This window comes from Pseudophryne corroboree, chromosome 1 (assembly GCF_028390025.1).
Source record: "Pseudophryne corroboree isolate aPseCor3 chromosome 1, aPseCor3.hap2, whole genome shotgun sequence".
NCBI classification, from domain to species: domain Eukaryota; kingdom Metazoa; phylum Chordata; class Amphibia; order Anura; family Myobatrachidae; genus Pseudophryne; species Pseudophryne corroboree.
In genome coordinates this window covers 432245333-432367228 of record NC_086444.1, presented here as the reverse complement: position 1 = coordinate 432367228, position 121896 = coordinate 432245333, and the positions used below count along the sequence as shown (strand labels likewise).

Sequence of the window (121896 nt, the reverse complement as noted above, 5' to 3'; positions counted from 1 at the left end):
CATTTTTACACATTGTGGCAGGCAGTCCCAAGAAAGACAGAAAGAAAGACAGAAAGAAAGAAAGAAAGAAAGAAAGAAAGAAAGAAAGAAAGAAAGAAACAGAAAGAAAGAAGAATTATATTTACCCTCTCCGCTGGCTCAGGCTCCTCGGTGCAGCTTCTGACGATTCCCGGGCAGTAGAGAAGGAGGAGGAGGGAGGTGGACGAGGGAGCCGCAGCAGCGCTGTGTTATTGGTGGAGACGCTGCTGCTGCCCCTCTGCTTCACTATAGGCTGTTCTCGGAAGACAGCCTATAGTGAAGCAGAGGGGCAGCAGCAGCAGCGCCTCCACCAGTAACAAAGCGCTGCTGCGGCTCCCTCCTCCACCTCCCTCCCTCCATGGCCGCTGCGCTCCTCTCCTCTCTCTCCGGGCGGCTGTGTGCTGCAGGCAGCGGTTGCCCGCAGCACACAGCGGCATGTAATGAGTCAGTTTGACTCATTACATGCTTTGGGCCCCTGGACAGAGGCGGGCCCCAGTGCAACGCACTGGTTGCACTGACGGTAGTTCCGCCTCTGGCCCTTATACACATAATGACACACATAGTGCCCCTTACACATATGTTGCACATTATTAATGCATTTAAACATGATACACATAATGCTTCTTACACATATTCCAAACACTACTGCACAACCAACCTACTCACATGCACACAACACTCACACTGCCACTAACACTGTTACCTCTGCCTCTGCTTGAATACAGATGTGTCCTCATAAATCTTGCCTCAATGCTAACGTCGGGCACTTTTTTTTAATGAAAATACATCTTATTTGCATTGCTATGTGGCTAGGATGCACAAGCAGCTTCTGATGATTAAAATGATATGCAGCATGCCTATATACTGTGTGAGACTGTGGCTGTATCTGCATATGAAATGCTACACACAGAATATAGGCATGCCTATATACTGTGTGAGACTGTGGCTGTATCTGCATATGAAATGCTACACACAGAATATAGGCATGCCGCATATCACCTTAATCAGCATAAGCTGCTGATGCCCCTAGGCATATCAAATGTCCTAGGCAATTGCCTAGTTTGCCTATGCCTATGGCCGGCTCTGCACTGCCCAATATGTTGGCAGAGGAGAAGCATTACAGGGTGGTGGTGGGCTGATCACACCGATTTGCCTACATTAATTTCAGCAGCACTGCGCAGGAAATATCCCCCTTAGCAGCTGACCCAGGCCAGGACCCTCCCTGCTCTCCAAGGCTTGATACACCTCCCCCATAATGCTGACATGACATGAGTGGACTTCTCATTCTAAAAAATTCTGATCACAGTAAAAAGATAATTGCACCAGTTTATGTTTTGTTTTTACTTGCACCAGTTTTAATTGCACTAGTGCCAGGGTTTGGTTACTTGTCACTGCACTGTACACGCTCACCGTCTCGCAATGTCACATAACTTCTACACCACAGGGCGAGTCCCTGGCCTGACTCTCTAATCACACACTTACTGGGAGTCTAGTGAAAAACGCACGGCGACATAAACTCGGGGATATAAGAGCTGGTTTCCAGACACAAAACGGGTTGTTCCTGTTTGTTTGGCCCTTGCAGCTGATTCTACGCTCCCTGCTGCACCAGTGGTTGCAGAACAAGGAGGGCCACACAGAGCCCGGGCCAGCAGTGCGAGTGCGGGATACAGTTTGGGTGACAGCCAGTGGTGAAGGAGTTAACGTAGCGACGGGAAAGCGTAGCCCCGCCCCCATGGTATGAGTCGCTGTAACCCCGGCGGCGGCTGCTGGGCCCAGTCATCTATAGCAGCGGCGGCATCCGTACAGTAGCAGCAGCAGCCATGAGCGGAGACGGTGCCGCGGAGCAGAGGGACGCGGCCGAGGACGACGATGTTGGGGTCACCCCTTTTAACCCCTTCCTGCACGAGTTTCACCCCGAGGGGTTCTGGCAGAAATTTCGGGTGAGTTGCAAAATAGAGATGAAAGGGCATTCTAGGAGGTCACTGTGTGCCAGCCAGGGGCAGTAGTTCTGGGGGTGCTGAGTGCTGGCAGAGGGGCACTGCGAGGCATGCAGCAGCCTGCTAAAGTTCTGCAGTGGGTGGGAGAGAGCTGCTGCTCTGTGTACGCAGGGAGAGCAGCACTGCAGAGACAGGAGCAAAGTAATGTATACCTTCATCACTGAGTACAGTGCCTGATTGTTTATCTATCTTTATATATATATATATATATATATATATATATATATATATATATATATATATATATATATATAGTACCCCAATCCCAAGACTGAATGCTGCACATTTAATACTATTGCAAGGTTGAAGCCTGTTTTCATGCGGAAAGACCCGGGTATTGTTTGGGTCTTTGGGATGCACAATGTCTTTTTCAATTTCAGTTACAGTGGAGGTCACTAAGAAGTCTACCTAATGTATATCACAAAACCCCTTGGTTTGGCACCAATCGCAAACCTAACCTCCGCCATCAGGCGATGCCTCCAGCTAGAGGTGCGTGGAAAGACGAAAAAACCTTCAGAGGTAGACTGTACAACACCGTTAAAATACTGTGGCATTTAGCCTCATCTTTGGCTAAAATCAGTGGTTCCCAAACTTTTTTTAATCACGGCGCCCTAGAGTATGAGATTTGTTTCGCGGCTACCCTAGGCCAAAAGTTTCTTTACATTAAGTAATACACCTTTCACATCGCAATGCCGGGTCGCACCCGGGAATTGGAAACGGGTCCTTCCTGGGTGCGACCTGGCATTGGACCCTTGCACATTGGCTTTCCGATCCGGTAATGTGCCATGTCGGGTTGGCATCGGGGGAGGGTGCGGAGGCATCACTGGAAGATGAGATCATATCCACGCCGCCTCTGCCTATACTATGAACGGGTCCCGGGACACATCGACCCGGCAACCCGTTCACAGTGCACCTGACCAGGGAATTTGGCAGTGACTCCTTTCACACCGCTCAGCGACCCGCGTTGACCCGGCAATATACCGGTTTGATACTGGGTTATTTGTGCGGTATGAGTTGTGTTTATATGTCGTCCTTAGGTTCAAGTGTGTGGGGAGGATTTGCTTTTGTTTGCCACATGTTATGATTAGTAGTCACCAGCTCTGAATTTTGTCTATTACATTGACCATAAATAATTTGAACTGGTCCTGGACCACCACCCCAGGGCACACCTCAAGTGCCCGCAGGTACACCAGGGTGCCTAGGCACAAAGATTGAGTACCGCTGGCTTAAAATAATGTTATTTGGGAAAATCCAGGCGGCCTTTATGATATGTGGGAGTTTTGTGAAAACTTAATTACGTTGCTTGGAGCTTGTGTCCACCAAAGCGCAGCATGGAGGTGCAAAACTGGTCTGATTAAAAATATAGGATGAGAGATCCAACATCCGCTATAAACGTGAAGCTCTTTTTGTGAAGCGGAAATGCCTTGGAGAATTCTTAGGTGAACTTGCTTTAATCAATGAGTATGAGTTTTCTTTTCACTATATTTTCAATGCCAACCAATCACTTTGTTTTGGTTGCTTGGTACACATTTTGTGCTTTAATACTCTAGGTTCAGATAGTATATATTCCCATACATTATAGTGATGACTCTTTAAACCTTTTGTGAGTATTGTATTACTAATCCCAGTCACAAGATTGTGCACTGAGAGCTACAGTCATGCAGAGCTGATCTATGCTTAGTCTTGTTTTGAGTAGTTGGTTATAATATAATAGGCCTCTGTGTTGTGCTATCATGAGTCTCAGAGCTTAACCTTTGGTTCATGACTTATTTGGGTTACATATACAGTAAGTAACCTGTGTTTTTTCTCTCTATTAAATTGGCTAAAGGGTGGTTATGTAAGACCTCTCTTTATTTCCCCTACATTTAGGTCGTTTATAACTATATTTTGTACAACATAACTGGCCTGTGTACTGCTCACCTTAAACATGGCCTCTGTCCCAGAGCCTAGTGACAAGAAGACAGCAGTGTTTGTGAGTCTGTGCCAGAGGCCTAACTGCTCATTAGTAACCAGGGAAACATGAGCGTTCTGGCTTCTCACATCTCTGTTTATACAAATAGCATTCTATATACTATTTATGACAAACTAGAGCTGTTTACGTGGAGCTAGTAATGCTGCTGGTAAATGTGTGTAGCTGCTCCTACTTCTTTAACCCTTTGTTTGTATCACTCTTGCGGTGCCCTGGGGCTGTCTGGCTGGGTGGCTCTGGGGTGTCCTGCCCCCTGGACCTGAACCCCTATAGTTAGTGTTAGGGACTTACCCAATGAGAGGATACCTTGGCGCGGTGGGTAAGCTCATAGCCCTGACCAGGATTATGCTAAATGCCTCTGGTTATTACAGGTTGAGCTAGTGTGAGATAGTGCACCTGCACCTCTTTTCCATTGTATACTGTATTAAGTCTCAAGCAGAGTAGCACCTCATTACCTAATTATGGTGTGCAAACTAGGGCCCCCTTCACTTCGCAGCCTAATATGTCCCAGGGTAATTAAATGACTTCTATGTTTACATATATTCTACATATACATATTTTAAAACCACCCCTTCAGATTTATATATATATATATATATATATATATATATATATATATATATATATTAATAAAAATCTGACAACCCTCATTTTAAGTCATATGTAATGAACTGGAGTACCCCTTGCTCGTATCTGGTATACACATACCACAGTGAGAGAAGGCAGATATCCATCTTGTGCTATGCCCTTATATTGTATAACATTCTATGCAGAAATGATAGGTTGCCAGCAGCATTATTTTGGATCTGTGCCCTGCTTAAAAAGAACTGCGTGTGAGTTATAATTAAATATATAGTATCTACAGTTATTTGTATTGTAGTATAGCGAGTGCAGATTTGTGCTGTTTCACATTATATTAGTATCTAATTCATCATAAGTTCATACTTCTAATATTAATGATGCTTTAAAAAGGGTACTGTAAAGGCTTTAAACAGTTCCTGACAGTGAAAGCCATATGAGTACATTATTGGATATTCCTTGCCCTAACCCTGAGTTACTATATACTGCATTCTAAAGTACAGTAGCAATATCCCATTGAGCTTGTGAAAGATCCATATTTTCTATAAACCTGCAAATCTGTTTTTATTTGCAGTTTAGCAATTGTAGCCGACTGCGCATTCATCTTAGGCGCACTTTGTATGTGCTTCAGTGGTCTTAAGGTGGGCACACACTAGGCGATGTGCTCTGAGCGACGTCGCCTAGTGTTTCCCGCTCCCGTCCCCGGGCGTACACTCTGAGCGATATGACGTTCATATCGCTCAGTGATGTCACGCAGCGGCTGGGCCGTGCAGGCAGCTCCTGGACGACAGTCCAGATTGAGCTGCCTGCACGGCCAACAGCGAGGGTCGGCAGCGGCATACACGCTTGCCAAGAAAATGAGCGACGTCACTCGAGAAGGGTGAAAATTAGCGACATTGCTCATTTCTCGGCAAGTGTATATGCACCTTGACAGTGACTGTTGCAGGGCGGATTTATTTGCAAAGCGATTGACAGTCAGGTACCATTTGGGGAGGTAACTGGGAGGGAGGCAGATATGGGGGTGTGGTGGTGGTGGTGGGGGGGGGGGGGGGGGTAATCTAGACTGCATGCCTTAATTCAAAAGTTAAAGATAACTGCTACCATGCTGAGACTTGTGGTTCCACACTGAAAGAAGAATTATTGCAGGTGCTCACCCTAAACACAAAGTAATAATAATAATAATAATAATAATAAACTCTGCAATTTAGCATAGAGCAAAAATGAGGTGCTTGGCATAATGTTTGACCCAGAAGATATGGGCCCACCCACTACATCAAAGTGACCTCATCAGGTGGATTCCTAACACTAAAGCTGCATAAACACGGTGCAATGTAATCTTACGATTTTGACTATATACAGTAGTCAAAATCGTAAGGAAAGTTCATGCAAATCGCCCCGTGTGTAACAGCTCGCGATGCGCGCTCCCGTGGGGTCTGTATCTCAAGGAAAGATACTGCGCAGGCAAGTCAGTCTTGGCTATATTAAGTACAATCTAGTATAGTCAAAATCTCACATAAGGTGCATACACACTGGGCGTTTTTGCCCAGCGTGTCTGCACAGCGATGATGTAAACATCGCTGGCAGGAAAATAGCTCAATACATACACACTGAGCGATTTTCCCTGTGCCCAGCGATGTTTACGGGGAATGAAGCAGGAGTAGGAGACTGTGGAAAGTGCTTCACTCGACTGTTCAAACAGCCTGACGGATGGCGGCGGCCAGCGATGATGCGGGAGTGCGCATCAGCGCTCATCGCCCGGCCATACACACTGGGTCAAAGTAGCTCAAAACGGCAAAAGTGAGCTACTTTGAGCTCAAAATCGGCTAGTGTATATGAGCCTATAGTCAAAATCTCAAGTAAAGATGGTCCATATTAGTGGTTCAGGGCTTCGGGCAGTTCAGAGGAAACCGCAAAGTCAATATCTTACCGTGTGTATGCACCTTTAGATACAAGTCCAGGGCACGGGACCCCCAAGCCAGCATAGCCAGCGTTGTACAAATGTAGTCAGGACTTAACCACAATAGAGTTTACTACGACTACTATTATTATTATTAGCAGCAGTGCATGGTGATTTGGGTGTGCACCTGCAATTTATCTTCTTCCTGTGTGAAACTACAAGTCTCAGCATGGTAGCATCTCTCATTACGTTTGGAATTAGGGTGGGCAGTCTAGCCCGCCCCCCACCCAACCCAACCCCACAATATATTTTATTTTGTGTACATGCATACACTATAAGGCAGAGACTCCTTCAGCTTGACTGGCACCCCTTCCACCTGCCCTGGGTGTTTTTAATCAGGAATGTGTTCCTAGCATGTGCAGACTTACCATAATAGGGCCTTTCCCAATATGCAGTCATTATTAAATGTATACAATTTGTCAGTTTAAGGGATGAGTTTGGGGCGAAAGGCCCCCTGGGTTGGTGTGGCCTGCTGCCTTGAATTATCACATTGTAATATTTAAATCCGCACCTTTTTAGTCCCTTATTATTTTACTACATATGTAACACCTATTAACATTACCTCTCACCCATGTAACATTCTTAAGAAATAACTTATGCTTCTTATTAACACTTGCTAGCACTTTAACCTCTCACTAGTGTGATGCCTTGGGGTGGTTGTCCTATGCTGTCTTGGGGTGGATCCTGTGTCCTGGACTGGAACCTTAGTCTTAGGGACCCACCTGATGATGAGGTCACCTGGACGCGGTGGGTGTGTCCATGTAGTTTTGGCCAAAAATTATACAGAGCACCTAATTCTTATGTTCAATTGCAGAGTTTATTGTTATTATTATTATTATTATTATTGTTGTTGTTGTTGTTGTTGTTGTTAGCAGTACTTGGCACCTGTGGTGTGCACCTGCAGTTTTTCTTCTTTCTGAGTGGTGGCAAATATGCAGGCATGCCAGGACCGTTTCTGGTACTTTCCTGAGCCTGCGACGGCAATCCCGTATGCAGTTATAATGTCTCTGGAGTCTTTCTTCCTAAGGCCATGCTGCGTGGCTGTATGGTTACTCAGAAGTACCATAATTGGCTGATCTCTGGCCTACACTGCGTTTTTGTATGCAGCAACCGGGACTCGCAAAACTGGCAGCGGGTGTCTCCATTCAAATCTAGGCGGCTGCAGCATTTGCATGATTTCACGCACTTGATGCATAAGCATTCACATCTGCATTAGTGTACATCCCTGAAGTATGGTAACATCAAGACAGGATTTCTTACAGCTGCTAGCAATGGCAAACCATAGAATATCACACAAAGGCATAAGGAACTCTGGATGAGTGATTGTTAGATTTGGGTCATGTGTATAAAATGTCAGACCCAAAGTTTACAAGTAAAGCATTGGATTTGTGCAGACTGGGCTTCATTCACCCCACAGATCCTTATAGTTGCACAGAAACTCAGATATTGATGGCAGATGAGTACCACTCAGCCCACATAGTCTGCCCCTTTATTTTTATCCTTTAGTAGGTAATCTCAACCCTTAGTTCTTTGTAAGGATATCCATATGCCCTATCTCAAGCATGGTTAAATTGCTCTACTGTCTTATCCTGTACCACCTCTGATGGGAGGCTATTCCATTACCTTTTTTTGTGAAGTCATTTTTCCTTAAATTTCCTCTGAACCTGTCTCCCTCTAGTTTCAGTGTATGTCTTCAAGTTCTAATACTTATCTTCCTTAGAAGAATGTTTCCCTCTTGAACTTTGTTAGAAACCATCAACTATACCAAAGGTTTTATCATGTCCACCTGTCTCTTATGGGTGCGATCAGCGCGAAAAAGGGGGTCACTAGAATATCGTCCCACGATCTCCCGTCACTTTAGACGGGAGATCGGGGGCAGAAATCCCGCCCATGGTCTCCAGAACTGTACACCGTATTCCAGATGAGGCCATACAAATGACCTTATAAAAGTGGCATTATTACTTTTTTTTTTCTTTCTTACGGATTCCATTCCCTATGCAACCAAGCATGTGACTTGCCTTTCTCATACACACTTGGAAAAGGATACTTAGGTACCTGAAACGCATTGTGAATGCCATGCTTTGACGGGACTCCTGTATCTGGACTTCACTATTGAGGCAAAGCTGGGAGGTGTGCTGTCTGACCTGCCTATCAATCCGGACTTTGGCTGCTCCATAACCTTGACACACAACATCAGCCCAATCTGGTGTGAGCATAAAGGGAGAAACTGTCCATCCCTTTTTCTTTTCTTTTTTTCTTTATTTTAATTTGTTGTGGTTTGGAACTGTATGTCCTTAAGACACTTTACAGGATATGTGTTTCATGCTTTGGATATTGAAGCATTTTATTTGTATAGAATTGTTTGGATAAATGCACCTTCTTAATTTTATTCCTGGAAGTTATGTCATATATTGAATAAATCTTTATTGCACTTTATTGTGAATAGCCATCATTCTACAGAAAAGAGCGCTATCTTATTAAACCCTTTTATTTTCTAAATATGTGTTTAGTGTTCACTTATCTGAAAAATACAAAAGCTGCACATTTTCTGTTAACTGCGCTTACACAATATCCACCTATAGCTAAGTTCCTCCAATCCGCCAATGAATCGCTTAAATATCTCCCCATTTTTGCAAAGTGATACTTCCTGAAATCCATCTTTTTGAGTGACAGGAGTTGGGCCCCTGTGTTTATAATAAGTCATACTGCTTGATGATCACTGGATCTTAGGTTCTCACTGTATGTCTGATATTCTGTCACCGTTTGTGATTATTAAATCTAATATTGAGTCTTTGTTAGTGGGCTCCCTACCAATTGCTTGAGAGATGCTCTCTAAGGAATTTAGAAATTTGCCACTTGTAGCTGAACTTGCAAAAGACCCCTCCCAATTTACATCAGGTAGATTAAGGTCTCCCATGGTTATGACCTCTCCCTTTAAAGCCATTTTAGTGATGTCCAGCAATGGGTTCCTGTCCAAATCCTGCCTCTGGCCTGGTGGTCTATAGATCCCCCCAATGCAAATAGTGTCCTTCTCCCCCGTTTCTATGGTGAACCAAAGGGCCTTAGTTTTGTCTTCAATATTTTGTATTAAAGTAGCAATATTTTTTTTCCCCACATACATTGCTACCCCTCCTCAGATTCTACCGATTCTGTTTTCTTAAATAAATTGTATCCTGGTGTAGCTTTGTCCCAGTCATAATTCTCTCATTGCACCATTACTCTGTAATAGCCACAATATGTAAATCAGCCCTTATCAGTATTGTAGTTAGCTCTGGTATTTTGTCTCCTAAGCCCCTAGCATTTGCAATTTTTTTTTACTGTTCAGAAATCACACTCTGCCCTTTACAACATGGCTGCTCCTCACTAAATCTATAGTAAGTCTCTTTATCCTGACAGGTAGGACACAGGTGTTTGAAAGCAGGGGAATTCACCTCTCAAGCGCGGTCCATTAATACAGGGGCCCCTCAGAGCTGTGTCCTCTCACCCCTGCACTTCTCCTTGTACACAAATGACTGCACCTCAGAGGCGCAATCAGTAAAGATAATCAAATTCGCCGACGACACCACCGTCATCAGCCTCATCAAGGACGGAGACAAATCGGCCTATAGATGGGAAGTAGACCGGTTGGCCCAGTGGTGCAGCCACAACAACCTTGAGCTCAACCCCCTCAAAACTGTCGAGATGATAGTGGACTTCAGGAAGAAGTCAGCTAGTGCACCTCCGCTAACGATTGCTGACAGTGTGGTATCGCTAGTGGACTCCTTCAAGTTCCTGGGGACCACAATCTCCCGGGACCTTAAATGGGGGCCCAGCGCTTACTCCACTGTTCGCAAAGCGCAGCAGAGGTTGTTCTTCCTCAGGCAACTAAGGAAGTTCAACATCCCACAGAAGCTTCTGATCCTCTTCTACTCCGCGATTGTGGAGTCGGTACTGTGCTCCTCGATACTGTTATGGTATGGCTCCACTAGCGCGATGGACAGATGCAAGCTCCAAAAGGTGGTCAGAACCGCAGAGAAAATCATCAGGCTGACCTTCCCTCAGTCCAGGACCTGTTCCTGTCCAGAGCTAAAAAGTGGGCAATGAAGATAGTAAAGGACCAGCTACAACCCGGCCACAGCATGTTTAACTTGTTTCCTTCAGGCAGGCGTTACAGGGCCGTCCCCGCCAGCTCCTCCAGAAGCCTCAAAAGTTTCTTTCCCCAAGCGGTCCGCCTGCTGAACTCCTGAACATTGGCTGACTAGACGTACATGTAACTCACTTGTGTCCCTACGGTATACCTATCTGTCTGACTTTACTTGTCCCCACCTGCTTATCTGTTACCTACTTGGCTGTTGTATAGCAAACCGAAGACAAATTCCTAGTATACACAAGTATACATGGCCAATAAAGCTGATTCTGATTAAGACAAGTTACACCTAACCACAAATGGCCAAATGATCAATTAGCACTGTTTGAGTAAACACCAGGTAGCATGCGACAATAAACTGTTTCCCTGAACAACTTCCTCACACAGGCAATACCAATTGAAAGCAGTTTACTACATCAAAAACTTCAAAATAAACATGAGTTTGAACAAGAGAGAAATGTAGTGAGCAGATTGAATATGTCTTTTCATAGTTCAAAAACACAGATGATATGCATGAGATGAAGGTTCCTTTTTTGCAGCTGAGAAATTAATTACATACTTTTGTGGCATTAATGCAGTCTATGGGGTATATGCAATTAGCGGCGAATCGCGGCAATTTTTCGGCTGTTTTTTAATTCGACACAATTCGACCGTCTAATTTCGGCAAGTGGGTGCCGAAATTGACCATATTCAATAAAAAATGGATTCGACAGTCCCGCTGACGAAAAACGGCCGATTTGACGGATTTTGTTCCGATTTTTAAAAAACGGGGAAAAACCCGGAAAAAAAAATTGCGTGGGGTCCCCCCTCCAAAGCATAACCAGCCTCGGGCTCTTCAAGCCGGTCCTGGTTCTAAAAATCCGGGGGAAAAAATGTCATGGGATCCCCCGTATTTTTAAAACCAGCACCGGGCTCTGCGCCTGGTGCTGGTGCAAAAAATACGGGGGACAAAAAGAGTAGGGGTCCCCCGTATTTTTTACACCAGCATCGGGCTCCACTAGCTGGACAGATAATGCCACAGCCGGGGGTCACTTTTATACAGCGCCCTGCGGCCGTGGCATTAAATATCCAACTAGTCACCCCTGGCCGGGGTACCCTGGGGGAGTGGGGACCCCTTCAATCAAGGGGTGTCCCCCCCCAGCCACCCAAGGGCCAGGGGTGAAGCCCGAGGCTGTCCCCCCCCCCCCAATCCAAGGGCTGCGGATGGGGGGGCTGATAGCCTTTGGAAAAATGAAAGAATATTGTTTTTTCCAGTAGTACTACAAGTCCCAGCAAGCCTCCCCCGCAAGCTGGTACTTGGAGAACCACAAGTACCAGCATGCGGGAGAAAAACGGGCCCGCTGGTACCTGTAGTTCTACTGGAAAAAAAATACCCAAATAAAAACAGGAGACACACACCGTGAAAGTAAAACTTTATTTCATACATGCCGACACATACATACTTACCTATGTTGACACGACGTTCGGTCCACTTGTCCAAGTAGAATCCGGGGTACCTGTGAAAAAAATTATACTCGCCTCAATCCAGTGTCCAGGTTATAATCTACGTACTTGGCAAAACAACAAAACGGCAACCCGGACCAAACGGACTGAAAGGGGTCCCATGTGTAAACATGGGACCCCTTCAAAAGCACTGTTGTCGAATTTCCAAACTTCAATTGAATATACTTTTGGTGAATTGCTGCATTTGTACCATTGCAAAAATGTCGAATTTGACAAATGTTGAATTTCAAAAAGTCGAATTTTGAAAGTCCGTTTTTTTGACGGAAAGTACTGAATTGCATTGTCGATTTTTTTTTTTTTTTTTTTTTTTTTTTTTTTTTTTGGCGAAAAAGTCCAGTTTTTCGACAATTTCGGGAATTCGACCGCAATTGCATATACCCCTAAGTGGTAGTGTTTGTTTGTAGATGTTTACCTTCAGTTTCCCTTTGGTTTAAGGCTGCTATAATGCTGCTATTATGATAACAATAACACTTTTTTATGTCAGCACTACAATGAAATCATCTACAGCAGTGTTTTTCAACCACTGTGCCGTGGCACACTAGTGTGCCCTGAGCAGTATCCAGGTGTGCCGCCATAGAAACACAGCCAGGCCCGTCAGTGTTTTGCCGCTACCGAGGCCCTGGAACGATCAATACTGGTGGGTTTAGTGGTTGCAGAGCCAGTTCTTATTTTGGACCCGGGCAGTGTTGGGCTCTTCTGGCTTTCTCAGATGTGGCTCAGGCATTACCTATGGAGAAGCTGCGACATGACATCCTAGGACATGCAACTACACCATGTATCACCATTATATTTGAATGTGCCTTGGCAATATATTGTTCAGTGTGCCGCGAGTTGTAAAGGGTTGAAAATCTCTGATCTACAGCCTTGCAATGGTCTTTAAATAGTGAAATGTGCCTTGTGAATGCAATGATTACAAACTCCTCCCAAACATTCCCATTTAAAAGCCCAGGCAGTAAATTACAGTAGCTTACACAAACAAGCATTACATACCAACATGGCAGACAACTGAATCTTAACAAAGAAAAAAAACAAAAACAAACACCTTTTCAATATACCTATACAATATAACACTGCTATTCAATACAATCCTATTTTGTTCACATCTGATGGGAGTAATGATTGTTCAAGTTACCTGTTGATGAGAAAGAGTGATGAGTAGTCAATTCACAATTAATAACAGCTGATGATATAACTTAAGACTGGTATAACGTTAATGATTATAATACTTTTATGTCTGTGCTGCTATGGAAGCACCTAAAGCCCTGGCCTGCAGCCTTACAATCAAATTACAATCTGCATTACGGTCCCTGGTCCAAGTGTACATTTTCAGTATAGTGGTCATTGATTTCTATTCCAATCACTCTTCATAGTGGGGTGAACAGGGAGTGCAGTTTGATCACTGGGAGGAATGTTTGTTTCTCTGACGTCCTAGTGGATGCTGGGTTCTCCGAAAGGACCATGGGGAATAGCGGGCTCCGAAGGAGGCTGGGCACTCTAGAAAGATTTAGGACTACCTGGTGTGCACTGGCTCCTCCCACTATGACCCTCCTCCAAGCCTCAGTTAGATTTTGTGCCCGGCCGAGGTTGGATGCACACTAGGGGCTCTCCTGAGCTCTTAGAAGAAAGATAGTCTTAGGTTTTTTATTTTCAGTGAGACCTGCTGGCAACAGGCTCACTGCAGCGAGGGACTAAGGGGAGAAGAAGCGAACTCGCCTGCTTGCAGCCGGATTGGGCTTCTTAGGCTACTGGACACCATTAGCTCCAGAGGGATCGACCGCAGGCCCAGCCTTGATGTTCGGTCCCGGAGCCGCGCCGCCGTCCCCCTTACAGAGCCAGAAGCAAGAAGATGGTCCGGAAAATCGGCGGCATGAAGACATCAGTCTTCACCAAGGTAGCGCACAGCACTGCAGCTGTGCGCCATTGCTCCTCTCACACTTCACACTCCGGTCACTGAGAGTGCAGGGCGCTGGGGGGGGGCGCCCTGAGGCAGCAATAAAAACACCTTGGCTGGCAAAAATACCTCAATATATAGCCCCAGGGGCTATATATGAGGTAAATACCCCTGCCAGATTCCATAAAAAAGCGGGAGAATAGGCCGCGGAAAAGGGGCGGAGCTATCTCCCTCAGCACACTGGTGCCATTTTTCCCGCACAGCTCCGCTGAAAGGAAGCTCCCTGGCTCTCCCCTGCAGACTACACTACAGAAAAGGGTAAAAAAGAGAGAGGGGGGGGCATTTAATTTGGCGCAGTATATAGTTTATATTAAAAAGCAGCTTTAAGGGACATAACTCAGTTAGTCCCTGCCTTATATAGCGCTCTGGTGTGTGCTGGCATACTCTTACTCTGTCCCCCCAAAGGGCTTTTGTGGGTCCTGTCCTCTATATAGAGCATTCCCTGTGTGTGTGGAGTGTGTCGGTACGGCTGTGTCGACATGTTTGATGAGGATAATGAGGTGGAGGCGGAGCAGATGCCTTTAGAAGGGATGTCACCCCCTGGGGGGCAGACACCTGAGTGGATGAGCTTATGGAAAGAAATGAGTGCACGTATAGACTCATTACGTAAGAAATTTGACGACATGCCGACTGTGGGACAGCCGAGTTCTCAGCTCGTGCCTGTCCAGGTGTCTCAAAAGTCATCAGGGGCTCTGAAACGCCCGCTATCTCAGATGGCACAAGTAGATGTCGACACGGATACTGACACCAGTGTCGACGACGACGAGTCACATTTAATGCCCATTAAGGCCATTCACTGCATGATTGAGGCAATGAAAGAGGTGTTAAATATTTCTGATTTACATCCAGGTACCACAAAAAAGGGTATTATGTTTGGGGAGAAAAAACTACCTGTAGTTTTTCCCCCGTCAGATGAATTAAATGAAGTGTGTGAAGAAGCGTGGGCTTCCCCTGATAAGAAATTGGTAATTCCTAAGAAGGTACTAATGGCGTTCCCTTTCCCGCCAGAGGATAGGTTACGTTGGGAAACACCTCCTAGGGTGGATAAAGCGCTCACACGTTTGTCTAAAAAGGTGGCACTACCGTCTCAGGATACGGCCGCCCTTAAGGAACCTGCTGATAGAAAGCAGGAGGCGATCCTGAAGTCTGTATATACACACTCAGGCATTATACTTAGACCAGCTATTGCGTCAGCATGGATGTGCAGTGCTGCCGCTGCGTGGTCGGATAAACTGTCAGAAAATATTGACACACTAGACAGAGACACGATTCTGCTAACAATTGACCATATCAAAGACTCAGTCTTATATATGAGAGATGCACAGCGGGAAATCTGCCGGCTGGCATCTAAAGTAAGTGCATTGTCCATCTCTGCTAGGAGATGCTTATGGACTCGCCAGTGGACTGGAGATGCAGATTCCAAAAGGCACATGGAAGTTTTGCCTTATAAGGGGGAGGAATTATTTGGGGATGGTCTCTCCGACCTAGTTTCCACAGCAACGTCTGGGAAGTCAGCATTTTTACCCCATGTCCCCTCACAGCCTAAGAAGGCGCCATTTTATCAGGTTCAGTCCTTTCGAACCCAGAAAAACAAGCGGGGAAAAGGAGGGTCTTTTCTGTCTAGAGGCAGAGGTAGGGGAAAAAGGCTGCAACAAACAGCAGGTTCCCAGGAGCAAAAGTCCTCCCCCGCTTCCCCTTCCAAGTCCGCCGCATGACGGTGGGGCTCCACAGGCGGAGCCAGGTACGGTGGGGGCCCGCCTCATGAATTTCAGCGATCAGTGGGCTCGCTCACAGGTGGATCCCTGGATCCTTCAATTAGTATCTCAGGGGTACAAGCTGGAATTCGAGGCGGCTCCACCCCACCGGTTCCTAAAATCTGCCTTGCCGATTGCTCCCTCAGACAGGGAGGCGGTGCTAACAGCGATTCACAAGCTGTATTCCCAGCAGGTGATAATCAAGGTACCCCTACTTCAACAAGGCCGGGGGTTACTATTCCACACTATTTGTGGTGCCGAAACCGGACGGTTCGGTGAGACCCATTTTAAATTTGAAATCCTTGAACACATACATAAAGAAATTCAAGTTCAAGATGGAATCGCTCAGGGCGGTTATTGCAAGCCTGGAGGAGGGGGATTACATGGTATCCCTGGACATCAAGGATGCTTACCTGCATGTCCCCATTTACCATCCTCACCAGGAGTACCTCAGATTTGTGGTACAGGATTGCCATTACCAATTCCAGACGCTGCCGTTTGGACTCTCCACGGCACCGATGGTATTTACCAAGGTTATGGCGGAAATGATGATACTCCTTCGAAAAAAGGGAGTTTTAATTATCCCATACTTGGACGATCTCCTAATAAAGGCACGATCCAAGGAACAGTTGTTAGTGCTACTCCCACTATCTCAGGAAGTGCTGCGCCAGCACGGCTGGATTCTGAATATCCCAAAGTCACAGCTGGTCCCGACGACACGTCTAATGTTCCTGGGAATGATTCTGGACACAGTCCAGAAAAAAGTGTTTCTCCCGGAGGAGAAAGCCAGGGAGTTGTCTTCTCTAGTCAGAGACCTCCTAAAACCAAAACAGGTATCGGTGCATCACTGCACGCGGGTCCTGGGAAAGATGGTAGCTTCTTACGAAGCAATTCCATTCGGCAGGTTCCATGCCAGAATTTTTCAGTGGGACCTGTTGGACAAGTGGTCCGGATCGCATCTTCAGATGCATCGCTTGATAACCCTGTCCCCAAGAACCAGGGGTCTCTTCTGTGGTGGCTGCAGAGTGCCCATCTTCTGGAGGGCCGCAGATTCGGCATACAGGACTGGGTCCTGGTGACCATGGATGCCAGCCTACGAGGCTGGGGGGCAGTCACAAAGGGAAGAAACTTCCAAGGACTATGGTCAAGTCAGGAGACTTCCCTTCACATAAATATTCTGGAACTAAGGGCCATTTACAATGCCCTAAGTCAAGCAAAATCCCTGCTCCTACACCAGCCGGTGCTGATCCAGTCAGACAACATCACGGCAGTCGCCCATGTGAATCGACAGGGCGGCACAAGAAGCAGGATGGCAATGGCAGAAGCCACAAGAATTCTCCGATGGGCGGAAAATCATGTACTAGCACTGTCAGCAGTGTTCATCCCGGGAGTGGACAACTGGGAAGCAGACTTTCTCAGCAGGCACGACCTCCACCCGGGAGAGTGGGGACTTCATCCAGAAGTCTTCCAAATGATTGTAAATCAGTGGGGTCGTCCACAGGTGGACATGATGGCGTCCCGCCTAAACAAAAAACTAGAGAGGTATTGCGCCAGGTCAAGAGACCCTCAGGCGATAGCTGTGGACGCTCTAGTGACACCGTGGGTGTACCAGTCAGTTTATGTGTTCCCTCCTCTACCTCTCATACCGAAGGTATTGAGAATAATAAGAAAGCGAGGAGTAAACACAATTCTCGTGGTTCCGGATTGGCCAAGAAGAGCGTGGTACCTGGAACTTCAAGAGATGATCTCAGAGGACCCGTGGTCTCTGCCGCTCAGACAAGACCTGCTACAGCAGGGGCCCTGTCTGTTCCAAGACTTACCGCGGCTGCGTTTGACGGCATGGCGGTTGAATGCCGGTTCCTGAAGGAAAAGGGCATTCCGGAGGAAGTCATTCCTACGCTTATTAAAGCTAGGAAAGAGGTTACAGCAAATCATTATCACCGCATATGGCGGAAGTATGTTGCATGGTGTGAGGCCGAAAAGGCCCCAAAAGAGGAATTTCAACTAGGTCGATTTCTGCATTTCCTGCAAGCAGGAGTTAATATGGGCCTAAAACTGGGCTCCATTAAGGTACAGATCTCGGCTCTGTCGATTTTTCTTTCAAAAAGAACTAGCTTCAGTACCTGAAGTTCAGACATTTGTTAAAGGAGTGCTGCATATTCAGCCCCCGTTTGTGCCCCCTGTGGCACCTTGGGATCTCAACGTGGTGTTGAGTTTCTTAAAATCACATTGGTTTGAGCCACTAAAAACCGTGGATCTGAAATATCTCACGTGGAAGGTGGTCATGTTATTGGCCTTGGCTTCTGCCAGGCGAGTATCAGAATTGGCGGCTTTGTCTTGTAAAAGCCCTTATCTGATTTTCCATATGGATAGGGCAGAATTGAGGACTCGTCCCCAGTTTCTCCCTAAGGTGGTGTCAGCGTTTCACCTGAACCAGCCTATTGTGGTGCCTGCGGCTACTAGGGACTTGGAGGACTCCAAGTTGCTAGACGTTGTCAGGGCCCTGAAAATATATGTTTCCAGGACGGCTGGAGTCAGAAAATCCGACTCGCTGTTTATCCTGTATGCACCCAACAAGCTGGGTGCTCCTGCTTCTAAGCAGACTATTGCTCGCTGGATTTGTAGTACAATTCAGCTTGCACATTCTGTGGCAGGCCTGCCACAGCCAAAATCTGTAAATGCCCGTTCCACAAGGAAGGTGGGCTCATCTTGGGCGGCTGCCCGAGGGGTCTCGGCTTTACAACTTTGCCGAGCAGCTACTTGGTCAGGGGCAAACACGTTTGCAAAATTCTACAAATTTGATACTCTGGCTGAGGAGGACCTGGAGTTCTCTCATTCGGTGCTGCAGAGTCATCCGCACTCTCCCGCCCGTTTGGGAGCTTTGGTATAATCCCCATGGTCCTTTCGGAGTTCCCAGCATCCACTAGGACGTCAGAGAAAATAAGAATTTACTCACCGGTAATTCTATTTCTCGTAGTCCGTAGTGGATGCTGGGCGCCCATCCCAAGTGCGGTTTATCTGCAATACTTGTACATAGTTATTGTTAACTAAATCGGGTTATTGTTGAGCCATCTGTTGAGAGGCTCAGTTGTTTCATACTGTTAACTGGGTTTCATATCACGAGTTGTACGGTGTGATTGGTGTGGCTGGTATGAGTCTTACCCGGGATTCAAAATCCTTCCTTATTGTGTACGCTCGTCCGGGCACAGTGTCCTAACTGAGGCTTGGAGGAGGGTCATAGTGGGAGGAGCCAGTGCACACCAGGTAGTCCTAAATCTTTCTAGAGTGCCCAGCCTCCTTCGGAGCCCGCTATTCCCCATGGTCCTTTCGGAGTTCCCAGCATCCACTACGGACTACGAGAAATAGAATTACCGGTGAGTAAATTCTTATTTTCTGTATAATCTTGTCAGTACTTGTTCTGTTTTGCGGATGCAACAGTTATTCTGAACAATACTTATCTGACAATATGTAATCATTGAAAAAAGTAGTCTGATAACGTTAAATGATCTCTTCGCACCTTTTAATCACTTCTTACTGTAAGACATAGTAAAGCTGTAAAGTTATAACCACTTATGTAGCTGTCTTAGGCTTCTTGTATATAACGTATAATAGATTGGGAACGCTAGAGCATGCATACAAGACTGCTTTATTAGGGACTGGATGCATCTCCTCAGCGTTTGTTCTGACTTTCAGACTGACTGTACTAAACAGTATCTACATTATTCGGACCTTGAATTATCTGCATTATATGTTTAGTTTTGAATTGCCTCTCCCGATCAATCATCATCTTTCAGATGACTGCAAGCACCGTACACACTGTGCAGACATAGCACTGTGTGTACAGGGCTTCTACAGGTTTCCATGTGATTGGATGTTCAAAGCTTTAAAAATGAAACAGGACATAAGATTTTAACATTTCGATCCCGGGTGTTGCAGGAGCGTTATAAGCCTTTATCGACTTAAGCTCCTGCATTAGCACTGCGTACACATGTTACCAATCCTTTGATATCATATGATAATGGCTTAATGCTTGTATCTGTGTTTCCTCACATTTACCAATTTTATAGATTTGGGCGGTAAATAAATGAGGTTAGGGCTTGTGTACAGGTTTTGTTTTTTGCTTGTTTCATACCTCATATAGCAACACTGGCAGTTGTAGCGCTACATTCATCAGCTCTACTAACTCTGAGGGGTTATTATTGATTGCCCAGTGGACAAGGCGTATCCCAGAATCCACTTTGATCCCTCCATGTGCCACAATTTGCGCAGGTATACAGAAATTTTCGCCAAAGCTCATAGGTTTATGAAGCCAGATGGCAGCATCTGCGGAGGAGTGGAAGTGTCCATTGGATAATGGGAGGAGATAGGGGAGTGAGTGAGATTATTGAAATGAGATACAGACCATCCCACTGAAATAAAATGAGAATAATATAATAACTACTAACCTACCTACTACTTTAGGCCATATGTACACAGTAACTTCTAATTCCACCTCTGTCCCAAACGTTGATAGAATGGAGGCGTGATAACCACACAGAATTGATTAGTCTATTATTATCTTTTATATGGTGACACCAAGAGCCCATAGCCCTGTACAGAGACGATTTTGATTATACATGCATAACAATAATTCAGTTTAATTTACTAGGTTTCATTTTCCTTTAGTACTGTAAGTGACAGTAGTCAGCAGTAGCACTGAAACTGATGGTGGTGCAGGGATGGGAAATACTACAACATTTTTTTTTTGTATTTTTTTTTCCCCATCCCTGCTCCAACATCTGCATCAGTAAATCTGGCCATATACTTTAAGATTGTCTGTCCTACCAACCAACTTGTTGGCATGTTGGAAGGAAAATCTGGTAATATGTGTGAACAAACAACAATCGACCATGTGCTCCCAAGCACTGGAAAATGGACAAAACCCATTTGATGTAACACATTTGTCTGAGAGACTGTTTTGTCCATTTTACAGTGTTTGGTAATAAATAGTCAATTGTCTTTTGCTACCCATACATTACCAGATTTTCTCTCCAACCAGCCACCTAGTTGTTTGGACAGACAGGTAATCTGAAGGTATATGGTTGTGGGTTTCCTCCCACAATCCAAAAATATGCTGGTGGGTTAATTGGCCTCCTACAAAAATAACCTAAGTGTGTGCGTGTTCATGTGTTTAGGACAGATTAGATGGGACAAGTGGTTCTTATCTGCCTTCAAATTCTGTTTCTACCCTTACGGCACCTATTCATCTAAGTGCTGATTCCACGACCTGGCCGGAAACACTGAATAGTGGCCATTGATGATTTGCCAATCGGAGAATTGCTAATTTTAACAAGGTTTAATATTCCCGATTCCTCAACTCGGCCATTGCCCCAATGCACATGTAATATATGGGGGTCATTAGTTTCATGCCATTATATCAAAAGCAGAATGGAGAGAAGTTCGGAACAAAACGGACCGACCTAACTGCCATGTGATATTACTATACCTGTTGCAGACATTCAAGGCAGCTATTTTGTCATCTGAACTAATTAAGAGAATGCACCCTACAAGGTTGACTTGCTTAAACTAAATGGTTTAAAAAAACAAAACAAAAACACTCTGTTTTTGTATTATGCTAGGACTACAGGCAGGATACAGTGACTTCTTAAAAAAAAAAAAAAAAAAAAAAAAAAAAAGCCTATTATAAAAAAAAAAGTTTTTTATTCAAAATGTTTAATGCCAGTACCATGCCCAGTGCTAATGCTTTACTCCCTTTTGTGTGTGTTTCTTTGAAAAGTGTATTTTTTATTTAACGTCCTAGTGGATGCTGGGGACTCCGTAAGGACCATGGGGAATAGACGGGCTCCGCAGGAGACATGGACACTTTAAGAAAGAATTTAGATTCTGGTGTGCTCTGGCTCCTCCCTCTATGACCCTCCTCCAGACCTCCGTTTGAATCTGTGCCCGGACGAGCTGGGTGCTGTTCAGTGAGCTCTCCTGAGCTTGCTGTAAGAAAGTATTTTGTTAGGTTTTTTATTTTCAGGGAGCTCTGCTGGCAACAGACTCCCTGCATCGTGGGACTGAGGGGAGAGAAGCAGCCCTACTCTCTGCAGATAGGTCCTGCTTCTTAGGCTACTGGACACCATTAGCTCCAGAGGGATCGTACACAGGATCTCACCCTCGTCGTCCGATCCCGGAGCCGCGCCGCCGTCCCCCTCGCAGAGCCGGAAGACAGAAGCCGGGTGAAAGAAGCAAGAAGACTTCGAAATCGGCGGCAGAAGACTCCAGTCTTCACTGAGGTAGCGCACAGCACTGCAGCTGTGCGCCATTGCTCCCACACTACACCCACATACTCCGGTCACTGTAAGGGTGCAGGGCGCAGGGGGGGCGCCCTGGGCAGCAATTAGAGACCTCTTTGGCAAAAGTTGGCATATATACAGTTGGGCACTGTATATATGTATGAGCCCCCGCCAAAAATTGTACATTAAAGCGGGACAGAAGCCCGCCACTGAGGGGGCGGGGCTTCTTCCTCAGCACTCACCAGCGCCATTTTTTCTCCACAGCTCCGCTGAGAGGAAGCTCCCCAGGCTCTCCCCTGCAGATACACGGTAGAAGAGGGTAAAAAGAGAGGGGGGGGGCACATAATTTGGCGCAAAAAAAAAAAAAAAACAATATACCAGCGGCTACTGGGTTAACATTAAGTTACTGTGTTATTCCTGGGTTAAATAGCGCTGGGGTGTGTGCTGGCATACTCTCTCTCTCTGTCTCTCCAAAGGGCCTTGTGGGGGAACTGTCTTCAAAAAGAGCATTCCCTGTGTGTGTGGTGTGTCGGTACGCTTGTGTCGACATGTTTGATGAGGAAGGCTATGTGGAAACAGAGCGGGAACAAATGAATGTGGTGTCTCCGCCGACGGCGCCGACACCTGATTGGATGGATATGTGGAAGGTTTCAAATGATAATGTTAATTCCTTGCATAAAAGGTTGGATAAAGCTGAAACCTTAGGACAGTCAGGGTCTCAGCCCATGCCTGATCCTATGTCGCAGAGGCCGTCAGGGTCTCCGAAGCGCCCACTATCCCAAATTGTTGACACAGATACCGACATGGATTCTGACTCCAGTGTCGATTACGATGATGCAAAGTTACAGCCAAAATTGGCTAAATCCATCCGTTATATGATTATAGCAATTAAGGATGTGTTGCACATCACAGAGGAAACCCCAGTCCCGGACAAGAGGGTTCATATGTATGGGGAAAAATGGCAGGTGGTGACCTTTCCCCCTTCACACGAGCTAAATGAGTTATGTGAAAAGGCTTGGGAATCTCCAGATAAAAAACTGCAGATTTCCAAACTGATGCTTATGGCGTATCCTTTCCCGCCAACGGACAGGTTACGCTGGGAATCCTCCCCTAGGGTGGACAAGGCTTTAACACGCTTATCCAAGAGGGTAGCCCTGCCGTCACAGGATACGGCCACCCTAAAAGATGCTGCGGATAGAAAGCAAGAGGGTACCCTGAAGTCCATTTATACACATTCAGGTACCTTACTAAGGCCGGCAATTGCGTCAGCCTGGGTGTGTAGTGCTGTAGCAGCATGGACGGATACCTTATCTGAGGAACTTGATACCTTAGACAAGGATACTATATTAATGACCCTGGGGCATATAAAAGACGCTGTCCTATATATGAGAGATGCTCAAAGAGACATTAGCCTACTGGGCTCTAGAATAAATGCAATGTCGATTTCTGCCAGAAGGGTCCTGTGGACTCGGCAATGGACATGTGATGCCGACTCAAAAAGGCACATGGAGGTTTTACCTTACAAGGGTGAGGAATTGTTTGGGGAGGGTCTCTCGGACCTGGTCTCCACAGCTACTGCTGGAAAGTCACATTTTTTGCTATGTTTCCTCACAACCTAAGAAAGCACCGTATTACCAAATGCAGTACTTTCGATCACAAAAAGGCAAGAAAGTCCGAGGTGCGTCCTTTCTTGCCAGAGGCAGGGGCAGAGGAAGGAAGCTGCACAACACAGCTAGTTCCCAGGAACAGAAGTCCTCCCCGGCTTCCACTAAATCCACCGCATGACGCTGGGGCTCCACAGGCGGAGCTAGGCCCGGTGGGGGCGCGTCTCCGAAATTTCAGCCACAAGTGGGTTCACTCCCAGGTGGATCCCTGGGCAATAGATATTGTGTCTCAGGGATACAAGCTGGAATTCGAAGAGATGCCCCCTCACCGATACCTCAAATCGGCCCTTCCAGCTTCCCCCTTAGAGAGGGAAATAGTGTTAGCTGCAATTCACAAATTGTATCTTCAACAGGTGGTAGTCAAGGTTCCCCTCCTTCAACAAGGAAAGGGTTATTATTCGACCATGTTTGTAGTACCGAAACCGGACGGTTCGGTCAGACCCATATTGAATTTAAAATCCCTGAACATGTACCTGAAAAGGTTCAAGTTCAAGATGGAATCGCTCAGAGCGGTCATCGCAAGCCTGGAAGGGGGGGATTTTATGGTGTCTCTGGACATAAAGGATGCATACCTTCATGTCCCCATTTATCCACCTCATCAGGCGTACCTCAGATTTGTGGTACAGGATTGTCATTACCAATTTCAGATGTTGCCGTTTGGTCTCTCCACGGCACCGAGAATATTTACCAAGGTAATGGCGGAAATGATGGTACTCCTGCGGAAGCAAGGGGGTCACAATTATCCCATACTTGGACGATCTACTCATAAAGGCGAAGTCCAGAGAGCAGTTGCTGATCAGCGTAGCACGCTCTCTGGAAGTGTTACGACAACACGGCTGGATTCTAAATATTCCAAAGTCGCAGTTGTTTCCTACGACTCGTCTGCCCTTCCTGGGCATGATTCTGGACACAGACCAGAAGAGGGTTTATCTCCCGATGGAGAAGGCTCAAGAACTCATGACACTGGTCAGAAACCTATTGAAACCAAAACAGGTGTCGGTGCATCACTGCACGCGAGTCCTGGGAAAGATGGTGGCATCATACGAGGCCATTCCCTTCGGCAGGTTCCATGCAAGGACCTTTCAATGGGATCTACTGGACAAATGGTCCGGATCACATCTTCAGATGCATCGGTTAATCACCCTATACCCCAGGGCCAGGGTGTCTCTTCTGTGGTGGCTGCAGAGTGCTCACCTACTCGAGGACCGCAGATTCTGCATTCAGGACTGGGTCCTGGTGACCACGGATGCAAGCCTCCGAGGGTGGGGGGCAGTCACACAGGGAAGATATTTCCAAGGTCTGTGGTCAAGTCAGGAGACTTGCCTCCACATCAACATCCTGGAACTAAGGGCCATATACAACGCCCTACGCCAAGCGGAGTCCCTACTTCGCGACCAACCGGTTCTGATTCAATCAGACATCACCGCAGTGGCTCATGTAAACCGCCAAGGCGGCACAAGGAGCAGGGTGGCGATGGTAGAAGCCACCAGAATTCTTCGCTGGGCGGAGAATCACGTAAGCGCACTGTCAGCAGTGTACATCCCGGGAGTGGACAACTGGGAAGCAGACTTCCTCAGCAGACACGACCTCCACCCGGGAGAGTGGGGACTTCATCAGGAAGTCTTCACACAGATCACATATCGGTGGGAACTGCCACAGGTGGACATGATGGCATCCCGCCTCAACAAAAAGCTACAGAAGTATTGCGCCAGGTCAAGAGACCCTCAGGCGATAGCTGTGGACGCGCTGGTGACGCCGTGGGTGTTCCAGTCAGTCTATGTATTTCCTCCTCTTCCTCTCATACCAAAGGTGCTGAGAATCATAAGAAAAAGAGGAGTGAGAACAATACTCATTGTTCCGGATTGGCCAAGAAGGACTTGGTATCCAGATCTGCAAGAAATGCTCACAGAGGACCCGTGGCCTCTGCCTCTAAGACAGGACTTGTTGCAACAGGGGCCCTGTCTGTTCCAAGACTTACCGCGGCTGCGTTTGACGGCATGGCGGTTGAACGCCGGATCCTAGCAGAAAAAGGCATTCCGGATGAGGTCATTCCTACACTGATAAAGGCTAGGAAGGACGTGACGGCTCAACATTATCACCGTATATGGCGAAAATATGTTGCTTGGTGTGAGGCCAGGAATGCCCCTACGGAGGAATTCCAGCTGGGCCGTTTCCTTCACTTCCTACAGTCGGGAGTGACTTTGGGCCTAAAATTGGGTTCCATTAAGGTCCAAATTTCGGCCCTATCCATTTTCTTTCAAAAAGAACTGGCTTCTCTGCCTGAAGTTCAGACGTTTGTAAAGGGAGTGCTGCATATTCAGCCCCCGTTTGTGCCTGCAGTGGCACCTTGAGATCTTAACGTGGTGTTGAGTTTCCTGAAATCACACTGGTTTGAACCACTCAAGACGGTGGAATTGAAATATCTCGCGTGGAAGGTGGTCATGCTACTAGCCTTGGCTTCGACTAGGCGTGTGTCAGAATTGGCGGCTTTGTCACATCAAAGCCCTCATCTGGTTTTCCATGTGGATAGAGCAGAATTGCGGACCCGCCCACAATTTCTGCCAAAAGTGGTCTCATCCTTTCATATAAACCAACCCATTGTGGTGCCTGTGGCTACTACTGACTTGGAGGATTCCGAGTTACTGGATGTGGTCAGGGCTTTGAAGGTTTATGTAGCCAGAACGGCTAGGGTCAGGAAAACAGAATCTTTGTTTATCCTGTATGCTTCCAACAAGCTTGGGGCGCCTGCTTCAAAGCAGACTATTGCTCGCTGGATCTGTAACACGATTCAGCAGGCTCATTCTGCGGCTGGATTGCCGCTGCCTAAATCAGTTAAGGCCCATTCCACAAGGAAGGTGGGCTCTTCTTGGGCGGCTGCCCGAGGGGTCTCTGCATTACAGCTTTGCCGAGCGGCTACTTGGTCAGGTTCAAACACCTTTGCAAAGTTCTACAAGTTTGATACCCTGGCGGAGGAGGACCTTGTGTTTGCTCATTCGGTGCTGCAGTCATCCGCACTCTCCCGCCCGTTTGGGAGCTTTGGTATAATCCCCATGGTCCTTACGGAGTCCCCAGCATCCACTAGGACGTTAGAGAAAATTTGATTTTACTTACCGGTAAATCTATTTCTCGTAGTCCGTAGTGGATGCTGGGCGCCCGTCCCAAGTGCGGACTTTCTGCAATGCTTGTATATAGTTATTGCTTAAATAAGGGTTATGTTATAGTTGCATCAAGGTTGATCTGATGCTCTATTGTTGTTCATACTGTTAACTGGGTAAGGTTATCACAAGTTATACGGTGTGGCTGGTATGTATCTTGCCCTGGATTACCAAAATCCTTTCCTTGTACTGTCAGCTCTTCCGGGCACAGTTTCTCTAACTGAGGTCTGGAGGAGGGTCATAGAGGGAGGAGCCAGAGCACACCAGAATCTAAATTCTTTCTTAAAGTGCCCATGTCTCCTGCGGAGCCCGTCTATTCCCCATGGTCCTTACGGAGTCCCCAGCATCCACTACGGACTACGAGAAATAGATTTACCGGTAAGTAAAATCTTATTTTTCCATTTTGTATTATTCAGATTTAATTATAAGAAGTAATAAGTAGGACTAATGCTTAACACTAACTTGTTGCTCTTATTTTTAATTTCATCTATCTCTGAATGTACTTTGTATGAATTAATGTTTAGCCTATCTACGTATATTCAGATGTAATAGGAATAATAAGCTGGACAAAGTATTTGGGGTGACAGTGTACTAATAGCGCTTCACTTGGGTATAAGCAAGCCGTTCAATACATGCATGGGGTACCCTACCCCACTTCAGTGAATATAGAAATACGTAGGTTGAGTATTGAATGTGGCGTTACCCAATTGCTGACATAGGATATTGTAGTCAAATATGTAAACAAATACACACTTTAATAACCTAAACACCATACAACTAATAAAATACAACTAATAAAATATCACACCAGGCATAATGTGATAATAGGGAAGGAGTCCTACCGAGGATATACGTAGGGGAGCTGCAGGTGATAGTTTATGCAGGGAAGTCCGGACTTGCCCTGCATTTGCTCCCAGATCTTAAAGTCCTCACTCCGGCAGGTATCACTCCTCTGGTCCAGAAGATGGTAAGTCCGTCCAACTGGGGGATGTTTCCAACGCGTTTCGGAACACACAAGGTTCCTTTCTCAAGGCAGCCTTGCAAATGCAGGGCAAGTCCGGACTTCCCTGCATAAACTATCACCTGCAGCTCCCCTACGTATATCCTCGGTAGGACTCCTTCCCTATTATCACATTATGCCTGGTGTGATATTTTATTAGTTGTATTTTATTAGTTGTATGGTGTTTAGGTTATTAAAGTGTGTATTTGTTTACATATTTGACTACAATATCCTATGTCAGCAATCAGGAATAATAAGCTGTAAAAATTGTTTTTATTGATGTAAAATAAATCAAATCAAACCCTAATAACATTATTAATGTTAGAAAGCATTAAAACATGTGTGATCAAGGATTCTAATATATGATCAAAAATATTTATTTTTTCCATATAAAACATTAATGGGAAAAAAAAACCCCCATCTAAACCAAAAAGCTTTAAAAAAAACAAAACAAAACAAAACCCAAAACAACCTGTTTTGTTTCCAACCCTGGCAGCCTATAAATTCACTGAAAACCAGTGATGTAGCTGAGGAACGTTGTGATCTTCCTTATACTCTTTTCAGACATGCATCAAAATCCCGGATTGGTGCACATGAATGCGCATCAACCTGGGATTTTAGTATGTCTGAATGCAAACAAATTTACTGGCGTTCTAGACCTGGCAACTGGCATTAGTGACATCACTAACTCCAATTGGTTTTGTAGTCTTTATCTCAATTACTGTTGCCGACAACACTGCTACCTCCACTGTGTTGCACATTTGTAGCAATAGCAACCTCATTCTTTAATCTGCAGTATGACCCTTTCAGATTTGTTAATGGGTATTCACCCAAAAATGAACTATTTCCTTTTTCGGAAAGTTCAAAAACTTGATAGAAAAAAACAAAATTACATATTTGATGATGCATTGTTGGCAGCTTCCTCATGGTCCCTGATAGCTGTAATTGCATTGGGGCTCCTCTATAGCTCTACCCCTCAGCCTCTAAAGGCGCATACACACAGTGCGATTCTGCCTAAAAAACGATTTTGACTTTGCGATTTCCCTTGAACTCCCCGGAGCCCAGAACCACCGATATTGACTGTACACACCGTGCAATTTTGTGTATGTTTAACTTTTGCTATGTACAATTTTGACTGTACTAGAAACTAGATTGTACACTTTGTAGTCAAACTTGACCTGCCTGTGCAGTCTATTTTTTCTTGAGATACCGACACCGCGGGAGCGTGCATTGGCATCGCAAGCTGTATACACACAGTGTGATATGTACTATGTTTTCTAGCAATATGGACTATATAGTCCATATCGGTAGTTCAAATCGCACCATGTGTATGCATCTCAAGAAACATTGGGGGTGATTCAGACCTGATCGTAGGTGTGCTAAATTTAGCACATCTACGATCAGCTTCACTGATATGCGGGGGAACGCCCAGCACAGGGCTAGTCCGCCCCTGCCCTGTTGCACAAGTACAAAAGCATCGCATAGCGGAGATGCTTTTGTACTGGTAGAGTAGCTCCCCACCAGCGCAGCTCCTGCGCGCTGGCAGGGGAGCTACTCGTCGCTGCTTGGGTTGCGCAGCCGCCACGCCCCCCCCAACGGTCTTGGCACGCCTGTGTTGCCTGGACTGTGCCCCCAAAACGGTGGCCAAATGCCGCCGGCCCGCCCAACGACCACCTCTGCCTGTCAATCAGGCAGAAGCGATCGCAGGGCTCAGACAGCCGTCGGCTGTCTGGCATGTGCCGGCGCACTGCGGCGCTGGCGTATGCGCAGTTCACACCTGATTGCTGCTGTGCGAACACGCACAGCAGCGATCAGGTCTGAATTACCCCCATTGACTGTAACTAGAAGGAGTGCTATCAACAGTCACACTCTGCTTGTTCCTAACAGGATAGATAATTGAGGTGGGAGTGCAGACAATGGGTACACCAATGGGCAATACAAATAAATTCATAATAATTATTATTATTTTCTCTAACGTCCTAAGTGGATGCTGGGGACTCCGTCAGGACCATGGGGAATAGCGGCTCCGCAGGAGACAGGGCACAAAAATAAAGCTTTAGGATTAGGTGGTGTGTACTGGCTCCTCCCCCTATGACCCTCCTCCAAGCCTCAGTTAGGTTTTTGTGCCCGTCCGAGCAGGGTGCAATCTAGGTGGCTCTCCTAAAGAGCTGCTTAGAAAAAGTTTTTAGGTTTTTTATTTTCAGTGAGTCCTGCTGGCAACAGGCTCACTGCATCGAGGGACTTAGGGGAGAGAATTTCAACTCACCTGCGTGCAGGATGGATTGGATTCTTAGGCTACTGGACACCATTAGCTCCAGAGGGAGTCGGAACACAGGTCTCACCCTGGGGTTCGTCCCGGAGCTGCGCCGCCGACCCCCCTTACAGATGCTGAAGATTGAAGGTCCGGAAACAGGCGGCAGAAGGCTCTTCAGTCTTCATGAAGGTAGCGCACAGCACTGCAGCTGTGCGCCATTGTTGTCACACACTTCACACCAAGCGGTCACGGAGGGTGCAGGGCGCTGCTGGGGGCGCCCTGGGCAGCAATATTTAATACCTTTATGGCAAAAGAATACATCACATATAGCCATTGAGGCTATATGTATGTATTTAACCCATGCCAATTATCTAAAACTACGGGAGAAAAGCCCGCCGAAATAGGGGGCGGGGCTTATTCTCCTCAGCACACAGCGCCATTTTCCTGCTCAGCTCCGCTGTGAGGAAGGCTCCCAGGACTCTCCCCTGCACTGCACTACAGAAACAGGGTAAAACAGAGAGGGGGGGGGCATTTTTTTGGCGATATTTTGATATATTTAAGCTGCTATAAAGAACAACACTTATATAAGGTTGTTCCCATATATATTATAGCGCTTGGGTGTGTGCTGGCAAACTCTCCCTCTGTCTCCCCAAAGGGCTAGTGGGGTCCTGTCTTCGACAAGAGCATTCCCTGTGTGTCTGCTGTGTGTCGGTACGTGTGTGTCGACATGTATGAGGACGATGTTGGTGTGGAGGCAGAGCAATTGCCGATAATGGTGATGTCACCCCCCAGGGAGTCGACACCGGAATGGATGGCTTTGTTTATGGAATTACGTGATAATGTCAGCACATTACAAAAATCAGTTGACGACATGAGACGGCCGGCAAACCAGTTAGTACCTGCCCAGGCGTCTCAGACACCGTCAGGGGCTGTAAAGCGCCCTTTACCTCAGTCGGTCGACACGGACCCAGACACAGACACTGAATCTAGTGTCGACGGTGATGAAACAAACGTATTTTCAAGTAGGGCCACACGTTATATGATCACGGCAATGAAGGAGGCTTTGCATATCTCTGATACTGCAAGTACCACAAAAAGGGGTATTATGTGGGGGGTGAAAAAACTACCTGTAGTTTTTCCGGAATCAGAGGAATTAAATGATGTATGTGATGAAGCGTGGGTTAACCCAGATAGAAAAATGCTAATTTCTAAAAAGTTATTAGCATTATACCCTTTCCCGCCAGAGGTTAGGGCGCGCTGGGAAACACCCCCTAGGGTGGATAAGGCGCTCACACGCTTATCAAAACAAGTGGCGTTACCGTCTCCTGATACGGCCGCCCTCAGGGATCCAGCTGATAGGAGACTGGAAACTACCCTAAAAAGTATATACACACATACTGGTGTTATACTGCGACCAGCCATCGCCTCAGCCTGGATGTGCAGTGCTGGGGTCGTCTGGTTGGATTCCCTGACTGAAAATATTGATACCCTGGATAGGGACAGTATTTTATTGACTATAGAGCAATTAAAGGATGCTTTCCTTTATATGCGAGATGCTCAGAGAGATATTTGCACTCTGGCATCGAGAGTAAATGCGATGTCCATATCTGCCAGAAGGAGTTTATGGACGCGACAGTGGTCAGGTGATGCGGATTCCAAACGACATATGGAAGTATTGCCGTATAAAGGGGAGGAATTATTTGGCGTCGGTCTATCGGATCTGGTGGCCACGGCAACTGCCGGAAAATCCACCTTTTTACCTCAGACCCCCTCCCAACAGAAAAAGACACCGTCTTTTCAGCCGCAGTCCTTTCGGTCCTATAAGAACAAGCGGACAAAAGGACAGTCATATCTGCCTCGGGGCAGAGGAAGGGGTAAGAGAGGGCAGCAAGCAGCCCCTGCCCAGGAACAGAAGCCCTCCCAGGGTTCTGCAAAGCCCTCAGCATGACGCTGGGGCCTTACAAGCGGACTCAGGAGCGGTGGGGGGTCGACTCAAGAATTTCAGCGCACAGTGGGCTTGCTCACAGGTGGACCCCTGGATTCTGCAGGTAGTATCTCAGGGTTACAGGTTGGAATTCGAGAAGTCTCCCCCTCGCCGGTTCCTAAAGTCTGCTTTGCCAACGTCTCCCTCAGACAGGGCGACGGTATTGGAAGCCATTCACAAGCTGTTTTCTCAGCAGGTGATAGTCAAGGTACCCCTCCTACAACAGGGAAAGGGGTATTACTCCACGCTATTTGTGGTACCGAAGCCGGACGGCTCGGTAAGACCTATTCTAAATCTGAAATCTTTGAACCTGTACATACAAAAATTCAAGTTCAAGATGGAGTCACTCAGAGCAGTGATAGCGAATCTGGAAGAAGGGGACTTTATGGTGTCCCTGGACATAAAGGATGCTTACCTACATGTCCCAATTTGCCCTTCACATCAAGGGTACCTCAGGTTCGTGGTGCAAAACTGTCATTATCAGTTTCAGACGCTGCCGTTTGGATTGTCCACGGCACCTCGGGTCTTTACCAAGGTAATGGCCGAAATGATGATTCTTCTGCGAAGAAGAGGCGTATTAATTATCCCTTACTTGGACGATCTCCTGATAAGGGCAAGGTCCAGAGAACAGCTGGAGGACGGAGTAGCACTAACCCAATTAGTGCTGCAACAACACGGGTGGATTCTGAATTTTTCAAAATCTCAGTTGACCCCGACGACACGTCTGCTGTTCCTGGGAATGATTCTGGACACGGTTCAGAAAAAGGTGTTTCTTCCGGAGGAGAAAGCCAGGGAGTTATCCGAACTTGTCAGGAACCTCCTAAAACCAGGGAAAGTGTCTGTGCATCAATGCACAAGAGTCCTGGGAAAGATGGTGGCTTCTTACGAAGCGATTCCATTCGGCAGATTCCACGCACGAACTTTTCAGTGGGATCTGCTGGACAAATGGTCCGGATCGCATCTGCAGATGCATCAGCGGATAACCTTATCGCCACGGACAAGGGTGTCTCTTCTGTGGTGGTTGCAGAGTGCTCATCTGTTAGAGGGCCGCAGATTCGGCATACAGGACTGGGTCCTGGTGACCACGGATGCCAGTCTGAGAGGCTGGGGAGCGGTCACACAGGGAAGAAACTTCCAGGGAGTATGGTCAAGCCTGGAGATGTCTCTTCACATAAATATACTGGAGCTAAGAGCGATTTACAATGCTCTAAGTCTGGCAAAACCCCTGCTTCAGGGTCAGCCGGTGTTGATCCAGTCGGACAACATCACGGCAGTCGCCCACGTAAACAGACAGGGCGGCACAAGAAGCAGGACAGCAATGGCAGAAGCTGCAAGGATTCTTCGCTGGGCGGAAGATCATGTGATAGCACTGTCAGCAGTATTCATTCTGGGAGTGGACAACTGGGAAGCAGACTTCCTCAGCAGACACGATCTACACCCGGGAGAGTGGGGACTTCATCCAGAAGTCTTCCACATGATTGTGAACCGTTGGGAAAAACCAATGGTGGATATGATGGCGTCCCGCCTCAACAAAAAACTGGACAGGTATTGCGCCAGGTCAAGAGACCCTCAGGCAATAGCTGTGGACGCTCTGGTAACACCGTGGGTGTTCCAGTCAGTGTATGTGTTCCCTCCTCTGCCTCTCATACCAAAGGTACTGAGAATTATACGGCAAAAGGGAGTAAGAACGATACTAGTGGCTCCGGATTGGCCAAGAAGAACTTGGTACCCGGAACTTCAAGAGATGCTCACGGAGGATCCGTGGCCTCTACCTCTAAGACCGGACCTGCTTCAGCAGGGACCGTGTCTATTCCAAGACTTACCGCGGCTGCGTTTGACGGCATGGCGGTTGAACGCCGAATTCTAAGGGAAAAAGGCATTCCGGAAGAGGTCATTCCTACACTGGTAAAAGCCAGGAAGGATGTGACTGCACAACATTATCACCGCATTTGGAGAAAATATGTTGCGTGGTGTGAGGCCAGGAAGGCCCCCACGGAGGAATTTCAACTGGGTCGATTCCTACATTTTCCTGCAAACAGGATTGTCTATGGGCCTCAAATTGGGGTCCATTAAGGTTCAAATTTCGGCCCTGTCGATTTTCTTCCAGAAAGAATTGGCTTCAGTTCCTGAAGTCCAGACTTTTGTAAAAGGAGTACTACATATACAGCCCCCGGTTGTGCCCCCAGTGGCACCGTGGGATCTTAATGTAGTCTTGGATTTTCTCAAATCCCATTGGTTTGAGCCGCTCAAATCGGTGGAGTTGAAGTATCTTACATGGAAAGTAACCATGCTACTGGCCCTGGCTTCAGCCAGGAGAGTATCAGAATTGGCGGCTTTATCATATAAGAGCCCATATCTGATTTTCCATACGGACAGGGCAGAACTGCGGACACGTCCTCATTTTCTGCCTAAGGTGGTGTCAGCGTTTCACCTGAACCAGCCTATTGTGGTGCCTGCGGCTACTAACGATTTGGAGGATTCCAAGTTGTTGGACGTGGTCCGGGCATTGAAAATATATATTTCAAGAACGGCGGGAGTCAGAAAGTCTGACTCACTGTTTATATTGTATGCACCCAACAAGATGGGTGCTCCTGCTTCTAAGCAGACGATTGCTCGTTGGATTTGTTTCACAATTCAACTTGCACATTCTGTGGCAGGCTTGCCACAACCTAAATCTGTCAAGGCCCATTCCACAAGGAAAGTGGGCTCATCCTGGGCGGCTGCCCGGGGGGTCTCGGCATTACAACTCTGCCGAGCTGCTACTTGGTCAGGGGCAAACACATTTGCAAAATTCTACAAATTTGATACCCTGGCTGAGGAGGACCTTGAGTTCTCTCATTCGGTGCTGCAGAGTCATCCGCACTCTCCCGCCCGTTTGGGAGCTTTGGTATAATCCCCATGGTCCTGACGGAGTCCCCAGCATCCACTTAGGACGTTAGAGAAAATAAGAATTTACTTACCGATAATTCTATTTCTCGTAGTCCGTAGTGGATGCTGGGCGCCCATCCCAAGTGCGGATTGTCTGCAATACTTGTACATAGTTATTGTTACAAACAAATTCGGGTTGTTATTGTTGTGAGCCGTCTGTTCAGAGGCTCCTACGTTTGTCATACTGTTAACTGGGTTCAGATCACAAGTTATACGGTGTGATTGGTGTGGCTGGTATGAGTCTTACCCGGGATTCAATATCCTTCCTTATTGTGTACGCTCGTCCGGGCACAGTATCCTAACTGAGGCTTGGAGGAGGGTCATAGGGGGAGGAGCCAGTACACACCACCTAATCCTAAAGCTTTATTTTTGTGCCCTGTCTCCTGCGGAGCCGCTATTCCCCATGGTCCTGACTGAGTCCCCAGCATCCACTACGGACTACGAGAAATAGAATTATCGGTAAGTAAATTCTTATTATTATTTTTTGTATGGACTGATTGAACTCCACCCTAAACGTAATTACGTGTCCATGTTACTGCAGTTAGGAAATAGGGGGAGGTGAAATGAGAAGCAGAGTTTTCAGCTCATGTTTGTTCGGGGTTATAAACCTAGTGCAATGTTACGTGTTAAGACACTTTCAGTAGTTAAACTTTACAACTTCATAGAGGCTCTGTAATAGAATAAGCGTCCCACCCTTTGAACCACCCCCTCAAACAAATCACAACAACAAAAACTACTTTTGATTAGCAGATACACTTTACTGGCCATTTTGGGTTGTTCACGTACTATATTTGGAACACATAGGGTGGTAGTCAATAAGCTCCAATAACTTCGGAGCCTCCCCGCGTATTCAATTGCGGGCCGTTTTGCACGTTTTTAAGGCATTTTCGCCAATGCCTTTTCACTTTATTTTTTATTTTTTTTGTGTGAAAAAAACATTTGCGAAAAATGGCTCAACATTGCAAAATTGGGCCGCGTTTTCGCTGGCGCAGGTGCGGAAACACGTGGATTCGCTAATCCACATGGTTTTAGCTACTGCTGAATTTTTTTTTCCTAAGCGAAAAAAACGACCTTAATTGAATACCACCCATATCCTTTTAAACCATTGAGTCCTAAAGTCAACTTGTTAAGTACTGAACTCCTCCCCCCCTCTCTTCAACCTCAGGTCTAGATCTCAGTTATTGTGACTTTGAAAATACGGATGTGCTTGCGTATTTCTAAAATTATATGGGGAGAAAAAAGGATATGCTTATCTAAGAATGTTGTGATTTTTATGTACAGTACATCAGACATAAACAATGTGCCTGTTGTGTTAGTTCCGAGATACCAGTAATGATATTTGCTATATTTTAATTTGTACATCTACTACCAAGAATTTCTTAGGAGAATACATATATTTCTACAAATCAGGCCTTCTGTGGCCCATATGTTCCTGCCATGGTAGATGTATTTTTGCTCATAATAAGCACTTCCTCACAGTAAATTAAGTTTTAACAGGTCCGATTACGAAGTGGTGGTCTATGAGCTGAAGGTTTCTGTTATGGAATCAGGAATATTAAACATGTTGAAAAAAATGTTGGTCCTGATTCCGACTGTTTTTGATCAGGTAATTGGGCATTTTTAAATATGTTTTATATTCCCCGTCTCAGCTGTCATGGGAGTAGGGCATTGCCCCAATACATCTTTAATTCTTAATTCAAGCAAGCACACATATAGCTGCATCATAACCAAAACCTTCAGCTCAGTGTCCCCGCATCCTAATCTGACCTGTCAAAACTTTGGTGGCCAGCAATGATCGGCAGTGCCGGCTGGTCGGGAAACAGGGAATCGCAGCAGCTGATGTATGTGGCCTTAACATGACTACAGTCCAGCAGTATCTGCTAACCACACGAGAGTCCTTTTCAGTTTGACCTCAAATGTGGGTGACAAAGTCAGATGAGCTTAAATCCCCCATTCCCATGGCCAGTCATCTGGAAAATCTCTGATCTATTAGTTTGGTCCAGCGCCATAACATGCGACAGTGTGCCTTGTGCCGGCCCTGGCCCCTAAATTTGTGATGTCTCTGGGCAGTTCTAAAGGCTGCAGGGTGCATGGAGTTTCCCTTGGGTGCTCTTGGTGGCTCTGCTGTAGCTGTATTGGCTGAGGGTGCCCTTCCAGGCACACTGCAAATCGCATACAGGTGCTGTGGGGCTGCAACGGTGCCGCTCCCAGGGACCTGCACCCTATGCGACTGCCCGCTTGCACACCCCTAGTTATACGGCCCTGCTATAATCGAAGGAAGGCTGCACGTATGAGCATTTTTCAGTGTCATTTTCCGACATAACTGATAACAATTCTCTGGAACTTAAGAAGATTTTTGTTGGGACTTGTTTATAGCTCATAGTGTTGTCATATTAGGCAAATTGCCTGATATGGGCTTTCTGAATATTTTAAGAAAACTTTGTGCAAGTGAGTTTCCCATAGACTAGCTGTCTGTTCTTGTAATCTATGACTTGTATAGTACTGGCTTCAGGCCTAGAAAACCAATTAACATCATGTTTACATTGATCTCCTGAGTAGGACTTCCTGTGAAATAGGCCCCATCCTCTTCCCCATGTTGTTCTGTTCAGTGTCACAGTACAGTGGTTTACCCCTTCATGGCCAGAGGTCTTTCATATGTTGGTCACCAGATCATATTTAACAGATTTGTTACAGTATGTGTTGGGTTAAATTAGAAATGATTTTTAAACTGCTTTGTGCCCTAATAATAATAATTGTTAGTCTATTTATACACACACTTTAATTGCATTATACAAAGAAAAAGTTTAAATGCTAAAAAATAATGCAGTCCACGGTTTATCCGTATTGAACCCTAATAATAAGGTAAGTCCCCAGAGTACACTAACTCTGATGTGAAGGACTGTTTGTGCCGGGGAATAAATGATGTGAAACCTGTTCGGCCACATTCTTGGTCTTTTTGGTACTGATTTATCTAAGATTTGATTACTCCAACAGATTAAATAAAACAATAGACTACAAATCCCTGTTTGTATCTGACTGAAATCTTATTGGTCTGTGCAGTGTAAGGGATAAAAGTGCCACTGGAAAAATATTTTTTATTCGATTACTACAATTCCTACATTTCTTTTACAGTTCTATGTACTGGGTTCAATCCTGTTCCCCTTGCGGTTTCTACTGGCCGCCATTTTCCTCTTTCTCATGTGGCCAATTGCTGCACTTCGAGTGGCTGGGATGACGGAGGAAGAGCTCCGCCGGCCAATAAGACACAGACGCACGTAAGTAGAAAGCCAGTCACTGTGAGAATAGTGGAAGTAAATATAGGTATTTGTCATCATTATGCAATGCTACACATTCATGTACTACCATTTCTTCCCTTTCATTGCCCATTCTATGTGTCTCCTTCCCTTATGCATACAGCTTTCTGCATCACCTGATTTACCTACTGAGCCGCACCATGTTCTTCATGTGTGGCTTCCACTGGATCACCATCCGTGGCCGCCGTGCCTCCAGCTCTGAGGCCCCCCTTCTGGTTGTCGCGCCTCACTCCACCTTCTTTGACCCTATTGTTACTGTGGTTTGTGACCTCCCATCCGTTGTGTCCCGAGTGGAGAATCTCAACATACCGGTGATTGGAGGTGAGCAGATTAATTAACCCCTACGAAAGGCCCTGTGCTTCTCTGGTGTGTACATGATGTTGTATACAACGGTTTAGGCATGTCTGTTTTCAATTATTCATTAAGTAAACATTAGTAAAGAATTAAACAATGCTTTTCACAATAAAAGATGCAGGTAGATTTTGTTTCAGATGAAAGATTATTTGCTGAATTGTCTTGCATGCCAAAACGTTAAACACTGTTGCAGTTGAAGGCTAATGCCTCTATAAATGTGAATTCAAGACAACACGCCCTATCCGCAACTGGCTGTACTATGGGAACACTGTTCCTTGGATTCTTGCCAAAGCTGGGGTAACCTGCAGTGGAGAGGTAGAAACAATACGGTTTTTCTAACCAAAATTATAATTGAGGAATACATTGAGTGATTAGTTGGTGTTTTTCTACATTGAACAGCTTATAGAGATATGAAAAATGATGCTTGTATACCTGAGAAAAACACCCATATGATTGGGTAATTAGACATTAACATGTATAGAAAGATGTTTAACTTTGTACCCTATAGAATTCTTCAAATATAGAATTTTGGCAGAAGTGCCTAAAGCTTTGCACGCAACTGTTTGACTTCTGTCTTGTTCACTGAAAGTTGCTATTCAAACTGAATATTACAGCTTTGTCCTCTCTCCCTCAGCACTGCTTCGATTTAATCAGTCTATTATGGTGTCCCGACACGACCCAACATCACGGAAAAAAGTGGTGGAGGAGGTGAAGAGACGAGCAACCTCAAATGGGGAGTGGCCTCAGGTGGAGTTCTTGTTGATTCCCATGCACAGCTAGATATGGTCATAGACCAGTGGTTTCCAAAAGCGGTACCTCGAGGCACCCCAACAGTCTAGATTTGGGTATATCCTGCTTGTGCCCAGGTGATATAATAAAACTGACTGATGTACTAATTAAGGGCCTAATTCAGACTTGATCGTAGATGATTCACAGACGTGTGGGGGGGGGGGGGGGGGATCGGCACAAGGCTAGTCTGCCCCATGTGTCTGGCTCTGCCCCCTCCCCCCTGCCCCCCCTTCCCCGCAGAGGTACAAAAGCATCTCACGGCTGTGATGCTTTTGTACCTGAAGAGTAGCTCCCTACCAGTACAGCTCCTGCGCACTGGCAGGGAGCTACCCGTCGCTCTCTGGGTCGCAGTGGCTGCGTGTGATGTCGCGCAGCCACCGCGGCTCGCCCCTGCACGGTCTGGGCACGCCTGCGTTGCCTGGACCGCACCCCCAAAATGGCAGCCCAACGCCGCTGGCCCGCCCCCTCCTGCCAAGCGAACGCCTCTGCCTGTCAATTAGGCAGAGGCGATTGCTGGGCTGAGATGCTGATCGCATCTGTGGCATGCGCCAGTGCACTGCGGCGCCTGCGCATGCACCGTTCAGACCTGATCGCCCGCTGTGCAAAAACGCACAGTACTGGTCAGGTCTGAATTAACCCCTAAGTCCCCTGTACTTAAACATGTATAGTCTTAAAACCTGGACTGTTGGAGTGCCTTGAGGACCTTTGGGAACCACTGCCACAGACTTTGAGCAGACCACTGCTGCCAATTATTTTCCCTCCTCTTTGTTTTATCTTTTGTCCATTATTTCCTAAATTTACTCCAACTATTTATTTATTTTTTGATCTGTAGGTTTTATTTTTCCCAGAGGGCACAAATGGTAATGGGAAAGTATTATTGAAGTTTAAACCTGGTAAGTAGAGCCCTCCGATGCACCAGCTGGCACATAACTGTATTTTCCTGCTCCCATGGTGACCATTGCCTTATGTTGTAGGTGCCTTTGTGGCAGGAGTGCCTGTTCAGCCAGTGTTGATGAGATATCCCAATAAACTAGTGAGTTACATCAGTGCTTTTGGCATTTTTTTTTTATTTTCTCAAATTATCATTACTTTCATTTGTTGCCTTCTTCATTTCTCAAACATGTGATCGCCTATAAGGACATTTAGGAACTTATTCAGTAAGGATTGCAGATATTGCTTTTTAGCAGAATCTGCAATCCATTCAATTGCATGCTGGGGGCCGCCCATAGCAGGGTAAGGCCGCCCAGCATGCTGCCCACCCACTGCGATCACGTAATTCCAGTCGCGCCGCAATTACAATGGGGTCGCAGAAACTCTGGATTCCTCCTGCCGGCGCAACTTGACTTCGACAGCAGGAGTCCCGCCGCCATGTTTTCAATCGGAGCTGCTGCGTGTGACAACACCCGCCCCGAAAACAGCCCCCATTTTCCCAGTGCCTTCCCGAAAACGCTTGGTTCTTGCCCGCCCCGCCAGCACCTCTGCCTGTCAATCAGATAGATGTTTGCAGTTAATGCGATTCAATCGCATTGACTACTGCGTAGGACAGGACCTGCGCATGTGCACAGCGGGGCCCTTTCAAAAATGCGATGCGACCTGAATCAGCCCCTTATTTCACATCCCATACAATGCAAGGAAATTGATTGAACATCTCTTACATAATCTTACACAAATACATGTTGTTTTAATTTAACTAATTTGCTAATCCATGTTCTTTATCTGCAGCCAGCAACAATTTGGACATGGAAAGGAAATGGGGTGTAAGTAATTTGTTCCACTACATGTGTGGTGGTGGGGTTTTTTTTTTGCTAGTTTGGTCCTGACTGTGTGTTTGGCATTTGTGTATCCTTGTGTATTTATGTAGTTGCATCAATTGAAGGGAGGATTAGTCTGATTCATTGTTTCTACCTCTGCCAATTTCGGGGATCTTATATGGCCAGTTTAAGAGTTTGAACTTAATTGGTCAGGTGCTGTATGATACAACTTAACATATTTTAATTGTATTACAGGAGCTCTGAACAGCCCTAAACAGTTTGGGTGATGGGGGGTTCGTATTCAGCCACCCCTCGCACCCCATAGATGTGGTCAGGAAAATTGGCTATGTTGGGGTACAGTAGCGCCCATTATAAAGAATAGAATATAGGTCCTAGAATGAAAGGTATCCGGATGATAGATGGACACTGTCTAGTTAGACAGTCAATAGATAGACACCATGGGAAAGAATTCAAATGTTTGAAAAGTCGATTGGGTGTTTTTTTCCTGTCTATTAGATAGGAAAAACAGACACCCAACTGACTCTTCAAACAATTGAATATCCCCCCCATATGTTAGACAGACATAAGGTCAACAGGGTCAAAAGGTCGACATGAAAATGGTTGACATAAAAAAGGTAGACAAAGGAGTTTTTCTCTGACGTCCTAGTGGATGCTGGGAACTCCGTAAGGACCATGGGGAATAGCGGCTCCGCAGGAGACTGGGCACAAAAAGAAAGCTTTAGGACTACCTGGTGTGCACTGGCTCCTCCCCCTATGACCCTCCTCCAAGCCTCAGTAAGATTTTTGTGCCCGACCGAGCAGGGTGCAATCTAGGGGGCTCTCCTGAGCTTCTTAGATAAAAGTTAGTTTTAGGTTTTTTATTTTCAGTGAGACGTGCTGGCAACAGGCTCACTGCATCGAGGGACTAAGGGGAGAAGAAGCGAACCTGCCTGCTTGCAGCCAGCTTGGGCTTCTTAGGCTACTGGACACCATTAGCTCCAGAGGGATCGAACACAGGCCCAGCCTCGGAGTCCGGTCCCAGAGCCGCGCCGCCGGCCCCCTTACAGAGCCAGAAGGCAGAAGAGGTCCGGAAAATCGGCGGCAGAAGACGTCCTGTCTTCAACAAGGTAGCGCACAGCACTGCAGCTGTGCGCCATTGCTCTCAGCACACTTCACACTCCGGTCACTGAGGGTGCAGGGCGCTGGGGGGGGCGCCCTGAGACGCAATAAAAAACACCTTGGATGGCAAAAAATGCATCACATATAGCTCCTGGGCTATATGGATGCATTTAACCCCTGCCAGAATACATAGAAAAACGGGAGATAAGGCCGCCGATAAGGGGGCGGAGCCTATCTCCTCAGCACACTGGCGCCATTTTCCCTCACAGCTCCGTTGGAGGGAAGCTCCCTGTCTCTCCCCTGCAGTCACTACACTACAGAAAGGGTTAAAAAAGAGAGGGGGGGCACTAATTACGCGCAGTATTAAACATACAGCAGCTATAAAGGGAAAAACACTTATATAAGGTTATCCCTGTATATATATAGCGCTCTGGTGTGTGCTGGCAAACTCTCCCTCTGTCTCCCCAAAGGGCTAGTGGGGTCCTGTCCTCTATCAGAGCATTCCCTGTGTGTGTGCTGTATGTCGGTACGTTGTGTCGACATGTATGAGGAGAAAAATGATGTGGAGACGGAGCAGATTGCCTGTAATAGTGATGTCACCCCCTAGGGGGTCGACACCTGAGTGGATGAACTGTTGGAAGGAATACGTGACAGTGTCAGCTCTGTATAAAAGACAGTGGTTGACATGAGACAGCCGGCTACTCAGCTTGTGCCTGTCCAGACGTCTCATTGGCCGTCAGGGGCTCTAAAGCGCCCGTTACCTCAGATGGCAGATATAGACGCCGACACGGATACTGACTCCAGTGTCGACGGTGAAGAGACAAATGTGACTTCCAGTAGGGCCACACGTTACATGATTGAGGCAATGAAAAACGTTTTACACATTTCTGATAATACGAGTACCACCAAAAAGGGGTATTATGTTCGGTGAGGAAAAACTACCTGTAGTTTTCCTGAATCTGAGAAATTAAATGAGGTGTGTGATGATGCGTGGTTTTCCCCCAATAACAACTGATAATTTCTAAAATGTTATTGGCATTATATCCTTTCCCGCCAGAGGTTAGGGTGCGTTGGGAAACACCCCCTAGGGTGGATAAAGCACTCACACGCTTGTAAGAACAAGGGCTCTACCCTCTCCTGAGATGGCCGCCCTTAAGGATCCTGCTGATAGAAAGCAGGAGGGTATCCTAAAATGTATTTACACACATACTGGTGTTATACTGCGACCAGCAATCGCCTCAGCCTGGATGTGCAGTGCTGGCTTGGCGTGGTCGGATTCCCTGACTGAAAATATTGATACCCTAGATAGGGACAGTATATTTCTCTAACGTCCTAGTGGATGCTGGGGACTCCGTCAGGACCATGGGGAATAGCGGCTCCGCAGGAGACAGGGCACAAAAGCAAGCTTTTAGGATCACATGGTGTGTACTGGCTCCTCCCCCTATGACCCTCCTCCAAGCCTCAGTTAGGTTTTTGTGCCCGGCCGAGAAGGGTGCAATCTAGGTGGCTCTCTTAAAGAGTTACTTAGAAAAAGTTTTTAGGTTCTTTATTTTCAGTGAGTCCTGCTGGCAACAGGCTCACTGCATCGAGGGACTTAGGGGAGAGATTTTCAACTCACCTGCGTGCAGGATGGATTGGATTCTTAGGCTACTGGACATAGCTCCAGAGGGAGTCGGAACACAGGGCTCGCCCTGGGGTTCGTCCCGGAGCCGCGCCGCCGACCCCCCTTGCAGACGCTGAAGATGAAGAGGTCCGGAACCAGGCGGCAGAAGACTCTCAGTCTTCATCAGGTAGCGCACAGCACTGCAGCTGTGCGCCATTGTTGTCAGCACACTTCACACAGCGGTCACGGAGGGTGCAGGGCGCTGGGGGGGGGGCGCCCTGGGCAGCAATGTATAATACCTGTATGGCGAAAAATACATCACATATAGCCCTTGAGGCTATATGGATGTATTTAACCCCTGCCAGATATCTAAAACTCCGGAGAAGAAGCCCGCCGAAAAGGGGGCGGGGCCTATTCTCCTCAGCACACAGCGCCATTTTCCCTCACAGAAAGGCTGGTGGGAAGGCTCCCATGCTCTCCCCTGCACTGCACTACAGAAACAGGGTTAAAACAGAGAGGGGGGGCACTGATTTGGCGATATGTATATATATTAAAATGCTATAAGGGAGGAACACTTATATAAAGGTTGTCCCTGGATAATTATAGCGTTTTGGTGTGTGCTGGCAAACTCTCCCTCTGTCTCCCCAAAGGGCTAGTGGGTCCTGTCCTCTATCAGAGCATTCCCTATGTGTGTGCTGTATGTCGGTACGTGTGTGTCGACATGTATGAGGAAAATATTGGTGAGGAGGCGGAGCAAATTGCCTGTAATGGTGATGTCACTCTCTAGGGAGTCGACACCGGAATGGATGGCTTATTTATGGAAATTACGTGACAATGTCAACACGCTGCAAGCCGGTTGACGACATGAGAGGGCCGGCGAACAAATTAGTATCTGTCCAGGCGTCTCAAACACCGTCAGGGGCTGTAAAATGCCCATTTACCTCAGTCGGTCGACACAGACACGGACACTGATTTCAGTGTCGACGGTGAAGAAACAAACGTATTTTCTTTTAGGGCCACACGTTAAGGGCAATGAAGGAGGTGTTACATATTTCTGATACTCCAAGTACCACAAAAAAGGGTATTATGTGTGAGGTGAAAAAACTACCTGTAGTTTTTCCTGAATCAGATAAATTAAATGAAGTGTGTGATGATGCGTGGGTTTCCCCCGATAGAAAATTATTGGCGGTATACCCTTTCCCGCCAGAAGTTAAGGCGCGGTGGGAAACACCCCTCAGGGTGGATAAGGCGCTCACACGCTCATCAGAACAAGTGGCGGTACCATCTACGGATAGGGCCGTACTTAAGGAGCCAGCTGATAGGAGGCTGAAAAATATCCTAAAAAGTATACACACACATGCTGGTGTTATACTGCGACCAGCGATCGCCTCAGCCTGGATGTGCAGAGCTGAGGTGGCTTGGTCGGATTCCCTGACTAAAAATATTGATACCTTTGACAGGGACAGTATTTTATTGACTATAGAGCATTTAAAGGATGCATTTCTATATATGCGAGATGCGCAGAGGGATATTTGCACTCTGGCATCAAGAGTAAATGCGATGTCCATATCTGCAAGAAGATGTTTATGGACACGACAGTGGTCAGGTGATGCAGATTCCAAACGGCACAAAGATGTATTGCCGTATAAAGGGGAGGAGTTATTTGGGGTCGGTCCATGGGACCTGGTGGCCAGGGCAACTGCTGGAAAATCCACCGTTTTTTTTATCCTAAGTCACATCTCTGCAGAAAAAGACACCGTCTTTTCAGCCTCAGTCCTTTCGTCCCTATAAGAGTCATATCTGCCCAGGGATAGAGGAAAGGGAAGAAGACTGCAGCAGGCAGCCCATTCCCAGGAACAGAAGCCCTCCACCGCTTCTACCAAGTTCTCAGCATGACGCTGGGACCGTACAGGACCCCTGGATCCTATAAGTAGTATCCAAGGGGTACAGATTGGAATGTCGAGAGGTTTCCCCCCTCGCAGGTTCCTGTAGTCTGCTGTACCAATGTCTCCCTCCGACAGGGAGGCAGTATTGAAAACAATTCACAAGCTGTATTCCCAGCAGGTGATAATAAAATTACCCCTCCGACAACAAGGAAAGGGGTATTACTCCACACTATATGGTGGTACTGAAGGCTAGGTGAGACCTATTCTAAATCTGAAAAATTTGAACACTTACAAGGGTTCAAATCCAGATGGAGTCACTCAGAGCAGTGATAGCAAAGAACAAGGGGACTATATGGTGTCCCGGGACATCAGGGATGCTTACCTCCATGTCCCAAAATTTGCCTTTTCTCACCAAGGGTACCTCAGGTTCGTGGTACAGAACTGTCCCTATCAGTTTCAAGACGATGCCGTTGGATTGTCCAAGGCACCCCGGGTCCTTACCAAGGTAATGACCGAAAGGAGGATTCGTCTTCAAAGAAAATGGACGACCTCCTGATAAGAACAAGGTCCAGAGAACAGTTGGAGGTCGGAGTAGCACTATCTCAAGTAGTTCTACGACAGCACGGGTGGATTCTAAATATTCCAAAACCGCAGTTGTTCCGACGACACGTCTGCTGGTCCTAGGGATGATTCTGGACACAGTCCAGGAAAAGGTGTTTCTCCCAGAGGAGAAAGCCAGGGAGTTATCCGAGCTAATCGGGATCCTCCTAAAACCAGGAAAAGTGTCAGTGCATCATTGCACAAGAGTCCTGGTAAAAATGGTGGCTTATTACGAAGCGCTTCCATTCGGCAGATTTCACGCAAGAACTCTTCAGTGGGATCTGCTGGACAAATGGTCCGGATCGCATCTTCAGATGCATCAGCGGATAACCCTATATCCAAGGACAAGGGTGTCTCTCCTGTGGTGATTACAGAGTGCTCATCTTCTAGAGGGCCGCAGATTCGGCATTCAGGATTGGATGCTCGTGACCACGGAGGCCAGCCTGAGAGGCTGGGGAGCAGTCACATAAGGAGTGTGATCAAGTCTGGAGAATTCTCTCCACATAAATATACTGGAGCTAAGAGCAAATTTATAATGCTCTAAGCTTAGCAAGACCTCTGCTTCAAGGTCAGCCGGTATTGATCCAGTGGGATAACATCACGGCAGTCGCCCACGTAAACAGAAAGGGCGGCACAAGAAGCAGGAGGGCAGTGGCAAAACTGCAAGGATTTTTCGCTAGGCGGAAAATCATGTGATAGCACTGTCAGCAGTGTTCATTCCGGGAGTGGACGACTGGGAAGCAGACTTCCTCAGCAGGCACGACCTCCACCCGGGAGAGTGGGAACTTCATCGGGAAGTTTTCCGCATGATTGTGAACCGTTGGGAAAGACCAAAGGTGGACATGATGGCGTCCCGCCCGAACAAAAAAGGGGACAGGTATTGCGCCAGGTCACGAGACCTTCAGGCGATAGCTGTGGACGTCCTGGTAACACCGTGGGTGTAACAGTCGGTGTATGTGTTCCCTCCTCTGCTTCTCATAACCAAGGTATTGAGAATTATAAGACATAGAGGAGTAAGAACTATACTCGTGGCTCCGGATTGGCCAAGAGGGACTTGGTAACCGGAACTTCAAGAGATGCTCACAGAGGACTAATGGCCTTGGGAGCTAAGAAGGGATTTGCTTTCAGCAAGTACCATGTCTGTTCCAAGAGGAACCGTGGCATCGGCCTTTAAGAAAGGACCTGCTCCAGCAGGGACCTTGTCTGTTCCAAGACTTACCGCGACTGCGTTTGACGGCATGGCGGTTTGAACGCCGGATCCTAAGGGAAAAGGCATTCCGGAAGAGGTCATACCTACCCTGGTCAAAGCCAGGAAGGAGGTGACCGCACAACGTTATCACCGCATGTGGTAAAAATATGTTGCGTGGGTGAGGCCAGGAAGGCCCCACGAAAAAATTTCAACTAGGTCGATTTCTGCACTTCCTGCAAACAGGAGTGTCTATGAGCCTCAAATTGGGGTCCATTAAGGTTCAAGTTTCGGCCCTATAGATTTTCTTCCAGAAAGAATTGGCTTCAGTTCCTGAAGTCCAGACGTTTGTCAAGGGAGTATTGCATATACAGCCCTTGTGTGCCTCCAGTGGCACCGTGGGATCTCAACGTAGTGTTGGGATTCCTCAAATCATATTGGTTTGAACCACTCAAATCTGTGGATTTGAAATATCTCACATGGAAAGTGACCATGCTGTTGGCCCTGGCCTCGGCCAGGCGATTGTCAAAATTGGCGGCTTTGTCTTACAAAAGCCCATATTTGATTTTCCATTCGGACTGGGCAGAACTGCGGACTCGTCCCCAGTTTCTTCCTAAGGTGGTGTCAGCGTTTCACCTGAAACAACCTATTGTGGTGCCTGCGGCTACTAGGGACTTGGAGGACTCCAAGTTGCTAGACGTTGTCAGGGCCCTGAAAATATATATATATATATATAATTCCAGGACGGCTGGAGTCAGAAAGTCTGACTTGCTGTTTATATTGTAGGCACCCAAAAAGCTGGGTGCTCCTGCTTCTAAGCAGACTATTGCTCGTTGGATTTGTAGTACAATTCAGCTTGCACATTCTGTGGCAGGCCTGCCACAGCCAAAATCTGTAAATGCCCATTCCACAAGGAAGGTGGGCTCATCTTGGGCGGCTGCCCGAGGGGTCTCGGCTTTACAACTTTGCCGAGCAGCTACTTGGTCAGGGGCAAACACGTTTGCTAAATTCTACAAATTTGATACCCTGGCTGAGGAGGACCTGGAGTTCTCTCATTCGGTGCTGCAGAGTCATCCGCACTCTCCCGCCCGTTTGGGAGCTTTGGTATAATCCCCATGGTCCTGACGGAGTCCCCAGCATCCACTAGGACGTTAGAGAAAATAAGATTTTACTTACCGATAAATCTATTTCTCATAGTCCGTAGTGGATGCTGGGCGCCCATCCCAAGTGCGGATTGTCTGCATTACTTGTACATAGTTATTGTTACAAAAAAATCGGGTTATTATTGTTGTGAGCCATCTTTTTTAGAGGCTACTTCATTGTTATCATACTGTTAACTGGGTTCAAATCACAAGTTGTACGGTGTGATTGGTGTGGCTGGTATGAGTCTTACCCGGGATTCAAGATCCTTCCTTATTGTGTACGCTCGTCCGGGCACAGTACCTAACTGAGGCTTGGAGGAGGGTCATAGGGGGAGGAGCCAGTACACACCATGTGATCCTAAAAGCTTGCTTTTGTGCCCTGTCTCCTGCGGAGCCGCTATTCCCCATGGTCCTGACGGAGTCCCCAGCATCCACTACGGACTATGAGAAATAGATTTATCGGTAAGTAAAATCTTATTTTTTGCCTATAGAGCATTTAAAAGATGCATTTCTATATATGCGTGATGCACAGCGGAATATTTGCCGACTGGCATCAAGTCTAAGTGCGTTGTCCATTTCTACCAGTAGAGGGTTATGGACACGTCAGTGGTCAGGTGATGCGTATTCCAAACGGCATTTGGAAGTATTGCCTCATTAAGGGGAGGAGTTATTTGGGGTCGGTCTTTCAGACCTGGTGGCCACGGCAACAGCTGGGAAATCCACGTTTGTACCCCAGGTCGCCTCTCAACATGAGAAGACGCCGTATTATCAGGCGCAGTCTTTTCGTGGACAAGCGGGCAAAAGGTTCCTCATTTCTGCCCCGTGACAGAGGGAGAGGAAAAAGGCTGCAGAAATCAGCCAGTTCCCAGGAACAGAAACCCTCTCCCGCCTCTGCCAAGCCCTCAGTATGACGCTGGGGCTTTACAAGCAGAATCAGGCACGGTGGGGGGCCCGTCTCAATGAATTTCAGCGCGCAGTGGGCTCACTCGCAAGTAGACCCCTGGATCCTTCAGGTGATATCTCAGGGGTACAAATTAGAATTCGAGACGTCTCCCCCTCGCCGTTTCCTAAAGTCGGCTTTACCGATGTCTCCTTCTGACAGGGAGACAGTTTTGGAAGCCATTCACAAGCTGTATTCCCAGCAGGTGATAATCAAGGTACCCCTCCTGCAACAGGGTACGGGGTATTATTCCACACTGTTGTGGTACCGAAGCCGGACGGCTCGGTGAGACCGATTCTAAATCTAAAATCTTTGAACACTTACATACAGAGGTTCAAATTCAAGATTGAGTCACTCAGAGCAGTGATTGCGAACCTGGAAGAAGGGGACTACATGATGTCTCGGGACATCAAGGATGCTTACCTTCATGTCAAAATTTACCCTTCTCACCAAGGGTACCTCAGGTTTATGGTACAGAACTGTCACTATCAGTTCAGACGCTGCCGTATGGATGGTCCACGGCACCCCGGGTCTTTACCAAGGTAATGGCCGAAATGATGATATTCCTTCGAAGGAAGGGAATTTTAGTTATCCCTTACTTGGACGATTCCCTGATAAGGGTAAGATCCAGGGAACAGTTGGAGGTCGGTGTAGCACTATCTCAGGTAGTGTTGCGGCAGCACGATTGGATTCTCAATATTCCAAAATCGCAGCTGTTTCCGACGACTTGTCTTCTGTTCCTAGGGATGATCCTGGACACAGTCCAGAAAAAGGTGTTTCTCCCGGAGGAGAAAGCCAGGGAGTTATCCGAGCTAGTCAGGAACCTCCTAAAACCGAGCCAAGTCTCAGTACATCAATGCACAAGGGTTCTGGGTAAAATGGTGGCTTCCTACGAAGCAATCCCATTCGGCAGATTCCACGCAAGAACTTTCCAGTGGGACCTGCTGGACAAATGGTCCGGGTCGCATCTTCAGATGCATCAGCGGATAACCCTGTCACCAAGGACAAGGGTGTCCCTCCTGTGGTGGTTGCAGAGTGCTCATCTTCTAGAGGGCCGCAGATTCGGCATTCAGGACTGGGTCCTGATGACCACGGATGCCAGCCTGCGAGGCTGGGGAGCAGTCACACAGGGAAGGAATATCCAGGGCTTATGGTCAAGCCTGGAGACATCACTTCACATAAATATCCTGAAGCTAAGGGCCATTTACAATGCTCTAAGCTTAGCAAGACCTCTGCTTCAAGGTCAGCCGGTGTTGATCCAGTTGGACAACATCACGGCAGTTACCCACGTAAACAGACAGGGTGGCACAAGAAGCAGGAGGGCAATGGCAGAAGCTGCAAGGATTCTTCGCTGGGGGGAAAATCATGTGATAGCACTGTCAGCAGTATTCATTCCGGGAGTGGACAACTGGGAAGCAGACTTCCTCAGCACGACCTCCACCCGGGAGAGTGGAGACTTCACCCAGAAGTCTTCCACATGATTATAAACCGTTGGGAAAAAACTCGACAGGTATTGCGCCAGGTCAAGGGACCCTCAGGCAATAGCTGTAGACGCTCTGGTAACACCGTGGGTGTACCAGTCAGTGTATGTGTTCCCTCCTCTGCCTCTCATACCCAAGGTACTGAGATTGATAAGATGGAGAGGAGTAAGCACTATATTCGTGGCTCCGGATTGGCCAAGAAGGACTTGGTAACCGGAACTTCAAGAGATGCTCACGGAGGATCCGTGGCCTCTACCTCTAAGAAGGGACCTGCTCCAGCAAGGACCCTGTCTGTTACAAGACTTACCGCGGCTGCGTTTGACAGCATGGCGGTTGAACGCCGGATCCTGAAGGAAAAAAGGCATTCCGGATGAAGTTATCCCTATCCTGATCAAAGCCAGGAAGGATGTAACCGCAAAACATTATCACCGCATTTAGCGAAAATATGTTGCGTGGTGCGAGGCCAGTAAGGCCCGACGGAGGAAATTCAACTGGGTCGATTCCTACATTTCCTGCAAACAGGAGTGTCTATGGGCCTGAAATTGGGGTCCATTAAGGTTCAAATTTCGGCCTGTAAATTTTCTTCCAAAAAGAACTAGCTTCAGTCCCTGAAGTTCAGACGTTTGTAAAAGGGGTACTGCATATACAGCCTCCTTTTGTGCCTCCAGTGGCACTTTGGGATCTCAATGTAGTTTTTGGGTTCCAAAAGTCACATTGGTTTGAACCACTTAAATCTGTGGAGTTAAGATATCTCACATGGAAAGTGGTCATGCTGTTGGCCCTGGCCTGGGCCAGGCGCGTGTCAGAATTGGCGGCTTTATCCTGTAAAAGCCCTTATCTGATTTTCCATTCGGACAGGGCGGAATTGAGGACTCGTCCTCAGTTTCTCCCTAAGGTGTTTTCAGCGTTTCACCTGAACCAACCTATTGTGGTGCCTGCGGCTACTAGGGACTTGGAGGACTCCAAGTTGCTAGACGTTGTCAGGGCCCTGAAAATATATGTTTCCAGGACGGCTGGAGTCAGGAAAACTGACTCGCTGTTTATCCTGTATGCACCCAACAACATGGGTGCTCCTGCTTCTAAGCAGACTATTGCTCGTTGGATTTGTAGTACAATTCAGCTTGCACATTCTGTGGCAGGCCTGCCACAGCCAAAAATCTGTAAATGCCCACTCCACAAGGAAGGTGGGCTCATCTTGGGCGGCTGCCCGAGGGGTCTCGGCTTTACAACTTTGCCGAGCAGCTACTTGGTCAGGAGCAAATACGTTTGTAAAATTCTACAAAATTGATACCCTGGCTGAGGAGGACCTGGAGTTCTCTCATTTGGTGCTGCAGAGTCATCCGCACTCTCCCGCCCGTTTGGGAGCTTTGGTATAATCCCCATGGTCCTTACGGAGTCCCCAGCATCCACTTAGGACGTTAGAGAAAATAAGAATTTACTTACCGATAATTCTATTTCTCGTAGTCCGTAGTGGATGCTGGGCGCCCATCCCAAGTGCGGATTGTCTGCAATACTGGTACATAGTTAATGTTACCAAAAAAATCGGGTTATTGCTGTAGTGAGCCATCTTTTCTAGAGGCTCCTCTGTTATCATGCTGTTAACTGGGTTCAGATCACAAGTTGTACAGTGTGATTGGTGTGGCTGGTATGAGTCTTACCCGGGATTCAAAATCCTTCCTTATTGTGTACGCTCGTCCAGGCACAGTATCCTAACTGAGGCTTGGAGGAGGGTCATAGGGGGAGGAGCCAGTGCACACCAGATAGTCCTAAAGCTTTCTTTAGATGTGCCCAGTCTCCTGCGGAGCCGCTATTCCCCATGGTCCTTACGGAGTCCCCAGCATCCACTACGGACTACGAGAAATAGAATTATCGGTAAGTAAATTCTTATTTTTTTCCTGCATCTGAGAAATTAAATGAGGTGTGTGAGGAGGAGTGGTCTTCCCCCGGTAAGAAATTGATAATTTCTAAAACGGTTATTGGCAGCGTACCCTTTCCCGCCAGAGGATAGATCACGCGGGGAAACACCCCATAGGGTAGATACAGCGCTTACACGCTTATCAGAAAAGGTGGCACTACCGTCTCCGGATACGGCCGCCCTGAAGGGACCTGCTGATAGAAAGCAGGAGGTTACCCTATAAGATATAGTCACACACTAGGGCATTATATTGCGACCAGCCGTTGCTTCGGCATGGATGTGCAGTGCTCCCGCTGCGTTGTCAGATTCCCTGTCGGAAAATAACTATGGATAGGGACAATATTTTGCTGAAAATAGAGCATATAAAAGACGTGGTCTTATACATACGTGATGCACAGAGGGATATTTGCCGGCTGGCATCAAAAATAAGCGCTAGGTCCATTGCCGCCAGATGGGGGTTATGGACTTGGCAATGGTCAGGCGATGCCGACTCGAATCGGCACATGGAAGTTGTCCTATAAGGGGGTAAAACTGTTTGGGGATGGTTTTTCAGACCTCGTTTCCACAGCTACTGTTGGGAAATCGATTTTTTTGCCACAGGCTACCCCACAACAAAAGAAAGCACCGTATCATCAAGTACAGTCCTTTCGGCCCCAGAAAAGCAAGAGGGCTAGAGGCTCATCCTTTCTGCCGAGAGGCAAAGGTAGAGGAAAAGGCTGCAACACACAGCTAGTTCCCAAGAGCAGAAATCCTCCCTGCGTCCAGTAGGTCCACAGCATGGTGCGGGGGCTGCTCAGGCGGACCCGGGTACGGTGGGGGCCCGTCTCAGAAATTTCAGCGGACAGTGGGCTCTCTCACATGGATCCCTGGGTCCTTCAAGTAGTATCTCAGGGGTACAGGCTGGAGTTCGAGACGTTCTTTCCCCCGCCGTTTCCTAAAATCTGCCTTACCGGCACCTCCCTCTGCCAGGGAGACGGTGTTGGTGGATATTCAACACTATAATCACAACAAGTGATTGTCAAGGTGCCCCTCCTTCAGCAAGGAAGGGGTTACTATTCCACAGTGGTTGTGGTACCGAAACGTTTCGGTGAGACCCATCTTGAAATTAAAATACTTGAACTTTTATATCAGAAGATTCAAGTTCAAGATGGAATCGCTCAGGGCGGATATTACGAGCCTGGACGAGGGGGATTACAGGGTCTCCCTGGACATCAAGGATGCATACCTGCATGTCCCCATTTACCCTCCTCACCAGGAGTACCTCAGATATGTGGTACAGGACTGTCACTATCGGTTCCAGACGCGGCCGGTGGAGTTGTCCATGGCACCGAAGGTCTTTACCTAGGTAATGGCAGAAGTGATGATACTCCTTCGCAAGAAGGAAGTTTTTATTATCCCGTACTTGGACGATCTCCTGATAAAGGCGAGGTCCAAAGAACAGTTGGTAGTGGGGGTAGCACTCTCTCGGGAAGTGCTACAACAGCACGACTGGATTCTCAATATTCCAAAGTCACAGCTGGTCCCGACGACACGTCTTCTGTTCCTGGAAATGTTTCTGAACGCAGACCAGAAAAGAGTGTTTCTTCCAGTGGAAAAAGCCGAGGAGTTGTCATCTCTAGTCAGAGACATCCTATAACCAGGACAGGTGTCGGTACATCAATGCACACGAGTCCTGGGAAAAATGGTAGCTTCGTACGAAGCATAATTCCATTCGGAAGACTCCACGCAAGGACGTTCCAGTGGGACCTGTGGGACTAATGTTCCGGGTCCCATCTACAGATACAACAGCGGATAACCCTGTCAGCAAGAAACAGGGTGTCGCTGCTGTGGTGGCTGCAGAGGGCTCATCTACTAGAGGGCCGCAGATTCGGAATACAGGACTGGATCCTGGTGACCACGGATGCCAGCCTTCGGGGCTGGGGTGCAGTCACACAGGGAAGAAATTTCCAAGGAGATTTCGCTTCACATAAATATTCTGCAGCGAAGGGCCATTTACAATGCCCTAAGCCAAGCAAGGCCCCTGCTTCAGAATTAGCCGGTACTGATCCAATCAGACGACATCACGGCGGTCGCCCATGTAAACAGACAGGGCGGCACAAGAAGCAGGATGGCGATGGCAGAAGCCACAAGGATTCTCCGATGGGCGACCTACACCCAGGAGAATGGGGACTTCATTCAGAAGTTTTCCAAATGCGGGTAAACCGTTGGGAATGACCACGGGTGGACATGATGGCGTCCCGCCTCAACAAGAAGTTGAAAAGATATTGCGCCAGGTCAAGGGACCCTCAGGCGATCGCTGGGGACGCTCTAGTGACACCGTGGGTGTACCAGTCGGTTTATGTGTCTCCTCCTCTACCTCTTATACCCAAGGTACTGAGAATAATAAGAAGGCGAGGAGTGAAAACCATACTCGGGGTTCCGGATTGGCCATGAAGAGCTTGGTACCCGGAACTTCAAGAGATGCTGGCAGAGGACCATTGGCCTCTGCCGCTTAGACAAGACCTGCTGCAGCAGGGACCCTGTCTGTTCCAAGACTTACCGCGGCTGCGTTTGACGGCATGGCGGTAGAACACCGGATCCTAAAGGAAAAGGGTATTCCGAAGGAAGTCATCCCTACCCTGATCATAGCCAGGAAGGATGTCACCGCAAGACATTATCGCCGCGTTTGGCGAAAATTTATTGCTTGGTGGGAGGCCATGAAGGCCCCGACGGAGGAATTTCAACTATGTTGATTCCTGCACTTCCTGCAAGCAGGGGTGACGTTTGGGCCTCAAATTGGGGTCCATCAAGGTCCAGATTTCGGCTCTGTCGATTTTCTTCCAGAAAGAACTGGCTTCACTGCCTGAAGTTCAGACTTTGGTTAAAGGAGTACTACATATTCAGCCTCCTTTTGTGCCTCCTGTGGCACTTTTTGGATCTCAACGTGGTGTTGGATTTCCTAAAGTCGCATTGGTTGAGCCACTTAAAACCATGGAGCTAAAGTATCTCGCGTGGAAAGTGGTCATGCTGTTGGCCTTGGCCAGGCGTGTGTCAGAATTGGCGGCTTGGTCATGTAAAAGCCTTATCTGGTTTTCTATATGGATAGGGCAGAGTTGAGGACTCGTCCTCAGTTTCTCCCAAAGGTGGTCTCAGGTTTTCACTTGAACCAACCTATTGTGGTGCCTGCGGCTACTAGGGACTTGGAGGATTCCAAGTTGCTGGACGTAGTCAGGGCCCTGAAAATTTTATTTTTCCAGGACGGCTGGAGTCAGGAAAACTGACTCGCTGTTTATCCTGATGGCACCCAACAAGCTGGGTGCTCCTGCTTCTAAGCAGTCTATTGCACGCTGGATTTGTAGCACTATTCAGCTGGCGCATTCTGCGGTAGGATGACCGCAGCCTAAATCAATAAAAGCCCATTCCACAAGGAAGGTGGGCTCATCTTGGGCGGCTGCCCGAGGGGTCTCGGCTTTACAACTTTGCCGAGCAGCTACTTGGTCAGGGGCAAACACGTTTGCAAAATTCTATGAATTTGATACCCTGGCTGAGGAGGACCTGGAGTTCTCTCATTCGGTGCTGCAGAGTCATCCGCACTCTCCTGCCCGTTTCGGAGCTTTGCTATAATCCCCATGGTCCTTACGGAGTTCCCAGCATCCACTAGGACGTCAGAGAAAATAAGAATTTACTTACCGATAATTCTATTTCTCGTAGTCCGTAGTGGATGCTGGGCGCCCATCCCAAGTGCGGATTGTCTGCAATACTTGTACATAGTTATTGTTAACTAATCGGGTTCTTGTTGTGAGCCATCTATTCAGAGGCTCCTCTGTTATCATGCTGTTAACTGGGTTTCAAATCACAAGTTGTACGGTGTGATTGGTGTGGCTGGTATGAGTCTTACCCGGGATTCAAAATCCTTCCTTATTGTGTACGCTCGTCCGGGCACAGTATCCTAACTGAGGCTTGGATGAGGGTCATAGGGGGAGGAGCCAGTGCACACCAGGTAGTCCTAAAGCATCTTTTTGTGCCCAGTCTCCTGCGGAGCCGCTATTCCCCATGGTCCTTACGGAGTTCCCAGCATCCACTACGGACTACGAGAAATAGAATTATCGGTAAGTAAATTCTTATTTTTTTTGTTTTATTTTACATAGTCCAAAAATATTTCATATCTTCTCTATCCATATCGGCATAGAGTTGGTTCTAAACCTTGTGGCGAGCACAGCGAGGGGATGCCTTTCTACAATTGGGGGTCCCAGATGACAAAATTATCCACACAAAAATGCAAAAAAAAAAGTGTCTACCTTTTTTTGTGTCAACCATTTTCATGTCGACCTTTTGCACTTTCTACCTTTTTTCATGTCAACCTTTTGACCCTGTTGACTTTCTGACCCTGCCGACCTAATGTCTGTCTAACATGTGGTGTCTATCTATTGACTGTCTAACTAGACACTGTCTATCTATTAATCCCACACCCGAGTGCAAATGTAGGTGCAGATTCTAGCAATCACAACTACTGAAGCTAGCACATGTAAATAGCTATACAATTAATATATCAAGTACGTGCTAATTAAAATGGGAACCATCATTAGTGCTGTGCAGAGTATAATAGGGTTATGTTTTGTGTGCGTATGTGTGTTCTTCAGTTTAAATTTTAACTCAGTTTTTTATTTGTTTCAGTTTAAAGGTCCTCTGGCTCACAATGTCTCAGTTTTACATCAACCTGGAGATAGAGGTAAGACTGCAATTCCTGTTTGTTTCCCTGCCTGCTGACCTCTGCTAATGTCCTGGTATTGGCAATGACTGAGCAAAAACTGGAGTAAAAGTTGTAGTCTATTAAAAAAGAAACTATTTAGCATAGTATCAAGTAATAGAAGTTCAAATGTATGTCAATGAAGCAACATTAAACATCTATAAAACTTTTCTTTGTCTATGAATCATCTTAATGTTGTTTTTCTAGAACCAGGCGACCAATTTAGAAATGTTATTCCTTTTACATAATTTTAATGCAGTTTCTTATTGAGTGAAAATCTTAAAATCTCTTTCCGTAACTTTTTTTTCTCTAAGAAATTTGTACAAAAAAATTCTATGGCGTCTTCTCTTATTGCAGTTTTTGCCAGTTTATCATCCGACTCCTGAAGAGAAAGTGGATCCTGTATTATATGCCAACAAATTGCAGACTATAATGTCAGAGTAAGTCAGAGGGTATAAAAGGCTGGAGAGAGCAGCAATGGCTGAGAGAGAGTGGCAGAATGACTGCACGATGGGTACAATGGAATTCGCCTGTTTCTAATCTCTTTAGAGCACTTGGCAAACCAGCAACAGAGTTTGAGCTGATGGGGGATACACCAGTAGCACCTGTAGGACACCTGAAAGTTCCATTGGACCCCAAAATCTGGGAACTGGGAAAAATCTTGCGCAAGGCTGGGTGAGTGAAACTTGCATAATCTGGATAAGAGCAGCTGATAGTAAGTACTCATATATTGGACTAGATGTCCATGGAATGTCAGAGGTGCACATACAATATTAAAGGGATCATGTAGAGTTGGACATTAGCACAATCTGTGCCTTTTGGTTCCCAGCAAATACCAGTTTTCTTTACACTGATAATGTACACCAACATGTCTCTCATATGCTTAGCAATGCCAACCAAGATGCATTTTGTGTTATGTCACTTGCACTTAGGGAGAAGAAATGGGGGTAAAAGGGGGGTGTTCATGAAAAATATGGTCACCAGGGGGCACAAGAAATAATATGTACTGATTTAGCAGCAAATCAGTTGCGGGTGCTCCACTCCTGTTGCCAAATGCAGGTTGATGATATGATCATTGGCCACTTCGGTTGAATGCGTTTTAACCCTTCCCACTTCATACAGGTTGAGTCACCCATAACCAAAATATTAAATATTCCAAAATACGTAATTTTTTTTAAAAGTGTGACTGAGTTAGTGACACCTTAGCTTTCTGTTTGTTCAGTGTACAATATTTTCATGCACAAAATGATTACAAATATTGCATAAAATTATCTTCAGGCTATATGTTTTATATGAAACATAAATATTATATTGTGTATCAAACATAAATGCATGTTTAGCCTTGGGTCCTATCCCCAAGATATCTCATTATGCTATGCAAATATTCCAAATTACGGAAAACCAAAATACTTATGCCCCAAGCATTTCGGATATGGGAGAGTAATCCTGTACAGTAGCAGTATTCTGTGACTGCTGTAATATATTCTCATTACTACAGTGATAATTGCAATTTTTCTGCAGCAATAAAACATATTTCCATTTCATCTTGTATGGGGAAAGTGACAGAATTGTGCAATGGACTTATTTAATTTAATTTTCTTTTTTAATCTTGTTCTAATTTCTTTTTATGTGGTAAATTAGGTCTGATTACTTATTAATAACACTGTCATGTTATGTAGTAAATTATGTGTACTGTCATTTTAGCATTTACTGCTACCACTGTGGAGCAACAAATGCTGGCAATGCTACCGTACTTGCCAGGAGTAAAGCAGGTGCATATACTAATGTACATGCCAGGGGTAAAGCAGATGCATATACTAATGTACATGCCAGGAGTAAAGCAGGCGCATATACTAATGTACATGCCAGGGGTAAAGCAGATGCATATACTAATGTACATGCCAGGAGTAAAGCAGGCGCATATACTAATGTACATGCCAGGGGTAAAGCAGGTACATATACTAATGTACATGGCAGGAGTAAAGCAGGTACATATACTAATGTACATGCCAGGGGTAAAGCAGATGCATATATTAATGTACATGCCAGGAGTAAAGCAGGCGCATATACTAATGTACATGCCAGGGGTAAAGCAGGTACATATACTAATGTACATGGCAGGAGTAAAGCAGGCGCATATACTAATGTACATGCCAGGGGTAAAGCAGATGCATATACTAATGTACATGGCAGGAGTAAAGCAGGTACATATACTAATGTACATGGCAGGAGTAAAGCAGGTGCATATACTAATGTACATGGCAGGAGTAAAGCAGGTACATATACTAATGTACACGCCAGGAGTAAAGCAGGTGCATATACTAATGTACATGGCAGGAGTAAAGCAGGTACATATACTAATGTACACACCAGGAGTAAAGCAGGTGCATATACTAATGTACACACCAGGAGTAAAGCAGGTGCATATACTAATGTACATGGCAGGAGTAAAGCAGGTACATATACTAATGTACATGCCAGGAGTAAAGCAGGTGCATATACTAATGTACATGGCAGGAGTAAAGCAGGTACATATACTAATGTACATGGCAGGAGTAAAGCAGGTACATATACTAATGTACACACCAGGAGTAAAGCAGGTGCATATACTAATGTACACACCAGGAGTAAAGCAGGTGCATATACTAATGTACACACCAGGAGTAAAGCAGGTGCATATACTAATGTACATAGCAGGAGTAAAGCAGGTACATATACTAATGTACATGCCAGGAGTAAAGCAGGTGCATATACTAATGTACATGGCAGGAGTAAAGCAGGTGCATATACTAATGTACATGGCAGGAGTAAAGCAGGTACATATACTAATGTACACACCAGGAGTAAAGCAGGTGCATATACTAATGTACATGGCAGGAGTAAAGCAGGTACATATACTAATGTACACACCAGGAGTAAAGCAGGCGCATATAATAATGTACACGCCAGGAGTAAAGCAGGCGCATATACTAATGTACATGCCAGGAGTAAAGCAGGTGCAAATACTAATGTACATGCCAGGGGTAAAGCAGGTACATATACTAATGTACACACCAGGAGTAAAGCAGGTACATATACTAATGTACACACCAGGAGTAAAGCAGGTACATATACTAATGTACATGGCAGGAGTAAAGCAGGTGCATATACTAATGTACATGCCAGGAGTAAAGCAGGTGCATATACTAATGTACACACCAGGAGTAAAGCAGGCGCATATAATAATGTACACGCCAGGAGTAAAGCAGGAACATATACTAATGTACACGCCAGGAGTAAAGCAGGTACATATACTAATGTACATGGCAGGAGTAAAGCAGGTACATATACTAATGTACATGGCAGGAGTAAAGCAGGTGCATATACTAATGTACATGCCAGGAGTAAAGCAGGTGCATATACTAATGTACATGCCAGGAGTAAAGCAGGTGCATATACTAATGTACACACCAGGAGTAAAGCAGGCGCATATAATAATGTACACGCCAGGAGTAAAGCAGGAACATATACTAATGTACACGCCAGGAGTAAAGCAGGAACATATACTAATGTACACGCCAGGAGTAAAGCAGGTACATATACTAATGTACACGCCAGGAGTAAAGCAGGTGCATATACTAATGTACATGCCAGGAGTAAAGCAGGTACATATACTAATGTACATGCCAGGAGTAAAGCAGGTGCATATACTAATGTACACACCAGGAGTAAAGCAGGCGCATATACTAATGTACACGCCAGGAGTAAAGCAGGTACATATACTAATGTACATGCCAGGAGTAAAGCAGGTACATATACTAATGTACATGTCAGGAGTAAAGCAGGCGCATATACTAATGTACATGCCAGGGGTAAAGCAGGCGCATATACTAATGTACATGCCAGGGGTAAAGCAGGTACATATACTAATGTACATGCCAGGAGTAAAGCAGGTGCATATACTAATGTACATGCCAGGAGTAAAGCAGGTGCATATACTAATGTACATGCCAGGAGTAAAGCAGGTGCATATACTAATGTACATGCCAGGAGTAAAGCAGGTGCATATACTAATGTACATGGCAGAAGTAAAGCAGGTACATATACTAATGTACATGGCAGGAGTAAAGCAGGTACATATACTAATGTACACACCAGGAGTAAAGCAGGCGCATATAATAATGTACACGCCAGGAGTAAAGCAGGATTGCATGCTACCTCTACAAGCTGGACACCTCTTTCGTATATAACCAGCTCTGCAAGGGAAACAAAATACTGTACACTTTTTCTGGATGCTTTTTGCATTTGCACTTTACAGACAAATTCTGTACATATTTGAAGTGGGTTTATATACAGAGCCTGGCTTATTAGACTAAAAGTACCTGTTTTGATTGCCACTTAAGCTATTTTTTATCTAATTGACCGTACATTGCTGCATATGTGGGCATAATGCACCTTATTAACACCTAATCAGAACCATTCAGCTGCTGATTAATTTTACTAGAAAATTTTGATAATTAACATCTCTCCCTATGTGGATATCCTCCAACTTTACTAGTTGTATCTAATTGGCTTGAGCCATTCAGGAGAGCTCTATGTGGGGCAAGCTGGACATAGTTCTAGGTTTATATGTTGAGCAGACCGTTCTTCCCATGTGTAGGCAATTTCAGTGAAGATCAGGATAGACATTTTACTCCCCCTGTATCTTACTAGTTCAGGCCTGGCCAACCTGTGGCTCTCCAGATGTTGTGAAACTACACATCCCAGCATGCCCTGCCACCGTTTTAGCATTCCCTAGTAGCAAAACTGTGGCAAGGCATGATGGGACTTGTAGTTTTGCAACAGCTGGAGAGCCACAGGTTGGCCAGGCCTGTACTAGTTCATTACATGTCACACCTAGAAGTAGGAGGCCTAGTAAATGTATTATGACTGATTGGCATGTGTCTCTCTAGAGTTGGATGACTCGGTGTACAAATCTAGATTATGGATCCTTTATTACCAACTACTTCACATAGGATCAGTAGCCAGTACTTTTGTTGTACATAATGCCTCTTTCATGTATTAGTGGTCACTCTGGCTCCTGCACCTAATCAATGAGGAGAGCATATTTTAATTCTTAAGGGCAAAATTTTAGACTTGATGTATTGCTACAGCTACTGTGGTGGTAGCGATAAATCATGTATAAAATATTGCCCTTAAAAACTAAAATATGCTCTCCCCACTGATTAGGTGCAGAGAGCTACAGTGACCACTATGGATTCAATACTGGAGAATAGGATGGTTGAATTACAAAGTTTTAGATCAGCCGTTCTAGAATTGCAAATAATGTGCTCCCATCATCCACAGGTTCTCATTTGACAGTGTACAGGGATTGATTGATCTCTGTCTGGAGGGGGTTTGTTCTCGAGTGGGATTGGATGAGCTGGCGGAGAAGTTGGGTCTCACACAGAGCGATGTCATTTCACGAGTGTTCAGTTACTTCCACAAGGTGGGGAGACTGTTGCTATTACTGTGCACTACATACAGCAGCAGCAGGTATTGCATTTCCTGTGGCGTATGAGAGACTAATTAGAAGTACTGTAGGCTGGCAACATAACCTCCTGTGTATCTGAGAAGATTATGGGGTATATTCTATTGAAGTCTGATCCATTCCGACATGCATTTGGCGGAATGGATCCGACCAGGGCTATTCAAATGGCCATCTCAATTCGACTTTGAAAAAAGTCGAATTGAATTGAGGGAGCAGAGAGGAGGAGACGGGAGAGAGTTGTGGGGAGACCGGGGAGAACAGTGCTTCAGCAGCGGCTCCAGCAAGCGTAGCAGGAGGATGTGACACAGCCACCGCTCACTGCAGCGTCCACCTGGCTCCAGCAAGCGAGGTCTCGCTTGCTGGAGCCAGGTGGACACTGCTGTGTTCGGCGGCTGTGAGCGGTGCTTGTGACACATCCTCCTGCTACGCTGCTGTAGCGCTGCTCTCCCCCGTCTCCCTGCGGCTCCTTTTCCCGTCTCCTCCTCTCTGCTCCCTCATGTCCTTCGTCTCAATCCGACTTTTTTTGAAGTCTGATTGAGATGGTCGGAAAGGGGGACAAAACCTGTCAGATTTGGCCCCGTTTCCGACAGAAGCACGTGGATCGGCAGCTATTCCGCCGATCCACGTGCTTTCCAACAAGTCGATTCCCCAACTTGTCAGATAATCTTGGGGTATATTGAATAGGTCAGAACCCCTTCCGACCTAAAAAAGTCGAAAACTGCCATCTTTCCGACAGACGGCAACTTTTGACTTCAATTGAAAATACCCCTATAACTGTTGTGGCCTTAATGCTGACAATGGCCCTCATTCCGAGTTGTTCGCTCGCTAGCTACTTTTAGCAGCATTGCACACGCTAGGCCGCCGCCCTCTGGGAGTGTATCTTAGCATAGCAGAATTGCTAACGAAAGATTAGCAATTCTGCTATTATTAGCAGAATTGCTAACGAAAGCAATTTCCTTGCAGTTTCTGAGTAGCTCCAGACCTACTCCTAAATTGCGATCACCTCAGTCCATTTTGTTCCTGGTTTGACGTCACAAACACGCCCTGCGTCCGGCCAGCCACTCCTCCGTTTCTCCAGCCACTCCTGCGTTTTTACCTGGCACGCCAGCTTTTTTTTAGCACACTCCCTGAAAACGGCCAGTTTCCGCCCAGAAACACCCACTTCCTGTCAATCACACTACGATCAGCAGAGCGATTGAAAAGCTTAGCTCACCCGTGAGTAAAAGAGCATAGTTTTGTGTAAAATTGCTTAGCGCGTGCGCCCTGCTGTGCATACGCATGCGCAGAACTGCCGGATTTTAGCCTATTAGTAATTCTGCTAAAATTAGCAGCGAGCGAACAACTCGGAATGAGGGCCAATATGTGACCAAATGATTCATGGAATTGTGGCAAGGAGGAGACCCTACATTGTGTTCTTTTTCAAGATATGAAAGAATTGCTTTTAAAACAGGCATGTCAAACTCAAATGACATTGTGTGTGTGTGTGTGTGTGTGGGGGGGGGGGGGGGGGGGGGTATATTGCACTTGTGCACCCTCCACTGAAAGCATTTATCTAGGGGATTAATATATTTTATCATCTCCTTAGTTGTGTCATAGACTCTACATTTTATTAATTTGACAATTTACATTTTGACGGAAGACTACAAAAAAAATATGATGAGGTGCACTGAGTAAAATAAATACGTCCAGATATTAGTACTCTAGAACAAGTTTGGGGGCACAATTTAAAAAAAAAGAAAAAGTCACCGTAAATGTCCCTGGCAACCAAGAGTATGTTCTAATGTTCTAACATTGCCATCCTTATTGATGCTAGCTTATTACTATCCATTAGATATCCATTTTAATCACAAAGCTCTTGAAACCAGTTGTATTGCCCTCTGTGTGGGTAGATAAAAATCAAAATTAAGATTTCTTTACATTTTTTGTTGTTGTTCATGCTCACTATAAGAAGTGTGTAGTATTTACATCAGGGCTGGCCAAACCGGTCCTCGAGATCTACCAACAGTACATGTTTTCCAGGCCTCCTGCAGACCTGTAGAATTGTCAGTTAGGAATGAATGCAGCACATCCTAATTAGTAATGACTGCACCTGTGCACCAGCTAGGTGGTCTGGAAAATGTGTACTGTTGGTAGATCTCGAGGACTGATTTGGCCAGCCCTGATTTACATAATGTTGTGTGAGTACAGACCATTCAGTGAGAAAACGTTGACATGCCTAATGTAGGGAAACCCTGCCCATTTATTAAATGTGTACTGTGCATAACAGTGTGTCTATCCTCAGGATGCCAGTGGGATGATTGATTTTCGAGAGGTCTCGCTAGTTTTAGCAGCTCAAGATGCCACACGCTCTGCAGAGGAGTTGGCAAAGCTTGCTTTTGATGTGAGTGAGTGACATTCTCTGAGCCCTTTATAAATGACTTTGATACCAGGAATAGGTACCACATTTATATCCTGTTTTTAGATTTGTCACTTTCAGTACCAGTTTATTTTGTCTGTATCCAGTTACTGTCACCTGTACTTTACCAATGCTCTCCTCATTTCCCATCTAGCTCTTCTCTACCTGTGATACTGATGGCTGCTTTCTGCTCTCTGCTGATGGGTTTTCCTCCATCCTGCGCTCACTGGTGGGTTCACCTCCTGCAGAAAGTGGCAAGATCTACACAGAGCTGTGCTCTCATGAGTGTCGTGGCCTTACCCAAGGTGAGTAAGGAAACAGTAGGGGAGTAAGCCTGTCTGCTCACAGGTCAATATGAATGTGATGCATGTGCAATGAAGCCACACACTTAGGCAGCCAAACAGATGTGATCTAATGTTCTGCACATACATGCATCAGGGCTGGCTTTTGGGGGGACACTTCGATATTGGACTATGGGCGGTATTCAATGGCGTAAAGTGTCCACTTCAAACATGTATGGTGCAAATGGTTTCATGTGTGCACTGAAGTTGATGATGACCGGCATAATTTGATGATTATTGACATGAGCAAACTCTATAGCAGTCTCAATTTCAGCAGGACTAAGCTTTTTTCCCCCTGTACCTAGGATCAAGTAGATTAGCCAGCGAGTGGACATCTGTAAGTGCAATTTTAGCTCTTGCCTTTGCCATCTTTACTACATTGCTGTGGTGTCCAATCTCTTCAAGATCATCTAACAGCTTCTTCCACACTTGTACGACCTCACTGATTGTGCAGTTGCGCCTTTGTGCGCGATCCAGGGCTACAGCTACAGGTTTCACTCAAGCCAAATGGTATTAAGCGGAGTGCCGAAGATTATTAACTTTGTTAATAATGTCTTGTGGGATTTCATCTTTGTTTTCTTCACATACTCTAACAAGAATGGGCCAGTTTTTCAGAAAGGACTCCAAACAGTCTGCCATAGTATTCCAGCGTACGTCACTTGGTAATATATATTTGGTAGAATCTTCTATATACCATCCATTATCCTCCCCAACTGAGCTAAAAAAAAAGGACTGCCCTCACCTAGACATCTGTCTCTTTCTAAGCAAAAGTTGTCAATTTATTTGGACACTGACACAATTTTTGTTATTTTAGCCGTTCACCATAACCTATTCAAGTTAGTTATATACTGAATATGGTAAAGTGCTATCTGCTTTAATTTGAGGGTATTCACATCCAAATTGTATGAAGGGATTAGGAATTACAGCTGTGTAATATGTATTCCCCCTATTTTTCAAGGGACAAAAGTAATTGGACAAGTGACTGAAAAGCTATTTCATGGACAGGTCTGAGCTATTTCGTTATCTGTAGCAATTTAGAAGACAAAAAGTCTGGAGCTGATTCCAAGTGTGGCGTTTGCATATAGCAGCGGTTGCTGTGAACCCACAACATGTGGTCAAAGGAGCTCTCAATGCCAGTGACTTAGGCCATCCATCAGAAAGATAGAGGGAACCTTAGGAGTGGCCAAATCAACAGTTTGGTAAATTCTGATAAAAATAAAGAATGTACTGGTGAGCTCAGCAACACAGAATGGCCTAGATGCCCACGGAAGACAGCCGTGGTGGATGAATGCAGGGTCCTTTCCATGGTAAATTGAAATCCCTGCACAATATCCAGCCAAGTGAAGAACACTCTCCAGGATGTAGGCATATCATTATCCAAGTCTACCATAAAGAAAAGACTTCATGAGAGCAAATAAAATCTTTTTCACCACAAGGTGCAAATCATTCAGATGTCTCCAGAATAGAAAAGCCAGGGTAGACTTTGCAAAAAAAAAAAAAGCCAGACCAGTTCTGGAACAGCCTTCTGTGGACAGATGTAACTAACATCAACCTGTACCAGAATGATGTGAAGAAAAATGTACAGAAAAGGTTTGGAATGACTTATGATCCGAAGCATACCACATTATCTGTAAAATACAGTGGAAACATGGTGATGGCATGGGCATGCATGGCTTCCATTAGCTCTGGGTCACTAGTGTTTATTGATGATATGCAGAAGACGGAAGCAGCAGGATGAATTCTGAAGTATTCAGCAAAGTTGATTGGACAGCGCTTTGCAGTGCAGATGGACAGTGATCCAAAACATACTGCAAAAGAAACTCAGGAGTTTTTTAAGGCAAAGAAGTGGAATATTCTGCAATGGCCAAGGCAGTCATCTGATCTTTACCTGACTGAACATGTATTTCACTTGTGGAAAACAAAATTAAAGGCAGAAAGATCCATGAACAAACCACACCTAAAGAAGAAACCCAGCATATGGAGATGTCCATGGGTTCCACACATCAGGCAGTCATTGCTGCAAAGGATTCTCATCAAAGTACTGAAAATGAGCATGTTATTTCTGATTGTTAATTTGTCCATTTACATTTGAGGCCCATTGGACAGTGTATCAAAATTGGTTGCAATTCACAAACCGTTGCACTTCAATTGCATCTCCATTGTTAAATTTCAAATCCATAGTGGTGGTATACCAGAGCCAAAATTATGTAATTTGTGTAAGTGTCCAAATATATATGGACCTAACTGTGTGTAAGTAAATGTTTAAAAAAAATAAATAAATAAATAAATAAATATATATATATATATATATATATATATATATATATATATATATATATATATATGTAGAAAGGAATGATGCAGCGCCACTTGTGAGGTGGGTTCTCAGTAAAACCTGAAAAGTAAAATTGCTAAAAGACACACGTAACCTTGTTAAAAGGTGTCTGCCAACCCTTAAGAATGCGTTGAGCTCCCTGTTGTGACTCCCTTGCCTATTTTTAAAAGATAAGTCAGAATTCCTTACCTTTTACAAAGACCTTTTATGTTTATATGTTTTTATCAATATTTTGAAGTACGTTTTATGTTGTGATCCGCTTTTATGTGATATTAAAGCTCGTTTGTATTATTATATATTTTTTTGGCTTTTAAATCTAATTTCAGCTATTGCATTTTAAACAACACAAGTCGCCGGTACCCTTATCCCCCCATTTTTATATATATATATATATATATAATATATATATATATAATATATATATATGCTCTGACACAAGAATCCAAGTACTTAACTTTATTTCTTTGTTTCGTCAACAGATGGATTTCTGGGATTTGCTATTCGCCACCCTTGTTATCGTCACCTCTTCCTGTTTTATCTACGCCCTCCAGCATCTGGACGTAAAAAGCCATCACGAGTTCAACAAAATGGGGGCTGTGCCGGGAAGTACACTCCTGGGGACCGGCTTAAGTCAGATTGACACATTGAGGGAGGGGGGTTTTATTGGGGCTTGGGGAGGTGGGAGGGTCACTTCAAAGGTTTCTTGGCAAAGAAGAGGTGTTGTGGCTAACATTGATTGTGATATGGGTGCACAGCTGCTCTGTCCCTGAAGGGGGAGAATACTCTACAGTATTTGACCAGATGCATTATGGGGTGGAAGAGGTTAGATGCACATTGGAGGGTTTCCATTTAATGGTGGTGGGCCAAGAAGCTAGGTGCAATAGATTTAATGGAAAATGTAGGCAGTATAATTCTGCATGTCTGTGATGAAGAAGCAAGGTTTCCTGGTTTTCAGGACGAGACATTATTTGAGGGACATGCACTGAAGGAGGGTGGGGTGAAACTTGATAAATATGGTGAAGGAGCAATATTCTGCATGTTTGTAGCCTGGATAGGTGCAGGTGCAGATTGGGGGGTGCCGTTCATACCCCAAATATCTCAGCTCTCAGGGACACAGCCTCCCTTCCCCCAGAGAATTTTAAATTTTTACCTTTATTTGGACATTTTAATTATTATGGTCCCAATGTATTACTGCTCTTGTCATGGTTCTGAATGATATTATAATTATTTTTCATAAATATCACAGTGTATTGTGGTTTTTATATGAATGTAGCATGCTGAATTGCATTGTAGTGGCATCGGTGGACGGGTTCGGTATGCTTTACCGCCATTTGGGATCCTGGCAGTCAGAAGACTGACGCCGGGATCCCGACAGGCGGAATGCCATCAGGGAGTGCAGCGGGTACCATCGCGGGCTTGCTGCAGTTGCCACACAACACCCAAGGACCACCACCCAAGTGGGAATCCCGGGCCTCGATCTGGATACATGCCGCCGGCATTTCACTGGCTGTCGGGATTTCGGGATCGGTATCCTGAACAACAGGATCCTGACAGCCGGTAAATTAACTGCATCCCTGGTTGACATATGCAACTAGAAGGAAAGAGAACTTACCTTCTCAACTGTCATACTGTTCCTGTATTACCTACCCCAATAGGGAGGTCTCCCTAACCATACTTTCAATGATAATCAACTAAGCCTGCAGAAATGTGCTTTTGCTGATGGCCTAGACAAGGGACGTAAAAACACACTTCTGGAGTGCATAGGAAAGTGTCAGTTGCCCAGTGTACAAGATTGTACAGAAGATACTGTACCACACTGAAAGAGATGCATGGTTTCACACTCTGATGATCTAGAGGTGGTCAAATTGATATATGCCCTGCACAAAGGTCTGAGAAAATGTACTTAACAGATCCCTACTTAATACAGGTTGAGTCTCCCTTATCCAAAATGCTTGGGACCAGAGGTATTTTGGATATGGGATTTTTCCGTATTTTGGAATAATTGCATACCACAATGAGATATCATGGTGATGGGACCTAAATCTAAGCACAGAATGTATTTATGTTACATATACACCTTATACACACAGTCTGAAGGTCATTTTAGGCAATATTTTTTATAACTTTGTGCATTAAACAAAATGTGTGTACATTCACACAATTCATTTATGTTTCATATACACCTTATACACACAGCCTGAAGGTCATTTAATACAATATTTTTAATAACTTTGTGTATTAAACAAAGTTTGTGTACATTGAGCCATCAAAAAACAAAGGTTTCACTATCTCACTCTCACTCAAAAAAATCCGTATTTCGGAATATTCCGTATTTCGGAATATTTGGATATGGGATACTCAACCTGTACAAACTTATAGGGCTCACTGAAAAGGTGGAATCCATATAAAAATGTATCTAATGGCCAGAGCCAAACAAAAAGTAATATTTTTAGGGGGAAAAAAGTGTGCGTTAAATGTAGAACAACAAAGCGGTACATTGGCTCCCTCTTTGCGTCATTTCAAGGAAACATCAGATATATACAAGCAAGTTACCCAATCACGGGGAATCTATTTAAGTACCAACCAATTTTACTACATAAAAGCTGCACTAATGCTTAATTTTTACAGTTGCTTTAGATGCTTGTCCTGTATTCATCATTGGTCATTCCAGGCTTCGTAAACCTGTGGCTCTGAAGTCAGAATAATTGTATGATGTCTGGTTACCTGCACATTATAAAGAGAGAATATTCCCTATGTTAAAGAGGACTCCTTTTAAATGTAGTATTTATTATACCTTGGTTGCTTTGCTTATAAGACAAGTTAGTAACTAAAAGAAGTCTTCCCATATATTATAGCAGTTGACACACTGATGGCCATATGTAATAGGGTCTGAGTTTGCCATTCAATATGGCAAATGCTTTCTGAACATGTTTGATTGTTATTATTGATATACTATATATCAAGTAGCAATATACTATTAGGAGCAATAATGACAAATGTGCATTGTCAAAACTGTTCAATGTGTGTCACCATCTGAAATTATACAACCATTCTGTCTGCCGTGTATGGACCCTGTAAATATTGGAAATGCTTTAGTTGGATATAATGGACCAGTTTTGTAGTTCAGCCATTATGGTAAGAAGTAGGGCATCTTGGAATGGTCATCTACATTCAGTAATATTGGAGCTGTGTTGGTTGCCTCTCCACATTTCCCTGTGCTGCAACTCTACCACTCCTCATTTTGCCATGGAATAACCTTTGTGCTTACATGGTGGGTTTTTTGCATATATGTGGAAGGTCTAGAGCACGCCTGACCAACCTGTGGCTCTCCAGCTGTTGAGAAACTACAAATCCCAGCATGCCCTGCCACAGTATTACTTTTAGGTCATGCTAAATCTGCAGGAGGGCGTACTGGGATGTGTAGTTTCACAACATCTGGAGAGCCATAGGTTGGCCAGGCCTAGTCTAGAGACTATGAAAATTTTGACCAATATTAATACCAATTATTTATCAGTGGACTGTTAGCCCAATCATTGATGGCGTTAGAGAAGTGCTAACACTTGCTGACTTTTTCTTGTAACGATTGAAAGACACAAGAGGGTAAATGTAATAGGGTGCAAGGGGTGAGGGGTTTGTGCGAGAGAGCCCGTATTTTTAAAGCAGCAATAATTTCCAAGGCAAAACCGACACCTAGGTGTCCTATCTTGGACGTGCTGCTCTTCTCCCTTGTTTACCTGACCACAAGCAACAGTTGTTGCAATTTCCATATGAAGATTATTAGAAATATATGTGACAGTAGACTGGCAGGAGCTTTGCTGATCCTAAAAATCTCTTGCAGGATTTGGCATCCTGTATTTCTAGTTGTCTCCATTACACGCAGACTGTTTGGGCCTCTTACTGTGTATGGTACTTTATTGGTTGCATGCAGGGGCGGATTGGCCATAGGGCTCACCAGGAACAGGACAGGTAGCCCACTGCACTCAGTACATACTGCATTGCCCCCATTAATTCTATTATTACATCTCTGCAATACAGCAACTCTGCTATCCACTGATGCTGCCATGGCTACACATTGTTATACTTCCTGTGCTGCCCATGTCAGGCCACTTCTACAAAAATTTACAGGGCCACTTTTAGTTCCCAATCTTCCGCTGGTCTCAGATACAACAGCAAAAGATGCACAGAAGGCCCAATTGTGTACAATCAGGCCTTATTAGGAGGGATTCCACCCCCCCCTTCCTTATCAGACCACATCCCCATTATGGCTGCTTCCTTAAATTTCCTGGCTGGTTTTCCATCCCAATCCGCCACTGAGTAACTCTAACTTAACAATGCATTCAGCTAGACTGTACCTCTGACATCACAATGTATTTAGCTGCAGGTAGCTAATCGTTACCGCTGTGACAACACAATGCATTCAGCTGCAGGCTGCGAGACAGTACCACTGTGACATCATAATGTATTCAGCTGCAGGCAACTAGACAGTACCTCTGTGATTTCATGAGTACCACTGTGACATTTCAATGCATTCAGCTGCAGGCAGCTAGACAGTACTTCTGGGACATCACAATGCATTCAGCTGCAGGCAGCTAGACAGTACTTCTGGGACATCACAATGCATTCAGCTGCAGGCAGCTAGACAGTAACACTGTGACATCATAATGTATTCAGCTGCAGGCAGCTAGACAGCACCTCTGTGATTTCATAAGTACCGTTGTGACATCAAAATGTATTCAGCTGCAGAAAGCTAGACAGTACCACTGTGACATCACAATGCATTTAGCTGCAGGCAACTAAACAGTACTACTGTGACATCACAATGTGTTCAGCTGCAGACAACTGGACAGAACCTCTGTGATTTCATAAGTACCACTGTGACATCACAATGCCATACCTCCCAACATGACCCTCTCCAGGAGGGGCAGAGTGCTCCGCTCCTGGACTCCCCTCTTAATTTATGATTGCCATCACCTATGCTGAAACACAGTTCTTATCCATTAATCTGTTCAAAACAGGTGCCGGCAATCATTAAGAGAGAAGTCCAGAAGCAGAGCATTTTGTCCCTCCTGGAGAGGGTCATGTTGGGAGGTATGCAATGCATTCAGCTGCAGACAGATAAACAGTACCGCTGTGACATCACAATGTATTCAGCTGCAGGAAGCTAGACAGTACCACTGTGACATCACAATGAATTGAGCCTCTGTGATTTCATAAGTACCACTGTGACATCACAATGCATTCAGCTGCAGGCAGCTAAACAGTACAGCTGTGACATCACAATACCTTCAGCTGGAGGCAGCTAGACAGCACCTCTGTGACATCACAATGCATTTAGCTGCAGGCAGCTGGACAGAGCCTCTGTGACATCACAATGCATTCAGCTGCAGGCAGCTAGACAGGACTTCTGTGACATCACAATACATTCAGCTGCAGGCAGTGAGACAGTACCACTGTGAGATCATAATGTATTTATCTGCAGGCAACTAGATAGTATGTATCCACATTTAGACACTATCTGGTAATAACCGGAATCTTGACAGTGATTTGTAGCTGTATCTATATTTTTGCTTGGTTAGTGGATAGATCACCAGCTGTTATTTCATACTGCCTTTGACCTAAAGACCTTGAGCAAACATTGCAATATCAGAGCAATTTCTCTGTAGACGATTAGAGTTCTATTTTGAGGTCATTTGCTTTGGCTCCTTTGTCCTATCATCTTGTTGGTTGCCAGCTTACTGGTTGAAAAGAAGAGTAAACTTTAAACATGGGATCGTGGGAACACAATCTTACTGCTTTGTAACAAGCATTACTCTGATGATAGTAGTTTGGGAACAGTACTTTGTGGAGGGCTAGCTGGACTTATTGTTTGGCTGACGTGTTGCTAGGTTCCTACTTGGGAATTGAAATGGTTTTTGTTTTCATGTTGTAACTCCCCCATCAGGGACAAAAATACAGGAGACAATGAAAGGCAGTCGCCACCGGGCGCCAGCCCCAAAGAGGGCACACTGACCACCTCCATTGATCTAGGTTCTACTCTGTGCAGGAATAAGCATTGGGTGAGTGTGTGTGGTGTGGTGTTGGAAGTACATACTAGGGGAGGAGTCTGGGTGTTACTGGGGTGTTAGTAGAGAATGCCATGGGGTAGCGGTGTGTCTGGGTGATCCTTTGGTGGTGGAAGTGAATGTGATCTACAGGAGGCGCCCTGTATTGCAGCTTGGACTGGGGTGTTGGTAGTTGTAGCGAGTGGCGTGGGGGGCACCAACAACAATCTCGCCTCTCGGCTACTAGTATGAACTTACGCCCCTGGACTCTGTCCAGTATAATGCTGCATGAGAAGAGTGTCTGTCTGCTTTGTGAAATTTACAGTAGCATTAACTCCCTCTGACTCCAGAAAAGTATTTTGTTCTCTGATCTTAAATCTTGCTTTGGCTGTAACATTTGCTCTGAGATTGCTGTCTTTGTCTAGTAGTCCTTTTGTTCTTAGGGCCTAATTCAGATCTGATTGCAGCAGCAAATTTGTTAGCTAATGGGCAAAACCATATGCACTGCAGGTGGGGCAGATATAATATGTGCAGAGAGTGTTAAGGGCCGTACTGATGGGGAGATTTCCCCAGAGATGTGTGCTGAGTGACACAGACCGCTCAGCACACTTCTCTCCCCCCACTCAGCACAGCGCGATCGCTCCGTGTGTAGGGGTGCCGGTGACAGCGATGCCCGGTCCCACGCGTCGCTATCGCCGGTGCTAGATTGGCCTGCATGTTGGGTGAAATGAGTGCTCCCCCTGTGTGTGTGTGTGTGTGTGTGTGTGTGTGTGTGTGTGTGTTTCCCCTCGCTCAGCACATTGCGCTGTGCTGAGTGGGGGTAGAGATGTGTGAGGTTTGTTCAGCACACATCTCCCACCTGTATGGCCCTTTTGTTTGGTTGTTATGGGCCCACCTAATACAGCAGCACCATTCCATCCCTGATTTTATTTCATTTTTTTATTTTTTGGTTTGTTTGTTTGCTCGATGTGTCTTCACATATAATTTTGCCTTACTGTATCTGTCCTACAAACTTGTTTTGCTCTGGGTCTTCTGTCATTACATGTGCTTACTGTATAGGATTTTTTCATAGGGTGTAACTACATCAGTATCTAACACAGATTGTTGCCATCTGATTTTTGTTTTGTTTCCTTGAATGGCTTGTCCTGGAATGATCTTGCGCTGTCCTTAAGTGATGTTACACTGTACTCTTATACTTCATAACACTCTGACTTGTGAAGACTTGTGCCTAGTTTGCAAGAAGATGTGTTGTCTCTTCTGAGGCAGCTGTGGCATATAAAGGATAGCAACATCAGCATTTTTAGTAAATGGATTTCATACTTTTTTCAGTATGGTTAATTACATTATCTAATGAAATAAAGAAGCAGCACAGGTTCAGCAAGTTTGTTTGTTGTGACACTACTGTCTCTTAATTGAGGCTTCACAAGACAAGTATAACCAGCTGCTGTAAATGGTATCCGGTCTAGGTCGACAGTACTTGGGTCAACCACTATTGCTCGACATGGTCACTAGGTCGACATGACAAAAGGCTGATATGAGTTTTTCACAATTTTTAAAAATGTTTCTACTTTCTCTGACGTCCTAAGTGGATGCTGGGGACTCCGTCAGGACCATGGGGAATAGCGGCTCCGCAGGAGACAGGGCACAAAAGTAAAAGCTTTAGGATCAGGTGGTGTGCACTGGCTCCTCCCCCTATGACCCTCCTCCAAGCCTCAGTTAGATTTTTGTGCCCGGCCGAGAAGGGTGCAATCTAGGTGGCTCTCCTAAAGAGCTGCTTAGAGTAAAAGTTTTGTTAGGTTTTTTATTTTCAGTGAGTCCTGCTGGCAACAGGCTCACTGCTACGAGGGACTTAGGGGAGAGAAGTGAACTCACCTGCGTGCAGGATGGATTGGCTTCTTAGGCTACTGGACACCATTAGCTCCAGAGGGAGTCGGAACACAGGTCTCACCCTGGGGTTCGTCCCGGAGCCGCGCCGCCGACCCCCTTGCAGATGCCGAAAAGTGAAGAGGTCCAGAAACCGGCGGCAGAAGACTTTTCAGTCTTCATAAGGTAGCGCACAGCACTGCAGCTGTGCGCCATTGTTGTCAGCACACTTCATAGCAGCGGTCACTGAGGGTGCAGGGCGCTGGGGGGGGCGCCCTGGGCAGCAATGATAGTACCTTATTCTGGCTAAAAATACATCACATATAGCCCCTGGGGGCTATATGGATGTATTTAACCCCTGCCAGGTCTCAGAAAAACGGGAGAAGAAGCCCGCCGAAAAGGGGGCGGGGCCTATTCTCCTCAGCACACAGCGCCATTTTCCCTCACAGAAATGCTGGTGGGAAGGCTCCCAGGCTCTCCCCTGCACTGCACTACAGAAACAGGGTTAAAACAGAGAGGGGGGGCACTGATTTGGCGATATGACTATATATATATATTAAAATGCTATAAGGGAAAAACACTTATATAAAGGTTGTCCCTGTATAATTATAGCGTTTTTGGTGTGTGCTGGCAAACTCTCCCTCTGTCTCCCCAAAGGGCTAGTGGGGTCCTGTCCTCTATCAGAGCATTCCCTGTGTGTGTGCTGTGTGTCGGTACGTGTGTGTCGACATGTATGAGGACGATGTTGGTGAGGAGGCGGAGCAATTGCCTGTAATGGTGATGTCACTCTCTAGGGAGTCGACACCGGAATGGATGGCTTATTCAAGGAATTACGTGATAATGTCAACAGAGACGGCCGGCAAACAAAATAGTACCTGTCCAGGCGTCTCAAACACCGTCAGGGGCTTTAAAACGCCCATTTACCTCAGTCGGTCGACAGACACGGACACTGATTTCAGTGTCGACGGTGAAGAAACAAACGTATTTTCCTTTAAAGGGCCACACGTTACTTGTTAAGGGCAATGAAGGAGGTGTTACATATTTCTGATACTACAAGTACCACAAAAAAGGGTATTATGTGGGGTGTGAAAAACTACCTGTAGTTTTTCCTGAATCAGATAAATTAAATGAAGTGTGTGATGATGCGTGGGTTTCCCCCGATAGAAAATTATTGGCGGTATACCCTTTCCCGCCAGAAGTTAGGGCGCGTTGGGAAACACCCCTTAGGGTGGATAAGGCGCTCACACGCTTATCAAAACAAGTGGCGGTACCGTCTCCAGATAGGGCCGTCCTCAAGGAGCCAACTGATAGGAGGCTGGAAAATATCCTAAGAAGTATATACACACATACTGGTGTTATACTGAGACCAGCGATCGCCTCAGCCTGGATGTGCAGAGCTGGGGTGGCTTGGTCGGATTCCCTGACTAAAAATATTGATACCCTTGACAGGGACAGTATTTTATTGACTATAGAGCATTTAAAGGATGCATTTCTATATATGCGAGATGCACAGAGGGATATTTGCACTCTGGCATCAAGAGTAAGTGCGATGTCCATATCTGCCAGAAGATGTTTATGGACACGACAGTGGTCAGGTAATGCAGATTCCAAACGGCACAAAGATGTATTGCCGTATAAAGGGGAGGAGTTATTTGGGGTCGGTCCAACGGACCTGGTGGCCACGGCAACTGCTGGAAAATCCACCGTTTTTACCCTAAGTGACATCTCTGCAGAAAAAGACACCGTCTTTTCAGCCTCAGTCCTTTCGTCCCCATAAGAGTCATATCTGCCCACGGATAGAGGAAAGGGAAGAAGACTGCAGCAGGCAGCCCATTCCCAGGAACAGAAGCCCTCCACCGCTTCTGCCAAGTTCTCAGCATGACGCTGGGGCCGTACAGGACCCCTGGATCCTACAAGTAGTATCCCAGGGGTACAGATTGGAAAGTCGAGACGTTTCCCCCTCGCAGGTTCCTGAAGTCTGCTTTACCAACGTCTCCCTCCGACAGGGAGGCAGTATTGGAAACAATTCACAAGCTGTATTCCCAGCAGGTGATAATCAAAGTACCCCTCCTACAACAAGGAAAGGGGTATTATTCCACACTATACTGTGGTACTGAAGCCAGAAGGCTCGGTGAGACCTATTCTAAATCTGAAATATTTGAACACTTACAAAGGTTCAAATCAAGATGGAGTCACTCAGAGCAGTGATAGCGAACCAGGAAGAAGGGGACTATATGGTGTCCCGGGACATCAGGGTTGCTTACCTCCATGTCCCAATTTGCCCTTCTCACCAAGGGTACCTCAGGTTCGTGGTACAGAACTGTCACTATCAGTTTCAGACGCTGCCGTTTGGATTGTCCACGGCACCCCGGGTCTTTACCAAGGTAATGGCTGAAATGATGATTCTTCTTCAAAGAAAATGGACGACCTCCTGACAAGAGCAAGGTCCAGAGAACAGTTGGAGGTCGGAGTAGCACTATCTCAAGTAGTTCTACGACAGCACGGGTGGATTCTAAATATTCCAAAACCGCAGTTGTTTCCGACGACACGTCTGCTGTTCCTAGGGATGATTCTGGACACAGTCCAGAAAAAGGTGTTTCTCCCGGAGGAGAAAGCCAGGGAGTTATCCGAGCTAGTCAGGAACCTCCTAAAACCAGGAAAAGTGTCAGTGCATCATTGCACAAGAGTCCTGGGAAAAATGGTGGCTTATTACGAAGCGATTCCATTCGGCAGATTCCACGCAAGAACTTTTCAGTGGGATCTGCTGGACAAATGGTCCGGATCGCATCTTCAGATGCATCAGCGGATAACCCTATCTCCAAGGACAAGGGTGTCTCTCCTGTGGTGGTTACAGAGTGCTCATCTTCTAGAGGGCCGCAGATTCGGCATTCAGGAGTGGATGCTGGTGACCACGGAGGCCAGCCTGAGAGGCTGGGGAGCAGTCACACAGGGAAAAAATTTCCAGGGAGTGTGATCAAGTCTGGAGACTTTACTCCACATAAATATACTGGAGCTAAGGGCAATTTATAATGCTCTAAGCTTAGCAAGACCTCTGCTTCAAGGTCAGCCGGTATTGATCCAGTGGGACAACATCACGGCAGTCGCCCACGTAAACAGACAGGGCGGCACAAGAAGCAGGAGGGCAATGGCAGAAACTGCAAGGATTTTTCGCTGGGCGGAAAATCATGTGATAGCACTGTCAGCAGTGTTCATTCTGGGAGTGGACAACTGGGAAGCAGACTTCCTCAGCAGGCACGACCTCCACCCGGGAGAGTGGGGACTTCATCGGGAAGTTTTCCACATGATTGTGAACCGTTGGGAAAGACCAAAGGTGGACATGATGGCGTCCCGCCTGAACAAAAAACTGGACAGGTATTGCGCCAGGTCAAGAGACCTTCAGGCAATAGCTGTGGACGTTCTGGTAACACCGTGGGTGTACCAGTCGGTGTATGTGTTCCCTCCTCTGCTTCTCATACCCAAGGTATTGAGAATTATAAGACGTAGAGGAGTAAGAACTATACTCGTGGCTCCGGATTGGCCAAGAAGGACTTGGTACCCGGAACTTCAAGAGATGCTCACAGAGGACTCATGGCCTCTGCCGCTAAGAAGGGACTTGCTTCAGCAAGTACCATGTCTGTTCCAAGACTTACCGCTGCTGCGTTTGACGGCATGGCGGTTGAACACCGGATCCTAAGGGAAAAAGGCATTCCGGAAGAGGTCATTCCTACCCTGGTCAAAGCCAGGAAGGAGGTGACCGCACAACATTATCACCACATGTGGCGAAAATATGTTGCGTGGTGTGAGGCCAGGAAGGCCCCACGAAGAAATTTCAACTCGGTCGATTCCTGCATTTCCTGCAAACAGGAGTGTCTATGGGCCTCAAATTGGGGTCCATTAAGGTTCAAATTTCGGCCCTGTCGATTTTCTTCCAGAAAGAATTGGCTTCAGTTCCTGAAGTCCAGAAGTTTGTAAAGGGAGTACTGCATATATAACCCCCTTTTGTGCCTCCAGTGGCACTGTGGGATCTCAACGTAGTTGAGATTCCTCAAATCACATTGGTTTAAACCGTTCAAATCTGTGGATTTGAAATATCTCACATGGAAAGTGACCATGCTGTTGGTCCTGGCCTCGGCCAGGCGAGTGTCAGAATTGGCGGCTTTGTCTCACAAAAGCCCATATCTGATTGTCCATTCGGACAGGGCAGAGCTGCGGACTCGTCCCCAGTTTCTCCCTAAGGTGGTGTCAGTGTTTCACCTGAACCAGCTTATTGGGGTACCTGCGGCTACTAGGGACTTGGAGGACTCCAAGTTTGCTAGATGTTGTCAGGGCCCTGAAAATATAGGTTTCCAGGACGGCTGGAGTCAGGAAAACTGACTTGCTGTTATCCTGTATGCACCCAACAAACTGGGTGCTCTTGCTTCTAAGCAGACGATTGCTAGTTGGATGTGTAGTACAATTCAGCTTGCACATTCTGTGGCAGGCCTGCCACAGCCAAAATATGTAAATGCCCATTCCACAAGGAAGGTGGGCTCATCTTGGGCGGCTGCCCGAGGGGTCTCGGCTTTACAACTTTGCCGAGCTGCTACTTGGTCAGGGGCTCACCCTGACTGAGGAGAACCTGGAATTCTCTCATTCGGTGCTGCAGAGTCATCCGCACTCTCCCGCCCGTTTGGGAGCTTTGGTATAATCCCCATGGTCCTGACGGAGTCCCCAGCATCCACTTAGGACGTCAGAGAAAATAAGAATTTACTTACCGATAATTCTATTTCTCGTAGTCCGTAGTGGATGCTGGGCGCCCATCCCAAGTGCGGATTGTCTGCAATACTTGTACATAGTTATTGTTACAAAAATCGGGTTATTATTGTTGTGAGCCATCTTTTCAGAGGCTCCGCTGTTATCATGCTGTTAACTGGGTTCAGATCACAGGTTGTACAGTGTGATTGGTGTGGCTGGTATGAGTCTTACCCGGGATTCAAAAATCCTTCCTTATTGTGTACGCTCGTCCGGGCACAGTATCCTAACTGAGGCTTGGAGGAGGGTCATAGGGGGAGGAGCCAGTGCACACCACCTGATCCTAAAGCTTTTACTTTTGTGCCCTGTCTCCTGCGGAGCCGCTATTCCCCATGGTCCTGACGGAGTCCCCAGCATCCACTACGGACTACGAGAAATAGAATTATCGGTAAGTAAATTCTTATTTTTTCATACTTTACGATACACGTGGACTACAATTGGGAACGGTAACCTGTGCTGAGCGCAGCAAGGCACCTTGCCCGAAGCTTGCAAGCCATGCGAGTGGACGCGGTGCACTAATTGGGGTTCCTGGTCACTTTACGGAGAAAACAACACCAAAAAAACAAAAAAAACTCATGTCGACCTTTTGTCATGTCGACCTAGGACAATGTTGACCAATAGTGCTCGACCTAGTGACTGTCGACCTAAGTGTGGTCGACCCTATGAACCACACACTCTATAAATACCCCAGGCAGTAAGAGTTTTAAGCCTAACCCTGATTGATACTTCAAACAGAATATGTTCGTAATTATGGTAACAGTGGCTATCAAAAAGTAAAGACGAAGCAAAGGCCATGACCTACAGAAGATGAAAATACAATCTAAAAATACTGTGTGACAAAAAGTAAGTTGGAAAGAGATGTGGTCAGGATCCTGGCACTCACTATCCCGATAGTCACAATACTGGCTCCGTAATTCCGATGGTCAAAATGGCGTTGGTGAGTGTTTGGCTTCAGGAAGGGACAAAACGGGTTAGAATACTTACAATTTGTCAGAATTCCGCTGCCTTTGGCCTACACAAAGATTACATGAAAACTGTAAACTCCTAAACACAAAGCAAAAATTCTATGAAATTCAACCTATATATAAAAAAAATCTAAATTGATATGTATTCATCACCAAAAAAAAGTGTCTCAGAGCAATGAGACAAATGATGTTGGTGAAACAAAGATATATACATATACAGTCAGATCCATAAATATTGGGACATCGACACAATTCTCATATTTTGGGCTCTATACACCACCACAATGGATTTGGAATGAAACAAACAAGATGTGCTTTAACTACACACTTTCCGCTTTAATTTGAGGGTATTTACATCCAAATCAGGTGAACGGTGTAGGAATTACAACGGTTTATATATGTGCCTCCCACTTTTTAAGGGACCAAAAGTAATGGGACAATCGACTCAAAAGCTATTTCATGGACAGGAGTGGGTCATACCCTTGTTATTTCATCATCAATTAAGCAGGTAAAAGGTCTGGAGTAGATTCCAGGTGTACATTTGCATTTGGAATCTGTTGCTGTCGACTCAATATAAGATCCAAAGAGCTGCCACTATCAGTGAAGCAAGCCATCATTAGGCTGAAAAATCAAAACAAACCCATCAGAGATAGCAAAAACATTAGGTGTGGCTAAATCAACTGTTTGGAACATTCTTAAAAACAAAGAACTCACCGGAGAGCTCAGCAACACCAAAAGACCCGGAAGACCACGGAAAACAACTGTGGTGGATGACAGAAGAATTACTTCCCTGGTGAAGAAAAACCCCTTCACAACAGTTGCCCAGATCAAGAACACTCTCCAGGAGGTAGGTGTAGATGTGTCAAAGTCAACAATCAAGAGAAGACTTCACAAGAGTGAATATAGGGGGTCATTCCGAGTTGTTCGCTCGTTGATGATTTTCGCTATGCTGCGATTTGCTGTTGCATGCGCATGGTACGCAGCACGCATGCGCTTGGTTATTTTACTAAAAACTTAGTAATTTTGCTGTTGCTCGAGCGACGCTTTTCAGTCGCACTGCCGATCGGTGAGTGATTGACAGGAAGTGGGTGTTTCTGGGCGTCAACTCAGCGTTTTCTCTGACGTCCTAGTGGATGCTGGGGACTCCGTAAGGACCATGGGGAATAGACGGCTCCGCAGGAGACTGGGCACATCTAAAGAAAGATTTAGGACTATCTGGTGTGCACTGGCTCCTCCCCCTATGACCCTCCTCCAAGCCTCAGTTAGATTTCTGTGCCCGGCCGAGCTGGATGCACACTAGGGGCTCTCCTGAGCTCCTAGAAAGAAAGTATAGTTTAGGTTTTTTATTTTACAGTGAGTCCTGCTGGCAACAGGCTCACTGCAGCGAGGGACTAAGGGGAGAAGAAGCGAACCTACCTAAGTGGTGGTAGCTTGGGCTTCTTAGGCTACTGGACACCATTAGCTCCAGAGGGATCGCACACAGGACCCGACCTCGTCGTCCGTTCCCGGAGCCGCGCCGCCGTCCCCCTTACAGAGCCAGAAGCAAGAAGGTCCGGAAAATCGGCGGCTGAAGACTTCTGTCTTCTCCAAGGTAGCGCACAACACTGCAGCTGTGCGCCATTGCTCCTCATGCACACCACACACTTCGGTCACTGATGGGTGCAGGGCGCTGGGGGGGGGCGCCCTGAGCAGCAATTTTAACACCTTGGCTGGCAAAACTGACACCATATATAGCCCCAGAGGCTATATAGGTGTAAATTACCCCTGCCAGAATAACACAAAAAGCGTGAGAAAGCCCGCCGAAAAAGGGGCGGAGCCATCTCCCTCAGCACACTGGCGCCATTTTCCCTCACAGCTCCGCTGGAAGGATCGCTCCCTGGCTCTCCCCTGCAGTCCTGCACTACAGAAAGGGTAAAAAAAAGAGAGGGGGGGCACTAAATTTAGGCGCAGTATATATATAATACAAGCAGCTATAGGGGAAAACACTCTGTATAGTGATATCCCTCTGTTATATAGCGCTCTGGTGTGTGCTGGCATACTCTCCCTCTGTCTCCCCAAAGGGCTTTGTGGGGTCCTGTCCTCTGTCAGAGCATTCCCTGTGTGTGTGCTGTGTGTGGGTACCGCTGTGTCGACATGTATGATGAGGAAAATTATGTGGAGGCAGAGCAAATGCCTGTAAATGTGTTGTCACCCCCTAAGGGGTCGACACCTGTGTGGATGGACTTATGGAAGGAATTACGTGACCGTGCCAGCTCCTTACATAAAAGGTTTGACGACATAGGACAGCCGGCTACTCAGCTTGTGACTGTTCCAGCGTCTCAAATGTCATCAGGGGCTTTAAAACGCCCGCTACCTCAGATGGCAGACACAGATGTCGACACGGATACCGACTCCAGTGTCGACGACGATGAGACTAGTGTACCCTCCAATAAGGCCACCCGTTACATGATTGAGGCAATGAAAAATGTATTGCACATTTCTGATAGTACCCCAGGTACCACAAAAAAGGGTATTATGTTCGGTGAGAAAAAACTACCAGTAGTTTTTCCTGCATCTGAGGAATTAAATGAGGTGTGTGAGGAAGCCTGGACTTCCCCCGATAAGAAATTGATAATTTCTAAACGGTTATTGGCAGCGTACCCTTTCCCGCCAGAGGATAGGTCACGTTGGGAAACATCCCCTAGGGTAGATAAAGCGCTTACACGTTTATCAAAACAGGTGGCACTACCGTCTCAGGATACGGCCGCCCTAAAGGATCCTGCTGATAGAAAGCAGGAGGCTACCCTAAAAGCTATATATACACACATGGGCATTATATTGCGACCAGCGATTGCATCAGCATGGATGTGCAGTGCTGCTGCTGCGTGGTCAGATTCCCTGTCGGATAATATTGATACCCTGGATAGGGACAATATTTTGCTGACAGTAGGGCATATAAAAGACGCTGTCTTATACATGCGCGATGCACAGAGGGATATTTGCCGGCTGGCATCAAAAAATAAGCGCAATATCCATTGCCGCCAGAAGGGGGTTATGGACTCGGCAGTGGTCAGGTGATGCCGATTCAAAAAGGCACATGGAAGTTTTGCCTTATAAGGGGGTGGAACTGTTTGGGGATGGTCTTTCAGACCTCGTTTCCACAGCTACGGCTGGGAAATCGACATTTTTGCCACAGGCTACCCCACAGCAAAAGAAAGCACCGTATTATCAAGTACAGTGCTTTCGGCCCCATAAACACAAGAGGGCTCGAGGCGCATCCTTTCTGCCGAGAGGCAAAGGTAGAGGGAAAAAGCTGCAGCATACAGCCAGTTCCCAAGAGCAAAAGTCCTCCCCCGCGTCTTGTAAGTCCACAGCATGACGCTGGGGCTTCACAGGCGGACCCGGGTACGGTGGGGGCCCGTCTCAGAAATTTCAGCACACAGTGGGCTCTCTCACAGGTGGATCCCTGGATCCTTCAAGTAGTATCTCAGGGGTACAGGCTGGAATTCGAGACGTCCCCCCCCCCCCCCCCCCCCCGCGCCGTTTTCTAAAATCTGCCTTACCAGCAACTCCCTCTGCCAGGGAGGCAGTGTTGGTGGCTATCCAAAAACTGTATTCACAGCAAGTGATTGTCAAGGTACCCCTCCTTCAGCAAGGAAAGGGTTACTATTCCACAATGTTTGTGGTACCGAAACCGGACGGTTCGGTGAGACCCATCTTAAATTTAAAATCCTTGAACACGTATATCAGAAAGTTCAAGATGGAATCGCTCAGGGCGGTTATTGCGAGCCTGGACGAGGGGGATTACATGGTCTCTCTGGACATCAAGGATGCCTACCTGCATGTCCCCATTTACCCCCCTCACCAGGAGTACCTCAGATTTGTGTTACAGGACTGTCACTATCAGTTCCAGACGCTGCCGTTTGGGTTATCCACGGCAGCGAGGGTCTTTACCAAGGTAATGGCCGAAATGGTGATACTCCTTCGCAAGAATGGAGTTTTAATTATCCCGTACTTGGACGATCTCCTGATAAAGGCGAGGTCCAAGGAACAGTTGGTAGTGGGGGTAGCACTTTCTCGGGAAGTGCTGCAACAGCACGGCTGGATTCTCAATATTCCAAAGTCACAGCTGGTCCCGACGACACGTCTTCTGTTCCTGGGGATGATTCTGGACACAGACCAGAAAAAAGTGTTTCTTCCAGTGGAAAAAGCAGAGGAGTTGTCATCTCTAGTCAGAGACCTCCTAAAACAGGGACAGGTGTCGGTACATCAATGCGCACGAGTCCTGGGAAAAATGGTAGCTTCGTACGAAGCAATTCCATTCGGAAGGTTCCACGCAAGGACTTTCCAGTGGGACCTGTTGGACAAATGGTCCTGGTCCCATCTCCAGATGCAACAGCGGATAACCCTGTCGGCAAGGACCAGGGTGTCGCTGCTGTGGTGGCTGCAGAGGGCTCATCTACTAGAGGGCCGCAGATTCGGAATACAGGACTGGGTCCTGGTGACCACGGATGCCAGCCTTCGGGGCTGGGGTGCAGTCACACAGGGAAGACATTTCCAAGGACTGTGGTCAAATCAGGAGATTTCGCTTCACATAAATATTCTGGAGCTAAGGGCCATTTACAATGCCCTAAGCCAAGCAAGGCCCCTGCTTCAGAACCAACCGGTACTGATCCAATCAGACCACATCACGGCGGTCGCCCATGTAAACAGACAGGGCGGCACAAGAAGCAGGAGGGCAATGGCAGAAGCCACAAGGATTCTCCGATGGGCGGAAAATCATGTGTTAGCACTGACAGCAGTGTTCATTCCGGGAGTGGACAACTGGGAAGCAGACTTCCTCAGCAGGCACGACCTCCACCCGGGAGAATGGGGACTTCATCCAGAAGTCTTCCAAATGCTGGTAAACCGTTGGGAAAGACCACAGGTGGACATGATGGCGTCCCGCCTCAACAAAAAGCTAAAAAGATATTGCGCCAGGTCAAGGGACCCTCAGGCGATCGCTGTGGACGCTCTAGTAGCACCGTGGGTGTACCAGTCGGTTTATGTGTTTTCTCCTCTGCCTCTCATTCCCAAGGTACTGAGAATAATACGAAGGCGAGGAGTGAAAACTATACTCGTGGTTCCGGACTGGCCAAGAAGAGCTTGGTACCCGGAACTTCAAGAGATGCTTTCAGAGGACCCTTGGCCTCTGCCGCTCAGACAAGACCTGCTGCAGCAGGGGCCCTGTCTGTTCCAAGACTTACCGCGGCTACGTTTGACGGCATGGCGGTTGAACACCGGATCCTGAAGGAAAAGGGCATTCCGGAGGAAGTCATCCCTACCCTGATCAAAGCCAGGAAGGATGTCACCGCAAAACATTATCACCGCATTTGGCGGAAATATGTTGCTTGGTGTGAGGCCAGGAAGGCCCCAACGGAGGAATTTCAACTGGGTCGATTCCTGCATTTCCTGCAAGCAGGGGTGACGTTGGGCCTCAAATTGGGGTCCATTAAGGTCCAGATTTCGGCCCTGTCGATTTTCTTCCAGAAAGAACTGGCTCCACTGCCTGAAGTTCAGACTTTTGTCAAAGGAGTTCTGCATATTCAGCCTCCTTTTGTGCCCCCAGTGGCACCTTGGGATCTCAATGTGGTTTTGGAGTTCCTGAAATCACATTGGTTTGAACCACTTAAGACTGTGGATTTGAAATATCTCACGTGGAAAGTGGTCATGCTGTTGGCCCTGGCTTCGGCCAGGCGTGTGTCAGAATTGGCGGCTTTGTCCTATAAAAGCCCTTATCTGATTTTCCATATGGATAGGGCAGAGTTGAGGACTCGTCCTCAGTTTCTCCCGAAGGTGGTATCAGCGTTTCACTTGAACCAGCCTATTGTGGTGCCTGCGGCTACTAGGAACTTGGAGGATTCCAAGTTACTGGACGTAGTCAGGGCCCTGAAAATTTATGTTTCCAGGACGGCTGGAGTCAGGAAAACTGACTCGCTGTTTGTCCTGTATGCACCCAACAAACTGGGTGCTCCTGCTTCTCAGCAGACTATCGCGTGCTGGATTTGTAGCACTAGTCAGCTGGCGCATTCTGCAGTGGGACTACCGCAGCCTAAATCTGTAAAAGCCCATTCCACAAGGAAGGTGGGCTCATCTTGGGCGGCTGCCCGAGGGGTCTCGGCTTTACAACTTTGCCGAGCTGCTACTTGGTCAGGGGCAAACACGTTTGCAAAATTCTACAAATTTGATACCCTGGCTGAGGAGGACCTGGAGTTCTCTCATTCGGTGTTGCAGAGTCATCCGCACTCTCCCGCCCGTTTGGGAGCTTTGGTATAATCCCCATGGTCCTTACGGAGTCCCCAGCATCCACTAGGACGTCAGAGAAAATAAGAATTTACTCACCGGTAATTCTATTTCTCGTAGTCCGTAGTGGATGCTGGGCGCCCATCCCAAGTGCGGATTGTCTGCAATACTTGTAAATAGTTATTGTTACACAAATCGGGTTGTTATTGCGAGCCATCTGTTCAGAGGCTCCGTTGTTATCATACTGTTAACCGGGGTTCCTATCACGAGTTATACGGCGTGATTGGTGTGGCTGGTATGAGTCTTACCCGGGATTCAAAATCCTTCCTTATTGTGTCCGCTCTTCCGGGCACAGTGTCCTAACTGAGGCTTGGAGGAGGGTCATAGGGGGAGGAGCCAGTGTACACCAGATAGTCCTAAATCTTTCTTTAGATGTGCCCAGTCTCCTGCGGAGCCGTCTATTCCCCATGGTCCTTACGGAGTCCCCAGCATCCACTACGGACTACGAGAAATAGAATTACCGGTGAGTAAATTCTTATTTTCCCATGTTTGTTAAAAAACGCAGGTGTGTCAGGGAAAAACGCGGGAGTGTCTGGAGAAACGGGGGAGTGGCTGGCCGAACGCAGGGCGTGTTTGTGACATCAAAACAGGAACTAAACGGACTGAGCTGATCGCAATCTGTGAGTAGGTCCGGAGCTACTCAGAAACTGCTTAAAAAAAATATTTAGTAGCAATTCTGCTAATCTTTCGTTCGCTATTCTGCTATGCTAAGATACACTCCCAGAGGGCGGCGGCCTAGCGTGTGCAATGCTGCTAAAAGCAGCTAGCGAGCGAACAACTCTGAATGACCCCCATAGAGGGTTCACCACAAGATGTAAACCATTGGTGAGCCACAAAAACAGGAAGAACAGATTAGAGTTTGCCAAACAGCATCTAAAAAAGCCTTTACAGTTCTGGAACAACATCCTATGGACAGATAAGAGAAAGATCAACTTGTACCACAGTGATGGGAAGAGAAGAGTATGGAGAAGGAAATTAACTGCTCATGATCCAAAACATACCACCTCATCAGTGAAGCACGGTGGTGGTAGTGTCATGGCGTGGGCATGTATGGCTGCCAATGGAACTGGTTTCCTTGTATTTTTTTGATAAAGTGACTGCTGACAAAAGCAGCAGGATGAATTTTGAAGTGTTTCGGGCAATATTATCTGCTCATATTCAGTCAAATGCTTCAGAACTCATTGGACAGCGCTTCAAAGTGCAGATGGACAATGACCCGAAGCATACTGCGAAAGCAACCAAAGGGTTTTTTAAGGCAAATAAGTGGAATGTTATGCAATGGCCAAGTCAATCACCTGACCTGAATCCGATTTGAGCATACATTTCACTTGATGAGGACAAAAGTGAAGGGAAAAAGCCCCAATAACAAGCAGGAACTGAAGACATTTGCAGTAGAGGCCTGGCAAAGCATCACCAGGGATGAAACCCAGCGTCTGGTGATGTCTATGCATTCCAAACTTCAGGCTGTAATTGACTGCAAAGGATTTGCAACAATGTATTAAAAAGTGAAAGTTTGATTTAGGATTGTTTAGTTTGTCCCATTACTGTTGGTCCCTTAAAATGTGGAAGGCACATATATAAACCGTTGTAATTCCTACACCGTTCACCTGATTTGGATGTAAATACCCTCAAATTAAAGCGGAAAGTCTGCAGTTAAAGCACATCTAGTTTGTTTCTTTTTCCAAACCATTGTGGTGGTGTATAGAGCCCAAAATATGAGAATTGTGTTGATGTCCCAATATTTATGGACCTGACTGTGTGTATATGTATATGTATGTATGTGTGTATATATATATATATATATATATATATATATATATATATATATCTCTGGCTGGGTCCACAGGATAACATTGGGATATTGTCGAGCGACAGCGAAAATGGCACCAACACGGTCACGAGCTTTCTGGCCTCCCAGGATGCATTGGGGCCTCCACTATATAGTCCCGCCCACTGACTCAGTCAGATCAGTTTTTTGCTTGGTGCGGCAGGAAGCCGCATGGTCACAGGGCTGCTGTGAAAGCAGCCTCAAGTTTTCATTACTTTATTTTTATAGACTTACTATAATGTTTTTTTAGAGCGACTTCTCTTAACAGCGTCTTAAACGCATATTAGACAGAGTCGCTCCAACAACTCCCCACCGGGTCGCAACAACGCTTACCTTCAGGTATCAGTGCTGTCTCGACGGGCGTCTGTGTCTGATGTTCTAGCAGGTCCAGCAGACGTAACCAGGCTGTGGCCGGAGCATGGGGAGACGGTGAGTCTATGGACTTCCTCTTACTAGAGGGGTCAGGACACAGCTACATTGGTTTGGTGGAGACTACAAACAGTGTGTTGATGCGCCGAACATCTCGAGTGTGACAGCGCTACGCTCCGGGGATCATAGGCGCCAGGACTAGGTAGAGACCGCGATCCTGGGAGTTTAAGTCAACAGGGGGTTTCAGACGCTCTCCTGGCCGTCCCTCCTCCGAGTTCATGGCCAGTTCCCGCGTGTCTCTCGTTTCATGAACTGAATGACCTCACTTCCGGCTCAGACGCTACCACGAGGGTACTCGGTCGCAGCTTAGACGCTGCGGTTGTGTACACTGGATATAAACCCGCCCAGACCGAGTCGCAGGCCTTTAGCGTCTGTATGCACGTGGAGTCGTTCAGCGTCCGTGTCCGTTGGTGAGCGTCCGTGTCCGGTATCCGTTACCAAGAGCGGCAGTGTACACCAGTAGCGTCTGAATCCACTCAGTGTCTTACGAGCGTCTTTGCTTGGATATGGAAGTGTGGTGAGTCTCCCTGTATCCCGCTAGTTTGCATCGTTAATTTTTAGTACCTATTGCATATGAGACCTGTATATTACTGTGTTTTCTGCATGTTATGTTGAAAAAGAACCAGTTAAACAGAAGTACAATTTTCCTACTTATGTATAAGTTATTATGGAGGTTGTATTCTCATATGACAATGTCTAATGCTTTAACATGTGACTGACTGCTAGTATGCGTGCTGACTTTTCTGTGTAATGTCAGTCCTGTTCTGACCCTCAAATCAGGTGCACTGTGGTCAGATTGATTTCACCTCTATATACTGATTATAGGGTGTTTTTCAGTCACAAAATTGTGTAGTCAATATCAGATAAAATGTCTGTGAGCGGCAAAAGTGATGAGGAGAATTTGTCAAGCACTCCCGTAGCCCTAACATGCTTATCTTGTAAGTCAGGGGTAATTGATATGAATCAATTGGTCACTTATGAGGGTTTGTGTGCAAACTGTTTTGCTTTTCAGCGAAGTAAAAAACAGGAGTTAGTTCAACCTCCAGTAGAGCCACCATGGAATATGTTCGCAAAGACTCTGTCTTCAATAGCGGACAGGTTAGCTCCGGTAGCACCACCTCAAGGGTTAGGTTACACTATGAACCCATACATGCAGCTCCCTTCCTATGGTTTGGTTCCAGTAGCTTCTACAAGCAACCAAGGGGCAGGTAAGACTAAGACACATGCGTCTGTATGGCAGACTACACAAGATGATACATCGGATGATGATGTGGAAACAATAGATTCAACTCCGTATGATGATCAGTCGCAGAGCTTTAGTTCAGAAGATGTAGCTGAACTCATTAATGCAGTGAAGGCTGTGCTTTCTCTGGAAGAACCAGCCAAGACAGCGTTAAAAGCAAAAGCACCTGTATTCAAACGAACAAAGTCAGTGAAAGCTGAATTTCCAGCGTCAGATGAGTTGACGGAAATGATGGATGAGTCTTGGGCAGCGCCCAGTAAAAAGCATAAGATTCCTAAGAGATGGGATACTTATTATCCATTTCCTGCTGGGGATTGTTCGAAGAGAGAAGTTCCTCCAAAAGTAGATGCACATGTTCTGCGACTTGTGCATAAATCTGCTTTACCACTGTCATCTACCTCTTTGAATGATGTCACAGACAGAAGGGTAGAGAGCCTATTGAAAAATATTTTTTCTCTTGTAGGAGCAGTGGTAAGACCTGCTATGGCTTCGGCCTGGGTAGCAAAGGCAATGGGCGAATGGATAGAGGAATTAGAGAATGACATCCCCTCTCCTATTAGGGAGCAAGAGGATCGTTTTTGCCGTTTAAGACAATCTGCCCAGTATTTAGAAGAAGCAGCTATTGATGTAGGCACTGTTGCTTCTAGAGCTTCAGCCCTGGCAGTAGTCGCTCGCAGAGCAGTTTGGCTACGGACCTGGAAGGCAGATGCGGAGTCCAAGAAAGAATTGGAAGCATTGCCTTTTGTGGGTAATATATTATTTGGAAAACCTTTATCGGATATCTTAGAATCAGAGGCTGAATCGAAAAAGGTCAGATTTCCGGCTGCTTATAACCCTAAGTCCAAGGGTTTAAAATTTCGCTCTTTTCGTTGGCAAAGTAAAGCGAAAGCTAAAGAGGAGCCTAAGCAACCCCAGTTTAAATCCAGGGGTAGGAAGCAGTGGGCTAGCAAGAAGCCAGCTTCCAAACCTGAACAGAAACCCTCAGCCTGAAGAGACGGGCCTCCGCCTGGAGGATTCCAGGGTTGGGGGCCGACTCCTGCAATTTGCACACATATGGCAACAGTCAACAACAGATGCCTGGGTGCAGAAGGTAGTATCTCAGGGGTATGAGTTCCCATTCAGGAGGCAGCCTCCTCAAAGATTTTTTTGCACCAGCCCGTCTCGTATAGAGTCGAAGGCCAATGCCCTGCAAGAAGCAGTCCAAAAATTACTGCAGTCAGGTGTGATTGTCCCAGTACCTCCATCACAAAAGGGACAATCTGTTTCTAATCCAGAAACCAAATGGGTCATATCGACCAATTCTAAATCTGAAGATGTTGAACAACTACATATGGATCCCGAAGTTCCACATGGAGACGTTACGCTCCATAATGTTGGCTATGGAACCGGGAGACAATATGGTATCTCTGGATGTACGGGATGCTTACCTACATGTGCCTATAGCACTATCACATCAGTGTTACCTCAGGTTTGCCATCCTCAAGGAACACTTCCAGTTCCAAGCTCTGCCCTTCGGGCTAGCTACAGCACCCAGGGTGTTTACCAAGATCATGGTGGTTATGGCAGCTTGTCTGCGCAAACAAGGGATAAGAATATTCCCATATCTAGACGACCTATTAATCTTAGCACAGTCGCAAGATTTACTGTTGAGCCATCTCCAACAGACGATAGTTTGTTTACAGAGACACGGGTGGCTCATAAATTGGGAGAAGTCGTCCCTGAATCCGTCACAGCGGATGGTTCATTTGGGAGCCATATTGGATTCAGACCTACAGAAGGTTCTCTTGCCAGAGAAAAGGATAGTCAAGGTGCAGGTCATGGCTCAGGATGCGTTGCAAGCTCAGACAATGTCAGTCCATGCAGCAATGCGACTGTTGGGTCTGATGGTATCAACCTTCGACATGGTGGAATATGCGCAATTCCACTCCAGACCGTTGCAGCATCTCATTTTGACCAAATGGAACGGAAATCATCAAACGATAAAGAAGCAGATGATAAAGATTCCAGTAAATGTAAAAAGGTCTCTAGCATGGTGGCTACAGACAGACCATTTAAACAAGGGGAGACCCTTTTGGATAAAAGAGTGGCAAGTCCTGACAACAGATGCCAGCCTGCAAGGCTGGGGGGCGGTACTCGGAAGCCTATGGTTCCAGGGAAAATGGACCGCAAGGGAAAGTCGCCTGCCGATAAATCTGTTAGAAATAAGAGCCATTTACTTGGCTCTGGTTCAGGCAAAGGACAATCTACAAGGAAGACCAGTCCAGATCCGCTCAAACAATGCGACGGCAGTAGCATACCTCAATCATCAAGGAGGAACTCACAGCAAGAGTCTGATGGAGGAAGTAACCCCCATTCTAAAATGGGCAGTACTCCATCTCCCGACATTGTCAGCAGTATTTGTCCCGGGTGTACTAAATTGGGAAGCAGATTTTCTCAGTCGGCACACCATTCAGGAAACCGAATGGGCACTACACCCAGAAGTGTTTCAGACACTGGTGAACAGATGGGGTCTACCGGAGATAGACCTTATGGCGTCTCATCTAAACAACAAAGTTCCGAGGTACGGATCAAGAACAAGGGACCCAGGAGCGGTCCTGGTAGATGCACTGTCAGTAGAATGGAGGTTTCAGCTGGAATATCTGTTCCTTCCAATATCTGTTACCCAGAGTAGTGAGAAAGATAAAACAGGCAAAAGGAGCAATCATTCTAATAGCTCCAGCTTGGCCAAGAAGGCATTGGTACACAGATCTGTTGAGAATGTCCGTGGAAGCACCGATGCTGCTCCCTCAACGTCCAGATCTGTTAATGCAGGGTCCTTGTTGTCACAGTCATCTGGATCGCCTGTCTTTGACGGCGTGGCTGTTGAAACCTCTATCTTAGAGGCTAAAGAATTTTCATAGCAAGTAATCCAAACCATGCTTAGAGCAAGAAATCCTTCTTCGGCCCGTGTATATCATAGAATATGGCAAGCCTATATTCATTGGTGTTCTGGAAAAAATTACAATCCGAGATCTTTTAAAGTAGCTAGAATTTTGGATTTCCTGCAGGCAGGATTGGATAAAGGGTTGAAGGTTGCTTCCTTGAGGGTGCAAGTCTCAGCGTTGACTGTATGGTTTCAGCAGAAGATTGCTGACTTACAGGATGTACGTACGTTTTTCCAAGGAGTAGTACATATTCAACCTCCATTTGTTCCTCCTGCAGTTCCCTGGGATTTGAATTTAGTTCTTAAATTTCTCCAGGGTTCTCTGTTTGAACCACTTGAGAGAGCAGATCTTAAGTGGTTAACGGTTAAAGTTCTTTTTTTACTGGCAATGGCGTCAGCCAGAAGAGTGTCAGATTTAGGAGCATTATCATGTAAGTCTCCTTTCCTACGTTTTTTTTCCAGACAGAGCAGTTCTCAGAACGAGATCTAGTTATCTTCCAAAGGTGGTATCAAAATTTCACCTGAATGAAGAGATTGTAGTCCCAGCTTTTCAGGTATCGGGACTATCTGCGGGAGAAGCGTCGCTGGACGTGGTCTGGGCTTTAAAAATCTACATAGATCGTACTAGTGCCATCAGGAAAACAGATTCCCTCTTCATCCTCTACGGATTACATAGAAGAGGATGGCCTGCTAGTAAACAGACGCTGGCGAGATGGCTCCGAATGGTAATATCTGAAGCTTATTCTCATGCAGATCTCCCTATACCGGCTAATGTCTCTGCACACTCTACACGTAAGGTAGGTCCTTCTTGGGCAGCACAACAGGGTGCATCAGCAGAACAGATATGTAGGGCAGCCACATGGTCTTCCATAAACACATTCATCAGACATTATGCCTTGGATACTTTTGCCTCTCATGACGCAGACTTCGGGCGAAAGGTCCTCCTGTGCAATCAGGAGCGTCCCCACCACTAAAATGGCTTTGGGAATCCCAATGTTATCCTGTGGATAATCCTGTGGACCCAGCCAGAGAAATGAGCGTTATGGTAAGAACTTACCGTTGATAACGTGATTTCTCTTATGTCCACAGGTATCCACAGGGATCCCACCCTGACTCATCTGATTTGAGGATCTGGACAATCACTAAAACCTCTTCCTTCTTGTATGGAAGGGTGTGCATGTGTGTTCTTATCACCTGTACAGGTCTCTACCTAATGTTCCTGCCTAAAATCGCTGTGGAAAGAACTGATCTGACTGAGTCAGTGGGCGGGACTATATAGTGGAGGCCCCAATGCATCCTGGGAGGCCAGAAAGCTCGTGACCGTGTTGGTGCCATTTTCGCTGTCGCTCGACAATATCCCAATGTTATCCTGTGGATACCTGTGGACATAAGAGAAATCACGTTATCAACGGTAAGTTCTTACCATAACGTGTGTGTGTGTATATATATATATATATATATATATATATATATATATATATATATATATATACACATACATATATATATATATATATATATACACATATATATATATATATATATATATATATATATATATATACACATACATATAGGTTGAGTATCCCATATCCAAATATTCCGAAATACGGAATATTCCGAAATACGGACTTTTTTGAGTGAGAGTGAGATAGTGAAACCTTTGTTTTTTGATGGCTCAATGTACACAAACTTTGTTTAATACACAAAGCTATTAATAATATTGTATTAAATGACCTTCAGGCTGTGTATATAAGGTGTATATGAAACATAAATGAATTGTGTGAATTCAGACACACTTTGTTTAATGCACAAAGTTATAAAAAATATTGGCTAAAATTACTTTCAGGCTGTGTGTACAAGGTGTATATGTAACATAAATACATTCTGTGCTTAGATTTAGGTCCCATCATCATGATATCTCATTATGGTATCTAATTATTCCAAAATACGGAAAAATCCGATATCCAAAATACCTCTGGTCCCAAGCATTTTGGATAAGGGATACTCAACCTGTGTGTATATATATATATATATATATATATAATGTGTGTGTATGTATATATATATATATATATAAAATTTGTGGCAGGAGAGGTACTTTGCCACCTGTAAGCTACTCACAGGGTCCTGGGGGTAGGTGGGAAGTGTGGATGGACCGGGTCCCCATCCATTTGGCCCGGACCAGATCTTATAGGCTTCTTAGCCAGCACCTGGCTGCTGGTTTAAAGCAGAGTCTCTCCCATGAGTCAGGGCTCCTGATGGCAGTTAGTGCCCAGGTGATAGGTCTGCTAGAGACAGTGGGGTCTGGAAGACTGGGGTGCTATTGTCAGGATGCCGGGGCCTGAAGGGTTCCTTATTAAGTAAAAGGGAGCGAGGCAGGGCCTAATCTCCCTGGTTGTTTATACTAAAGACAGTCATCTTTGTTTTATGTGTTTCTTTGGATTTGAGCAACCTGAATAAAAGGTATTTGTTGTTTTTGCACAAGCCTGGAGTCCGTCGCTGGTTGAATTTTTGTAGCAGAGCACATTCTAGCAAGACTCCTGTCACAATATAAAAAAATAAATATATATATATATATATGTGTGTGTGTATAAATATGCATATGTGTGTGTGTGTGTGTATGTATATATATATATATATATATATAGTTTATAATGTAGCCATAGCAAATTGAGTGTACTCGTATACTGATGTACAAATGAGTTTTCTCATCAGTATTTACAAGATAGGACCTGGTGCAGGGATTAACACAATTTCAACAAAGACACTGTCACACTGCTAAGTGCTTATTTAAGTGAGGAGGTAGTCTGACCGATTAAAAAAAATTAAGATTAATAAGTCACCTGGTCCTGACGGCATTCACTCAAGGGTTCTCATGGAGCTTCACTCTGAACTAGCAAGACTGCTATTTTTGATCTTCAATTACTCATTTATATCAGGCATGGTTCCAAATAGGCCCGGCGACCGGGGGGGACAAAGGGTACATCCTTCCCGATGTCCAGAGGGGCCCCATAGTTAACATGGGCACAAAACGGGACAGTTGCACATACATTTTATCTACATGCCGGCACCATGTAGCTATCCCCAACAAAACAATGAAGCCATATATCCCCCTTCCCTCATGACCCCCCTCCCTGGCATCCCCCGTAACCTGGTATGGTCCATAGTACTGAATGAGGCTGCCGTTTTATATGGGACGCTGCCGGCTCTTTTCTGTCCTCTGTTCGTGCTGCTGCTGAAAAGCAGTAGGAGCCAGAGGCAAAATCATTCTTATGGTGCAACCTCATTTGCGGCTCAACACTTTCCACACTGCCAAAGCAGCCGAGTGTGTGGTAAGTGTGTGTGTTTAGGGGAGGTACGGGGAGGCAGTGACCCACTATGGAATTACATGACATGTACCCTGGCCAAATTATTATTTACTCTGGTACATGTACTTACTCCTACTTTGTGTGTCTGTGTGTGTAAAGTTCAGGAGAAAGTGGGGATTGGGGGAGCATGGGTGCGGGGGGGCCCAGATACGCAACTGTACTGGGCCCCAGGAATTCTATTGCAAGCCCTGTTCCCAAAGACTGGCGTATAGCGGAAGTAGTGCCGATATTCAAAAGGGGAAATAAAGCAGAACCGGGTAATTATAGACCAGTTAGTCTTACATCTATAGCAGGTAAAGTACTGGAAGGTATTCTAAGCGATAGTATACAGAAGTTCCTTGAAGCCAATTAGGTTATTAATAGGAACCAACATGGATTTGTGAAGGATAGATCATGTCAAACAAACTTACTAGGCTTTTATGAAACAGTGCAAACCTTGATCAGGGTAAGGAGGTGGATGTAATAATTTTAGACTTTGCTAAAGCTTGTGACACAGTACCACACATGAGACTTATCTATAAGTTACAAGAACTAGGGCTAGGGAGCACAATATGCACTTGAGTCAGAAATTGGTTAGATAATAGGGAGCAGCGCGTTGTGGTAAATGGAACTTTTTCAAATTGGACTGAAGTACTAAGTAGTGTGCCACAAGGGTCTGTACTTAGACCACTATTGTTCAACATTGTCATTCATGATCTAGCAGTAGATCTAGAGAGCATGGTGTCAATTTTTGCAGACGATACCAAATTGTGTAAGATTATAAATACGGAGGGGGACGGTGAGTCTCTTCAGAACGACTTAGTTAAACTGGAAGCATGGGCAGCAAAATGGAGAATGAGCTTCAATACAGACAAGTGTAAGGTAATGCACTTTGGTAGCAGGAACAAAAATAACACATACTAAATGGGGTAAAAATAGGGGATTCTGTACTGGAAAAAGACTTAGGTTTCACATAGATAGCAGACTAAGCAGCAGTTCCCAAAGTAGGATTGCAGCCAAGAAGGCTAACAAGGTGCTAGCATGCATAAAGCAGGGAATTGATGCAAGGGATGAGAGTGTTATACTCCCATTATACAAATCACTAGTGAGGCCACATCTTGAATACTGTGCACAATTTTGGGCACTATACTACAAAAAGGATATCTTGGAACTAGAAAAGGTTCAGAGGCGGACAACCAAACTAATTAAGGGTATGGAGATGCTGGAATATCGGCAATCAGTCAGGAGCGACAACATATGCTGATGGAATGAAGTGTATTGAGACAAAAAGGTCATCCTATGATGCAGTTTATATCCTCTTTATTGAGGTTTTGTAGATTTGGCTCATTAGTGCTGTCTTTTATGCAATCTATACTGCACTTTCTCACCTTCTGTAGTGCTCTCTGTGTAATAGCTCTTTTATAAAAAGCATCTTATGTTCCGTCCTCCTTTAGTAACAGCATATCTTTAATAGTGTATGTTAAAGAATGGAAATATTTATATGTTGTGAATGCTTTAAGTGTGGTGTTTTTTTTTTGTTTTGTTTTTTTTTGGGGGGGGGGGCAAATTCCACATAGCGTTTTACCTTTTTCTTATTGTATTTTATGGGCAGCAGGATGAGGCTTCCTCTACAGAGCAGCGGATATCTCCTTCTACTTTTATCTGTGTTTGAATTATTTATAAACACACTTTCTGCTGCTAAGGCCAGGAACAACTTTCAAGGATTGAGCACTGGGTAAAGGCTCTTGTTCCTATAGTATCACAGGGAGTTCAGATACAGTAGTATCCAAATAATGGAAATAGGGGATTACATCAGACGCCGAATTCCAAGAATAAGGGGGACATTCACTAAGCAGTGATAAGAGCGTAGAAGTGAGCCAGTGGAGAAGTGCCCATGGCAACCAATCAGCACTGAAGTAACCTCTATAAGTTGCATACTATAAAATGATACAGAGCTGCAGATTGGTTGATGGGGCAACTTCTCCACTGGCTCACTTCTCCGCTCTTATCACTGCTTAATAGATGTCCTCTTATACCTCTAGAGAAAACTAGTTATGATCTTCAATCCTAAAGAATAGCTAGAGGATGCTAATATAAAAAAAAAACAATAAACCACAATAAAGTGGATGACTTTTATTTATTTGTTTATGAGAAAAGCTGCTGCTCCTCCAGAGAAACAAGAAATAGTATATTACAATACCGTAGAAAGAAGAATGGATTATAAAGTATGATTATCCAAACAAACACAATCTATTAATTATTTATGAACAGTTAGATATATAATGCCAGTATCTTCCATTGCACTTTACAGTTGAGTACAACACAGTAATAAAGAGGACTGGGTGATAACAGACAGACATAGATGTAAGTGGGTCCTGCTTGCAAGTTTACAATCTATAGAATGAATTCTAAAACCATTGTTATGCTGAAACAAAATTGTGCGCACACATTCAAATAAATATCCGAATACTACACAGATGCCGGCACAGAGTTTACATTTCTGGAGTCCATGTGAGCAAATAAGTCCAATAAGCGTCCTAACTAATGAGCTCACATACAAGTCAGAAAATTATGACCAGCATTCAGAGAGAATTTTTCCTTACATGTCATGTTTTCAGGATTTCTGTCTGTGGAAGCAGGTAGGATAATTATTGGATCTAGGGAGAGAGTCGCTCTAGACGGCACACCCTTGCTGCTTGTAATGAAAGGTGCTACCTTGCTGAGATTTATAGTACTACACAGAAAAAAATGGGTTGCAGATGTACTATGCAATCGTTACTACTCAAAATTGAAATAAATTTTACAATTAAATATCATAAGAGGTTGTTAGCATTACTTTGACCTTAACACGGAGTAGCTGCTTTCACTTATCTGATACTTTATAGCACTTCACTGCTATGTTTCATTTGTGTGGTGCCCTGGGGAAGAGAGGGGGGGGGGCTGGGCTGGTTTGGGGGTGCCCTGTGCCCAAGATGTGGACCCTTAGAATGTTAGGGACTTGTCCGATAAAGAGGTGACCTGAACGTTTGTGGAGAAAGGCCATATATTTGGCCAAATTTATGCTAACAACCTCTTAAATGATATTTAACTGTAATATTTATTTCAATGTTGTGTAGTATTGAGAGTTTGAGCATTCCCATTGTGCACGAACATGCAACAGAGTTCGTAAGCCCTGCGACACCCACTTTGCATATCTGAGCATTGCTCAAGTGCACTGGTGGAGCCGATCTCTCCACCATTTGTTGCAAGATTGAGTCCTCGAGCAGGGGTGTAGTACGGTATGCCGGCACTCGGGCTCCCGGCGACCAGCATACCGGCGCCAGGAGCCCAACCGCCGGCATACCGACAGCGTGGCGAGTGCTAAGGAGCCCCTTGCGGGCACGGTGGTGCGCTATGCGCGCCACACTATTTTATTCTCCCTCCAGGGGGGTCGTGGACCCCCACGAGGGACAATAGCTGTCGGTATGCTGGGTGTTGGGATTCCGGCGCCGGTATAATGTGCGCCGGGATCCCGACATTCGGCATACTGAAGACCACCCCTCGAGCAGCCCTTTCCTGGTGCAGTCTCCCATGTAACTTTCTTAAGATATGGCTCACAGTGCTGCAAAAAAGACTGCAACCGAATGCTGAAACATGCCCATGACACCTCCTTATTTTGCAAAGAATTAAGGTTACCTCCAAGTCTCCACCCTGAACCACCCATGGATCACAGAAGCAATGCCAAGTAATAGTGATGTCATACACAAATGCATATGCCCTTGCACACTTTGGTTTGCATGTGCTCAGTGCAGTCGAAAACCTCTCCCCAAACATTGGAACTGCGTCCACCTCTGAATCAGGCCCAAGGTGCTTGCAGCAACTACTTGTAGGGCTGTCCATCACTGTTACGCAAACATTGATAGCTCAAGGTCAGTGGTTTTTTCAATATATGGTAGAGGTACAATGGTCCTCCACCATCAGTTGCTTAGTTCCGATGTTGGTGCAGGGCTATAGTGACCTGCAACAGACCAGTCATTGCTGTGAAAGCTCATGCTGGGAATTCTACACTATATACTAGCACTGCCTTACTGTCAGCCGCTAGGAGAAACTTCAGCTCTAGGATCCCCACTTTTGCCAGAAGAAGGTCACACAAATGAATAAAGTCTTGGCATTGGTTTTCTATGTGTATTGTATGCAGAAGTGTGTGTTGTGTACATGAGCTGCTTTGTTGTGTTAAAAAGATAAACTACCAGTGAAGAAAAAAAAATATCATAAGAAAGTAAAAAAAAAAAAAAGAATGTGCAACCAGAAGTCTCCCTATGTGCTGCTGTGGCAGTTACTGATACTTGGGTGTAATGCTGAGTGTTTGAATGCCCATTGGGGATTTCCTGTCAGCGATGGAGACCATTGATAGTCAACTCTTCGATACATAGCCCCAGCCTAATTTGTGTTCATTGGAGATACTTCCTGTGATTCTTCTATGTACAGGATATGGCTCTTCAAATTGTATTATTGTAAACAATTGTACAATATATGTTATAATCTATTTCTTTACTTCTCTCTACAATTCTCTGGCCCCACTCCATCTGCAGAAAAGGGCCACCCAGGTTGGTAAACTTGAGTTCACAGTAGGGAAAATCTCTGTTCTCCTTATGCCAAAACATGCTCACAACAAAAAAAGGCATTGATGAAAGGCCGCTCTTTAATAGCTGGCTAGTTTCACCTAAGTGTTGTATGGAAATAAGGCAAATGCTACCTCCACCATGCCTTTAAGAGTTTAGCCCATTACCCAAATAAGATTTTTATGTCCACTACCGTGTTGCTCCTGAAAACCAGCCATCCTCTCATGTTGAAGATACCATGATGTTAACAATGTATATAAAAGAACAAGAGAGGCTGCGCTGTGTGTCAGTAGTTAAGTACAAAAAGAGCAAACGTGTACTATAAAGGTATTAAATTTATTAAAAATGACATATGGTTAATAAAACAAATTTAAATAAGAACACACCTGTATCTGTCTCAAAGGTATATGGAGTAGTGATAAATGATATATGGTATATGGCAATAAAGGTCCAATGTAAAGTTCAGAGAAAAGAAACTCAATGCGGTGCAGTCCCAGAGAAATGGTTACCTCGTATATGTCACCCGGCAGATGGTGATGCATGTATATAGTACCTCTCCGATTGGGCTGGTATAAATTTCGGCCGAGCGTCCCCGGCCAAAAACAATCCTGCTTTGCCCAAATTGTTGCACAGCGGAGGGACGATATCTAGTAGACAGCCTGTCAGTAGTCACTCGTCACGGTGAGGAGATGGTGTAAGCTTGCGGCTGGATGGAAGCAAAGTCCGGTAATGCTCACCAGTTGCAGTGGTGAGATGGACGGCAGCCTGTACGGTGACGAGCCGGTAATAGGCTGAAATTGGAAACCAAGGAGGATTTGTACGGCAGTGTAACACCTTGGACCAGGTGTGTTAGTTTGGAGGCGGAGTACTGACGCGTTTCGTCACGATCACGTGACTTTTTCAAAGGTATGATCCTGCCTCCACATTTACCAGTATTTAAAGCCTGAGCTACTGATGACATACAGATGTCAGTGATTAACAATTAAGGCAACTGCCCCATGCAACATATTACATACACGTTTGCTCTCAAAATAACACAGTTTAAAAAACACATTGTTGTGGAAAACAATCGAAGCATATGGCAGAATTGACCCGTGAACAGAAACAATATGAATCCACAGATCAAACCTCTGCATAGGGATTGCAATGTTGTGCAGAAGGTGTTCTAATGGACAATTACTACAATGAGAAGCAGGAGCTAATTAGCCGTCACCTGTGATGACATTTCAATATTAAACATAGTTTACTTATTTGATGTTGACGATCTACTATAGTTCTGAGCAAAGGACATATATTATCTAATAGAATAGAATAAAATAAAACAAACAATGAAACATAGTTTAAAAGATAATAATAATAAATCAGGAGTAAAAATAGATAAAAAGATAAAGAATAAATGAATAAATGATTAAACTGCATCCTTTTTGCAGCCATGGTGTGTTGTAGTGAGGTTAGTGGCACGTCGGGTTGATACACTATTTGGTGCCTCAGTTGGACGTGGGATACGAACTCATAGCAGTCACCAGTGCGCAGTCAATAGAGAATAAATTTATTTTATTCCTCACATTTATACACGAGCGACATAAAGACTCATGACGTTATGAGTTAACAAGAATATAGGTTACTTATGACCTTTACCCTGAAGTTAGTTTTACTTTGACCACTCTTTGTGTCTCTCTTTCCTTTTTCCTATATTTATTTTATTTTAGCTATGGAGATAATATTAAATATCAAGTTCTACATGTACTTCCGAGTGTCTGTCAGCTTTCAAATACAGGTCTGAATCTCTTCCACACACCGCAGGGCCAGTGGCACACTGAGTTAGACCACTGAATAGCATCCCTCCACAGACCACAGTTCGAATCCATGATGGTCAGATGGATGCAGTTTAATCATTTATTCATTTATTCTTTATCTTTTTATCTATTTTTACTCCTGATTTATTATTATTATCTTTTAAACTATGTTTCATTGTTTGTTTTATTTTACTCTATTCTATTAGATAATATATGTCCTTTGCTCAGAACTATAGTAGATCGTCAACATCAAATAAGTAAACTATGTTTAATATTGAAATGTCATCACAGGTGACGGCTAATTAGCTCCTGCTTCTCATTGTAGTAATTGTCCATTAGAACACCTTCTGCACAACATTGCAATCCCTATGCAGAGGTTTGATCTGTGGATTCATATTGTTTCTGTTCACGGGTCAATTCTGCCATATGCTTCGATTGTTTTCCACAACAATGTGTTTTTTAAACTGTGTTATTTTGAGAGCAAACGTGTATGTAATATGTTGCATGGGGCAGTTGCCTTAATTGTTAATCACTGACATCTGTATGTCATCAGTAGCTCAGGCTTTAAATACTGGTAAATGTGGAGGCAGGATCATACCTTTGAAAAAGTCACGTGATCGTGACGAAACGCGTCAGTACTCCGCCTCCAAACTAACACACCTGGTCCAAGGTGTTACACTGCCGTACAAATCCTCCTTGGTTTCCAATTTCAGCCTATTACCGGCTCGTCACCGTACAGGCTGCCGTCCATCTCACCACTGCAACTGGTGAGCATTACCGGACTTTGCTTCCATCCAGCCGCAAGCTTACACCATCTCCTCACCGTGACGAGTGACTACTGACAGGCTGTCTACTAGATATCGTCCCTCCGCTGTGCAACAATTTGGGCAAAGCAGGATTGTTTTTGGCCGGGGACGCTCGGCCGAAATTTATACCAGCCCAATCGGAGAGGTACTATATACATGCATCACCATCTGCCGGGTGACATATACGAGGTAACCATTTCTCTGGGACTGCACCGCATTGAGTTTCTTTTCTCTGAACTTTACATTGGACCTTTATTGCCATATACCATATATCATTTATCACTACTCCATATACCTTTGAGACAGATACAGGTGTGTTCTTATTTAAATTTGTTTTATTAACCATATGTCATTTTTAATAAATTTAATACCTTTATAGTACACGTTTGCTCTTTTTGTACTTAACTACTGACACACAGCGCAGCCTCTCTTGTTCTTTTAGTCTAGTCTCTCCATTCTTCACATAGTGGTCAAGGCAAGCGCAGTGTCTCAGCAGTTCATTATTTTATCTATACTACTGTTAGGCGCTGCACTAAGAGTGTTTTTTTGTTTGGATATATTTGTTGTTTGTGCAGCAGCCTTTCTTCATTGATTCTTTGTTGATTCTAATTATTTATATATACACTTGTGTTGTCGGTTGAAGCAATATGGCAGAGCTGACCTGTGTTTCTGAATGCGCCAGAAGGAGACAATGTTATGAAGCAGACTACATTGAAAACCCTGACACCACTGGATCCTCTTTTAGTACGAATGACCATGAAAAAGAATTTAATACTCTATTCTTCAAATTAGAAGATCAGATGAAAACAGAAACCCGCCATTGGTGGGACATGGTCACTTTGCAAAAATATATAAGAAACAAGAGGATACCAAGGGGTCTCAGGATCTTCAAAACTCTATCCTTTGTTGATGATCCCAATCTGAAAAATAAATGGGACTCTCTATTGGATGATTGCTCTTTCTCATTAATGGAGTTGTTAGTTACTTATCGTAGAGATAAAGTAACCTCATTAGCTTTAGAGATAGAAGACACTAAGAAGAAACTTAGCTCTTTTTCTGGCCATCCTCAATTCAAACACAATGATCTAAAATTAAACAACAAAATACAGATATATGAGAAAGAGATTATAGAGGGTAAGAATAGAAAATTTAATAGAGACATAGAAGACTACAGTTTAAACAAAGTTCGCAATTACAACAAACAACGCTACATGACCAATAGGGGTAGATCTAGGAGTATTTCGAATCGGAGATTCAAGAGAACTAACAGTTTCCATAACAGATCAGCCAACAGATATCAGAAACAAAATTCAGATAGGGAATTCAATTCCCCTCATGTACATAAACAGATTGATGGACATCATCTTACACAGGCAGTCACGTCTACCGATGTAGCAGTGAGACCTAAAGGGGCATCATATCACAACTCCCCCACCAAACCTGGGTTCACAGGCACTTATGCTAACAATTTTTTAGAGAAGGATCAGAGGGTCCACAAATACAGACCAATAGACCACATGTCCAATCGATACGAAGTCCTAAGACACGAATCTCCAAAGAGGGCCAGAGAAGAAAACACAGAGGATGCAGAGGAGGCCGTAGGTTACAAAGAAAAAAAGAGATTTGAGAACATAAGCACCGATAACATTTATAATTTATCCTCTGCTACTATTGGAGACTCAGAAATACGTCTTTTAGCCAAAGGACTAAAATTTGCGCCCTCTAAACCCCCCTCCTTCACCCTGTTCATTGAACTAAACACTTACATTCGCACATTAACACGGAAGAGATATTTTGCTACCAAAAGATTAGCACAACGTAAAATAGATGGATTCCCTATTGTACTGGATGATCAGGATAGGACCAGTTTAGAGTCATTAGAATCCCTCCTCTGTGAAAATCCTTCCTCTGATTCCACTGTTCCCATTTATAGTTTAGACCATAAGAATGAACGTCTCTCAAAATTCAAGAACAAATCACAATTTTTTCCTTTGCATTACAGAAGCCCACCCATAGAAATTTTTTATAAGAAAACTTTGGATGATCTGAATACTCTCTGTCAGAGGGAACATAGGAGATTTAAATTTAGACAAAATCTCACGGTCCAAGAGAGACTTGCTTTACAAAAACTGGTCAATGACCCCTCCCTTGTTATCAAGCCGGCTGACAAGGGAGGGGCCATTGTCATACAAAACACAGATGATTATCTATTGGAGGCTTTCAGACAACTTAATGACAGTAACACATACACCAAACTACCCAATAACCCCTCTCAGAATTTTCACAGATCTTTGACCATTTTAGTCAAGGAAGCACTGGATAAAGATATTATCACTAAAGAGGAATATAGGTTCCTCATTCCATCACATCCCATCACCCCCACATATTATCATTTACCTAAGATCCACAAATCTCTCACTGCACCCCCTGGTCGTCCCATTATTTCTGGTGTTGGGTCCCTCACTTCTAATTTGTCACAATTTGTTGATTTTTTTTTTACAGCCACTTGCATCGTCACTACGTTCACATATAAAGGACACAACTATGTTTCTCAATGCCATCTCTAAGATCAAATGGCGAAGCTCTTTTTTCTTTGTGACCTGTGATGTACAGGCACTATACTCCAATATTCCACATCAGAAGGGTTTATCCGTTATAGCAGATCACCTTTCTAAGACCAATCATATAGAACCTGAGTTACAAAAATTTCTAGTGGACTCCATTTTTTTTATCTTGTCACACAATTTCTTTGTGTTTGACAGGAAATATTATTTACAAACACTTGGGACGGCCATGGGGATGAGGTTCGCGCCGAGCTTCGCTAACTTATACATGGGTGCCTTTGAGGACTGCCATGTGTGGGGGCGGAGCTTTGGCGCGGACCTCGTCTACTATGGCCGTTACATAGATGACATGTTTTTTGTTTTTGATGGTGATATTTCTCTTTTTTCTGAGTTGATCACACAATTAAATTCGAATGAATTTAATTTATGTTTCACTGGTGAGTCTAGTAATACATCCATCTCTTTCCTTGATATCTCACTCAATATAGTGGATGGTAGAATTACTACCAAAACTTTCCGTAAAGAGGTTGACACTCTGAACTTTTTACACTACAAAAGTTCCCACCACAAACCATGGTTAAACAATATTCCATTTGGACAATTAAGACGTATTAAACGCAATTGCAGCAGTTTAACAGATTATCATTTACAAGCAGATGAGTTATCAACCGCATTTAAGAACCGAGGATATCCTGAATCCCTGATTAAATCAGCCAGAGATAGGGCAGACTCTATAGACAGGAAGGATTTATTGGTACATAAAGCACATCATTGCAAGTTTGATTCAGATCAACCACACTTTTTAACACAATTTAATAGTTCTTCATCCAAGGTTAAGAATATCATTAATAATAATTATACTATACTTTTGACAGATCAGATTTTAAAAACAGAGTTGAAAGATAAACCGTCTGTTATTTTCAAAAAGTCTAACAATCTACAACATCTTCTTGCACCTAGTCTTTTTATAGACAAAAGAAAAACAGAGGCGAATACCAACTCCTCTAATACGGCTCAATGGCTCCCCAAAATTGTGGGATGTTTCAGATGTGGAGCCAAGCAATGTATCACCTGCTCATATATTTTAAATAATGTTAAAGTTTTTAATACTCCTAACTCCCTTAAGGTAGAGATCCGCTCACATATCAATTGTAACAGTTCTTTTGTGATATATCTATTGAGCTGCAACTGTGGTCTTATCTATGTGGGTAGGACGACACGTAAATTAAGAACTAGGTTTCTTGAACACAGACGCAATATTCAAAAAGGTTTTGTGTTCCATAGCGTCTCTAGACATTTTTCAGACAAACATCAAAAAAATCCAGAAGATATAAAATTAATTGGTATTGAGACAATACTACCGACAGCACGCGAAGGTGATAGATATAGAAAGTTATGCCTGAGGGAGAACTACTGGATCCACAAGTTGAGGACCCTAATGCCAGAGGGCCTTAATGAATGCATTGAATTCGACCTAGGATGAGAGCAGTCAATATTTATTAATCAAAATCATGATATAGATGTTTTGGGTACCCAGTCTCTTTCTGCTTTAAACCCTTTACACAATCTCTATTAATGAATGTTATAGATGGGTACTATATTTCGATATTTTTTCTAAGTTTTTGTGAAATTTCAAGATAACCCATAATGAATAGCCTTTTTGCAGCCATGGTGTGTTGTAGTGAGGTTAGTGGCACGTCGGGTTGATACACTATTTGGTGCCTCAGTTGGACGTGGGATACGAACTCATAGCAGTCACCAGTGCGCAGTCAATAGAGAATAAATTTATTTTATTCCTCACATTTATACACGAGCGACATAAAGACTCATGACGTTATGAGTTAACAAGAATATAGGTTACTTATGACCTTTACCCTGACGTTAGTTTTACTTTGACCACTCTTTGTGTCTCTCTTTCCTTTTTCCTATATTTATTTTATTTTAGCTATGGAGATAATATTAAATATCAAGTTCTACATGTACTTCCGAGTGTCTGTCAGCTTTCAAATACAGGTCTGAATCTCTTCCACACACCGCAGGGCCAGTGGCACACTGAGTTAGACCACTGAATAGCATCCCTCCACAGACCACAGTTCGAATCCATGATGGTCAGATGGATGCAGTTTAATCATTTATTCATTTATTCTTTATCTTTTTATCTATTTTTACTCCTGATTTATTATTATTATCTTTTAAACTATGTTTCATTGTTTGTTTTATTTTACTCTATTCTATTAGATAATATATGTCCTTTGCTCAGAACTATAGTAGATCGTCAACATCAAATAAGTAAACTATGTTTAATATTGAAATGTCATCACAGGTGACGGCTAATTAGCTCCTGCTTCTCATTGTAGTAATTGTCCATTAGAACACCTTCTGCACAACATTGCAATCCCTATGCAGAGGTTTGATCTGTGGATTCATATTGTTTCTGTTCACGGGTCAATTCTGCCATATGCTTCGATTGTTTTCCACAACAATGTGTTTTTTAAACTGTGTTATTTTGAGAGCAAACGTGTATGTAATATGTTGCATGGGGCAGTTGCCTTAATTGTTAATCACTGACATCTGTATGTCATCAGTAGCTCCGGCTTTAAATACTGGTAAATGTGGAGGCAGGATCATACCTTTGAAAAAGTCACGTGATCGTGACGAAACGCGTCAGGACTCCGCCTCCAAACTAACACACCTGGTCCAAGGTGTTACACTGCCGTACAAATCCTCCTTGGTTTCCAATTTCAGCCTATTACCGGCTCGTCACCGTACAGGCTGCCGTCCATCTCACCACTGCAACTGGTGAGCATTACCGGACTTTGCTTCCATCCAGCCGCAAGCTTACACCATCTCCTCACCGTGACGAGTGACTACTGACAGGCTGTCTACTAGATATCGTCCCTCCGCTGTGCAACAATTTGGGCAAAGCAGGATTGTTTTTGGCCGGGGACGCTCGGCCGAAATTTATACCAGCCCAATCGGAGAGGTACTATATACATGCATCACCATCTGCCGGGTGACATATACGAGGTAACCATTTCTCTGGGACTGCACCGCATTGAGTTTCTTTTCTCTGAACTTTACATTGGACCTTTATTGCCATATACCATATATCATTTATCACTACTCCATATACCTTTGAGACAGATACAGGTGTGTTCTTATTTAAATTTGTTTTATTAACCATATGTCATTTTTAATAAATTTAATACCTTTATAGTACACGTTTGCTCTTTTTGTACTTAACTACTGACACACAGCGCAGCCTCTCTTGTTCTTTTAGTCTAGTCTCTCCATTCTTCACATAGTGGTCAAGGCAAGCGCAGTGTCTCAGCAGTTCATTATTTTATCTATACTACTGTTAGGCGCTGCACTAAGAGTGTTTTTTTGTTTTAACAATGTATATGCAGCAACACAAAGCAGCGGGATGCAGTTAATTTGCCGGCTGTTGGGATCCCGGTGGTCAGGATACCAAAGCCAGAATCCCAACAGTCGACAATGCCAACAGCCGGAATCCCGGCGCACAGGGATTATTCCCACTAGTGGGTGTCCATGACACCCACAGAGTGAGAATAGAACCTGTGGCGAGTCACCGAGCCCGCAGCATGGCGAGTGCAGCTAGCCTCGTTGCTGGCATTCTGGTGGGCAGGATGCCGCTGTCAGGATATTGATAGCCGACATCCCGTCTGCCGGTAATACGTATGTATTCCAAAGCAGTTTATGGAACAATAAGTATTTGACCTGCGCTCATAAATATGAAATCAGGATACATATAAAAGTGATTAACTTATGCACTACAATAAGTGCAACTTTTAGAATACAGGTTGAGTATCCCATATCCAAATATTCCGAAATACGGATTTTTTTGAGCGAGATAGTGAAACCTTTGTTTTCTGATGGCTCAATGTACACAAACTTTGTTTAATACACAAAGCTATTAAAAATGTATTAAATGACCTTCAGGCTGTGTGTATAAGGTGTATATGAAACATAAATGAATTGTGTGAATGTACACACACTTTGTTTAATGCACAAAGTTATTAAAAATATTGGCTAAAGTTTGGCTGCTGAAGGAAGCTGTCCCGTTTGCTGGGGCTCCTGCGGTCTGTGACTGTAAAAGCCCCAAATCCTCCTTCCCCTGGGCACCTCTCCTATCTCTGCCTGCCTCCCCTGCCCTCCTGGTGAGGCCTGGTTTGTGCCGTGAAGTTGGGGAGCCAGCTCCGGCGCTCCCGCGGATTGCAGCCTACCTCCAGCCACCGCGCCGGGACCTCGATTTCTCCAGGCCGGCACGTACCTCTGGTGCCGCGGAATCGGGACGCAGCTCTCTCCTTGTGCCTGCGCTGCTGCTGGCTGCCCCAGAAGGACATCTCCTGCTGCCCCAGCCTGCACCCGCTGCTCGGAATCGCCTGGATCTTCGGTGGCCATCTTGAAAGGGACCCGGTGCACACTTTGCTCTCCTGCTCATTCCCAACATGCCAGGTGAGCCCTGCTGGGACCCCCGCTGTGCTGCTCCTAGGAGAACATATTTCCCTGCACTCCCTCCAGGCTCTGCTGTGTTCAACTCCTGCCAGTCTCTTGCAGGGGATTACAGGGATATTCTGAATATTTGGTGCTCTGATCCCCTGCATTTCTACTGACTCTTGTGCTCTATATATCTTGTTACTCTTTATTTGCTTTATCACTCTCCTGATGATGTGTGAATAACCTGAGACCCCTGAAACAGCACCGATTTCTTGTCAGTCCCCGTTTCACTACTGCTCGCTCCCAGTGTGACGTCTCCTTGCTCCAGCTGTGATACTCATGTTTCCTTTGCTACTCCACCGGGGCTGATGCTGTGTCGACCATTTGCCATGACCCCCTAACTCACCCACGCAGTATGGGGCAGGGCATCCTGTGGCCGTGACCGGGATCTCCTCTATATGCTGATGTTCTGTTTATAGCTCTCCCTGCAACTAGTCCTGCTGTATTTCACTACGTATGTGGACGTCTTTTTGATGGGAAGAACCAGGAAAAGTGGGCGGACGTCTCACACCAAGTTGTCTGTAACCGCAACCTCACAGTCTAATTTGCTCCATTACCGTGTCCCTGGACACGACACCCAGAGCTGCGATAATTGTTCCATTGCTGACTCATCTCCTGCTGATACAGCCGACATCATGGCATCGTCGCCTCAGAGTGGGTCTGATGCATCTCCGGAACCCACCATGGCTGATGTCTTAAAACATCTTAGATCCCATCCTACCAAAAAAGATCTCCCTACGAAATCTGATTTTTTGGACTTGGAAAAGAGAATTGGTGCTACAGTCAAGGCGGAGATATCTGCGCTTCAGGCTGATTTATCCCAAATTACTCATTGTGTGTCAGACGTAGAAGACCATTTCGGCGATTTGTATTCTTACCAGTGACGACTTGGAGATACTGTTCTTATACAAGCTCAAGAACTCCGGGAGCTTTAGTGTCGTATGGATGATTTGGACAACAGAGGGAGAAGAAACAATCTTCAGAGACGGGGCATCCCTGAGGATGTACAAGGGCCAGGCATCGTAGACGTGCTCACCAAGATTTTTAATGAAATTACTGATGCAGAACCGAACAATGTTTTTATTGGTTCATGGGTGAACAGGTTTTACCCGTGCTATCCAGCGGACATTTGTTTTTTACATTTATTTTGATTCTTGTTGTTCTTTGTATGTTTTCTTGGATTCTACCTTTTTTTATTCTTTCTATCTGTGTCTTTCTCCCTTTCTTCTTTTCCCATTTCCCTTCCCACGCTTGATTGTTTCTTGTGGTCCCTTAGTGGGGTCGATTCTCCATTTTTTGATGTATCGCCTAGTGGGTTCTCCTGTACATATTCCGCGCTCCCTCCCCTATCTAACATGGCCTCATTGACAGCGAGGGCATTGAAATTTTGCTCTTATAATGTCAAAGGATTAAATATCCCTGAAAAACGTTCTACTCTCTTGAGGGAACTTTACTTGGAAAGAGTTGATGTAGCCTTTGTGCAGGAGACTCATTTTAAACAGGTCACTGCCCCTACCCTTAGAAAGCGTAATTTTCCCCACCGGTTTTGTAGTGATAACCCTCTAGGTAAGTCCTTGGGTGTGGCTTTACTTCTATCTCGCTACCTAGTTGTTTCAGACACTTCCCATCATGTCTTAGTAGCTGGAAGATGCCAGGTTCTAAAATGTAAGATTTTTGACCAAGTTTATACACTAGTTAATGTCTACTCGCCCAACCAACATCAAAGGAAATTCTTGACCAAGGTTATGCGACTCTTAGAGCCTTTGAGGGAGGGTTGTTTAATACTAGGGGGTGACTTTAATTGGACACTTGATCCCGCACTTGACTGCTCTACTAGGCCTCTGCACCACTCCTCTAGGGACCATCGTAGGGTACGTTAACTCCTACACGGTAGTCAGTTAGTTGATCTTTGCAGATTCCACCACCCCACAGTCAAGGACTACACCTTTTAATCTGCCCCTCATGCTTCTTATTCTCATCTTGATTTCTTCTTAGTGAACCATAAACAATTGCAGTTTTTCACTGATAGTCATATTGGCCAGATTACATGGTCGGACCACGCTCCTACATTTGCTTCCATTTGTCTCCCTTCTGTTCATGCACGACCATGGTCATGGAAATTTAATGAGACTTTACTCCATGATACACGACTTAAGGACAGCCTGCTCCAAACGATTACTGTGTGCCTGATACGCCCGCTGCGATGATCTGGGAGGCTCATAAATGCATAGTTAGGGGTAAATGTGTCCAATTGGGATCCCAGTAAAAAAAAAAGGAGAGAAAGGCTCAGCGACGGCTGCTTTTGACCCGTATCCAATCTTTGGAACTGTCTCACAAGCAGTCGCTTGATGGACAGGTGCTGTGTGATCTCACCGAGGCGAGACTAGCTTTTAAAAAACTTATGCAGGAAAAAACAAATTTTAATTACAGAGTTACCGCCACAAATTTTATCTATGGGGTGATAAACCCGGTTCTATGTTAGTGAAAGCCCTGAAATCTCAATGTCAAAAGTCTTATGTACACTCGGTTCGAGACTCAGAGGGACGTGGGGTCCATACCTTTCCACAAATAGCAAAGGCCTTTCAATCTTACTTTATGGATCTCTATAATTTAAGACAGGCCCAATCTCCATCTGATGTTCTTTCATCTGTGGAGGCAGTCAGTGAGTATCTCTCTTCTGTAGATTACCCTCAGTTATCAGGAGATGGTGTAGAGTTTCTTGAATGGCCCTTTGCTATGGAGGAATTGGAACTGGTCCTATCTGCTATTCCTCTTGGGAAGTGTCCGGGCCCAGACGGCTTCCCAGTGAGCTACTATAAATCTTTCCAGTCATCCCTCATGCCACTATTTTTGAAAGCATGTAATGCAATAACTGCTGAGACTGCATCCCCCCCCCCCCAATTTCTATAATCCCTAAGGAAGGGAAGGACCCCACTCACTGCTCCAGTTATCGCCACATCTCCTTACTGAATAATTATATCAAACTTTATGCTAAAATGCTAGCGAACAGGCTGAATTCCTTCTTGCTGACTCTGATCCATGGGGACCAGGTAGGCTTTGTGAGGGGAAGGGAAGCCAAGGATAACACCACAAAATCATTGACCTTATCCATCACGCCGGGCGTAATGGCGAGACTATGATTCTTCTGTCCACGGACACGGAGAAGGCCTTTGATAGGATTAACTGACAGTTCATGGAGGGTCTTCTCCGTCGTCTAGGATTAGGGCCGTACTGCTTGCATAGGATACTTCCTCTTTATAACAATCCCTCCACACGAGTACGTGCTAATGGGGCTTTATCGGATCCATTTGTGATTCAGAATGGTACACGCCAGGGATGTCCTTTATCTCCCCTTATTTTTGTTTTATGTATGGAGACAGTGGCGAGGGTGATCCGTTCAAATGATAATATTAGGGGTCTCCGGCTCGGTGACTCTGAATATAAATTGGCCTTATTTGCCGACGATCTTCTTGCTACTATAACTGCTCCGGTGACCTCTCTCCCTGCCCTTATGCATGAATTTAACAGATTTAGTCATGTCTGATTTTAAAATAAACTACTCAAAATCCATAGCAATGAATATTTCAGCGCCCCCTTCTATGGTAGACTGCCTTAAAGGCTCGTTCCCTTTCCTCTGGAATCCGACCCAGCTAAAATATTTAGGGATCCTCTTGTCCCCTAATACCGACTCCCTGTTTCAACTTAATTTTCCCCCACTTTTGAAGCAACTTAAGGTGGACTTTCAAAAATGGTCCCTACTGAAGCTATCCTGGTTGGGTAGATTGAATGTAACCAAAATGAGTGTTCTCCCTAAGGTTTTGTACTTACTACAATCTTTACCGATTACCATACCATCTTCCTTTTTTAGGGACTTACAGACCATGGTGGGTCGATTTATTTGGTGATCCGTTGGACCCCGCATATCTCAAGTCACTCTAATTCGAAGCTGAGCTTGAGGTGGCCTTCAGCTTCCCTGCTTTCTAACGTACTACCATGCCATTCACCTTGCTAGGACTGTTGAGATGTCCAAATCTCCTGTTGTAAAACAATGGGCGCTTATTGTGGATCACGCAGCTCCTGTCCCGTCGGGTGTCCTCCCGTGGATGTCTAGATGTCCTCGCCTTGCTCACCCCACCCTGAGCCCTACACTTCACTGTGGCAAAAATATAAGAACCTTTTGGAATTTAAATCAGGGACTCCTCTACACCCCTGTTTCATAACCCTGATTTCCCCCCAGGTATGCCGCCATTTACATTGCTCTCCTGGTTAAATGCGGGTATATCACGTATCTGCCACTTAGTCACGAATTCTAGCATTTGCTCCTTTGAAGATCTTTAGTGAAAATATGACCTCCTGGCTAATATCTTTTGGTTTTATTTGCAGGTTAGGCACTTAATTTACTCTTTTGGGAAGCTCGCTTTGTCATACACCCCCACCAAATTTGAATCTTTATGCCTGACTCCTAACCCTCCTAGACATCTAATATCGCAGCTGTATCGTTTGTCTCACTGATACGACTGATGGTCCTCCCTCTTATGTCTCGGCAAGGCAAGGCGAGTTGCATAGAGATTTGACGGAGGATCAATGGACCTGTATTTTTTCTCATACTTTTGCTACCTCATCTTCCCTCCAAGTGTTAGCTACCCAATATAAACTTTTAGCTCGTTGGTATAGATGTCCGGTACAGGTTCACCAGATGCATCCCCACATACCCTCCACTTGCTGGCGGTGCAATCAGTAATCGGGCACTCCTCTTCATATATGGTGCAGCTGTCCAGTTTTGACGAGATTTTGGCTAACGATATGTGATGTAAGTTCAAAAATTGCTGGCCTTACAATGCCCAGCACACCTGAGTTCTGGTTGTTTAACCAGATGGAGATGCCTATCTTACTATATAAAACCTCACTTCTTTGGCATTTGATGTACACTGCAAAAGCAATAATACCCTGTTATTGGAGAACCACCTCCTGCCCTCCTATCTCCCGCTGGTTTCAGAGGCTTGATAATTATATGTTAATGGTCGATCTATCATCCTTTATGAAATCACCCTCGTTAAACTTCACAGATAATTGGAGTAACTGGTTGGCCTTTAAAAATACACCTGATTACTAGGCCCACCTTGCTTCCTTCCTGTCTGATTCTCTGTAAGCGTCATGGCGTGCCCCCTACCCCCCTCCCTTTGTCTTCTGTCTTCCTTCCTTTATCTTTTTTGTCTTTCCTACTTCTCTCTTTTTATCAATATTCTCTATATGGTTGTATTGATGTTGACTGTTTATTTTCTGCTCTTACACTGGCAACTGTATTTATGTTTGTAAAGTTATGTTCAATGGAATATTGATTGTTCTTTGTGTGTATCTGTTTGCAGCCTTGACGGCCTCAACTGTTTATTTGCTTTACTTACATTAATAACAAAACAGATTGTACTAAAAATATGGTCTAAAATTACCTTCAGGCTGTGTGTATAAGGTGTATATGAAACATAAATGCATTCTGTGCTTAGACTTAGGCCCCATCACCATGATATATTATTATGGTATGCAATTATTCCAAAATACGGAAAAATCCCATATCCAAAAGACCTCTGGTCCCAAGCATTTTGGATACTCAACCTGTATTTCATAAAAATGTATATATTATCATTTTCATAAAAAAATTTCATTCAGGTGTGAATATGTCCATCTGATATCTGACCTCCTTAGCCAACAAAGAATAACAGACTGATCCCTAAATAATCTCCACTGGTGTCTAGAAAACTGCATTTGATAAGACACAATGAGAAACAGAATGCAGTGCTGTGGGATAACAATGGGGGGTTATTCAGACCTGATCGCTCGCTAGCGTTTTTTGCAGCGCTGCAATCAGGTCAGAACTGCACATGCGTATACACCACAATGCGAAGGCGCGTCGTACGGGTACAAAGCGGATCGTTGCTCTGCGATGGGTTTTACGAAGAATCCATTTGCACAGCTGATCAGAAGGAGATTGACAGGAAGAAGGCGTTTGTGGGTGGCAACTGACCGTTTTCTGGGAATGGTTGGAAAAAGCGTTTGCAGGGCGGGTGTCTGACGTCAATCCTGGCCACGGACAGGCTGATGTGATTGCAGCGGCTGAGTAAGTCCTGGGCAACTCAAGCTGCTCAAAGTGTTTTGTACCACTCGGCTACACATGCGATCTACACTCCCCAGTGGGCGGCGACTATGCAAACGCAGGACTGCAAAAAATAACTAGTGAGCGATCAGGTCTGAATTATCCCCAATGTCTGATGCACACATCTTTAGCAATACTAAAATGAAATACAGAGCGTGAGATGAGAAGAGAATAACCTACCACTGGCCACCTGCTGGAGGGCATCTGCTGCCATCAGTCTGCAAGTAAATTTCATACCTGTAGTTTTATAGCAGCATCACTCCCATAGTATTATACCTCAGGTTGTTCTGTGTCCTCCATCCAGTTCATTGTGATGATTCAATGCACAACTCTCTGTGCTATGTTATCACAGATGTGCACGTAGCGTATCTCATATATGATTAAATCCCTCTTTATTAGAAACAGGACCTATAGTCCAAGCCAGGCTAAACCATAATGTGTCTGATGCAGAGTGAATACTACGTAAATTTCACTTTGTGCATGCCAGGACAGTTGGCACGCACAGATTTTTGTAATTGGGTCACGCCTGCAGTGTCTGGGCGGCAGTGTAGAGTGGGCTGTCTAATGAGGCCAAAGGAAGTAAGGACGTTCTTGTTCATGCAGATTGGAACAAAGTGATACATTTACTAAGCAGTGATAGGAGTGGAGAAGTGAGCCAGTGGAGAAATTTCCCCATCAACCAATCAGCAGCTCTGTATCATTTTATAGTATGCAAATTATAGCTGTTACTTCAGTGCTGATTGGCTGCCATATGCAACTCCTCCACTGGCTCACTTCTCCGCTCTTATCACTGCTTAGTAAATGTACCCCAAAGTCACATACAGTATAGGCGCCTGAGAACTCATCTGTCTTATTGTCATGCAACTATGTATTTTGTTTAAATTTTATCTAAATCTCTTGGACACTATTTGATATAAAGGACCCAGTGTTAATGTTGTCATGGATTTTCTATTTAGTTTTAGTCTTCTTAGTAACTTTTTTAAAATTTGACTACATTAAAAGTCACATTTTAGTCTTTTTTTTTTCTTGTTTCTTCGTCTTAGTCTATATTTAGTCAGTAAATCTCAGATAACATTTTAGTCTAATTTTGGTCCATGAGTTAGTCATAACTTTGCAGTTTAATGATACTGTAATGCAGTGCTTCCCAAACTTTTCTGAATCACGGCGCCCTAGAGTTACAGATTTTTTTCATGACACTCTTAGGCCAAAAGTTTCTTATTGAGAAATGTAGAAAGAAATGTTAAAAGTAAGTACATTTTTTTTATATGTCATCCTTCAGTTCAATGATGTGATGAGGAACAAGATTTGCTTCTGTTTCTCCACATGTTTTATGATTGACAGCCACAAGCACTGGTTGCCTATTACATTGACAATAAATAGTTTGAATTGGTCCTGGACCACCAACCTGAGGCACCCCTGCAAGTGTCCCCCAGCACCCCAGGGTGCCACAGCACCCAGTTTGAGAATCACTGCTGTAATGGATTTTGCTGAAAAACATTTCTCTATCATTCCCTTGAATACTTTGTATACCTTTCACTATGTGTTTAGTAATTTAGATAACAATCAAGTGCAACGCAATGATATTTCCTTCACAGCAAGTCATTTATTTTTTTGCAAATATCACATAACAAGATGTAAAAAGTAATGTACAGTACAAATACATACTAGTAGCAGGCATTGCAACTTGTTGCAGGAAAATTTATTCTAGGGCCAGAGAGGCTTGATAAAATGTATAAAAAATACAGTATTAAGTAAAGAGTACAATAAATCACTAGAAAAATACAACCTAGCTGTTACAAGTAAGTAGTAGTAGTACAGTACTACTGCGAAAATGAAGCTGTAAGGATGCATATTATAATATATTGCTTTTTAGCTCAACTGAGTGATTCTTATGACAAAGAGATGTTGCACAACCGCAGCGCAAGTAAATGTAGGGCCAGAGAGGATGGATAAAAATGTGTAAAATAGGGTATTATTGATTAAATAATACAATAAATCAATCACTACAAAAATCCAATCTAGTTGATATTTCCTGATACAAATAAGTAGTAGTAAAGTACTACTACAGGTTGAGTATCCCTTATCCAAATATTCCGAAATACGGACTTTTTTGAGTGAAACTGAGATAGTGAAACCTTTGTTTTTTGATGGCTTAATGTACACAAACTTTGTTTAATACACAAAGTTATTAAAAATATTGTATTAAATGACCTTCAGGCTGTGTGTATAAGGTGTATATGAAATATAAATGAATTGTGTGAATGTAGACACACTTTGTTTAATGCACAAATTTATAAAAAATATTGGTTAAAATGACCTTCAGGCTGTGTGTATAAGGTGTATATGAAACATAAATACATTCTGTGCTTAGATTTAGGTCCCATCACCATGATATCTCATTATGGTATGCAAATATTCCAAAATACGGAAAAATCCCATATCCAAAATACCTGTGGTCCCAAGCATTTTGGATAAGGGATACTCAACCTGTACAACAAAAACTTAAGCCATAAGGATTATATATAGCTATTTAGCTCAACTGATTGATTCTCATGACAAAGTTGTTGCGCAGCCGCTGTACGGGCTGGCAGACCACTACGACCTATCCACAAGGCTAGAGCTCTCTGTTTAGTTTGTTGTGCTTTTGCATGTAGATGGTACTTTGAAGCCAAAGCAATCACATTTGGAAGAGTTATCTGTTTATCTTTTTCCCTTCCTGTTTTCTGTACAGCGATAGTCTCTGGAATCTGTAGGATTAAAAAAGTGTTTTATATTATTGGTAGAGCCGGGCCCTTTGAGTTACTTTAGAATAATTTATTTTACCAAAGACATGCGCTATACATATACAATAAAATGAATGGTCCCAGCAGTGGCGTAACTAGAAGTTTTTCTCCCCCAAGCCAAAAATTTCTTCAGCGCCCCCCTCCCCCCCCCATTCCCCCACCCCCCATAATTGGCACTATGAAAGGGACAAACATGCCGCCAAAAAGGGTGTGTGGCTTCGTTGTAATGGGCGTGGCTTTGCATAAAGGGGCGTGGTATTGCAGGAAAAGACTTCCTTATACCCAGTTTTGCAACCTGCACGCCCAGACGTTAGCCACCACTGGAAAGAAAAATAATCCTGATTCATGCCCCTTACATTATTTGTCATTTTTCCTCCTTATAGTAATGCCCAGTATACATTATGCCACATACTGCAATGGCCC

At 45.2% G+C, this 121896-nt stretch overlaps 1 protein-coding gene across 2 annotated transcripts; it reads left to right on the top strand.

Annotated features, from left to right (window-relative positions):
• Positions 1-1615: 1615 nt before the first annotated feature.
• Positions 1616-69743, top strand: LPCAT4 (lysophosphatidylcholine acyltransferase 4). Of its 2 annotated transcripts, XM_063913480.1 has the most exons (14): positions 1618-1958; positions 38250-38392; positions 38535-38752; positions 39420-39532; positions 40407-40467; positions 40549-40607; positions 41297-41331; positions 57851-57905; positions 58281-58363; positions 58473-58598; positions 63249-63390; positions 65714-65812; positions 65982-66132; positions 68983-69743. In XM_063913480.1, the coding sequence occupies exons 1-14, from the start codon at positions 1839-1841 to the stop codon at positions 69141-69143; spliced, it is 1566 nt and encodes a 521-aa protein (XP_063769550.1). In that variant the 5' UTR covers positions 1618-1838; the 3' UTR covers positions 69144-69743. The 2 variants fall into 2 exon arrangements, with proteins under 2 accessions (XP_063769551.1, XP_063769550.1); XM_063913481.1 differs by lacking the exon at positions 65714-65812 and having other exon boundaries at positions 1616-1958.
• Positions 69744-121896: the final 52153 nt, after the last annotated feature.

Coding starts and splice junctions, on each gene's coding strand:
- LPCAT4 (XM_063913480.1), top strand. CDS start 1,839: ATGAGCGGAGACGGTGCCGCGGAGCAGAGGGACGCGGCCGAGGACGAC. Junction 1,959..38,249: donor GGTTCTGGCAGAAATTTCGG/GTGAGTTGCAAA, acceptor TTTCTTTTACAG/TTCTATGTACTGGGTTCAAT. Junction 58,364..58,472: donor TTGCAGACTATAATGTCAGA/GTAAGTCAGAGG, acceptor TAATCTCTTTAG/AGCACTTGGCAAACCAGCAA.